The 117,515-nt window shown below is 40.1% G+C and overlaps 6 protein-coding genes and 2 long non-coding RNA genes across 9 annotated transcripts; 4 read left to right on the forward strand and 4 right to left on the reverse strand.

The window, feature by feature from the left end:
• Positions 1-10,556: 10,556 nt before the first annotated feature.
• Positions 10,557-13,307, forward strand: LOC122985521. Its single transcript, XR_006404136.1, has 2 exons — positions 10,557-12,056; positions 13,266-13,307. It is a non-coding gene; the product is annotated as an uncharacterized LOC122985521 (long non-coding RNA).
• hbp1 (HMG-box transcription factor 1) lies at positions 12,488-20,401 on the reverse strand. Its single transcript, XM_044356244.1, has 11 exons — positions 20,324-20,401; positions 18,823-18,980; positions 18,543-18,723; positions 18,047-18,167; positions 17,790-17,904; positions 17,020-17,138; positions 16,456-16,612; positions 16,025-16,169; positions 14,969-15,256; positions 13,552-13,693; positions 12,488-13,423 (listed from the first exon to the last, which is right to left on the reverse strand). The coding sequence occupies exons 2-11, from the start codon at positions 18,893-18,895 to the stop codon at positions 13,406-13,408; spliced, it is 1,359 nt and encodes a 452-aa protein (XP_044212179.1). The 5' UTR covers positions 18,896-18,980; positions 20,324-20,401; the 3' UTR covers positions 12,488-13,405.
• A 410-nt stretch (positions 20,402-20,811) lies between these two features.
• hsp90b1 (heat shock protein 90, beta (grp94), member 1) lies at positions 20,812-40,496 on the reverse strand. The gene is made up of 28 exons (XM_044356337.1): positions 40,328-40,496; positions 39,689-39,791; positions 39,206-39,347; positions 38,947-39,063; positions 38,492-38,823; positions 38,274-38,385; positions 38,044-38,172; positions 37,688-37,804; positions 37,444-37,581; positions 37,261-37,338; positions 37,077-37,142; positions 36,661-36,930; positions 36,245-36,490; positions 35,975-36,111; positions 35,766-35,844; positions 35,361-35,520; positions 34,941-35,005; positions 27,403-27,706; positions 26,236-26,271; positions 25,365-25,417; positions 25,122-25,205; positions 24,796-24,902; positions 24,509-24,662; positions 23,055-23,156; positions 22,890-22,964; positions 22,712-22,780; positions 22,474-22,609; positions 20,812-22,271 (listed from the first exon to the last, which is right to left on the reverse strand). The coding sequence occupies exons 1-28, from the start codon at positions 40,374-40,376 to the stop codon at positions 22,138-22,140; spliced, it is 3,594 nt and encodes a 1,197-aa protein (XP_044212272.1). The 5' UTR covers positions 40,377-40,496; the 3' UTR covers positions 20,812-22,137.
• Positions 40,497-42,085: 1,589 nt separating this feature from the next.
• nt5dc3 (5'-nucleotidase domain containing 3) lies at positions 42,086-50,483 on the forward strand. Its single transcript, XM_044357432.1, is given in 15 exon segments — positions 42,086-42,626; positions 43,532-43,716; positions 44,141-44,215; positions 44,317-44,372; positions 44,731-44,821; positions 44,915-45,052; positions 45,881-45,941; positions 46,174-46,276; positions 46,795-46,896; positions 47,129-47,210; positions 47,368-47,454; positions 48,793-48,933; positions 49,045-49,109; positions 49,200-49,381; positions 49,384-50,483. Coding segments are annotated over 15 exon segments (1,923 nt in total). The 5' UTR covers positions 42,086-42,100; the 3' UTR covers positions 49,413-50,483.
• Positions 50,484-51,119: 636 nt separating this feature from the next.
• parietopsin lies at positions 51,120-53,334 on the forward strand. The gene is made up of 4 exons (XM_044357679.1): positions 51,120-51,471; positions 51,903-52,231; positions 52,379-52,624; positions 52,767-53,334. The coding sequence occupies exons 1-4, from the start codon at positions 51,120-51,122 to the stop codon at positions 52,920-52,922; spliced, it is 1,083 nt and encodes a 360-aa protein (XP_044213614.1). The 3' UTR covers positions 52,923-53,334.
• A 2,690-nt stretch (positions 53,335-56,024) lies between these two features.
• Positions 56,025-58,133, forward strand: LOC122985660 (dopamine D2-like receptor). Its single transcript, XM_044356490.1, has 2 exons — positions 56,025-57,572; positions 57,940-58,133. Exons 1-2 carry the CDS (start codon positions 56,025-56,027, stop codon positions 58,093-58,095), a joined length of 1,704 nt encoding a protein of 567 aa, XP_044212425.1. The 3' UTR covers positions 58,096-58,133.
• A 1,230-nt stretch (positions 58,134-59,363) lies between these two features.
• On the reverse strand, positions 59,364-89,769 carry LOC122986118 (potassium voltage-gated channel subfamily D member 2-like). Of its 2 annotated transcripts, XM_044357220.1 has the most exons (7): positions 89,440-89,769; positions 87,981-89,162; positions 64,531-64,693; positions 63,965-64,063; positions 62,929-63,027; positions 61,668-61,888; positions 59,364-60,241 (listed from the first exon to the last, which is right to left on the reverse strand). In XM_044357220.1, exons 2-7 carry the CDS (start codon positions 89,090-89,092, stop codon positions 60,067-60,069), a joined length of 1,869 nt encoding a protein of 622 aa, XP_044213155.1. In that variant the 5' UTR covers positions 89,093-89,162; positions 89,440-89,769; the 3' UTR covers positions 59,364-60,066. The 2 variants fall into 2 exon arrangements, with proteins under 2 accessions (XP_044213155.1, XP_044213154.1); XM_044357219.1 differs by lacking the exon at positions 63,965-64,063 and having other exon boundaries at positions 89,440-89,766.
• Positions 89,770-102,853: 13,084 nt separating this feature from the next.
• On the reverse strand, positions 102,854-111,470 carry LOC122986119. The gene is made up of 3 exons (XR_006404240.1): positions 111,283-111,470; positions 103,628-103,841; positions 102,854-103,452 (listed from the first exon to the last, which is right to left on the reverse strand). It is a non-coding gene; the product is annotated as an uncharacterized LOC122986119 (long non-coding RNA).
• Between the last annotated feature and the right edge of the window lie 6,045 nt (positions 111,471-117,515).

The raw sequence follows: 117,515 nt of genomic DNA on the forward strand, positions 1-117,515 counted from the left end.
TACTTGTGTAAATGTTTTGACACTACTGCGTCTTCATCAGAGTCACAGCAAGTGTGGCCTGCAGCGTGTTTCTGTCCTCTCTCCTCGCTGAAGTTTCCTGACCTTGATCAAAGATGCACTTCACTCAGCTGCTGGAAGATGTGCAGAAATACCTCTTAATGTTAAATGCTACTCATAGCCACTGATCAGACTCAATCCCGGAGCCAGAATATGATAAAGTAGGTGTTGTAATCATAGACTGTAAAAACTAATGGACGTAGCCACCATGACGTCATCCATCGGATTGTAGACTCCCGTTTTGAAGCCTTGAGTTTGCCATTTTGACTGTCTCCATCTTGGATTTTTGGAGCCAGAAGTGATGAGAAGTGACATATTTGGACAAGAGGGTGGAGCTGACCCTAATGCTAGCTGCCAGCTTGGTTTGCACGGTGCATTTGCAGTCTACGGTTAACTGTGATAACTAACTATCTCTCGCAAAAAACAGGTTTAAAAATATTAAAAAACTGGAAAAAAAAAAATAAAACTGAACATCCGACTCCTTAGAGGGTCTTTTAGTACAACCAAATGCTGAACAAGACTTTTTTAGGTGACCAAAATATTACAATTAACTTTCATGAACTGAAAACACACTGAAATAGCAACGGCTACGCCTATAGTCTAGGCTATGGTTACATTACCTAACCAACGTTGTCACCGTGGTAGCGACTTGTCAATCACAACATAACTACGCCCTAAAGCATACGCCGCTTTATCGTCGAATTTAAATTAAATGCACCCATAATTTACAAAATGAACATCATGCTGTATTGAAGAAGACTTGAAACTAGCAATTGAGACCATAAACTCATTAGGAAAGTGTTTACTGAGGTAATAAATCAAGTGAGAAGTAGGGTCATTTTCTCATAGATTTCTATACAAACTGACCTCTTTTTGAAACCAGTGGAGTTGCCCCCGATAGCTTTTAGACAGAATGCAGTTTTAAGCCAAATTGGCTTCATTTTTCAGACCCGGAACTACCCTCTTGGTTGTAATTCAGCACTGATGGGTGAGTTTTCTCATTTTTTAGCAACATAGCATCTCTTAAAGGGTAACATTATGTCATATAAATAATGTACAGGACAAATTTCTTGCACTGGCCTGGACCAGTGTCGAGGGAGCTGTGTAGGACACAGCTTTACCCCAGAGTTAAATAAAAAATATAAATTACAGAATCAGTTTTCTTTAGAAATGATGCATCCCTGACCTGTGTGAGACCTCTTACATGAATGGGACAATGGGACCTTCCTCTTAAGACTGAATTGCCAGGTTTTTGTTTTTTTGTTTTTTTGTTTTTACATTAAAATACCAAACCCCATGCATGCTGTATTAAAGTCTGTGCATGATCAGTTGTGTCTGTCTGCCTCAACTTTGTGTTTTCATTCCTAATTTACCCAAATTGTCTAAAGAGGTATTCACTCATGTTCAGGACATTCCACCAGCAACTGCAGATGACCCTTTTGCCAGTTTAAGGTCACTTCAAGGAGTCAGGTCAATTCCCTTTTCTTCCCTGGCCGTCTCAATTATACCAGAGCTCTCAACCATCTTTGATGAACTTGCAGTTTTTCTGGATAGTGACTGATTTGACATGCAGCCGTTAAATTATAGTGACAAATAGGCTCATTTAAATAGCCAAGCACTTCAGTAAGTGGATCACAGCACACCTGGTTTGAAACAACATAGCAACACAGCGGGAGAGTGATAATGATATGCGTGCAGTGGGAAACAGTGCTACAATTCGTTGATATCATTAATTTAGCTGGGATGTCATCTTTTCTACTCCATTAGGTTGCAAAGGTCTTCAGGGGAATACTGAAATATCCTACATGTAGAATGTAACCACCCAGAAAGTAATTATTGCACAACCAGCAACCTCTAAATTTTCTCTCTGGCCAATCCTGCAGAGACCACATGTTAAACTTGGTCTTTGACAGTTAGAGCGGCGGATCTCTTGGTATTTTCCTCACACTTTCACATTTTCCTTATGTGTCTGTGAGAAACTGGGCTAGTCTCCTGGCACATGGTGCTCCAGAAATACCTGCAGGTGATAACTAACTGAGGTTTTGTAGCGGCTGTCCTCTCACCTTGACCATTATGTATGCATCATACCTGTGGGTGGAGGTGGTAATTAACTGTTGCTTTGCCATATTTAGAACGTTGCCATGACAGCTATCTCCGCTATCGCTTTCTTCTCACCATTACTGTCACCTATTTTCAGCGTTTCTCTCTGTTCCATTGTCCCTTCAGATGTTCGTTATTTCAATTTTTTTCTCTCCCTCTTGTCCTTATTTAATATTTTTAGCATGCAGTGTTTCCATAACGTATAGTAGAAACGCAGCTGACACAGAATCCTCTTACTCTACATACATGGTGAACGTGTCTGTGCACATGTGTGTGTGTGTATGTGTGTTTATAAGTTCAGGGTGGTCCTGATGAGCTGACAGTACCATCCATCATGGGCAGATCAAGTCGCAGACTCTGCCCACTGGGCTGTGGCCTGCAGGTAACAGCAGCTGCAGCGCAGTGTCTCAGCTGTCATCCTTTTTACAGAGTGTCAGTCTGACAAGTCCTGTTCACTTCAGTCTGCTGCAGTTCTCAGGACATTGCTGTGCATAAAATGACCGGTCTCTTTATGCTCCAAGTCTGCAAATAAAACCAAATGTTTTTGCTAGATTGACATTAATATCCAGGTCTGTGGCTGATTATTTATGGTCCTGTCACTCGTGAGTTTTTTGTGAGGTTTTTGGGCCGCAGCTGATTTCGCCCGCTTTCATAGTGTAATAAATCTAATCACATTGAATAAAGATACTTTTATAGTCATGCTGTTATATATTCAATAAAGCTGAAACAATTAGCCAATTAATCAGTTGATTGACAGAATTAATCATCAGAATTTTTAAAATAGATTTAAGACGTTTTAAAAATGTCCAACATTCTCTGGTTGCAGCCAATGATTTAGGAATTGCAGCTTTTCTCTTTAATATCATTGTAAACTTAATATCTTTGGGTTTTGAATGTTGTTGTTTTAGGCTCTGAGAAACTACGCCCAACAATTTTCAGTATTTTGACATTTTTATAGACTAAACGGACTAATTTATACCATCATCAGCAGATTAATCAATAATAAGAAAAGCTGTTAGTTGCAGCCCTAATATTAACTTGTTTTAGCAGTTTTTAGTTAAGTTCAAAACCTTATACCTTTAACTCAATACATGACAAAGGAAAACAGCAAACTGTCACATTTGAGAGGCTGGAGACAAATCATATTTGGCATTTTTGCTTGGAAAAATCACTGAAACATTCACATTCAGCTCAAACCACCGCTGTGTCTTAGCATATCCTCACAGAGCTGCTAGTGTGACTGTAGACTCTCAGTCTTGTTATCAGTCAGTAACCAAGCTAACCACTAAGAAAACATGAGTGTGTGAAATTCTTTCATTTATTCTGTCAGCATGTGGTAAACACTATAAAAGTGACACTTGAACAGCCCTGCATTAAAAACTCTTTTTGTGTTAAACCTGTTCTATTTTTTGTTGAGACTGTATTAGAGGTTGTGATTCAGCCCTGATCATATTTGAGACTATGGTTTGTGGTTCTGTTGTATTGCATTATAAAGTATATTTGATATAATTAGTTTCTGTAGGTAGAGCAATAAGCAATTAAGTACAGCTATACTACAGACACAGACATTACCTGCACTTACATCCCTTTCTGTAATATCTATTTTAGTTTTATAGTTTTAGATCACATTACATTATCCAGGTTTGCTTTTAATCTGTCCATCCCCTGAATATAACAAGTACAATTTGTCACATTGAAATGATGATTCCCTCTCTTGTTCACAGCTACCATTCCTTGACAAATGGAATAATACAATGAAACGGCTGCCTGCGGTAAAATATTTAATAACCAGGATAGCAAATATTAATGTTTGAAAGTAGAAGTGCGATACCATCAAAGAGTGAGCGTTAGTTTAAGAGGGAGATGACATTTGAGTGATGATAATCTGAGGTCTGCGAAAGCTCCTCTCTGTGTCTGTTATTACACTGGAGATGGAGAACAGAGGGGATGTAGTACAGACATGCCAACATTAACATGTTACTGTAAATCAGTCATGCTTCTCCCTCTTTTGGGGTGATGATTGCCTGCAAGACTCAATCACTTGTTATCGCTAAGGATTTTCAGCAGCTTATAATATCTAATATCTTCCCCTATGTTCCATTTTCAAGTAGTTGCTTAGCCAGGATTTGATGTTGTAGTCCTATTGTGCTAAAATGCTGGGAGACTTTACACAAGTCCATTACAGGACAGTATTCCTGCATACAAATGGGGGCAGGACATTAATCTAAAGGACCATTAGGCAGATGGCACTATATACCTTTCTGAATGTTATCTGTATTTTCCAGCAGAGCGAGCTTACCTTTTCGTTTTACAGTCTGAAATTGCAAATGAAAAAAAAAACAAAAACACACTTAATTGAGAACAGACTGTAGCCAGTGTTTCAGAGGAGCAATATTAGATGTAATATACACACGTGATGTGCAGACTGGATATCAAGGATTTGTCCATACCACAGGCAGGCTTAGAGAAGCAGGCTATTAGATTTTCATTGATGTCCCCAAAGATTCAATAAAAGATACGACGCCCAGATCCAAAGCAGTGCTCGCTTCCCTTCTTCTGTGTCCTTGGCACAGACTAATTCTCACTCACGGTGGCATATTTATGGTGTGAAGCACTAGTTGACTGCCAGGTGACAGTATTCACCTTTGACTTTTATGTGTGTGTTTGTGTGTATCTGTGTGTGGCAAAATCTCTGATGGTTTGTCAACAGTCAGAGATGTTGCCATAGTATTTATGCTGTGATATCTGTCCCTTTTAAAGGATAGGTTTGGGTTTTATCAAGTCTGTCTTAATACAATACTGACGTGCCAATGTGTACGTGGAAATAGGTCTTGGTTGTTGTAACAATTCCTACTCTCCACACCTTGAAGCTATTCTCCTGGAACGTGATTACACTGTAAGAAATATGAAAAAATGCTTTCAATGTTCAGCTGATGCTAATATGATGCTTCAGCCGTCTGAGTTAAGTAATCAAGTCGGTATCTTCCAAAGTTGCAGCCTGTTTAGAACAAAATTCCCCTAGAAGGAAACATTCTAGTAGTCATGTGTAGATTTGTTGCTGGAACTGACTTTTTACTCACATTACAGATTGAACTACATACTATGTATTCATTTACACTTACTCCCCTCGTCAGCTGTTGTCAGGTGCGACTGTGTTCTGCAGACATTTTCTCACAGCTTCTCATCTTCTACAGAGCCTTGCAAACGCTGTATTTATGTCCATTTTGGAACCCTTGTGGATTTTGTTCCTTGTTCCTTACAGTGTAGTCCTGTTCTTTGAAAATAGCTTCAGGCTCAGTGTGGAGAGCAGGAAGTGTTAGAGTGACCAAGACCCATTTCCACGGACATATTGGCACATCAGTATTGTATTAAGACAGACAGCTTTTCAATAGATTTTCCAGAAACATAACTATATCACGATGTTTCTGATTTAGTCAAAATGATAATAATTAAATTAAATAGCAGATTTAATTTAAGAATTGATGGTTGAGTTTGAGTTTGTTACCATTTATATTATAGTGACATTATTTCCAAATAACAAACACTGTACTGTAGCTCTCCATAGGGAAATGGTGACAGTTCGTCAGTAGCTTGTTAAGTAGTCCATGACCCATTATCATCTCAAATAACTCTGAAATACAAGTACGCCTACACCATGTAATGATCATAACAGTATGTCATACCCTCGACAGCTGTTCTGCTGCAGCGGATGTTGTATAAGAACTGGTGGCTTCACTATTTGGATGAATTAGTCGGCTGCATGATTTCAAATGTCTTTGTTGGTCTCCTGGTACCACTGCAGCTCACTTTAGGCAAACAACTCCGACTACTCTCAAGCTCCTTAGCAAAATAAGGAGGCAATAATATTAGATGAGCATTGCAATGGTGAGTTAATGACAACAATCTAATTATGTTTTAATCCACCCTAAAATATGTCAACAATCAATGATTAATTTCCTGTTGGGGTCTCACTAACAAGCATTTTATGAGACCCTATAGAAAGAACGTTTCTATTAAGCCTTCAGCAGATCACTGGACCATAATGTGAGTAGAGTCAGGTGTCTGTCTCCGTCTGTCCCTCCTCTCTCTGTCATGTCTTGATGTCTCATTAGCTGCATGCTCTAGGGTTATTGATCTCTGGGAGACGTTAATTATGTTATCAAAGCTTGAGTTGTATCTTTCAATATAGTAAACACAGGAAATGAGGATCTGAGGTTGATTATGATTACTGTTTTCAGTCATGTACTGGCTTGAGCCTCCGTCTGAACCCTGAGTATAATTTCTCAGAAAATATGAATCGATTCATGTGCGGGAAGTAATAAAAGCTTGTTGCATCTCGTTTTATGACCATGGTTTTCACAGAAGGGATAGTTTTGCTTCTATAATATCCGTTTCATTATATTAGGGCTAACTAACAATTATCATTATTATCAACGTTATTAAGTAATCTGGCAATATTTCTTTTTGATTTCTGGGTAATTCCAGATATCTTCCATGTATCTACCCAATACCAGTCCAAAATCTGTAAACTTAACTGTGTGAAGCCCTTTGGGATCATTCTGATGTACAGTAACATGACACTGTAACTTCACACCACTTCTTAACTAAAAACAGGTACGTTCATGCACCATCATACTTTTTAGGCTTGTGAGATGTTTTAATTATATTGTTCTTGGCAGTTTATGAGATTGCATCATTATAATGCATCAACCTCTGTTCAATTTTTTTTATCACATATGGACTTGAGGGCAGACATCACGTTCAGCAGCTTGATGAAACCAAAGAGTTCAATAATAAGATTGACGAAAAATAGAGTGGAGCTGCAACGATTAGCTGCCAACTGTTTTAATTATCAATTATTCATTTGGAGTCATTTTCTAAGAAAAAAATTCTCTGGCTCCAGCTTCTCAAATATGAATATTTTCTGGTTTCTATGATGGTGAACTGAATATCTTTGTGTTGTGGACTGTTGGTCGGAACAAAAGAAGACATTTGAGGATGTTGTCTTGGCCTTTGTGAAACAATAAAACAGCAAATGTTTGGGTTTTTTGCTGTGGATTAATTTTGTGTTGATAAAAATGATGATTAATACTTTCAGCTCTATTTTATATTTGTTGTGGCACAACCTACTCTGTTGGACTACAAAACCAGTCACCTGGAAAGTGACTGGGGCCAGACGTGGCTGGGCTCGTGTCTTTCTACATTAACAGCTACATAATCCGAGGCTGCAGCTATGAGCATTAGAATGGATTAGTATGCTACGCAGTGGTTGTGTCCCCGGCTTCTCTTGAGCTTACTTTCACTCTTATGTGATTTCTGTCCTCTTGGCTGTTCTGTTGTTCGGCTGTCAAACCAAAGTGCAAATTCTATCAGCAGGGGTTTATTCAATTCAGTTCTCCGTTGCCAGAAACCCGTGGACCAAGAAAATGGAATGATTTTCCCCCTTTCACAGTGTTCACACACCATCCAATTAGGGCACCGAAACACAAGGGAGGGAGCAATAGGCAGGCAGAGATGTGGGCAGGATAACAGGACAAAAGAAGAGCAGTAGTGTGACTGGTTATAGAATATAGCTGGAGAAAGAGAGACAAAAGAGGAGGGGTTTATGATGCCTTAAAGTATCAGTATATGCATTGTTAACCTGAATTTATGAGTTGCGCTTGATCACCGTTTTCACTCAATCACTTCAATGTGTTTTTCTATATTGTGCAGAAAATTAATGCAGAATTATCTGTCTCACTGTACTAGAGCTGCACCGATATATCGACCCTGCACAGAGGCTGAATGATAAGAACTTTCAGCAAAGTAAAATGAGAAATATGTACTGTAATATACATATTATCTATAGCTCAAGTTTCAAATCTCTGACATAAATGAAAATGACTGTTTGGAAGGAAGGAAAAACACTCCTCCAGCAGTCAATTTCAATATACACTCAGAAAATATCTAATCTATCAATCATGTGGCAGCAACTCGATGCATAAAGCGTGCAGACACGGTCAAGAGGTTCAGTTGTTGTTCAGACTAAACATCAGAATGGGGATGAAGTATGATCAAAGTGACTTTGACCGTGGAATGATTTCTGGTTCCAGACAAGATGGTTTGGTTATCTCAGAAACACAAGAGCTGTAGAAGGGATTTGCTCATGCACCCGTCTCCAGAGTTTACAGAGAATGGTGTGAAAAACAAAAACAATCCAATAAGTGGCAGCTCTGTGGATGAAAAGAGAGGTCAGAGGAGAATGGCCAGACTGGTTCAAGCTGACAGGAAGGTGATTCAAATAACCACTAGTTACAACAGTGGTGTGTTGAAGAGCATCTCTGAACGTCAAACCTTGAAGCAGCAGAAGACCGCATCACGTTCCACTCCTGTCAGCTAAGAACAGGAACCTGAGGCTTCACCTGCTATAGGTTCTCACCAACTGGACAGTAGAAGGTTATTAAAAACGTGGCCTGGTCTGACGAATCTCAATTTCTGCTGTGACATGCAGGTGGTAGGGTCAGAATTTGGCGTAAACAATATGAATCCATTGATGCATCTTGCCTTGTGTCAACAGTGGTGGTGTGATCATGTGGGGAATATTTTCCTGGCACACATTAGGCCCCTTAATACCAACTGAGCAGTGTTTAAATACCAAAGTCTACATACTAAGTATTATTGCTGGCCATGTGACTCCCTTTATAGCCACAGTCTACCCATCTTTTAATGGCTACTTCAAGAGTCTACAGTGACCAGTCCACAGTCACCATATCTTAATCGAATAGAGCACCTTTAGAATATGGTGGATCAGGAGAGGGTCACAATATGAATGATACCGTCATGTCAACAAAGGACCAGAATCTCAAAAGAATGTTTCCAGCACCTTGTTGAATCCAGGCCATGAAGAATTTAGGCTTTTCTGGGGGCAAAGACAGTATAAAAATGTGTACCTTTATAAAGTGAGTGTCTGGTGTGTGGTATTATGTAAAGAATACTAATTTGGTCCAATTAGGAAAACAAAAGTGTTCTCACTGCATCAGAATCTTTGCTGCAGCTTTATCTGTGTGATCTGCACATCACCACCAGTCAGGGAGCAGAGATTTATGTTTGAATGTTGCTCAGCGTCGCCTCCTTGCAGCTGTGATGGGCAGGACCACTGCACCTTGCGCTCCTGCAGTGGGTTTTGTGATAAAAAAAAAAAAGTTGACAGGACAATATTTACTGTTGTTGGCCTCTAAACAGCTTCAACAAAGGTGAAATATTTATAAGTTCTGAAATATGCTGTCACAGAGGTGAGAAAACCTCAGTGGGATTATGACTTTATTTTAGGTTGTGGCAGAAAAGTATCAAAGCACTGACGCAAAATGATAAATTACACACACACAAAAGTATATATTCCAATAGATTTAGGAGTGAAGAAAATGAAGCCGCCAAAGAACTCATCAAAAACTCTGTGAACTGTTAAAGGTTGTCAGGATATAAATGGCATAAGGAGCCCTTTTGTTGCTCATTCTTTTACCACATACTTCGCCCCTGCCAGTTTTGGCAAGTCAGTGAATTTGCAGAAATATTGAGCTCTCTTCAAATGTCAGGGCACCACTGAGCTGTCAGCGACGGTTGAGAAGCAGAAAAAAGAAATCCACTCATCTTTTTTTTTTTTACCTGCATTCATCGTCTTATTGTTAGCTCCTTGTTTTAAATGGACACAGCGTCTTGCACAGTGATTCCAGATAAATGAGCATGAACGTGCAAAGAGAATCCTTAAGTACTTCATGCTACATTTGTTGAAGTGATCGATAATCTGTTAATATAAAAATGAAGACAGGTGCTGTTAAAATCACGCTCCAGTTTTGTTTTAAAAGATGGTGTAAGATTTATGCTCGGTGTTCAAACTAAATCCTGTATCCATAACAAAATAGCCGTTTAGAGATGACTGCCAGACACAAACACTTTGCTTCTAACAAAGACAGAGAGTCTGCTATCTCTCTGTGAATTACTATAGCTAATTGCCCCTAATTATGAAGCCTTGATTAAGGTGCAGCTTCTGATTTAAGAGGAAGCCAGCAGTAATGATCACTGTCTCAGTTTCTCTCTATTTTAATTGTCCGTTTTAGTATTCACTTCTTCTTTAATTGTTCCAGTCGTAGGACCTTATGCATAAATGCATTACATTTGTGCAAAAACAAGCCTTTCCTGAATGACTTAGTCTGCGGATTGCAACTCTGTGAACTCAAATTAATTAAAGTATTACTTTATTTTTCACGCACTTCAGTCCTGTATATAATTTTAAAAATAGCTTCAATTACTTTAAATTTGTCTCGTCACAGCTTAGATTAACCATCGCTTTATATGGTTTTGATATTACATGTCTCTTGTGATGCTGGCTAAGATTTTACATGTTTCATTTCCAATTAAACTCCAGTACAGCAGTCATTCATTCACTCATTAAACCTTTATTTATACAGGGTGGTCCACTGACAGAAGTTCACTCTGTTTCGCATGGGCGCCCTGCGCACACAGGACAATTAAAGCAAGGGCAAAAAACAAACATTTAGACTTATAAAACTGCAAATAAATTTTAAGGATGAAATGGTAAAAGTATAAGAAAGACATTAAATCAGAAATAAATAGTTTGACAACAACAGTAGTCAACCATAAAGGTCTACACTTTACTCAGATGTAACCATTGCAGGTACAGGTCTTGTCAATGACAATGTCAGTTTTTAATCAGCCAAAAATAATGAGGCTTCCAATCATGCTGCAGTTTATTCCACCTGAGTGAAGCAAAACATTTTAAGGCCTTTTTTTACCAAGTTGTTTTACATTTTTGGAACCTTCAGAGAGTGAGACAGGCCAGCCTACACTCCTGCACAAGTGAGCGTGACGAATCCTAAAGCCACTGTTTTATGAAAAATTAAATGTTAATCAGAAAATGATGGGTGTGGTTTTACAGCATCGTGCCATGTCCCTACACTCCACACAGTAAATGTTCATAAACAGACATCTTTGCTTCCTCTCATGACACTGACACAGTGTTTTAATTTACTAAAATGTGACAAGATTTGAAAAATGTTTTTAATTTTTGATCGCAATAACTACGATATTTTATTTAGTCCACCTTTTAAACTTAATAGCACTGAGCCAGAAGCACATTGGATGTAATTTTCCATTTCTTCAAATACTCCATAAAGTACTCAACCCGGTTCATTTTGGAGTGCCCGGTTACGGGTTTGCTATAATTAGATTCCTATGCTTGAAAGGCTTGCGGGGTGTTGATCATTGTTATTTCATGAGGCATGCAGCACTATGAATCTCATCCTCTCAGACTACCCATTCTCTTCTTGCAGACAAGCAGGGCCCTCAAGATATTTAGAAATATGAAAATAATAACTTCCCAATGGCCATAAATCATGAGGGGTCTTAGGTTGTTTTTTAACTTTCAGTAAGATCAAAAGTAAATTATTTTGTGCTATTTTTATGGTATTAAAAAGACAACTGCAACATGTTATTGTTCCCTAATCCATAGATAATCTCTATGGTGATTTTATAACATTATCTTTGACAAAAGATAGATGAGTTGGGAGACATTTATACACGGGGAAGAGCTGCTTGAACAAAAATGGAGAGCTGGCGCCCCCTGGCTCTAACAATGTAAATGATATCTTAAAATTGGTAATAATATTGTATATGTCTACCACTTCTTTCTATAGCGTCTTTATGTCTGTACAAGCATCAGTCAGAAAGGCAAATTAGGCTAATCTTGCACATCTAACATCATCACAGGACGTTTTTATTCTTAAGTGCTGTGAAAATACTGGAGAACATTGTCTCCAGTTAAAAGCTTATGATAATGTGTTCTTTCATTTTCATTTCCTTTCAGATCCCTTTTTTCATCTCCAGGGGAGGAGGCCATGGTTCCAGTAAGTATAAGATTCAATTAAAACCTTTAACGCTATCCTCATTCAGTCCAAGAATGAATAATCCTGCTGCAGTACAATTGCTATTTGAGAGGCTTTGTTAGCATCTGCGTGTCATGGTTTTGATGTGGCAGACCAGCAGTGAAACAGGAGAATAAAACACACTTTAAATGTGTTATTACCTGAAAACAACAGGCTTTACTTGTTGGACGTTTACATACATGGATATTAAGAGCTCTTAAAGCTTAAAGGTAAAATTTGCCTGGTTCAGCGTGTCATTCAAGGACTCACACTTGTTCATGAGAGGAAGCTGATAATTCAAAGGACAAACAAAACTGGTTAACATGTATTCAAAAAACAAAGCCAAGCATCCCAGCAGGCCGTGATTACAAAACTACAGTTTATGAAAAAGAGCCAAACACTTAGATAAGATGCAAGTTTAAAAAAAAATATTTATAATATGATACAAGGATATTTTGTGAGGTTGATGGGGTTGTGAAACCTGTACATTATGAACAAAGCACTTGAAATTCAACCTGAAAGCTGAACATGGCTATTGGGCCATGATTGTGTCAAACGGCTAACTGTCAAGATACTAGCTGTATTATACAAATGGTTTCCACTAGTATACAATGGCTGTATAGGATTAGATTACATATTTATATAAAGTGCAATAGGAATAAACACTTACAGTGAAGGCCTGAAGTCCTTCGTGACTGAGTGTAAACCACCACATGCTGAAAGCCTTCTCATCATATGGCCAGGTGGTTGGGCAAGAACAATCTACAGACTTGGCAGGGCAGTATCACAAACTGTTGGCCAGAGTTCAGTGGCAGAATATATACTGTATTACAAAATGTATGAAAGGGTTACCAATCTGTGCAATATATCCAATCTTACAAATATAATCAGTATGAACAGTTGTGAGAAAGTTATCTAAAATTCCCCTTTTTACAATTATAAATAGACACTTGTTTACTGCTTCTACTACAATGAATCATAGCACCACAGACTCTCATTTTTTTTTCAACCTTGAATATGAAATAACCTGAAATAAATGAGAAGATTCATTCTTATCTCAGGGGAATAAGACATCTTTGACATTAAAGATATAAGAAAATATATGCACTGTTAGTGACTAGATTACATGCTTTGTTTATAGTTCATAATTCTTGTTTTCTTCTTACTGGTTTGTCTCTATAATGTTTCAAGGTTATAAAAAGCAAGTGAATTCAGCATCACAGTTGAGTCTCAAGAATACAGGAGAGCAAAGAGGCATCAAGCGGTCTATCAGACTCTGTCCAGCACCTCTCCATGCCAAACACCAGCAGCTGGGGATTCTGGGGGATTATCTAGGTCTGCTGGGAACCCTGTTGAAAGACAATACAATATAAGTGGTACGTATATGGTGGACACATGAGTGAAATGGAAGACTGGGTAAATATAACAATATATAACAAGCTACTGAGTGGTACACTTCATTGAAATTGGTCCTTACTGAATTGGTTCTTTTACGTTTCCAGCAGTCTGGATTGAGCCTTTTCTGCTCCTCAGCCAGAGCCTTGGCCTCCATGGTGTACATCCTCCTTTCCTCACTTTTCATCTTCTTCCACTTGTCACCCAGGATGACACTAATGGCTCTGAAATGAAAGGTTAGAGTCAGAAGATCAAGGGCTCACCTTTTTCAGATTATTATTGTCTTAAAAGGATCTGTGAAACTTTCTTTTTCTTTTTTCCCATTACCTTTTTATGTACTGAGAAAATGACTAAAGCCTGTGTGCATTTTTACAGGATCTGCAACTACAGCTCTTTAAAATTAAAATTTATCATTTAATTTTAGGTCGCAGGTATTAAATGATGAATTAACAGTATACACTGAGTGCCTAATTAAATGACTTAATTTGGTAAGCCAACATATTCACTGGACGTAATGCGGAAGGTCTTCTATTATGTCAGCAGTGGGACCCACACTGGCTGAGTGATGATTAACTTAATAAATTATCAGGCAAATTCTGGTGGTGAGATAAGTGCATTTCTCATGGGCTCCTTCGTGGAGGAGAGAGGAGAGAGTGTTTTTCATTTGCTACCACATTTTCACAGCTGGTCCAAGTATTAGAACTGGCAATCTACCAGTGTAATTGTCACTTTTCCTGCCTCTACATTACTGCCAAAACAAATACAGAGCTGAAAGAATGACCCAGATGCTCCCTGGGCTCCTTTTTTTTTTTTTTTTAACTTTCTTAAGATTTTACTATCCAAGAGTGTTACTTTATCCTCGCCCTTTGGACTGGGTACTGCTTGAAAAGAACTAGTTCATTCGACGTGTTCTCCGACCACATCAGAAGACAAAAGTATTTATAGCTGTTCTGAACGGCGACACTCGAAGGCAGGGTGAAAAGCTGACCGTCATAGAGAGGGAAAGGCAATCATAATGTTGCGCTTGTTTCTACACACAAAAAACAACAGAATGAGAAGAGAAATCTTCAGAGAGAAGTTCAAACCCTCCTTTCACCTCCACACACCTGGCCAACCACTGTGTGAAGTGGGCACGCATGTTGGATTGGCAGTTTCTGAAAGTTACAGAAATTGTCGGATACAGCCACCTAATTTTCAGTGTTGAAACTGTGTTAACACCTGATGAAGAACACTGGCAGCTTTAGGGTCTTTGAGGTTCATGAGACATAGCATTAGCCTTACATTACCAGACTATAAACTGCAACACTGTGCTCGTGATTACTCTGCTCAATATTTATTTATTTTTAACATTGGACCATGACACGGTTGGTTGGAAGGCCTAACGTGACCTTAAGATGTGACACAGTGATGAAGACATTCATTAACCTCATTCTCCTGTACAAGAAAAGCTATTGTTATGTATGATAGTGTGATGAGTGCATTGAGTCTATTTAGCACACCTGTTGTCCTTCCCAGGATACATCTGTGTGTACTCCACTCTGTACTTCTTGGCAAAGAGCATGAAGGCATTCATTGGCCGCTTGCATTTTGTAGGTGTGGCACCACTGGCTGTCCCTGAGGCGTGGCTCCTGTTTGATTTGCTATTCGAGGATTGTGGGGAGCTGGAGCGCTCAAGTTTATCACAGTCTGGACTGACAGCACCACTGCTGGACAGGGAGGTTCTGCGCTGACGAGCCATGCTGCTGAGAACATACACTGCTGAGGAATCTAATGGGGTGAAGTCATAACTGTAGCAGAGGGGAAGGAAAAGAAAGACAGAAATTAATACTATGTTCCTCTAAGCGGTCACATTTTATCTGTAACTTTTTTTGTGTATTTGTATGTACAAGTGTAGTTTGTATATCAACCAAAAGTCAAAAAAATGGCCTTTAAACTTTGTCAAGATTTCTCTTGAATCTACAAATAATTTTGAACAATTGTAGACACACATGTTCCATGTAATGAGTGAACACAAAAACATATTTATGAATTAGTTATTTTGTTTTCAGGGTGCAAAAGATATTTGTAACTCTTGTTTGTAGTGGTATTTATTCAAAGCTATATATAGACAGAAGGACAATCACACTTTATGCAGTATAATTTGTTCTACAAGCTTTAAGTCATAATAAAAAGAAGTCTATGAATTGTTTATATACTTTGTTAAATAAGATAATAAAGATGTAAAATATTTAAATACAATTGAGTACAATAAAGTTTCATGTTACCATTGTATAGATAATAGATGGCATTTATAGATATTAACTTTGAAGTTCAAATATTTCTGTCCTGAGAAGAAACAAGACTGTACTTAATATCAAACTTAATATTATGACAAAATTCAAAGGGAGCAAGGCTGCTTCTTTGGGGTGTGTGTGTGCACATTCAACTATGTGTTTGCATTAGACTTTCATTAACGATATAAGCAGAAAGTGTTCTTCACACAGATACTGTAGACACAAATGCTGTACTTCAGTCTCTTATGCAAAGACAGATCACATTAGTTGGGGGGTTTGTACCTTCTGAAAGTGTCAAAGACAACAGAGTCATCACAGTTAATGGCATCTGGGTGGTTTGGCGGCAGGCACACATCGCCCAGTTGCATCTCATAGCAAGGGATCCCATGGTGCACCACAGTAAGGCTCGGATAAAAGGAGGCCCACCCTGAAAAACACAGATGGTTGATTACAGATTAATTTTATCTCAAAGCTGTTTATTTTTTAAAAAGCTGTTATTCATAAAACTAAATAATTTGCATTTGCAAACAACATTTGGTCAGTGAAAGCAAAGCTTATGTTGGCAAATACTCATTCCCCATATTGCTTTAAAAATCTGTTTTTGATGTAATTTTGCTCTCTTCTCTTGCCAACAAAGCTGACATGTATCTTATGGACTAAAAACAGAAAACAAGAAATAGTTAAAGAATTGTTTTTAAACAGTATTATATTACCTTTATTTCTGACAAAAAATGGGTGATCCAATCGGCATTCAGCTGTCAAAAGGCCGTCATCGGGTGAGCCAGGGTCAAAGGTCAGTTTAAGAACTGCCTGGCCAAAAGATATTGTCTCTTCATGGCTCACTAATTTAAGCCCCTCTGAACCAAATCTCTGTAAATGAAACAAAAGGCCAATCAGATGAATCTTTACTCACCAGCAAGACAAAATAACTGAAATCACCGCCAAATAAGAATTGGTGTAAAAACAACTTGGTGCCCAATTGTCTGAAAGCTCGGTCTACGTAATACTTTATTAGACCGCCACTCCAACTCATCAAGGATGTTATGTGTTTGAGGACTTTTCTTGCACTCAGTCTCCGTCACTGTAATTCTTTCTGCCATCTTGTGGCCATTCAAAGAATTTGTAAAGTCTACAGAAGACACACTGAAAAGGAATCACTGATCTAGCAAGAGAGGCAGCAATGCTAGATTTCAGGTTTATATGAATATATCAAGTATTCTAGAGTATAGCAGAATATTTTGGATCATTTTACAGACATATCACTATTTGTTGCCCACCTTGAGAGAGGAGGAGGATGACATCATAGTCTCATCATCTGAATCATCATCAGAATCCCCAAGTTCATCAGCCTCCTGCCACTCCACATTAGGACCTCGATGGAAGCGCAGGCGAGTTCCTGAATATCAACACAACAATGTAAAATGATGAATGAGCAGATATCTCTTGGGGCTGATAGGAGAATGCTTGAAAATGAATGCAATATTGCTGTTTGGACACCAGAGGGCAGACCTTCTCTATAAATATTTTAATTAATGTTTTTCTTGGTTGGGAATGATTGTAAATGAAGGATCTTCTCAGCAAACAACAGATTACTGTCTGTCATCAGCACACTTCAAGAGCAGTGAAGTTAATGGCCCAATTAGTAATGTTTTGACCACATAAGTTGCAGGCATATTTACATACATTGTTGAAATGTTTGACTCATAGATGGAAATAAAATTGCTTCTAAACTGATCATAATAGAAAATGTGGTATAAAAACTTTAGTCAGCTTTATGTTAATGAATGACTTTGTTGATTTGTAGTGTTATTACAAGACCTGTCGATCCATTTAGGAGCACGTTCCATCCCCGTAAACTTGTGACTGGGCAACACGTACGTTAACATGTGGACTGTTACCTTTTATTGTGCTTTTAAGCCATGAGGCTTTTCTTTTTCTAGAAATTCTAAGAAAAGACCACGGTGATACTGAATGTGAGTGTGTAGGTGGGTGTAAGTGTGTGTATGTACTGATAGATGACTATGTACATGAGTGTATATCTACATACCTTTAAGGAAGCAGTGCCAGGCAGTGGAGGGCCAGGAGTGAGACCAGGCCATGTCTTCGTCATCAGAAAATGATGAGGACATCGAGAAAACTCCAGACTCTGATTCACTGCTGGCCTGTTGTACATTATTTAAAAAAAACATGTTAGAACACAATGAACTCTAAAAAACAATGTCAGTATGCCAGTAGGCAATACTGATACAGAATTTAAAAGAACATAATCACAGGACTGGATGTTTTTTAGAAGTGAAAAGTTACCCTGACACGCCTGCGCTCCCTGAGGTGGCCTCTGGAGGGGTTGGGTGCACTACTGGCTAATGGGGGCCGGGCATAGGAATGTAAACTATTACTGTTGCCAAAGATGTGGACTGGAGATGATCTGAAAAAAAATAAAATGTCATTAATATATATTATGATCATAAGTGAACATATGACATGTGATACTGTATATTTTTTAAAGTGATATCTATAACTACTAAAAACAGAATGAAATCAAGTATTCAACACCACAAAATTGGTTAAACAGGTTTATTGTGAAAATTATTTTGCAATGTCCTGGTCATAATGGTGTTAATATAGTAAGCCATTGCTAAAAATCAACAAAATCTCAGAAGATATTTCATAACAGCGATGTGACTAACTTGCCAATCCTACATGTTATGACATGTGTTGTGAACTTCTTTTTGTGTTTTTGTCAGATATATGTATTCATCAGACTTAAGTGATTTTATTGCTGGTAAGCATTCGTACAAACCTCTTATGTGGGGCGTCCTTCAGCAGTGGGCTCTGAGGACTGGTGGCAATGTTAGCCAGCTCAGCAAGCCAGTTGGTGCTGGGAGAGCAGCTGAGCTCCTGGTGAGACACTCCTGCTCCAACCTGAAATAACCCCGGAGACCTCTGGTCCTCCTCCACCTCTTGCAGCTCTGGCATGTCATCTTAAGAGAGGCCACCAGTAATACCCATAATTAATATGTACAATAGTTCATTTTGCTTACACATGGTATGTGATTTATAATGCTATTTTGGCATTTTACCATAATCCATGTGGCACCCAGGTGAGGAGGGCAGGTCCTCATTACATTTCAGTGGATCAAAGGATTCATCCATTCTTACAATGATCTGCTGTTTCCTCTTTGTTAACAGGCTGCAGGTCAATTTACTCAGCTTCCATCATCATATTCTGCCACGTCAGCTGGTTTCAGGCAAAACCAAAAGACAAATTTAGAGCTTTCACTAACAAAGGGAAACTGCTGCACAGTGCTATTTCAATTAGCGATAACCACCACTCACAATAGTAGGAAAAAGAGTAACTATTACCATATGTAATTCCATAAGTAAGTCAGAAAGATGGTATGTGGATTTGGGACAGTAATATTGTAGTTTCATTATGGCATGATGAAAACATACAGATTAAAAAAACATTAACATAACACACTTAAGCTACCAAAGATTTCTGACCACAGCCAATAATAAAAAATCCAGACCGCATGTAATAATTGCAAGACATGTCATGTACTGCCATGTATTGCGTCAATATCATGGAAAAGGTAGGCAGCCTTTTGGGAATCCTTTGTCTCTGAATCGACACAGTAAACCTCTGTGACTGGTCATGTGACTCGCTGCGTGGAGGCCTTGTTTATAAACTTAAAAGGGTTTGGCGCATGCGCACCAGAGCTCATTCATTCATAACTGCGTAGCAAAAGTGATAAAAAGCTGCACTTCGTTGTAAAAAGTGGCGTATAGAGACTCGAAAACACTGCGTTTAAAGTATGTATAAGAAAGCGAACGGCAGAATTAAAAATATTCTGTGTTGATTTGTAATTTATCTGGTTTCACACGACAGTTAAAGAAAATATGTTTAAAATATAAAAGAGGCTGTGATCGTCAAATAAATCAGATTACATGGAGCAACTAACGATCCGTTGTGTTTCTCACAAGCGTTCAACTGTCGCTGCACGCTCTAACAAACCGTTGCTTCGTGAACGCGGATATAACGTTACTGACGACATTATTGTCAGTCCGTTAATGTCAGTTAATAAAACGTTTCTGTAATATTATCATTTCCAAAAAAAGACTGTCTGAAGGCCAGGCCAGCTGTTTTCCCACTCGTCTAGAGCAGCAGCAGTGTCCTCAGCTCAAATACAGAGGTTGTCGGGTCTAACACTGTAAACAAAAGAATGTCAACAAGTTGAGGCATGACGCAACCCCTCTGCCCCGTTCAAAATGAATGACATGAAAACCTCTAGAAGCCTTTCGACGACATTTTCACACTCATTAAAGCAAATTTTATCGACTGAATGACTTGTTGCGAAACAATAAACTGCTATCGAATTTTGTTATGACCAAAACAACAAGCGTCACAGCGGAAAAAAAATGTCAAGAACACAACCTGTCATTTCGACATTAAATAAGCGCTTGACAACCTCGCTAAAACATCGTGTTAGAATTGCAAAGACACGGGTCACGCATTGTTCGCGTTAAAAAATAGTTTAAACCTTTTGTTTCATCGAAAAAAGTAGACAACTTCCCACTTACCAGATCTGTCGCCATCAAGAAACTCTCTGGCATTCACTCGAGGGGTGGGAATGAATGTGTTCAGAGAAGGCCTCCTATTGGTGAATAAGAACGCCAATAATGAGAATCTAGAGATTCTATTGGATTAGACAGTTGGGAAAAATACAAAAGGCGGGGCCTAGTTTGTTTATCATCGTTTCATTGGATGAAAGTACACGCCTGTTACTACCCAGTAACAGCTGATTGGCAATAACAGGAACAATACATGGTTATTTTTTTATCTGTTATGTTGCAAGTACAACAAGAGCTAATTGCTCACATTGCTTTCTCTATTACAAATGTCCTTTTTCTGGAAATAACATCATTGCTTAAACTTCTGACTGCATGAACCAATGAATGAATAAATGAATGACTGTATGAAAAGGAATGAATGAATGGTGAATGAGTGCTGAATGAATAGGTTTGAAAATGTGCTACCCCTAATTTTAACAAATAAATATACAAATAAATATAAAAATGTTCTTTATTGACATGAAAAGTGAAACATACAGTACTTCCAGCCAGTATTATGGGTTCGCCTTCAAAAATTACCAGAACTACCTGCACATGGGGGGGAAAATAAAAGTATAATGTTTTAATGTTAAACCAGCTTTAAACAATTTAAGCTGCAGTAAACCACAGACAAAATACAGAAGACTTCAATTATTCATTTTAAAAAGAGAGAGAGAGAGAGAGAGGAGGGGGGACCCACTGTAGTTTCCTGTTGAGAGGGAACATTACAATATATGTTTCCAAACAGCATTAGTTGTTGGCAGAGGTAGACAGCAATAATGGATGTCATAATCATAATGTATGTTTCACTGACACAAAAACAGTATGACTTAAATTTTACATTAAAACACAAGAAAATTAACTGTCTCGAGACATTGCTTATAATGACTACAGTCTAGTGGGGCAACTTATTCAATTAAAGGTGGGCCTATATAATAACAGTAAATACTCAATTTCAAATTGTACAGCAATGTGTTTGTATATTCATACAAAACTATCAGCTATCTCTCTGAAGTTTTTTTTTGTTGCAAAAGCATAGTATTAGGCTAACAGCCACAAACACTTACCAACAATGATATACAGTTTATGAACATGGATTGAATCTTATGATTAACAGAAATGTATTCTGTAAAAATGTTGAAGTACTGCCAAATCTACATTCTGTAGTGATCAAAAGTGTGAAAGATGTTATTCAAACACAGAATCAAATCAGTTCCTTTACAAACATTGTTTATCTTTCTTCATGTTGGGGCACTCTTGTACTAGTGTGCCTCACGTTGCAAGTGTTAGTGAGTGCTCTTGCCAGAAATGACAAGAGACTGTAACATATCTGCTCACAATTATCCAGTAAGAAATTACCTTTGGCATCTGATTTTAACAAACTATGTTTAGAAATTTACAAAGGATATTAATGCTGTAGGTGCAACTATAACACTGTGAAAAAAAGGTGAGCGTTAACAAAAGTGTTCAATATACAAACAAATCTGACACTGACAGGTAAAATGTACACTTACATTTTTAAAGAGTCGTGAGAAATCTAATTTAAACAGCAAGCAACTCTGCTTTGGCTTACATTACTTTTCTCATAACACTCTGTGGCAAACTGTTAAAATGTCTCACATGGGAAACTGACATAGTCTGTTTTATTTATCTGACACACAAATCTTGTAGTGTATATTCACATTTCTTGTAAGAAAAGCTGTTTAAGTGGTTATGAGGGGAAAAAACATCCGTACAAGCCTTTTTTTTTTTCATCAACCAATTCATGGTCCATTGGGGCCGTCTCATGCACTTTGTTGCTCAATCTCAGTGCTACTTCCAAACAGGGTCACCAGCTGCTCCTCATAGTTAGCAATGTTTCTCTTCATGATGTCCATGCATGGACCCAACAATCTCTCAAAGGCTTTAACATCCATGACTGGCAAACAAAAGAAAAGAGGAGTCAGACATGCGTGTAGTTTAAGGAGAGAAATGCAACAGACGAAGACTTGCCTTTACTCATATTTATGTTCTCTATTATAAAGATAAATCTAAACTAACATAAGGTAATTGATGGCATATTGGGAAATTTAATGGCTAGAAACAATGTATGAATTGTCATAAAGTTGCACAAAATGTACCCAAGCATTTGACGCTTCCCACAGCATAGGCTGATGCAGCTCTCGGCTTGTTTGTGACAAGCGCCAGTTCCCCGAAATACTGGCCCCTGGAGCACGTGGCAATTTCCACCTCCTCTTCCTCCTGGTCTTTTTTCGTCTGAAAAGAATGAAACATGCATACTATAAGATACCACACAGAAAACACCAATGTATAAACTGTATGAATATAATCAGAAGTAGACTGCTTCTCGTCTCATACCCTGCTTCTCTTCATGTTGATTCTAACTTGGCCAGACTCAACAATGTAGAAGCAATCAGCTAGATCCCCCTGTAATACAAAGCATGAATGGAATTGTAAACGAGCACAAAAAAGAACATGTGTTTATAAATGCTGAAAAGTCTGATCCACGTACAGATAATACAAAGAGATTAATCACCTGAGCAATAATCTGCTGTGAATCAGTGTACACTCTGGTGGATATCACATCTACTACCTTCATTCTCTCTGAGAGCTGTGGATGAAAAGAAACTTAGATGACCATGGCTTTACTGTAGGTGCACACTGCAGCTTCTTAACGCTGGAGGATGAAACTTATCTTAACCTCTAATGACGTAAGCAGTGGTAGTGTTTCAATGAATGCCTCATACAGCTTCCTTTTCTTGGCATTGTTTTTCACTATGATCCTCCTGAATGTCAGACGATCCTGAGAGAGAGATTCAGAGGAAAAAACATTCAGGTTTATGTTAACAACCACTTGAGAAACAATCCGAGTTGCTCAATAAGTCTGGTAGCCTGTAACATGTATTTTTAAATGCTGCACTTGTCCCTGTACTCTCTGGAAATCAGGATAGCTAGGTACTCATTTGCATTTTCCCTCCAGTTCTAGACATTTCCGGTACCCTTTCACCAAATAATATCTCATATGAAACAACATTTCACAGCAGGGGTCGCTGTAAACCAGATTTTAAGTAAGCAGGTCCCCTGAAAACCATAACACCACCCAAGATAAACTGCAGCACCCATGTGCTCAAGTCATTCTGCTGCTTTTGATTACAAACTTTTAAATTTCATTTGTCATTTCAGGATGATATACAGTTTAGAAACAAATGATGGCCGGCGACATGTTACATGGCAACAGTGGTTAGGTGGTTACATACTGTAGAGTAGGCATTATAGGCAGCTGCTTAGGGTGCCCAAAAACATGGCTCATGCTACTATAGTCTACTGTTTGCTCAGAGGCCCTTCAGCAGCACTGTCCCTCCTCGACCTAAAGGGCTTGATGCTCGGACTTGGCTGACACAAAATGCTGCACACTGTTCCACTTGGCTGCTTGTTCACAGACCGAAACACACACTACAAGTACCCAGGTCAACAGGGGATACAGCTGGAACCTGCCCGGTCTGCATACAGATGACATAACAAAACCGTTACCCACAGTTTAAGGACACAACTCTCATTGAGTCATTAATATATAAACTGCATCACAGAAACAGGATCAAGTAGCAACGGAATATTCAAAACAGCTGTTCTGGCTACAATTTAGAAAATAGTTGGATGTTGTTTAGCTAAAATACCATTCAACTGAAGCCATTCAGACAATACTATTTATTTCTACTTCATGATGGGTTTGGCAGCCCCAGTTTGCAGATTTTGATAATTTATAACATCTTGAGTATTTAGCTACCTGAGTTCATCTGAGGTGCATACTTACTAAAACAGACAAGTTTTGCCTTGATTGTCTGAACTGATAGTTGAGATCTCTGAATGGGCCTGTATTATCATTCATGAGTATCATTTCTCATACCCGGTTTGCACATTCATTAGTTTTAATATTGGCATTAATGAATTAATGTCCAGGGGCAAGATTAGAGTTCTCTCATTCTTTAGGGTTTGTGTATTAACTCAATGAGATGGCTCGATCTCACCTGTGGCACCAGGGCAATCAGTGCCACAGACAACATGGATATTTACTGTAAATCATGAGAACTGACTGTTATAAAACCGAACTATGGAGCAGACTGTGCTCTTACATGAGGATTTTTTTGGTTTACTCACTAGGCACCAAAGGGCTCCAAGCGAAGTGGCAATTATTGTGGCTGCCCTGGGGGTGTTGTACATCAACGCCAACTCTCCGAAGCTGCCTCGGTTGTCATAGCTGCCTACCAGCTTCTCCACACCATCAACCTTTACAAAAATGTTATACGTCCCACTGAAAAAAAGACACAACAGGCATACTGGTGTTTCCTTAAATCTTTAACAGCAGAAAACATTTTCCAAATACATTTGTCAATCATAATCTGATTCAGATGTAACCACTGACTAGGCATGACATGAAAGATCACCTTTCAAGAACATAGAAGTTGTCCCCATCATCATCTTGATCAATGATGTGCTCCCCTTCTGTGCAGAACTTCTCAAACATGGCATCCAGCACCTGAGACATCTCTTCCTGTGATGGTATGATGTAGCAGTGTTTAACAAAAAAACAACAGTCAAGTATTTGAATTTTATGTGTTGAAACAATCCACTCGGTGTGTTGTTTCAGCTTAAATATGACCATCTTTAAATATCATGCATGGTGCACTGAGTTGTGGCAAAAACCTGCAGGTTCTGCATGTTCTCCTTTGTGTAATTTAAGAGATGGCAGAGCACAAAGTAATCTACTCACCGGATCCAAATTCTTGAACAGAAGAATGTCCCTACATGCTTCCTGTAGTCTCTGTCTCTGCTCATCTGTTTTTGGGTGGGTGACCTGCAAATTAAATCAATCTTGTTAGTCGGCCATATAGCAGCCTACACATTAAATTACATAGAGAAGACTATTTTATTTAGACTCAGAGTTTCATACTCTTCAGGTAAAATCAAACCAGACAAGAGAACCAAATGTTTGTGGCACAAAAACACAGTTTACCCGTGGCTCTTTATCCTCATCATCTTCATCAGGATTGAACGCTTCAGCACACACTGCATGACAGAGACCAACAAATTAATGAACTACAAGCTGCAAATTCAACTAAAACTTCAAATTTCTGACAGGTCCTTCATAAAAGGAGGACAACAAAGTTTTAACACAAACATTGAAGTACACACAATCCTCATTCAGATCTAACAACAAAATCCAAATCCCAGGGATGATTCAGCATCAATTCATGCAATAAATCAGTAAACACAACTTTTCTCATCTTAAGTGTGGCGCTTTAGGGGGGTGCAGTGATGGTGGTAGCATTTCACATTTCCTTCCTGTATTTTAATGGTAAGATACAGTTGTAAAATCTTTTACTTGAATGAACCTAACTGGCTGCTATTGTAGCATCTTAATGTATGTTGAGGATGTTAATTTCCTATTTTAAGTGATAAAAAGTAAGAAATATGCTTCAGGAAATGTGATCGAGTACATTCACTTGCTCATACTTGTGTCCATTCAGACTGTCAAACAGCAAAGTTACTCTTGTGAAGCTACAACCTCACTATTATCATAAGCGAGAGATTATGATTAGTAGCAGTACTTGTCTTGAACTCCCCGCACACATCATTCACTGACATTGTTAACCAGGCTCGAGACAAAACTCTAATAAATCAACACTATTACATAATGCTGAAGACAGTGAGAAAAGACAGATGGAAAAATACTTCCATATTGTTTGTACTGGAGCAAATCTGATGCAGATGTGTATGTCAAAGAACTTTTATATATTTCCAGCAGTGACACTGTCCAGAGTGTTCCTCTTGACAGATCAGGCTCTTAACAGCAAGATTAAACCAGGCAGCAAATGACAACTCACCTGATGCTCTTCTGATGAATCTGTTTATTACCGGGGCTGCAAAATCATAAAATATAGATTAACGTGTTAGATTTCATCGTAAAGAAAATCTATTTTACAGTAACTGAATTATCACTGGAAATGGTTGGATGAATGTGCTGTTGTTCAAAATCCACAGCACTATACGTGTACTAGAGAATACCCAGCCCTGTGCTCATTAGGGATCCATATTCATTTGGGTAAAACCTGAATAAGGACAGCTGCTTTGAAGTGTGTTTGTCTCTTTGAATCAAATTTAAATGAGAGACAAATTCAAATGTAAAACACAGTAAAAAAAAAAAAGTGCCAAGCTCTGACACAATAGCTTGGTATGAAATATACATTAGATAGGAGGTCTCATCCATTAATAACCTGGCAGCCAGTGTTGTCCCAGGGAGCTCACCAGAATATCAGGGGCACACGGTACCAGTCGTGTCATTTTTGGGCAATGTCATGACCCACAAATACTACAATAAATACTACAATAGTTAGTTTAATGATTGAATATTGTGCACTTGTCCTTATGTAACCATTGCAGCCAGCCTCGCAGACCCCACCACTCATCGGGATGCTGTGTCAGAGCTCTGGGTTGCTATGCTACTTGCTGCACCTTATGGCAATCCTGCACCGGCCATTGTGTTAAATATGACCCCAGTTTCTGTAGCATAAAATTAATCTAGCTCAGTATTTGCGATTTTGTATTTGCTTGCATCATCATTCAGTTTTCTACCTTGGTATGATTTGTCATATATTTGATACATAATCAGGGTAGGCCCATCAGGCCTGCACCTAAAACTGAAAATATTCAAATGACCTAGAGGTGCAGGGTCTCTCTGAAAACACACACACACACACACACACAATCCCTTTTTTTCTGCAGCTATTGTGCCTTAACGATGTCCTTATCACAAAAACGTGTCTGCACAGATGAAGAGCAGGAGACGTTCATTAAACCATCATTCAGCCTCCCTGACCATATATGGCAAATGACAGAGCCATGGTGGATGCAAGGTGGCGGGCGCTGGAGCATCACTGCGCTCAATGTGTTTCTTATTCTCACCAGCCACAGCAGACGGGCTACATGCTCATCACTCAAAATAAACAAAGGTTATCCATATTCACATATCTGCCTGGCATCTGTTAGCCTACCTATGAATTCCTCGTCATCGTCGTCCTCCTCCTCTCCGTTTTCCGAATCGATCTGCATGGCTTCGTCAATGAAATTGACCGCTTTTCCAGGTCTTGGGGCCGAATTTTGGTCATTGCCAAATGAGGCCTCTTTGGTCTCACTGTCCTTCAGCTGGGTGAAGTACTGTAATGCAAACTCGAGCAGGTCCCTGGGCTGATTCCTCAACACTTCCACGGTAAAGCTCTGTAACAGCTCCGTCAGTCCTTCAGGAATTTCTATACTCATTCCTATTATCAGTCTATGGATGTGGACAAAACCGGTTTGCTGCGAATTTGAAATAATCAAAAGCACACAGCTGAGGTTGTTTTTTTTGAAAAGCCAAATTAGCAGACGGGTGTAGTCAGGTCACCCAGTCAGTCAGCAAGCCATCCACAGCGGATCCCTTCTTTTTCTTGAGTGAAAATGGCTCTGGATTTTTGATCCAAGCATCTTCTGCTGCTTCTGGCTACAGGAAACCCACGCATGTGACCCAGGAATCCATGGCAACCACCTATCCAGGGATTGCGTATGAGCAGCAGCAGCAGCGCAGAAGCTGCAGTCAGTCGCAAAATACAAATGATGAGAAAGAGAAACAGGAAGCCTCGATTGTCCCTGTCAGATATCGATAGAGAGATGAGATGGGAGATCGGAGGTCCATATTATGTCTTTTGTTAAATAGTAAGTTTAAAATGTTGTGTTTTATGGACACAATGGTTTTTTTTGTTTGTTTTTTTTATCTTTTCTGAATTCACACAGACGGTAAATATCTTATAAGATGGCTCTATAGCCTATAATGTTTTTAAAAAATGGCCATATAAAATAAAAACGGGTCTCATATAACATGTAATAAAATATCAAGTAATAAAAGCCTAGTAAAGATTAAAAAACATGACATCACAGATTAATGAATAGAACATTTGAGGAAAAATGTGTAGATCTTCTATATAATGCAGATGATAATTAATGATTTACTTTGGGATCAAACAGCTAAAACTTAAAGTAGTAATGTACAAGAAGAGCAGTGGGGATAAAACTAAAAATCCAATTATTAATTAAGATTAATTAAGATTATGAACTAATTAATAACCTTAAGTCAAGGCTCATTATAGTGGGACTGTCCCTTTAATAGCAGCAGCAGAGTATGGACTCAATTCCTTGTACCAGAGGGAGAGAAATTAATAAATCTGATGCTTATGTCAATATTACGGGACCTCCCAGAACATTTTGACTCACAGGCAGATAGTTTTTCATTGTGTAAACTGCGAGCATAGATTAAATGTTTGAAAGAAAACTACTGTGACAAAAATATTTTTGGTCTAGACATCTACAATGAGCCTTCATACTGAAAAGCTGCAGTTATCTGGGTTTTAAAAATACTGATAAGTGAATATTGGCCATATTTCCCAAATGGACAAACACTTTTTTTTAGAATTTAGCCTTTCCTTTAAATTTTCTCACAACAGAAGAAAATTTCTATAATCTACATGTGCCCTTAAACCTGTAAAAGAGGAAACTCCATCTGTGCTCTTAAATGTGGTTTCTCAGGTTACTCAACTCAACTGAACTCAGTTTTATTTACTGGAAATAGCATCCAAAGTGCTTCACAACAAAGGGAGAAACAGAGGGGGGAAATGGGAGGACAAGAAAAATAAAATGTTTATGACAACATGCACGAGACATCAAACTCCTACAGAGAGAAGCAAATGATATATGGCTTTAGAAGAAATATAGCAGGATGAGTTTAAAAGACAGTAAGTAAAAGTGCATTTTAAGTGTTATCTTAAAAGCATTGATGAGTAAAAAAAACTATTACAGGAAGAAGAGAATTCCATAGTTTTGGAGCAACAGACAGACCTGTCACCATGGTATTTAAACCATGATTTAGGGACAGTCAGGTGGTTGTGGTCAGGGGATCTGAGGTTAGTGTTTTGATTGGGAGAGATGGTGGTCTAACTGCTATTGTATGGAAACAATTGTGTGTTCGCAACATGGATTATCATATTGTGATGGAATTTGGTGAGCAGAGGGCAAAGAGCAATGAATGAACAATGCTTCAGATTATCAGCAGGGAATACAGCTATTATATGCCACGGTTATCAGTCCTCTGTGGCTCCACAATGAGACCCCTCCCCCTGCCGTGGCCCATATCTGTCACCCTTTATTAAGAAGCCACAACATTTTCTCACTCAGGCGAACATATGGGAGCAAGACCATGGTTTGGCCTGTAATCCTGCATTGTTGCTGCTTAACCGAGCTCTTCAACTCACCCTTGGAGACTACAGGTTTCAACTGTGAGCTGTGTGAGGGATTTTACTCTTGTGTGTGCACTACAGCCCCATCCTACTGTAAGAAGACATCAGAGACAGTTGTTGGTGGAGAGCAAACAGTGTGCATCAGCCCTGCTCTCTGAACCGTATATCCTGAAGATTGTTTCTGCTTAATGCTTTCCAACAGACCAACAGAGCTTTGCAGCTGTGGAATTACTATAATTCAAAATGCAACGAATATCTGAATTGTTATCAGGGGGTGAAAAAACTTTCAGCTGTCATTGTAAAATGCAATAATGTTAGGAATGGTTAGGAATGTGGTTTACATGCAAGCAAGAAGGCTCTGTTGACATTTGAAATAAGACTCCTTATTTAAACAGAAAGAACAAAAGGCAGTTAATCTACTGTATTTGGAGATTAGTTGAGAGATGTGGAGGACAGATAAAACAGTTTATTAGGTCGACCTAGCTAAAACTAATGTTATCTTACACAACAGCCCTGTAATAAATCCTACCTTCATGAGGGATATGATAAAATATTAATATTTAGCCCACCCTAACTGATATCAACAGGGTGGACAAATATCAGAAACTTCTCTCAGTGTAACACATTACAGTTCAACAGCACCACACTTCAGCCTAAAAATGAACATGAAGTCAACTCAATATCTCTTTAAAACAGGCTGGAAAAAAAATCTAAACATTAAAACCTTCATGAGTAGACATGCTGCCATCTGCACTTAAAGACATGTGGTCTTTAAGTGGTCAAGCAATGCAAATTAAATTAGCTTTTTTAAAGAGACTGTACACTATGTTAATGGATTTCCCATATTGCCACCAAAACTATGAAGTGTATTAGCTATTAGGAGGTGCAAAGTAGATGAGAAACTGGCCAAAGAGTCTATTAAGGCTCAGTATCATATAAAACACATTAACACAGTACTCAAGTATTGTACTTTTTGAAGTACTTGTCCTTTACTTACTACAAGTCCATTTTATGCTACTTTATACTGGTACTCCACTACATTTCAAAGGGAAATACTGTACTTTTTACTCCAGCAGATTTATTTCACATATCTCAGCAGTTAATGCCTGTTATAAAACCAAGATATGCAGCTTCTGTAACTGTGACTTATGGTGGCAAAGACAATAAAGAGGTGAATGCTTCCCCCTCATTTAGGTCTAGCCATCAGGGGCTCTTTAATAGTCTAAAATGCATTTTTTGGATTGTTTATGGTAAAGATCCTGCTGTATGACTGAACTATGCATAGTTAGCTTTATTGTGTAATAAATTTCTCTCATAATGGCAGCAATGTAATCAGCAATTTTATAATGACATAAATTATATGATAAAGAAGAAGCAGAGGAATGAATTGGAGCTAGAATACGTAATGTTGCTCATTAAAGCCTTAAACCAATCATATCTGCTATTATATCTCCTTATAGCTTTTTGGTGTTAGGACCAGAAAGTGTTGTACTGGAGGTCTGATTAAGGCAAGATCATTTTTAGCTGCGTCATGAGAACGGGTATAAAGTATGTATGGTGAGGGGATATTATGCAGTGTTTATCTTTAAAGGGTTTTAATGATGCACATTATGTAAATGAGCCAGAATAGTTTTCTCACGACTCAACTGATAATTTTGGAGATTCTTTTAATATAGTGTGTAAAATAAAGATATAAAGCTAAATATCATCATCTTGTCAGCTTTTATTAGCCTTTGAAAAGCTGTAAAGGTGTTCTTTATTAAACTTATGAACTCATAGATTTAAAAATGAAATATCTACTGATAAGTCCAAAAAATATTGTATTGTTATTATAGTTTGAGGCTGTTCTGTCTAAACACATTTACTAGAAGAGTCACCTTTCTTTGAGGTGGGTGACTGTGCCACCTGCTGGGCATAGCTTGACATTGTAATGCATTGTTAAAATTAATTACAGTTTATTTTCTCTTTGCATATCTAAAGTCTGATGAATCATTCTGGCATTTAGTCAGATCCTCCATTAAACAACATCTTCCTGATCTGTTTCCTGCAACTTAATGACAGTGTGCTGGAGGAAACATAAGATGTTGAATAAAGAGAGGCGTTTGAGTGTATAAGTAAAGTGAGATTGGGTCGTAAAATTAAACATTCAGTTATTCATTAGATCAGCGCAGGAGAGAAAGGGCCAACTTCACCAGCTGTCACAAAATAGAGTGTTAACATTTTTATCACATGGTATATGTGGTATTACATTAAAAAATGTACTGTGAACTGTGAATATTCAGATACATTTAACCTTTTTGGTTGTACATTCTTTTTTACTTTTTAGTGTTATGCTAGTATAGAGGATAGTAAATATGAAAAGCATAATAACTAGCAAACTAAAATAGCAAAGAAGCTTTGTAAACCATGATAAACCAAGGTTCTGCTGTATGAGTTTCCACAACAGTAACTCTTAGATATTGAGATAAGGCCATACAATTGGCTCATATCAGATTTCAGAGTTGTTACTAAACTACACACAGACGCCGCTGATAAGAAGAGTCAACCCTGCAGTTTCCACTGAAGTCTTGACATTTACATGATGGCAGCTTAAGACTTCATGAGTTGAGATATAATTCACTTATTATTCGCCTTATGTTACGGCTCTATTGACTGAAGAATGATTAAGTTTACATAATACATTTCTGTTGATGCATCAACACAATTGATACACAGACATGTTTATTCCATAAAGGCTCTAAAGATTGTTAGATTCTCTGAGGCCCCGCCCTTTCCTTCACCTCCTCTCTCACAGTTAGAGGTTGGTTAGAACTCTGGTACTACTTTATTTGATATTTGTGCTGCCTGGGATGACCACAGTGAAAAGACTGCGTGGATCAACTTTTACCACCTTGATTCCAACTTGGATTTGTATTGATAAACCCTCTTTAGAACAACAGTATAAAAGTACAACTATAGCATCCAACAAGACAGCAGGATATTGCTATTAATATGCAAATTAAGTGTAGAATGTCCATTGTGCATTAGCCACTCAGTGGAGGAGTTTCCCCTCCCTACTAGGGATGTGCCCGAAAACAAATACGTTATTTGGCAAAGCACAAATAGTGGGTTTTTAACGAATATTTGTTTCATACAAATATTTTGAAAATTATTTGTTTTTGGGAAGAAAAAAAAAACAGGTTTGTTACATCGCTATCTCAGTCTCTCTCCTCTGCTCCGCTGTGACGTCTATTAGCAGGTCTAAACAAGGGGAGTCACATCCAGCTGCTACATGACACACATTTCCTAATTTGGACATGACTCCCGGAGTTGGGGGTGTTCCCCAGAGATAAAGCTGAGTTACTCTACACACGCAAAGTGCTTACAAGAGACTCTCCATAACCTGTTGTTGCCCTTTTTCCTTTCCACAATGTTAGGGTGTAAAAAATAGGCAATAATTGAAAAGTGCAGAGCAATAATCGCCTTTGAAGTTCTTCCCTACATGTTACAGGCTGTGCTGTCTCTGTGTTATGGGTGTATAAATAGGTAGAGGTCTGTGTGCGATGAGGCAATGAGTTAAGTTTTAGCTCAGTAGTCAGCGCAGTCGTCTATGATCTGGGAGACTTCATTTTGAGACCCAGTGTGGGGACCTTCTTCATAAGGTAGTTCATTCATGAACACTTATTGTAACACTTTAATTTTCTAAAATTAAAAGTGTAATAAAAACAAAAACAGGACTTTTAAGCCTCTTTCCACTTTTATTCAAATACAAGTACAAATAATTTTGCTGCCTCAACAAATACAAATACAGATACTGGGCTCTCTGCACATCCCTACTTCCTACACAGAGGAGTCATTGTAGATGGCTACTGCAGTGAGCAGAAATGACCTCCTGTAACGGTCCTTATTGCAGCGGAGCTGAAGGAGCCTCTGACTGGAGACACTCTGTTGTCTGTCCAGAAGGTTGTGTAGGGGGTGTGTGGTGTTGTCTCTTATGTTGAACGACTCGTGCAACATCCATCTCTCCACAACCAACTCTAGGGGCTCCAGAGAAAGTCCCCAGCACACAGCCCGCCTTCTTTATCAGCTTGGCAAACCAGTAGTAACAAGGCATCATGGGTAATAATGAACCATATATAAGATGTCAAGGCTGAATATGCTCTGTTAGGGGATGAAGTAATCGACTGGAGTGGCTGAGGGGTCTCACTATGGCCGCGACACTGCCAGATGATTTTAACTACTGAGCATTTGTCTTTTGTAGTTTGAAGAAGCTTCCAAGAATATTTGTGATGTTTCCATTAAACTGTTGAAATTTGATGGCATCCTGTTGATTCACAGTTTTTACCTCGAAAGAGACAAACAAGTAAAGATGACAATCCATGTGAAAAAGATGACATTGAGCAAGAAATCGAATTTCTCACAATCCATTTTTCAGAGGCATACTACTTCAGAGACTGGTTGAAAAAGTAAACATTTTGACAAAACTTGTAGGAAAGACTCAGTTGGTGTAACAGAAAAAAAAACCCCAACACACAAACTGCTTCCTTTCTGTTTGACAATATTTCACCTTTTCCCCCTTTAGCATTTTAAATAATTTTGCAGTATTTTTGACCAGTGGATCTGCAACCTGAGCACAGATGATTTAGCCTCTAGAGACTAGTTACATCAGCTTGCATTTAAAAACTGAAAGTGCTGTCAGAAACAGCACTTTGTAGCTGGTAAAATGCTGACTGGCAGTCAACCTGACATGCTTTACCTTTGAGCAGTTCTGAGTTAATTAAAATCCTTTTGTCATTGTTATTCATACAACCACAATCTGCTGTGACTTTATAAAATCCACATTACATAGTTGCTCCCCTCTCTTCACTTGAGCAGGCTTTTTCAGTTACCTGTCCCCTTTAAACACCAGACAAACATTATGTCCTTTTTTCAGGAAACATTTATTTGATCAAGAGACAGGATCGCATCTTTCCATAAACAGGTCAGTTAAATATTAACAAATTTACAGTCATGAGGAATGTAATAAAAAAAAAAAAAAACAAACAATGCTCGCCTTAAAAAACCCCAACCCAGGGACCCCACCCAGGATAATGTCAACCACGGTGGCGCTGGAACAAGACTCCAGCTTCATTGTTACATGCTCCTCCATTCAGTGTTTCACAGTTCAATTTTGTGTCTTTTTGTCTGTAAGGAAACAAAATTTAAGTTATGAATGAAAAGCCAGAAGAGCACATACTCCAGAATTTTATCAGTTTACATTCTTAAGATGCCATAGCATGTGTTCTCACCGATTCGTCATCATCTTCCTCATCTACAATTTCCTCTTTATCTTCAGAGTCTTCCTCAGCAGGCTCTTCTGCTTCTTCCTCAGCAGGCTCTTCTGGTTCTTCCTCTGGCTCTTCTTCAATCTGCAGGACAGTCACATAATATTTAACACAACACACCCACACAATCTCCAACCATCGCATCGCTAACACACTTAATGACCACACTGGCCAACTTAAAAACCCCACTTATAGTCAGTAAGTAAATATAGTCAAAGTGGAACTACTGTATTTCCAATGCAAAATGAGCCCTGTTTGATCTATTCACAGATAGGATTAGTTCACCGGCTGTGGAAGAGCAGATATGACTTGACACGTACACACTGAAACTGAAAACATTTGCCATTCAAATGTTCCCACAGTAATGTGACAGCTGACGTTGACTTGCCTGTTCGTCCAGGGGAACATTCATGCTGAGTCGGAGCATGCGCTCTATCCTGTCTCCATAAGCCTTTGTGTCAGCCAGCTGGTAGCCTGAGCGCAGCGTGGCCGTCTCAAACAGAATCACAGCCATATCTGACGCGTACTGGTCCTCAGCGTCATCCTGAGGAACATCAAGAAAGGAGACTATTAAGTTCTCTGCTCTGATCAGTGCACTAATACCACTGAATTCATATCTATCTTACAGTTCACATTACAAATCACAACTACTTAGTGTTCCTTTGCTGTCAGCTGTTAAACTGCAAAATGCTGCTGACAAAATTTGTTACTTTTTGGTACGTAATGTATCATCATTTAAATAACACATATGAAGACAAACTGTTTGACAATAATAATGTTGAAACTTACATTGACTCGTTTAAGCATCTGCTTAATGAGAGGATGTTTGGGGTTGATTTCTAATGTTTTCTTCTGGCTGGCATAATAACTGAAAAAGAGGAAATGCAATGTTTAAGCAAAGCTCAGGGTAAACAGTCAGACGTGCTCTAACATGTTACAATTAGGTAATAATGAGGAGTATCAACATTCTTAGTACACACAGGATCATCATTACTCACTTTGTGGAAATGTCTTTTCCTGTCTGGTAAGCTTGTGCCTTCATGATCCTCTCCATGTTTCCTGACCAGCCGTACTGACTGGCAACCAAAGCACAGGGCGAGTTGGTAAGCCTTTGAGAGAGGACGGCCTTCTCAATCTGTGGGGGAAAAACAACATAGTATGAAATAATGTGACTGATGGAAGAGATATAACAGCTGCAACAAAACGTCAGCACTTCTGTGGCTAGTGTTTGTCATGTGTTGATTATTACAATATAATTTGTGCTCTACCTTTTCCTTCAGGGGATGGTCCTTCAGCCATGTGGTGAGTGGTTCAAACTCCTTCTCCATGGCCTCCCTCTTCTCCTTCGCCTTGTCGCTCTCGTCGAATTTGACACCCTCCTTTGCCACATTCTGGAAGCGTTTTCCATCGAACTCGGGTAGTGCCTGGATGCAGTACTCATCCACAGGCTCCGTCAGGTAGATCACCTCATAACCCTTCTTCAGCAGCCTCTCCACGAAGGGAGAAGCCTCGGCCTGCAGAGGGAAATTAGGGCAAATGATCAATGCCATGACTCTTTCATTGTAAATGTAACCTGGGTGTTCAATTAAATTAGAAAAGCTTTGTGCAGTATAAATAGGTAAATGTCATTAATTACAGTTTTACACAATTTCTTTTTTTTTTTTTTTTTTTTACATCCTCTCACCTCCTTCCTGCTGGTACCAGCCATGAAGTAGATCTTGTCCTGCTTCTCCTTCATGCGCTCCACATACTGCTCCAGGCTGGCAAGTTCTTTATCGCTGTTGGAGGTCTGGAAACGGAGCAGCTTGGCCAGACGGGTCCTGTTTGAGTGGTCCTCAATGACACCCAGCTTGATGTTGGTTCCAAACTCCTTCCAGAACTTTTCGTTGTACTGTTCCTCTGCAATCTTCTTGATCATGTCCAAAGTCTTACGCACCAGCTTCTTACGGATAACCTGAATAGGGACATGAAAAATAGTGACTTCCTTTGTCATTTTCCCTTCCCAAAAGCTTTTATTTTTCCTTAGATAATCCTGTCACATTAAATTCAAATGAGAAACTGCAGAATGCATAAATCATTGCTGTACTTTTTTTTTCTCACCTTGAGCAGCTTGTGCTGCTGCAGAGTCTCTCTGGACACATTCAGGGGAAGGTCATCAGAGTCAACCTAACAAAATAAATTTCCATTAATCATAGTGCAGGCACTATTAAAGAAAAGGCCAACTAGCTTCTGTAGTTTATATCTTCACATGGCTGCATCACAACTAGGGTTAGAAATAACTCACCACTCCCTTGACGAAGTTCAGGTACTTGGGCATCATGTCGTTGAAGTCGTCTGTGATGAAAACTCTCCTGACGAACAGCTGTGACAGAAAGAGACGTTAATTTAGAAACTGTTGAAGGAATTCCTTAATACCACCCTAGAAGAAAATACCCCTAAAATGGATACTAAATACTGCTTAACATACCTTGATGAAGTCATTCTTCTTGGAGCCATACTCGTCAAACAGGCCGCGAGGGGCTGAATTGGGCACAAACAGGATGGACTTGAAGGTAACCTCACCCTCAGCGGTGAAGTGAATATGAGCCAGAGGGTCATCGCTGTCCTGTTGAAACAGTTATAAAAACATTTACTAGCCGGACCTTCAGCTAGTGCTTAAAGAACTCACTCTACACCACAGTTTGACATAGCATTATTGTTCAAGCATCTACCTTAGAGAAGGTCTTGTAGAAAGCAGTGTATTCATCCTCCTCAACCTCCTTCGCTGGTCTCTGCCAGATGGGCTTGATATCATTCATCAGTTCCCAGTCCCACACAGTCTTCTCAACCTACAAACACAATCACACATTTTCAAACATGCCCAAAAAATATTCCTTTTGTAACAAAAAAGAATAACCCAAATTGTTTCTCTCATGGTTAAAAACTTGTGTATAAATAAAAGAATAAACATTTTATAGATCTCAAAAGCATTCAATTCTCTAGCACCTCCAGCCATTAAAATACTGTTGAGATAATCATTAACATATTAATCTTGTCCATATCAACCAATCCAACAATGACATCCTACCTTCTTTGTCTTGGGCTTGTCTTTGTCCTCCTCCTCTTCCTCAACCTCAGCCTCATCTTCAGCAGCCTCTTTCTCGGTTTCATCTGCTGCCTCAGCATCTTCCTCAATGGGCTCTTCAACTGTCTCAGTCTGTTGTGTCAAGAGGAAGAAATTGTGCAATGGCCATGTGTTCATTTGCATATGTTTCAGTTTCATAATATAACTGTGTCTCTTGAATCTTGAGTAATCACCTTGCTGGCCCAAACGTAGATGGGGAAGTTGATGAATTGAGAGTACTTCCTGACAAGGTTCTTGATGGTCTCCAGCTCCAGATAGTCTGAGGCCTCCTCTTTCAGGACCAGTCTGAAAAAAGAGAAAGGGGGGGATTTAATTTCTCTGTCAATACTATTTGTTATACATAATACTATTTGTTATACATAATTGTCATCTGAATAAAATGTAAACCCACGTGATGGTGGTTCCTCTGCCCAGTGTGTCGCCACGAGGGTCCTCAATGACAGAGAACTGATTGGAGTCAGACTCCCAGATGTGCTGGGTGCCATTGTTGTGCTTGGATGTCACGATGACCTTGTCGGCGACGAGGAAAGCAGAGTAGAAACCCACACCAAACTGGCCGATCAACTCTGAGGTAGATTGATCCTCAGCCTGCATCTCTGTCATCTTGTTGAGGAACTCGCTGGTGCCAGACTTGGCGATGGTGCCCAAGTTCTTCACCAGATCCTCTTTGGTCATTCCAATACCCGTGTCAGTGATGTGGAGCATGTTCTTCTCCTTATCAGACTGTAGAGAGGAACAACACAGTTGTGTTACAAACAGAACAACAACTATTAACATGACCAGTTAACGCTGCAGCACTGATTAACACCAACCCCCCCCCCCCCCCCCCACTTCTCTTGTGCATACTTTTATTTTGATGGTCAGCTCTTCATTGGCAGCCATTGCATCTTCATTGGTGAGTGACAACAAGCGGATCTTATCCAGAGCATCTGAGGCATTGGAAATCAGCTCCCTAAGGAAGATCTAAAAACAGAAAACACACAAATAGTTCATTACCTCACCCCTCCTTGACAACATCTGCAAGCCATACTGTATAAGTAAATCCATAGAAATTATCACACACTGCTTAACGTAAACTGATATGATGATATTTATTCCTGCTCACCTCCTTGTTCTTGTAGAGGGAGTTGATAATCAGCTTCATCATGCGGTTGACCTCTGCCTGAAAGGCGTGTTTCTCTGACTTTTCTCTGATTTCCTTAATCTGAGCTGCATTCAATCCATCCAGCTGGATAGCCTCCTCCTCCCTGAGAATACACAGATGCACACACACAGGTGAGATCAGGGAATTGCACAACAACAAGTCATTGCTGTCAAAGCTGTTCTCCCCTCTAGGGAGAACAGTATCCAGATTGAAGCCAAAACACACAAGATGTCCTTGTCTTAATTTGGGATGTGCAATAAATGAAAACACTGCAAAGCTTGGCCACTACTACAATGCAAGGGTTGCTATGAGCGTTTGTGTGCACAAGCTTGGACATGCTGACCTTGTGCTCTTAACTAAAGGTTCAGTCGACCTTTCCTGATAGGGACAAGTGCAGTTCATTCAACAGGCTGAAAGTGACAAGATATTCAAAGAGACACCTACCTCTGAACCACCTCATCATCTGTTCTGGAGCCATCCCTGCTTTTACCCAGGTCCTCCTCTACTGTCCCATCCACATCAAGTTCATCCTCTGCCTTTACAGAAGCTGCAAAGGAACAAAAAGTTGTTAGATTAAATAAAAAATCAACTGGCTTACTGTGTATTTGAAGAAATATTAAGCATTACAGATTATATAATCGTGAATGGAGCTCTGCAATGACGCGCTGAAAATCATCAGATGAGTCTGGTTAGCTGTTAGACATGCTAGCTTTATTAAAGACAGGATATGGACATCTATGCAACAATAAGACTTCTCCTGGGTGATGTTAGCTGTCGTCAGGTAGATATAACATGGCTTTTTCTATGAGAAACTTCTGGAAAAGCAAGCAAGTTAGGAAATAACGGATAACGTTACTAGCGTTGCTATGAGAAACGTGTTGACGCCGTATCGATAACGCTGTTTATCGCTAACAAATGGCCAAAATGAAGCAAGGAAAATGCAAAATATCAGGCTTCTAGTCATGAATGAGCAGACAAGGAAACACAAAAGCAAGTTAACGCTAGCTTATTGGCTAATGTTAGCTAAAACGTTAACTAATGATAAAAAAGTGACATAAGAGAGCAAATCTTTCCGCTACTCACCAAAGGCTAAAAGTGCGAAGAGGAGACCTATCACCCAGGCACGTTTCATTTTGATATATTGCTCGATTGACGACGTGAGTCTTGAGCTCCTAAGACAAAAGCCGGGGATCAGTGCACGCAGCACTGCCTTTACAAGAGAGACTGACAAGACACCTCTCCCACCGAAAGAGCCCACTCTATTAAACCCGTGACAACCGACCAATGGCTGCGCACCACGCACAAACTTAGACCAATCACAGCACAGTCTACGGTACATGACGTCCAATCAGATTCTTCTACATAAGTCAATACCCGCAAATCGTGGCTGGCCACCATTGGCCAAGAATGAATAATCAGCACATCACTTCCTAAAATTTACCTCTCAAGCTGGGGAAAAAAAATCTCTGTCAACACGTTAGTTAAACTTTGATTTTCTGCTGCAATGTCAAAGTCAAGTGACACGGAAGCGTAACGATACTCAAGATGCAGACACGTTTTAGTTTATGGCTCTACTGCCATTGTAACATATTGTTTCTGTGTGGTGTAAGTCTGTAGCTTGTCTAAAGAATATTTATCTATGCATATGGTATAGTAGATAGGTTATCTGCATTTCCTTCCCTAAAATGGTGTGACTTCATTGTTCCGCTGCAGACACTGAACATTGAATGAGTAGATAATGAGTAGATGAGTCCATAAGATGGCACTGTTTAGCTCTGCTGAGTTGAAGTCATGGATGTATTGTGGAAAACAACCTTTTTTTTCTTTAAAGTTTTGAGGAAAAACTGTATAGATGGTATGTAACATTATCACACAAATGTGCTCATTATAATATTGTTTTTTTTAAAACCTGTCTGCTGGCTGTGTGAGTATATGATCTGGCTAGGGCTGTTATGGTTGTGGAGGGGTGGGGTGTGTGTAATATTAGGTGTGTATGTGGGGGAGGAGGTTATGCTGACTGTAACAATCCTTACTTTGTGCATTAAAGTATTGGTTGAATTTTCTTTACACTAAATACAGTATGATAACTCATTCTAACACACAATTATTAAAGGAGAGAGTGAATATATACTTTGAAAGATTTGAAAGTCTGTATGAAGTTTGATTGAACACAGTGTCGGCTTAAAACAACAGCCAGGTGCTCATATGAACACTGAAAGAGGTTTTCCTCACTGTTATCATTCCTCCTGTTCATACTGGCTTCAAATGCACTTTAAATATAAGTGATGGGGGTCAAAATCCACAGTGTGTCCACACAGTCATTTTGAGTAAAATGCATTTAAAAGTTTATATGGTTATATGAGGCTTCGGCAGTCTGAGTTAGTCATATAAAGTGGATATCTCAGTCTTTTTAGCATAAGCTTCCCTCTTTGTGTTTCCTCAGTCAGTGTTTCCCTGTTGAGCTTTTGAAATCATGAGATACTGAGGTAAAAGTTTGAAATAGTGAGTAAGTCAAAATTTTGACTTAAAATCTCATACTGCTGACGTAAAAAGGCACAAGAATGAGTTCATAAATGTACTGAGTTCAATATGTGTCTCATAACTCTAAGTATCTGAAGTTTGACTAAGACTGATTATTTTTTACTTAGTATATAATAAGTTTGATTTAAAAAGTCTAAATCATGACTTAGTATCTCATAATTCTGACTTAATGATTTTTCATTCTTAACATTTATCAATATTATGTTTGATCTCCAGTCCACGTGGAGCTTGAGAAAGAGAAAATGCTGCTGGCTTGTACATTACATTAGCTCTGTGTAATAGTGAATAATTTTCTGGGTTATGCATATTTAATGCATGTATCTGATGACATATCGCAGATGTTTATGGATAGTAGGAGGTGCATCAGCCTCGCCGGTTGGCTGGTTGGCTGGTTGGTTGAGAGACCAGGCTGGGACTGTACCAAACGCGGAAGTGACGCGCAAAGCTGCCATCCAGGGACCTTTTCGGTATTTACAGAAGACACCGTCCACCGCATGCAGTCGTCTGGGAGCCAACCTCGACCTATACACGGGCTGCCACGCAAAGATCAAAGCCATGGCTCCCTTGTCCTTACCCCTGTTTTCTCTTCTGAAGCACAAGGAGTGTCTGCAGAAGGCGAATATTTTCTGTAATGTCTTACAAGGTTTACAGCACCGGACGTTCAGATCTCGTTTATGGAAACGGAATTTCGGTGCGGTATCTCATGGAGTAGGTCAACTACTGTCACACCAACCTAGAGCCAAAAACTACGCAGCATCTGTGTGTAGCAGCTCTGCAGACGGCCAGGACATGACAGAGAAGCTGTGGTCTGTTTACAATGAGACCAAAAGGCAGACTGAAGGTATGAACGCACAGTGTAGAAACCATTGATATATTCCAAATTGTTAATAACCCTGTTATGATCAATATTTCCAGCAGCTAATGCACCAACTATTTCCATCGCCACACTGTCTGCCAAAGTCTCACTTTAGCAGCCTTTCAAGCAATAAACACATCCTGCAAATGTCGTGGAAATGATGCATACTTGTTAATACTTGTTAATTTGTTGTTCAGATAAATGGGGGTGGACAAAACAACATGAACACTTGACAAATTAAATGCAATCCATACCTTTATGAAGCTCATGACATCCTAATTATGTTTGTATTTTAGTTGTGTGCAGGTGATGTATTGTATTATAATCTAAGGTGTTTCTGTATTTTTGTCCATCCCCTGATCATAAGATTAAAACACACATGTCTCTCAAGAAAGTAGGTCATAGCCAAATCTTTACAGCGTCAACACAAAACCATGAAAATTCCTGAAGAATCTTAACAGATTTGGAGGTGCTAGCAGAAATCGAAGCTCAACTATGTTGTATCTCACACAGCTGCACATTTTTGCCTCCTCTTGCTGCATGTTTGAGCAGGAAACAGGCTCATTTTGCCTGACACTTACAATAATTACACCATGCGCACAACCATTCATTACAAAGTGGTGCTACAATAGTTGGACAGAAATCTAACTCGCAGGTACTCCATATCAGTGATTAGTGGCCTAATTTAAGCACAATACTGAACACCATATCTAATGTAACACATCCACAACCCTCAAGAAACTTTGTTATACGTTGTTATCAGACCACAGCTCTTGTCATCTTAAGATATATCTTTCTATCATAACAACCTGCAAGTGGAACGCTCCTGCAAAAGTTGTTTAGTAGTGTTTCTTCCAACAACATAACTTCAGTTGTTTATCTCCTCTCAGGTTTGATCCCGGATATATCCACTAACTCGGTTGACCCTGACACCATCTTTGCCAACAACGAGATGAGCCTCCGAGACATAGAGATCTATGGCTTCGACTATGACTACACCCTGGCGTTTTACTCCAGCCACCTCCACACTCTCATCTTCAACATAGCACGGGATATCCTCATCACTAAACACAGGGTGAGTGTGTGTGTGTGTGTGTGTGTGTGTTCTCTCTAAAACCAGGCATATCAAACATATAATACTTCTGCTCCGGAGAGTGACAGAATCATTCATCTTTTTCCTGAAACTGACTTGTCAGCTTTGTAACTGATCAACTCATAGAACACGACAATACACAACAATATATGTCATTAGTAATATGTCCTGTAAAAATCTGATCAGGCTTCCATTAGATAAACACTGTCACATTTCCAGTAAGAGATCAGTAGTAGAAACTTTATATTCACCTGACATTTAAGGTTTTTAAATGGCTTACGACTGTGTAACACCATCAAGCACTGTTTTACCTGCATCCTGTAGGTGGATTGTGGATTATTGTTGTGGTTTACTCTAATCATCTGTTTTGTTGTCATACCAACTTCTGATTTTTTTGGGGGACTAGTATCCAGAGGGTCTGCGAAAGTATGAATATATTCCTGATTTTGCTGTAAGAGGACTTCACTATGATGTTCAGAAGGTAGGAAGAGCTTTGTCTATCTCAAAAACTGGCAGCTTTGTTTAAAATAAATGTTTGCATCATTTGTACTGTAAGTACTAATATTCAATGTATTTTGATAGGCACTGCTGATGAAGATTGATGCTTTTCACTACATCCAGCTGGGAACTGTATACAGGTATCTGTATTATATACTACATCTCACATCAATCAATCAATCAATCAATTTTTATTTATATAGCGCCATAACACAACAGAAGTCATCTCAAGGCACTTTTCACATAGAGCAGGTGAAGACCGTACTCTTTACACATCAGGGTAGTGGGTTAATGAATAAAACACTGATGAAAGTAGAAGGTTTTTTGTCTTGGTTAACAAAATATTACAGTAAACAACACAATCTTTTAACATTTCAGGGTTCACATGTCTTTTTTAGTGTTTCATTATCCCCTTTGTTGTCCAAGCTGCACATGACTCACCATGAATTCTATTATTATCATTATCTATCTTTGTGATATTTTGTGTTTCTTCCTCAGGGGTCTTCATCCAGTTAGTGATGAGGAAGTAATTGCCATGTATGAAGGTTGTCACATACCTCTAGAGATCATGAGCGACTTCTACGGCAAGGTAAGATCACTTCCACACCTATCTGTACTATCACAGGTACTGCGAACATAAAAAAACAACAGAATATGACATATGTTAACTGTTGTCCTGCAGAGTCATCATGGCCACTCCATGAAACAGTTCATGGACATATTCTCCCTGCCAGAGATGACCCTCCTGTCCTGCGTCAATGACTTCTTCATGGGGCACAACATTGACTATGAGCCAGTCCATCTGTACAAAGATGTGAAGGTGAAATATCTTGTTATCTTCTACATTCTTTGATCAGTGTTTTGGGAAAATGCATGAAACAATCCTGCAATAATCTGATCAGATCCAGTCACATGTACTACAAAATTGTGCTGTCATACTCCAGCCATTCAATGCCATCTTAATTTTAGCTCTGAAAACCCGGTGTCTAATTTTAGTCGAGCAAGCCTGCCTCCAGCCATCTGCGCCTGTTCTCCGGTGGCTCTGCCACTTCAGAGGGAGTGGGGCGAGAAATCAGCGTTGTGTTCCCCCTTTGAGGGCAGCTGTCATGCTGGTTTTGTCTATTCTGTGTGGCGCTGTAGTGTTTTTGACAGAGCGCTGCCATTAAAAGCCCTCACACACACTCTCCGCTCCACGAGTGCCTCTCATATCTTTTCAAAGGCACCCTCCTAAATCTTTTCTCTCCAAGCCTGATTTAGTATTCAGTATTAACCCTGTCATTTTTCAACTTTATTTCCCCTTGACTTTTGTGTGCATCAAACAATCTTTGTATATGATAAACTTCCTTTAAGTTTGCCTTTAAATGTGCAACCTTGCCGGGGAGAGCCTATTCACTCATTCACGTATTCAAAGGCACTTTACACTGTTAAAAATGTGGTGGAAAGTTTTTCTCAGTGTCACCGAAGTAACTGAACTCCACAGCTTGCTTTCTTCATATTTAATTTGTATTCAGAGATGCACTTTCTTTGTGCTTCTAAGTCAATCGTTTATATACAGAGCAAAGTGTTGCTACTGGAGCTGAATGTTAACATTGTGCTATTGAAGTCATGACTTCCTGGCTGAGAGCTGTTTACTTTTTCCTCTTTGCAGGAAGCCATTAGAGATGTTCACGTCAAGGGCATTATGTACCGAGCTGTGGAAGCAGATATTGGTAATGTTCTTTGATTTATATGACTTTGTTTGAACTAATATAAAATGAATTATACAGCCACATTTGAATGGTTGCCAAGACATAAAAAATTAATTCAGAAACAAAGAGGCTGTGATATGGAAAAAAAACAGTTTTGTTTGCACAAATTATATCAGGACAACTCATGCCCAGCCTTTTCCCCCTAACCCTCTATTTCTGTTTGTCTTTCGCTCTCTGTTTTCTTAATTTGCAGGGAAATACATTTGCTATGGCGAGCAAAGCCACGCTGTGCTGAAGAAGCTGTCAGAGCACGGAAAAAAGATGTTCCTCATTACCAATAGCCCCTTTGACTTTGTGTAAGTGTGCGCAGACAGGGTGCAAGTGTTTGTTGGCACGGTTAATTAAAAATGTCAGGAATGAGCACTGTACTATTTTTTTTTTTTTATTGTCGCTACCTTATAACACCACAACTTGTATGGATTTGCAAAACCACATCAAAGGGTTTTCTGCTCACTAGCACTTGTAAATCATTGACTATGATATTATGATTCCTTTGATGTCAGGGTTGATTGCACAAAATGACCAGCTACACGTATCCCACCTCAAAGGGCTTCCCAGAGCAGAAAAACATTGAATCCATGTCCTTGAATTAATAGTTTGTTTGTTTCGTGCAGAATTATAAGCAGGAACTCACTCCTTCTACTTGGAAAAATAGTGTGGGATGGACACACAGTAGGGTTGCTGGTGTTTGCATCACTATCTGTCTGCTCTGTGCCCTGAGCTCAGACGCTTGTTAAGGTGTCCTCATGATGAGCTCTAAAGTGTTGCAGACACAAGTATAAAAGGTAATGTCTTGAATTTCTGTCTTTCTCAGGGACCATGGGATGAGATACATTGTGGGGAAGGACTGGAGGGACCTCTTTGATGTTGTTATTGTTCAAGCAGACAAACCTAGTTTCTTCAACGACAGGAGAAAGTAAGTGCGTTTGTGTGTACTGTACTGTAGTTTATACTACGCCCATGCTGTGCCTCGTTTACGCCAGTAGAGGTCTCATGAGCACATATAGTATGGTACCACACTGCCAGTAGATTGACTCGCCAGTAGACCTTGTACACTATTTGTACAGAAAACATGGATTGATGCATGTTTGTTTGGGAGCTGCCAGTATTATAATGAATAAGGTTTGTCTTTGTGTATTTTGCTCCAGACCTTTCAGGCGAGTGACAGACAAAGGTGCGTTGCTGTGGGACAGGATTCACAAACTGGAAAAAGGGCAAATCTACAAACAGGTGTTGTGCCAGAGAATTACAATGATATGCCAGTTAAAGATTTCTGACAAGTTAACTCCTGGATACACTTTATAGAGTATATTATTGATTTTATTTTTATGTGTGTGTGTGTGTGTGTGTGTGTGTGTGTGTGTGTGTTTGTGTTTGAATACTCTAGGGAAACCTTTATGAGTTCCTGAGACTCACCGGCTGGAGAGGATCCAAAGTGCTCTACTTTGGTGATCACATCTACAGTGACTTGGCAGTAAGCAGCAGCAAGACATATTCACAACAAAGGACTTCCCATAACAATACACAAGTGTTAGTGGCATGAAAGATTATGATACTATGAATAGAGAGAGTAACCCCGCATTGATCACTCGCCATTTAAGATCTTATTTTAGACTCAACTGTGATTCCGTTGAACTTGAATGGCTGGAGTTATAATCAGTGAGTGTCTGTGAGAAGACGCAGATAGTGAGATACTGACTGAATGTTTGAAAGAGAACAGTGACGCTAGTCGAGAATATAATCCTCTGTGCATAGTTACATTAGCTCTGCATTGGGTTTGGATGACATTTATGGCATTTTAATGAGAGACAGTGTCTCTTGATACTCCTGCAACATATACGGTAGTGAGAATCATTGCACTCTATTTACATTTCTATACCTTAAACCTGTGAATTTACCAACAGCTGTCTTCCAGCTGACAAACTAACCAACATTAGTTTTCTGCTGCATCAGTGAGTTATAACGACATGAATATGTGAATGTTTGTCACATCAACTTTAGGTGGTGTTAATGAACGTTTACATCTTTGGCGTAATGCCTCGCCGGTGGCTGGCAGCCAGCTGTCAAACATGTCGTCTTGCTTATTTAGAAAGATGGAATGTGGCGTGTGTGGTTTACACCAAGCACAGCGTACACTCTCTGACTGTAGGATGAGATCATTACTGCAAATAGACACACAGCAGAAACATCTCTGAGCTACCAGGGAGATACAGAAGAGGGAGAGATGGATGGAGCAATATTTTATTTCTCGATTATGCGGTTTTATTAAAAATTCCAAACACACAAAATCCGAAAACATGTTCTCACAATCCTGGATCCATTTAAGCTGGAAGTTTCATTCGTCCATCTCTTTTCCAGCCATGTAACAGTGAATGAATTCTTCATTGAGGCTTAAAGTCTATTTTCTTTCATGTCATATGTACAACTACATTGATTGTGTATTGAGCCCTGAGCACTATCAAAATGCTTCTAAGTACACAACAGTACAAAGCGTATCAACTGTGACACTGTTGCTATTGTGCTGCTGATGTGCTGCTTTCACCACATGACCGTCATAGACTAGGCCTTTTTATAATAATTGTCTCAATAGGTAATCAAAAATGTCAATGACAAATCCACAGTGTAACAGCAATTATAACACTCAGAGTGTATGATATGTACCTCAAACCCTCCCTTGTGTTTATTATTGCTTGATTATTTCCTGCATGTGGACACATGACTCTCAAGCCAAACAAGTGAATTCCTAATTGTCAAATTGACTAATTATCCTGTACCCGGTGTTGCAATTCAAAACGGGCCTTTTACTTTTCAGGATCTGACGCTGAAGCACGGCTGGAGGACAGGCGCCATCATCCCTGAGCTGAGAAAGGAGATCAAGATCATGAACACAGAGCAGTATGTTCACATGATGACCTGGTTGCAGGCACTGACTGGACTCATCGAACAGATGCAGGTAAGGAGACAGTGGAAATCGTTTGTGTGTGTTTCCCACGTGGTGTTTTCTCCTTTTCTTTCTCTCTTTTCAAAATGATGTGCTTAGCCTCTGTGCGCTGCTCCCAAATAGGTACACAGGGATCCCGCATCTCAAGCTGTCGTTGAAGAGTGGATCAGAGAAAGAGATGCCATGAGGTAAAGGAGATTATTACTTAGGAAATTACTTTTGATGATTTATTCTTGTAAAAGTAATCTAACCTCCTCTTGATGTGTTTTTTATGGAAGGCCACAGACAAAGGACATCTTCAATGCTCAGTTCGGGAGTCTCTTCCGGACTTACCACAACCCCACCTACTTCTCACGCCGACTGTCGCGCTTTGCCGACATCTACATGGCCTCCATTAGCTGCCTGCTCAACTACGACTTCCAGCACACCTTTTTCCCTCGCCGCACTCCTCTGCAACACGAGTCCCCTTCTGGCCTGAACACTCCCCTTAGGGTCTGAGCATCTCCTCACAGCTCCACAGGACCAAAGCAGAGTCCGATTAGAGAGATGATCAGAGAAAGAGGAAGCTGACTTAAACATAAGCGTGTTGTAAGTTTTGAGATATGTCGTTTTAGAAAATGCACGGCACATTTTAACTTATGTACAACGGTAACAATCATGTAAAATGTTGATGTTTGATTTATTTATTAAGCTTTAAACTAATTAGTTATGTAAATCCTTTCAAAGAATTAAGTGTGCTAAAGGGACAGTGGATCTAGTGCTTTTTAAGCCAAATGAAACATGCAACAGATTGTATTTACTTTTTCATTTTAAACCTGGATACCTTGTATTTTATGTTATTAATATTCACACTGACTTTGGAACATTGAATGTATTGATTGTTTCAGGTTTGTGTGTGTCTTTGTCTGTGTGTGTCTTTGTATGTATGAGAGGGGTAGTGAGAAATGATATAAATATGATGCACTTACACAGTCTAAGCAATAGGGGGCAGTCACACATTAAGTCTATCATGGTCTATATCTGTACTGTAGTATTGATTGTACATCCATTTAAAGATTATATTTGCCTTTTCATCATTTGCATCTATAACACTGTAAGAAACTGCTGGTTAAATGGGAATACTGAGATGTGACATTTACACCATAAACTCAGTTGCCTTAATCTCTTATTCACATTACTGCGATGTATATTTTTGTAATAGCCTAATATAATTTATGGTAATCAAGCTTTTCAAATGTTGCCAGGCAGCGTTTTCGTCAATTTCATCATGAATTGCACATTGATGTTCTGAGATCTTTGAGTTTAATTGTTTTAACCATTTTTACACAACGCGGCCTGTATGTCTCATTTTAGCAGATGGAAAATGTTCACATTTGTCAGGGAAAAAAATGGAACATCATTGCTATGTTTAGCACTAGTGTTGCTGTTTGATCTGTGAAGGCAGCACTGAGTTTTGTCTTTATGGGTTTAACACTTCTGCAAAAAATGTGTGAACTGTGTTATCATGTGCAAGATTGAAGGATTCAGATTGATATATTTGATAAACAAGCTGGAGATTTTAATAATTTGGAAAAAGGAAATTCTTAAACAGTGGCCACAACCCAGACCTCATGGTTTTATTTGTGTTTCTGTAGCTTTTAATTTTTGTTGACTTTTTTTGCTTTTGGTGGAGTGTATTTTTATTTCACTATTTATTAAAATGTAAATGATCTTAATGATCCTATCCAAGTGTTCATGTCATTAATTTGAATTTATTTGGATTAGGATAATTGTCCTGTAATTAGATTTAATTAGCAGGTGTTTGTTTACTGAATGTCTTGTAGTTTTGCACCATGCTCCTATTTTCCTTTGTTATTAGCTGTATAAACAACAAAAGGACATACTTCCAAATTTGAAAACTGATTTTGAGGACTAATTGGCCCCATGTTAATAACCCTCAACTTTCCAATTACCATTATAGCAGCTGGTTCATTGGGATTAATCCCTCCAAATCGTGTTACCGACCAATTTCCCATATTACATTTGGGGCTTTCTCTATCAGATAGAAGCACAATCTGAGATCTCAGAAAATAAGAAAAGCTGAGTGGTTGGACAGGGATCAGAAATGATAAGATCAATGACGCTGGGTCCTGAGCTGAGCAGAGTGTCTGTGGGCTCAGTGTCACAGTTTCACCAAAGCTGGACTTCATTTAGGCACCATGGACAGCAACAGCACGCCGTGGAGCTCCGGCTCACATCCTCCATCCTTCCACGCCGAGTTGGTGACTGTGGTGCCCACCATCTTCCCGCAAGTGGGCTACTGCATACTTTCTTTCCTCATGTTCATCAACACAGTTTTAACAGTTTTTAACAACGGTCTGGTAATAACCGTGATGCTGAGGAATCCGTCTCTGCTCCAGCCCATGAATGTGTTCATCCTCAGCCTCGCCGTATCTGACCTCATGATTGGCCTGTGCGGCTCTTTGGTCGTCACCATCACCAACTACCAAGGCTCTTTCTTTATTGGTCACGCAGCCTGCGTGTTTCAAGGATTTGCAGTCAATTATTTTGGTAAGTGGAGCTGTGAGAGAGCAGTGAGTGTGTTATACACCATTTAGAGACCAATGGCTGGAGGTCTATCATTGTGAAACATCATTACAAAGAATTACAAAATTGTTAAGGTTAAAACCAGAAATGGTTTCTTCATTTCACGTCTGAGTGATTTCTAACTGCAAAACTGTTCATGTTCTGGGCTTTTGATGCTTTTTGAAGTCTTTCTACACTTATCAAATGTATTTTCTTCAAACACTCGGAAACTAAACAAAAAAATCTTAAGGTCTATTCATTAGCTTTTTCCAGAGCTTTTAACCACATCTCGTGCTCCTGTCAGCGGATGGAGTTATTGGAGATGTTCTCCATGACATCCAAGCATCTTACTGAGATGTGGATGTAAGCTTTGGAAAAAGATAGTTCAAGATTGTTCATTTGTTCCTCTCTTCTAGGTCTGGTGTCTCTCTGCACCCTGACTCTGCTTGCCTATGAGCGGTACCATGTTGTGTGTAAGCCTAAAGCTGGTTTAAAGCTGAGCATGCGGAGAAGCATCAATGGGCTACTAGTTGTCTGGGTCTTCTGCTTGTTTTGGGCTGTGGCACCCTTACTCGGCTGGAGTTCTTACGGACCTGAGGGAGTTCAGACCTCCTGCTCTCTGGCCTGGGAGGAGAGGTCGTGGAGCAACTACAGCTATCTCATCCTCTACACACTCCTCTGCTTCATTATCCCTGTTGTAGTCATCATCTACTGCTACTATAAAGTGCTGAAATCCTTGAATAAGGTAGGTTATTAACGGCTTTTGCATATTTATTGCACGTGTGCACCATTAGAGCAAGATCTAAAATTCATCCTGTTTGCAATCTACCGCCTACAGACTAAAACAAGTTATTAGCCTTTAATGGGAGTCAAATTTGCTTTCTACTCATAGCTGAACAGGAGTGTGGAGCTTCAGGGTGGGCGTTCCAGCCAGAAAGAGAATGAGCACGCCATTAGTATGGTACTCGCTATGATCATAGCTTTTTTTGTTTGCTGGCTGCCCTACACGATCTTGTCGATGGTGATAGTTGTGGATCCAGAGCTCTACATCCCTCCACTGGTTGCCACCATGCCCATGTACTTTGCCAAGACTAGCCCTGTCTATAACCCCATCATCTACTTCCTTTCCAACAAGCAGGTAAACAGCTTTAGTGTATGACTGCTCTAAAATTGAAATACAAAGTCTGAGGGTGAACAAATATAGAGAACACAAGGAAAACATATTTGAGTGGCTTGTTATGTTTCCTGACAGTGTGTTTGTGTATTTTCATGTCCAACAGTTTCGTGATGCTGCTCTGGAGGTGCTGTCATGCGGCCGCTACATTCCCCACGGGCCTACCAGTGTCAGCATCAACATGCGCTCCTTGAACAGGTGGAGCCGGCTGACTTCCCTAAGCAGGAACATCAACACTCAAAGTAAGGTGTTGCCTCTGTGACTTTCTCCAGCAAACACAAGAAGCTGCCATGGTTGTTACTGTTTATTGGTGCTTCATCAGGGACACAGACCTGCACATCTACAGGCCCATGTCTTTCAGAGAGGTCTTCACTGTAGCCCAATGAGAACAGAATCGGCTCAGAGACTAATAGCTGATAAACAGAAGGTGGACAAAATAGGAATCCTAATGCGATCCAATACAATACCACTCAAAAGAGTGCTTATTTTGTTCACTTTTTGTTAAGACTGTGTCCAGGTAGAGATGATTAATCTCTTTTCGATGCTGTAGTTCCTTTTGGCATTTTATTGAATTGCATTATATTGCAGGGTGTTCATGTAGTATTTGTCCATCACTTTTTTTTTCTAGAGCAGTGAGAGCATTCAGTAAGATGGCTTTATATCTGTATGTTTAGATCAATAAAATGTTACCTTTTTTCATATTGATGTTTGCAAGTGTGTGTGTGTGCATGTGGAAAAGTAGTCCCAAAAAAAAAAAGAAAAAGGTGATCTTGAAAGGACAGAAAACACTGACTGAATTGAAGGTTTTGTGAGAAATGTCTTTTCCATATGTAATTTTCCATTTGTATACATTTTTCACAAGCCTGGGAGAGTCAAATACAGCTGGACTGCAGAGAGAGAGAGAGCCTGTGAGGAAGTGAGACCCTTTACCCCTGAATTTTTGTTCATGAATAAAATGCATTGGACATGTTTTCATGCAGTGTGAGAAAAAACTTCCTCCTTTCTGAAAGTCAGTTAGATGCTTAACATTTTCAGGGTGTTGGGCAATGCATTCTGTGTGTTTATTGATTCATGCTTACAGTAGACTGTGCAACACTTTTTATATTACAAGGTCTTTTTCTGGGAACAAATACTTTGATTTTGTGTTAGTTAAACACCTACTGCACTTCTCTTCTTCTGACATAATATCATTACCCAGCTACATCATCTAATCAACACTCACATCCAGACCAAATAATTGTATTTATTGTGGATTACTCAGTATTCAAGTCCTGCCTTTTGCCAACTCTCACATTTTTCAGACGTCCAAACCCAATTTACTCGGGAAAAATATTTATTAGTTGTAGGAAAACAGCAAAGGCAACATAATATGTTCTCCCTCAGATTGTACAGCTGACCTAATACATCAGAGTAACATAAGGCATATTTTTTTAAATCACTACAGCAATACCAACAACATCACATGGGAAATTTGGATGCACTTGTCAGGCGATCCTGCCTCACTTAGTGCATATTATAATGCTGAGAATCAGGGGAGTCAGTGATGCAGTGAAAGACTTTCAGCCTTCTTGGCTGACCCGCTCTGTGGTCTGCCAGGTTTTTACATTTTTTTAAAAATCATTTTGCAGTTCAGAGAAAGATGACGTAATGACAAAGTCTTTGGGTCTGATACAAAAGCATGGTTTCGTGTCTCACATGGCACACGCCTGAGCCCCCTGAGTCACCAGCATGAAGATTAATATGAATTACTGAATAAAGATGAAATAAGAGGGCCTATTTGGGGAGAAATGTAACCGTTGAGTTGGTGTTTGATATGCTTCACTTGATTCAAGAGGGGTTTTCTACTGGTGTAGTTTACTTTATTTTATTCATTGATATATTTTTCAGTTTGTTGATATGTTTGCTTTAGCCGATGATGTCATTAGACCTATAAAACCTCGACCTTTAATGAAAATGAAATAAACCTGTAAAATGTCAATGGACTTATCCTTATTTTTCCAGAAATTTACAAAAATAGGACTGTATCTTACATGCAAGTCTGGTGACACTGTTTTTTCTTCACTTTTTCTTGCTTGATCAAACCCTCCAAGTATGATCAGCTTGTCCTTCCCACCGTTGAACACCAGATTCGTCTCTCACAGGTCAGATTGAAATCCAGCAGTCCAATCCCCAGCATGGACAACCAAGCATAAAGACTATTAGCATGAAGCGAAAGTTAATTCACCCTTTGACTTTGCTTGCCTATTCTGTGCTCTGTAGAGCAACCATGTGGTTTGACAGATCTGCACTTGGTCTGCTCATTACACTGTGCACACAAAAGTGATATCTATACACCAGGTTAGTGGTGGGTACCCCTATTGTATTGATTTGGAATAGTCTCTTTGTAGATATGTTAGGATTTTTTGATTAGTTTGGTTTTGTGCGTGAGAATAGTCAGGGTGAATTTTCTTTTTTTTGGTACCACCACTTTTGTCCTGTTCCTTCTTACTTGTTTGGCACCCTTGATGTAAATATTGTAAATGGAAATCTGATTCTAAATAAAGTGTTTCTGATTTGCAATTACTCTTTTGCCTCATCATTTCTATTTAAACAAGTTAGTTGTCACTTTGTCTCAGTTCATGTTAAAATTATTTGTTAGCAGCAGCTTTTATGAGAGCTTTGTAGTTGTAGTTTGGTGGAGTTTTCTCTTCCATTATGCAGTTATATAATTTTTAAGGGGAATTTGTCTAATAATATGATGGTCAGGAGGAAAATATATTGTGTTGATCTAATCCCAGATTTGGCATAGTCCATAAGCTTGCACATTTGAAGCAAAGAGCATTTCACACTTTATCTCCAAACAGGATTACACAGTGTCATGCTATAATCCAGCAGCATGGCTTTCTTTATTTCCTGAGCCAATTCAAGAACTCCCAAGTCATCCATCTGGCACAGTTAATGCAAAGCTTTGTGTTATACTGGTTTAAATGAAATGGACAGCTGTTCACTTCACACACACATATGCATGTCCTTTGCATCACAATACTATATCATTCAAGACTGGATATAAGGATTGAGACGATAGTGACGTAACTACTTTTCAATTAACAGCTATCCTTTTTTCCCCCCTGTCGTCTCTTCTGTGAATACACAGCACAGTTTTTAATGAATGTGAATAGTGAGGACTCCCAGGTGACTTGCTGGTGCTGTGGAGTGATAATGAAAAGGGCGGATGCTTTGGCTTAACTTGTCTAAAGTACAGGTTCAATTAGTCATTCAGTGGAGAATCACATGCCCGACAAGAGAAGCAGGCTTAATGTATGTTTGGACAGCGTAGTAAGACTGAAGATACAGAACTAAACATGTTGACTCTTTGAGCCTGGAGATGAGAGGCGAGCCTACACCTGCATGGGACTATGGGAACAACACCGTTTGGGAGAAATACATTGACATCTCTTTCATTGTGGCAAACTGCTTGATTCTGTTGATCACTTCTCTTGTAGGTATTGCAGCAAATATTTTTGTCATACTGGCAGTCTACCACCAAAAATCACTGCAAACTTGGAATAATGCGCTAGTGGTGAATCTTGCAGTTATTGACATTCTTCGATGCGTAATTGACTGCCCCATTCTCCTTTTCATTGTTCTGGTTGTGTATCAAAGAGGACATGTGGACGAGTTGATCTGTGATACACAAGTGGCTTCTTTCTCTTTCAGCTGCTGCATTCAATTGATTACACTGGCTTGTATAAGTGCGGAGAGATACCAGGCCATTGCACAGCCTTTCAAAACTGCTCAAAGGAGAAGACGGATTATGGTATTGATTCCTCTCACATGGATCTTAGCTATTCTGGTGGCTGGTTTTTGTCTGATATTTGTGAGAGACTCACCCGTGCATGTTAAATGCAAAGGATCACAAGGAGAAACATCATCCTCCTATGATACCTTTGGACTTTACATGTTGTTCCCACTATGGGCAGCTTGCTTTGGTGTGATCAGTGGATTCTATGCTCGCATATTTACCCTTGTAAGGTCACACAATCGAAAAATATTTGACAAAGGTACTTTTCCCCTCTCTAAAAAAGAGAAAACAGAGGATAAACAGAAGAAAGAAGAATCCGTGGCTGTGGAAAATGGACAAGGAAAGTCAGAGCAAACCCAGACTTTGAACAGTGTTGCTCAGGTGGAGCTGGTGACACAAGCTGAACCAAATTCTTCTAAGAAAGATTCAACAACTGCTCTACTGACCTCAAAAAAAGTGACACAAAGTGTCTCCATCGATTCAGAGAATAAGAAAGGATTAAAAAATACAGTGGAGATAACTGAGTTGGGAACAGAACATCATCATCCTGCAGTGCAGACTGACAAGAAACCTTTTAAAGCAGAGCAGTCTAACCCGTGTACTATGAAAGTTGAAGCAAAACTATCAAAAGGGGATGGTACCTCTAGTGTTATGAGCTCAACCGCAAAGCCCCAGAAGGTGTCAGGCAATTTCGACACAGAAAAGCAGTCCAAAGAGAGAGTGAAAAGTGACAAAGCACCCTCTGAAATGAAAGAAACAAGTCCCCATGTTCCCTCCTCTGCACAGTTAGACAATCCTGAATCCACTTCTGTTTTGCTGATTGAACCGAAACAGGTTAAGAACAGCAACGGAGGAGTAACATTGGCTGTTGTAACAGTAGGTCAAGTGTCTTCATTGCCTCCAGTGTCAAATACCCTCCCTGAAGTAGAATCTACAAAACAAAATGTGGAAACGGAAGGTGCCGTTTGCATGATGCCTTCAAAAGCCGGTAAAGAAAGAGCGAACAAAAAGAAGGAAAGCAAGATGGCCAAACGTGCTGGTTACATAATTATGACCTTCCTCTTATTCTGGCTACCTTTGATCACAACTATCCTGATGAATTTCATAGTTCACAAAAACAAGAATACACAGGTAAGTGTAGAGATAAGGATGCATCTTTTACTGGCAATTTGTATGTCATACAGTGGAAGAAACAGTTTTTGTTCGTAGTATGCGGTGCTTCTCAACCTTGTATGATTTTTGGCTGCTTACTTTTAGGCTTCCAAAAATTGTTATGAACCCAGCAAATATAAAATTGTCAAATATATCAAACAAATATGTATATATTAGCCTTAGAAATTTCCCATGACCTTGTTCACATATCAACTGACCCAATGTGGGGCCCTGAACCCAAGTTTGAGAACCTGAATTTGAATTAATATAACCTAGAAACTGATTAGCTGTGACATGTTTGTTTAATGCTCTTTAACACTTTCTAAATTCTCCATTATTTTTTCAGATTACAGTCATTCAGGACGTGGAGATCCTGTCGGTGTCTGTTGCCTGCATCACATCACTGAGTGACCCAATAATATACGCCGCAGTCAACCCTCAGTTTCGGACAGAGTTTTACAGGCTCAAGAACAGGGTTAAATCCATATTCAATAAGAAATGATAATGTTTCCACTTTTGTCTACCAGTGAGTGACACTAGACCAAATGACCACATTCAATATTCACTATTATTCATTTATTCTTATTCGAGATTATTACTATTATATTAAAATGGTTAACCTTTGTCTAGTCATTGCTCAGATATGAACTAAATTAAACCCCAGACTTACAAGTGTGAATTTCCATTTTGCTTATAGGAGACCTATCATTACAGTGTGCTGCTGTGTTATCTTAGATTTTATGCAGATTGACTTCTCAGCAGTTACTAAACACTGCAGAGCAGAGGTGCTGCACGCTGTGAGAAACAGCCTGGACCAACATAATCAGCCCAGCAGGGGGACACTGTTGAGCTCCCAGTCAAACAATCACTGAGACCTGCTTGTCTGTCTCCAGAGACCCTTCAGCCAGGACCCACTGCTGGGCCAGTCAGGTCCTCACATGTCCTCCAGCAGCACCTAATTATTATGTTCCCATCTGGTTATTGAAGATACTCTTAGAGTAATCAGGCAAAATGTTATGACATCCATCGAAGTGTGTTCTCTTTGTCTTATTAAAAAAAAAAAAAAGACATGGGTCATTTAATGGATGTTTCAGTAGAGCTACAGTATTTATTTTATCCACTGCATCAAATGCACAATGTGTGATTATTTGTCCCTTGTCCTTACCCTTTATATATGTAGTCCATGACAAGATTTGTATTTCATTAAAAGCAGTGTTGCAGAATTTACATCATAACATACACCAGCCTCATTGTGTTTCCTTTCATCAATCTCATTTTTACTGACAAACCTCCAACAGTAAGCAGAGACATACTTTAATAAAACAGAATTCTGCAATGACAGCATGCAAATCCTTAATTCAACCAGCTAACAGACAGAAATAGTATGCCAACAACTGTCAACTAAATCTAGAAATAAGAGGATCCAACTTCGAATGCGGTTGATAAAGTTCTAAACGAGATATTTACAATATGAAAAATGTACAAAATGGCCCTTTAACACAGTGAACTCTACAAAGTCTTGCTTTTGAATATTATAATTTAGGATTAACTCAATCGAAAGGATGTTCAACACTCTTTCATATTCCAGGTCAATACTATGTGTCCAAATTAGGGTTAGTATTAGTTAAGTGTTGCTGAGAACATTCACTTATATTTCTACCTTGTGACCTAACTAATATGTACCCTGTATATTTCTCAATGTCAATTGTTATTTAATGAACGTGGCTTTCACATAAATCCATATCAGAATGTCAAATATGTAAGGTAACACAGACTTTGTCTTTTTGACTTTCACTTGCACATTTCACAAACATGTCATGATGCGTAGTATATTTTACTCATCAAGCGATGACATCAACCAGTTAATGAATCAGTTAATGAATATTCACAACAGTTATCCATTCCAGTGGATGCATGTTTTCTGAATTTACAACAGTGAGGGGACTATTAGAGACCAGTTAATTGAGGGGTTTCAAAACAATCTATTTAACTGGGTGGTGAGTGAAGTGAACATTTCTAATGTGTAAGTAGACTGATTTAATATTCACAAAGATGGTCCCCAGTTAATGAATATGTGTGCTTTGTCATCAGAGGTCATCAAGAATGACCTTTAAACATCTGCCTTTCGTCCTTTGAATCAGAAGACAACAAATACGACTACATTACATATTCAAAAATAAAGTTTTTCTCAGTACTTTTAGGCAACAACAATAACCACGCAATCCCAACTCTTCCTTGCTCTGCTGTGCTTAATGGAGCAAGATCTGCTGGTCGCTTTTCTTCCAAGGAAGCCGTCCACACCACTCTAATACCATGCAGAGTTTGACATCAGATGAGATCACTACTTGAAAAAACCCCGACCTCTGCTAATCTTATAATCCCTCTAGATTATGGCAGGTTGATGCTCGGTGGTCCCTCTCCTCAGCATCTGGTGCTTCTTGAGACCAGTTAGCTGATCAGATAGGCATGACATCTACAAGGCAGATACTCGGACAATGTTGCTCTGAGAGTATGTGGTGGTGGTGGAGCCGTCCCTGTCTGATGAGGTCACCACCGGGGCAGATAGGCTGACCATGGAGGGAGTGATGTAAGGTTCTTCACATTTCAAGGGCACAGTCTCATCGAGTTTGGCATTCAGGCTAGAGCGGCTGTAAGAGAAAACACAGGATGAAAGAGGATGAGAGACCTGACCTTGTGGATGTATTACACAAAGCCTGTATTACACAGTGTCCTTTTGTACATTCTCAAACTCTATAAAAGCCACTATTAAGGCATATTCACATTCTTTGTACAGCAAATATATGGAGGATAATTGGTTGAAGGTACTCATAAAGGTACATCTCAGTTTTAAGTGTGGACTTCTGCAGCCTTTGTCTGAGTATAAGAAGTATATAATGCATAAGAAGGAAGTGTATATAAAGTCAAATGTCAAGACTCAATATTGTATGTCTTGCATACAACTCTCTTTGATATGTAGTCCATCCTGTAAAAAATTTTAAAACCTACATACAGTATAAAATGTATTTGTTAAATGTGCATGCACAGTATGAACTGTCTTGTTGTATGTGAAAGTTTCTAACATGAAATTAATATTATCATAAGCAGGCGCACTCAAGAACAAGAATTTGCAATTCTCAACTAAAGTATAAAAGAATATTTTCACACCAAAATTAATGGATCAGTTCACCCAATTTATGAAATAACTAGTTTTCCCACTTACCCCTCGTGTTATCTGGATATGCAGACAGTTTTTACTAGCCTATGTTTTGAGATATCTTATCTATCTTTGAGAGTACTCTGCTGTTCCCCAATGTAATGGAGTTGAATGAAATCTCATTTGTGTTGCTTACAGCACAGAAAAATTACATTTTAAAAGTGTCTTTCCAGAAACAATGTCCCTGTTATTCTGAATAACCCACAGAACAAGCTGTTGACAGGTTTCACAGGGAGCAGTGGCTATTTCTTGGGTAGAAAGTAGTTCTACTAAAAGATTTTCACAGGGAGGTCTGCAATTTATCTAAATAAACAGGGACACTGTTTGACATGTTGGTATTTTGCACATTTTAAATGCTTTGAGCACCACAAACAAAATGCCATTATCCTAGGTATTATGAGGATACCTTCAAACCTGACGAAAAAAAAGTCAAACTATCTACATACCCCCAGGGGTTAAGGGAAAAAAACATGATTTTTGTACTTTGGGTGAACCAAACCACGTGATGTATAAAAAAAAACCTTTTCCCAAATGTCATCTTATCATCAAAAAAGAAAAACAGCTTTGTGACAGTGTATTTTTAGGTCATTCAATGAGATTTTAGAGGGATTTTTAGAGATACGAGAGAATTGAATCTCTAGATCTACGTGGTTTTCAACAAACAGCCAGAATGTGGATTTTTACTTCTTTATAAGGAATAATTGTCTCTCAGTACCAGTCAAAAATTGGGACACATCCTCCCATTCCCTTGAATGAGAAAGTGTGTCTGTACGGTAAATCCATCAGTTTATGTATTATCTTATAATACAGATTCAGTTTTTAGCATGTGTGTGAGAGACAAAACAGCAAGAAAGACTGACCTGTTGGCCACTGGCCTCTCTCTTATCTGTATGGTGCTGAGCTCCTGGTTGTTTGTGCTGGGCAGGCTGAAGCTGCTCTTCTTCCTGTGGCGTCGAGAACAGCACGAGCTGAGGCCATGCGGGGACGAGGACAGCGAGGAAGTACGGGAGCCCGATTTGTTCATTATAGAGATCTCCATGCAGTTGGCCTGAAACGTCTGCTCGTCCACAAACTCATGATTCTGGTATAGGAACATAGTGGAAATTTGGATGTTGCTCATGAATCACTCTATTACATCAATGATTGGCTTTGCTAAATAATGAGTAAAGATGTTTCACAGTAAAGACTAAACAGACTGAACAGAATCCACAGCAAAATTGGTTAATAATTGGAAAATGAATCATCAAGGGAATAGAAATATATTGGCCCAGATGTCCATATTAAGTACCATCTGTGAAAACATTCACAACTGTTATCCCTGTGACAAATGAGCATGACTTGAAGGTCAGTCTCCAAGTACGTTTCAGGTCCTGCCAGCAGGTGGCAGAGTGACACCATGCAGAATCTGATGCCATGCCCTGAATCATACCTCCTTTCTTCTAACCTTCCTTCTGTCACTCCTGCTCTATACTCTGCCATCCATAATGCACAGCATGAGAGGTTTGTTATAAACATGTGCGCTGGCATCTGAATGGCATGAAGCCTTTATGGAGCTTTTCCCAGATGACCGGCAAGCCTTTTACTGAGGGGGGATCATCTATGAAGAAGAACAGTGATTTACTGCCTGTCCACGTCTCTGTACAGGGTTTAAAGCTGCAAGTGTAAAACTCATGTCACAGCCAAGCATTAAAGAGGCTCTTACGTCTCTAAATTATAGATAGTGTAAAATCAAGTATGCTGGTTTGTTTGGAGGGAATAATGTTACTTGCTGGCAGAGTCATGTTATCTTTAGCATGTTGCTGGTGAGAGGATTCAACATTTCCCAGCCCCATTTACAGCTATTTTTAACTTGTGCTGCATATGAAATAGACTCTACAGTTTGTGCATGGATGAAAAAACTCACTTTGTTTCTATTTGTAACACACTGTAACAGGATGGCACTATGATGATGCAGCGCAGACTGCAGAAGTGATGCAACTTTACATAAAAGGCAGTTTTTACAGTGAACAATTTTAAGCTGTGTAAAATCTCTTACGGGAACGGTTAAAATGAAAGATGTCAGGGTGATTGAGTGTTTTCCAGTGGACACTGCTTTTATTGTTCATAAAAAAGGGATTTTACCGTGGTCTTCTCCAGGCAGTGCAGCAGGTGATGATGTTGGCTCTCAAATGGAGGGGTGGCGGCCTTCCCCACCAGGGCTTGTCCTGCCTCCTTGGAGGCCTTGGAAAACAGAAAGTAAAAAAAAAAAGAACAGTGTAGTTAAACACGTTCAGACTCTGGATAGAAAAAAAGAGTCTCAGGCAAGAGGTAGCTCGGTGATGTAGTGGAGAGTACGCAAAGCATAGAGGGTTGAAAATGCTGATCTGTAGCGCGGCAGCCAATCTACTGAGAACCTAGTGAGACGGGGATGTTTTAGAGATGCATAAAGACAGTGGCTGATTACAACATGTTTCACTTATAGAATTGATTTTGCCATTCTTACGCTGATTTGGTGAGAAGGACCAGAAAAGTCAAATCATAGCTGAACTCATTTCAGTGCAACAGCAGTGGCGCACCTAGACACAGATCAAACAGATTGCACCAAACACAGCACAGATTCTGAACCACAACAACACTACACACTTTGATGAAGCTCTGCACGGCTCTGGGATGGAAGGTATGTTATGTTAGTCCTCACTACAACCCAACCTGGATGCTCTAGAAATAACACACGGAACACACAACAGATCAAAAACAGAGTTTAGAGGAGATGCAGGCTGAGCAGTCAGCCTCCATAGGTGACCTACTGTCCAGTAAGCCCTTGGTTCCCTCCTTCCCCTCCAAACCCTGTTGGACAGACATGCAGAGCTTGTTCATGAGTCAGTGTGACTGTAATGGCTGTGCTCCACCAGAAGGCAAGTGTGCCTGCCTGGCCCTCCTGCTGTATGGACAGAGAGAGAGTGTTGACGAAGCATGTCAATGTCGTAGCTGAGAGGTGTGATGTAAGAGAGTGGACGATCACACGGAAGCACTGAAATGACAGCAGCCCCTGTGTTACAGCATGAGAAGCCCGCCCCCCTCCCTGTGTGTGGTGGCATGGCCCCCCGAGCAGAGCGGCATGCAAGCATCAGCGAGGCCCCGGTCAGTCAGCCCCCAAGCCGCTGCTTGGCCCCGTTACCTCCTCCAGTGAGTCGATCAGGAGCCCATTTTGTTTGTAGCGCATATAGGCATTAGTGCCTCGAATCTTCACAGCACGGATTCTAGCAAGCCGAGTTTTCTGTTTGAACAAACAGACCTCTGTTTTAGCCTCTGACGGTTTGTCTGTCACACTAATTGGCTCTGTCTCCCTCTGGCAGCCACAGTATTTAGTAGGAAGAGGTTATGCTTAAATCTACGATTAGGAAATTCTGCCTTAGCAAACACTTTTAGGAGGAAATGCACAAATTGCTACTGAAAAGCTGCTGACAGTTTATTCTGAAGATCATTTGTTCGGTCATTGTCATTCTTTCTCTTACTTCTCTCTCCCACTGAAATATACTCAGGCAAGTTTAGCCACCCTATACACACATACACAGAAACACAATATAAGATTAATATTCTGGAAGATAGTGTTTGCCCTGTCATTCTGTTACGTGCGGATAAGACAGGGACAGAGGAAAGAGGCAGATAGAAGCAAAATAAAGAGAGATAGAGAGAAAGGGGAAGAGAGAATGAGACAGACAGAGGGAGGGGGAAAGTCAGTACCCTCTGGGCTCGTCGTTTCTCTGCCCGCTGGCTTTGGTGGTAGATACGGCTGAAGTTTGACACAATGACAGGGACAGGCAAGGCGATGACCAGCACCCCACTCAGAGAGCATATGGACCCAAACACCTTCCCCACGATAGTTTTTGGCACCATGTCACCGTACCTGAAGGACAGAAAAACAGACAACAGTGGGTACATTAGAGTAGAAAAACAAGAAAATACAATACTTTTAAAGAATTCACACTGGAGGCTTGTTTTATCATGTTCAGCTGTTGTGTGTTTAATGTTATTTTTAATCGTCTTGAAATAGTTACAGTGACCTTGGATTTTTTCATGACTTCAAATAAAAAGTCACACATTTGAAGTGGGTGAGGAATAAATAGGACTTTTCTGAAGTCTCTTCTTCCTGGCCTACTTTCAACATGCCATCATGATGTTCCTCTTTTAAAACTCTGTTTCATATATAATTACACACCTGCTGTTACTGGCTAATGCTTTCACGTCGTGACCAAACGTGCTACATATCCCCTGTGACCTCTCTTAGCCAAACAGCTTGTGAAAGATACAGGGAGTAGTATCACATCGAGTAAAAGAAAAAGGGGAAGAGAACGGTGTGATGACAGACCCTAGAGAGATTGTTTAAGTCCGTGTGCCTCAGTAACGGCCACTTGTGAGTATTGTTCTGTGGTGAAACCGCATTAAAACAAGTCATGTTTGAGACAGAGAGAAAAGCAGCTCTTTGGAAATCATTATCATGCATGACGCTGGTTCGATAGAGTAGCTAAGCACAAGTGTGTCATTTTTCAACATTATACAAATGTTACAGACTACATTCAGCATGAACAGATTAATGGTTGTACATATGTCAGATGGGACTGAATCATCCTCATTAAAGAGATGAATGTGCCTGTCTTCTAGCAGGCAGTCGGACCAGCCTGTGCTCAAGGTAAAGCTAAAATCAAACTGCCTTCAGGATCTCATTTTCTTTACATTAAGCCAACACATTCGGTGCCACTAACCAGCCAAATACAACCAAGACTAACAAACTAAACATTTAGCAACAAACACAATGACACACTGTTGCCACACAGGGAGGTTATTGTCATTCAGCAACATTAAACAATTAGGGAGCAAACCCTGATTAGGTTAGGCCACAGGCAGCTCTGAGGTTTTAAAAAAAAAGAGTACAAATGTTTCAGAGCGTGTGCTTTTCCTGTGTGTCCTAAACATCCCTCAATGTGCTGCAGAGGACCAGCAATCCACAGGATTGCAGGTGGGTGAGATGAATGATCGAGACCCTAATGCGCAAATGACCTGAGAAGACCATTACCTCCTGAGAGTAAGATGAATGCAGGTAGGAAAGGACATCAGCATTGCTCAGTGGCTGTGACAGCCGTGCGTCTCTCAAGTGAGGCAGGGTAATGTGAATGTATCGCTACACGGGAGGTTGACTATTTCATAAATGAAGTTGTCTAATGCCCACGGCCGTCTGCTTCAGTCATTAGCCTGAGGTTTCCATCACATTGGGTCCAACAGCCTGGGCTTTTACAGAGCTTGGTTGGAAAGATGTAAAAGTGGACATTTTAATATCACGCTTGATGGGACTTCATGTACAACAGTTTGCTTTCAAGTTGAGTAATCTCACACAGATGTCATTAGTTTTACAGTTCATTACAGGTCAAGTCATTTTCCTATGTAATCACCGACAAAGCCTGACAGCAGGTGTCAATTATGGATTCCGGATGTACTGTTGAAAGCCTATTAAGAGATCCACATAAAAAATGCAGGATAGCATTCCTGCACATGAATATGACTGCTCACATGCATTTTATTCCAGTGGGAGGAGTGGCAAAACGCTGCTGGAAAAACAAGTTTGAACAGTCAACTGTGCAATACAATATATTGCAGTCCTTTCAGCGAGAATCGTCTTTTGAAAGCAAAGCATAGTAGTGAGCAGGTGAAAAAAAGAAAGGAGCGAGCGGACTCTGGAGAAAAGCACTAACAGTGATGGATTGTTCATAAGGGGGAAGCTGAGATACACAAAGCTCTGCCTCCTGGATGATGGCAGAGGTAGGAATTAACAGCAGCAAGAGATTAAAGTAATGTTCCTGCTTTGTTCTTGTTGTCTCTGACTACCAGGTACCCACATTTGCTACCCTGAGCTGACATGGGTGAGACACGAAGATGGATGGCCAGATCCTTATCCACCCTGCAGAAGAGGAAGAGGAGTGTCGAAATGACTGAGTATCAATTCCCCAGTTCCACCCACCTGAAACCATACTGCGCTTGCACTCGCGCCGGTCTTAAAAACAGCCCATTCTGTAGAATTGTCCTACAGTGAGATGACAGCATTGCAGATGAAGCCCGGCACAGTGAGAGAGGGTGATACTGGGGGTTCGCCTCAGACGGTGTAGGAGAAATGTCACACTAAAAGGAATATTTGAATTCCAGAACCGGGGCATGAACGTCCCTGCCCGGCTTGGATAATAGACCAATCAAACATTCATGAGTCCCTGTATCAACCTGTGTGGCAGAGTTTGTGCGGTTGACCTTAAGAGCGTGCGGTATTCCATCAGGGGGTGCTCTGAGACAGATTTCTGTACATGACCTCACTGCCTTACAGTGCGTGTCGACACCCAAAACATGGACACGCCTGGACACACAGGAACGCACACACACACACACACTCACACATGCAGTCATAAAAACATGTACTTGTTTGTGTGCGTGCGCATGTGTGTGCGTGTTTGTGGGCGTATGTGTGTGAAAAGGCCTTTAATTTGACATCTAGTTAAACCAATCCTCCTTCCTAAAAAAGCAATCTTGTTCCTTGATTGTCTTCCAGAACCCTGTGTCTGAAATCTGACTGCCATCTGGTTAGTGCGAAGTGAGAAAAAAAAACAACTACAAGATATCTGGATGACTCTACAGACACGTCATTTGTTTATTTCTCTTCTCAGAGACAGGGCAGGTCTTTTTTTCTAACATCAAACAAAATGAAAAGGAATCTTTTTAGGTGAAATAAGAAGCCCCACTTGTAAAAATCTGACCTTTTCTGGTCATTTGATCCGCTGCGTCTGCTGCACATAAATACGCCAACCTGTTTACAGAAAATGTTTGGGGGGGTGGGGGGGTTGCCAGGAGAAAGGCAACACTTATGCACATACCCCTTCTTAAGTGGGCACAGGCTCAAGTTTCTGATGTAATCATAGAGGTCTAAACTAAGTCCTGCCGTCCCTCAAACTTGCACGCCAGTTGAGATCATCACAAACAGCTTAGCAGTGCTGACAATTAGGATCCAAGAAGGATTGTGGCAGATCTTTCAGCTGGGAGGGCTTTTGTCAACAGCGTTAAAATCCAATCATCCACTGGCACCTCTGTCATGGTACATCTAGCTTCCACTCCCTGAGTTTTACCGTGAAACTAACTTGCCTCCTGCAAAAGTAACTGTGGTGAATTAATAAAAGCAAAGGGAATGAATGACACTCAAATGGCCTCACGAAATTCAGTTCCACTGATGTGAGCGATCAAGGTCAAGGTGTTGAAATGAAGAAAAATCTTGTGATGAAGATACTAAAGGTGCTGGACTGTAAGGAGGCATCCTATTAAATCTGTCATGGCAAAGACAGTAAATCTCTATTTTATCAAACCACACTTTGATCTACTCCACTTTGATATTTCAGTGAGAAGCAATGGAATGAAACTAATTTGATTAATACATTAAGAATTTTGATTCATCAGCTAATTAGAATCAAGATGAATTAAGCACACTGTCCTATCTTGTGCGCCATCTCTCCCAGTTGTTTCATGCCAATAATTACTGAGGAGGCCTGCAATCTGATAATCTGAATCTTAAATTAATTTCAATCTCACCTTTTTCCATGATTGGTTTAACTTTGTATTCCACTCAGCGACTGTCTCTTATTATCTGGAAACAGGAGAAATTGTCCTGAGACATTGCCTTCATTGGCATCGGTTATGCGTGTTCAGTAACAATGAACTTACTATGAGATGCTCTTTGAGATGCTAAAACAAAGTGTTCATTTGAAGAAGCACTTTATTAAGGAAAAAAAAAAGTCAAGGTCAACCACTTTTACTCTGACATGATATTAGCATTTTTTATCATTTCAAAAAGATAAGTTTGGTGAAGTCCAAACAAGCTCTCTGCATAGAGTGTCTTCAGCATGTCTATAATAATTCTCTGAATGCGTGATTTTCTGTTTGACCTTCACCGAATATCCCATCGCACACTGAGCTCCCTATCAGTGCTTCCTGGGGTAATTCACTCGCTCAGTTTCACAGTTCAATGGCCACTGCGGCACAGACAAGCCCTCCGAACCTGTGAGACCAAAAACTGTCAATTATCCTGAAATTCCGATACTGTCACTGACTGTACCAATCAAAAGTTGATAATGACAGAGAGAGGCAGAGCAGTGACAATGAGATAGTGGCAAGGTCAGAAAGTATCACATACCCTTAAAGTGGCTACATCTCCTGAGGGCGTGATGTGAAATGTAAAGCCACCGCAGAGGATCAAAGAGTGTCAGAGCGGACACAACATTAAAATCTTATCTGAGGACTTGACATGGAAGTGATGAAGCCTTACGCTGACCAACTGAGAAAGGCTACATTTTTTACAAGTCATGACAAGGAGCAAATGGAGCAATGCTCCACGACAATGCGTTTCTCTGTACCTTCTCCACAAGGCTGAAAGAGCACAATATTCATCCTTGCTGACAGTTAAATAATAGATGTACCAAAAAAATGTAATTTTCCTCCTGAACTCCATCGTGCTCATACAACTATGGATTCAGAACCTCAAGAAAATGGATTATACTGCCTGCACGTCATAGAAGCATACTAGCATGGGTGACAAGAGATACACATTTTCTGGGATGTATCTTGTGAGACCACAAGATTTATGGAGTACTGCAGGAGAGGTCTTGAGGGTGGTTATGTCATATTAAGAGCCCTCATAAAAGATTCAGTTCGTAAAAACAAGAAAGGAAAGGCTATAAGATCGTTCTTTTCTGTGCCAATAGGCATGTGAATCTAACCACTGTGTCAGAAAAGATAAACGCAGCAAACCGAGATTGCTGCATTTACAGATAAACAACAGTAGGTGAAGCAAGTTGAATAAAGGAAAAAAAAACTCTCTTGTGTACTGAATATTTATATTATTGATGAGCCAAATGTAAATCTGTTTTGTGTTTTGGTCAGAATGTTAAAATATTAAGCACAGTCTGTATTTATCTATCTCCACGAACAGACTGTAAAACAGTAGAATAAAATCTTTGTAATGCTAGAGAGACTGGAAGCATCACCGGTGGCAAAAAACCTGCAAGAATTTTTCTCAATGCAGTGGCACATCTACAGTATGTATTGCTGCAATGCAATCCTCGGGGAGATACATTGCAAGGTTTCACAAATCAGAAGCACAATAAATGAACATGATCTCCAACATGATCCCTAAACACCACATATCATTCCTGGTGTTCTACACTGCATCTCTGGCTGCAGCCCGGGAGCACAACATCCAAAACGCTGCCTCTCTTGGGTTTGGACACCAAAGACTGATGGGATTAAGAGTGTGTGGGCTGATAGGACTCTGCTCTGATGCTATCCCTCAGATATACATCATTATAGAGGGGGGAATCCCACAGGCGCTGGGATTAGCCCGCTAGATTTTCACTGCAGGTGATAAGGGAGAGAAGGAGAGGCTGGCAGAACTACACAACATAATGGAGAGATGGGAAAGCAGAGATAGGAGGGAGCCGGAGGACCGCACTGCCTGGTGTAATGCGTGTGGTACGGGAAAAACAGAGCGCTCCACTATGAGTAACCGCGAACAATAGCTACAGGGAAGGACAACTTTGAGATAGGTGAACATCCCCCGACTGACGAACAGACAACATTGTTCTGACTGGATGTTGAAATGCAGTCAAATTGAGTGTGGAGCGGATGTGAGAGATCTTTTTTTATGCTCTCCATAATGCAGCTGAGATCTAGTCTCTGCAGAATTGTGAGCGGAGCTGAAGGTTAGCATGTGAAGTTGAGGGAAGCAGCCATCGTATGCATGGCTACACACCAGTCGGTGTTAATGCATTGTAAATGAAGACATTGTGATGCAGCAATGTCAATGTGGCTTTGATCTTCTGGCTGAACATTCACCCTGGAGTCTCAGTAACTACACAGATGCCAATAAAGGCCAGTAAAATTTCTCTTTTAGCCATGCAGACACAGATAAACCATATAGAATAATCCCCCACATATAGCTCTGGCAAAGGCACCTCAGCTCTCTCTCGCTCACATATCAAACATGTATTCCCTCAGCCCTCCAAATCCCAGCTTAACCCTCACCCCGCGAAACCAGGCGGCTAGTTATCACCACGGCTTTGACATTAGCATGCACGCCCTCTCTCATTTGGGAGATCTTCTTAAGAGTCAGGGATGATAAAAAGCTTTCCTCTCTACCGCTCTTCCGTTCCTGACTTTGACTCACCCTTCCTCTGCCTGGACCTGCCTGCCTCTAACTATGAGTTGGAGATGAAACGCTTCATTCTCCTTCTTTTTCTCCTCCTTTTCTATTATCATGCAGCGCTAGCACAGCCATGCTTGACATTTTTCTTTTCTTCTGCTCTTCTCCAGTCTCTCAGTCTACACCTGCTGACACTTGAGAAACAACTGCTGTCCTACGCAAAAAAGCAGCCCTATTCCACCGCTATTATATGCTAAGTCACCTCTACTTCAGCTCCTCATCCTCATGATTATGACCATTTCCTTGTGGCAATTTCTTTTAATTACTAGATGAATGGCTGTATTAATAGAAGTTTTACGAGGGTTAAGTATCCACATGGACCCATTAAATAGCATGCCATCCTGCCAACATGCAAATGTGACAATAATAATTTATATGTGTCAGAGGGAGGTCTAATGATGCAAGTCCTCAATCAGTCTTGGCATGATGAAACCTTGGTAAACCGACTCAACCATTGCTCAAAGTCCAATTTGTCACTCCATGTTTAGATTTCTTGCCCATCCTCCTTACATTTCTTTGGAAAGCCAGAGGCTAAAAATATATTCCCACAACGTCAGTATAATACTTTGATAATGCAATTACACCGCTTCGTGGCTGAATAGGGAGGGCAAAGGAACATGAAAGAGGGGTTGGAAGCACGAAGGGGCGCCAGAGCTATGGATTATGAGAGTACGTGATAATAAAATGAAATCATCAGACACTCAAGAGATTATGCTAATGAACTCATTCCGTATTCATCATAGGTTAATCGGCATGCAGGCAAGAGAGCGGTGGCCTTTTCTTGAACACACAAGGCTTTGATCGAGCAAGGAGCGAATTACCTCACCTCTGGCGTGTGAAGGCCTGAGGTAGGGGTTAAAGGTGAAAACAGAAATTTAGTGATGACCAATTTAATATGAAAAATAGTGTAGTGGTAGCAGTAGTAGCATTAGTAATAGCAGTGTGAACAGCATTAGCTGTAGTGTTGTTTATCCTCACATGTTGACACACAACCAGGATGCTGCTCATAAGCACAGAACAGACAAAACTAGCCTCTGAAACATACTGTACATAAAGACCTATGCTCAATTATACCGTCCAGATGAGATTTCAAAGCGACCCCTGCGACCTTTCTTGTGCGGTCAGGTGATGGAGAAGAGGGAAAACGTGAAAGGTCTTGCGGATTAGTGCCTCTGTGGTGGAAAGGGGAACTGGTCCAGGAGCCTCATCACACTGACAGCAGATTAGTGCTCTGCGGCGCCAGAGCAGACGGTGCAAGATTAACTTTGATGTGCGATTCCACTCTGAGCAGCCGCTGGATATCAGCTCCCTCCACCAAATGGCCCCTTAACTCTGAGTTTGCAATGTGTGCATTCACAAGCTGCAGTATCTAAAAATCTGCTATTTTAATAGGAGGAAACAGTTTCACCAGATCTGGGACTCTGTGAATTTGTGTTGTTGTTATATTACATCCACCATAAAGAAACATTTACATGGTTTATTTTATTGTTCGTCTGTTATAGGCCTGCAACCACTCAATTAAACTTGATGGCTTTCTTTTGATTAATCCATTAATCTATTGAATAAAAATTATTTAAATCATCACAGTTTCCAAGAGCTGAAGGTGAAATAATCAAAGTGCTTGTTTTTCAAAACCCATAACTGATTTTCAGTTATACAAGACAAAGAAAAGCAACAATTTATCTTCATTCAAGATTCTGAAACCGGTGAATGTTTGGCATTTTTGCTTGATAAATGACCTAAATGATTGATTGTTTATAACAATTGTGGTAGATTAATTTTTCTGCCAACCAATTAAGCAAAAAATTACCTAATTTTGTCAAATTTGGTCAAACCACTCTTTATAAGGTCAAGAATAAATTTTCATTCTTCACTTTTAAGAAGACAAAAAGTCCTAAAAGTGGTATGGATGAAATAAAACTACTCAGCTTGCATGTCAACATGAAAACTGAGCAAAGTCAAAAGTTGATTATTACAGAGAGAGGCATTAAAACTGCAAAGGAAGATCATGTGATATAGTTGAAAGCCATGGAAAAATAGTATGTGGACCTCTTATTGAGATTGTTTGGTGAAATTACCATTTCCAGGGCCAAGAATGAACTTTCAGGATTAATTGACTAGTTGTTTATGTATTGCTCTGCAGGGCAGGATGATGTTACAACAGAGTTTCAAAATATGTGCTGGCAAGATAAAAATTTAGCACATATATTAATGGCTAGCAGGCCAAATGTATTTCTAAAATTTGGAGAAAAGGAAAGTCTCAGGATAATACATGATGGGGGAAAACGATTGATTTTCCTTGTCCTAAAACGAGAAAAGTTTCATATTCTGTTTGAGCTGCAACTCTCTATATCAGCTTTTTACACTGAAGACTTGCAGCCCCTCATCTTCAAGTTTACTTCTTGTACATGCCAAACTACACGCATACTCAGGATGGATAATGTCTCATATGAGATACGGTGTATAGATACAGAACTCAATATAGAAATGGCCCCAGATTGTTTGTAGTAATGGAAGCATTTAAAATTCCTCAGAGAATTTCTTTGAAACAAACATCAAGGTAGGAAATCCAGCCGTTTAAAAAAAAAAAAAAGCTACAAGTTCAAAGGAACACTTCAAAATCTCAGTGAAACTGAGGGGAATAGTGGAGGTTGGGATGAGACAGAAAGAGTGGTGAAGCGTAAAAATGTACTGAGCGCTCTCTCAGAGAATGTGGACAGCAGCCAGGCTGGCGACAGCAGCAGGCCCAGATAACAGCGAGTACCAAGAACCAGTGAGAACCTGTAGGGAAGTGTTGGGAAGAGCTGAATTTCCTCTAACAGCTGCTGACTGGCCCCTGGGGCAGAGTAGAGCTGCTAGCTGCAGCCATATCCACCATCTCCCCAACCTGCACCGTGTTACTTCATGCGCATGGGGACATCATTACTTTTTCCATTTCACTCCACGAGACTTCTCCTGTCAAATCAAAAAATGACATGAAAAATAATAACTCAGGGCCATGGGTAGAACAACAACAACACAACTGAAAGGTCATTTTGTTGATGAAAATTGGTCTTGCATCCACACAATCTATCAGTCATCAACGGGTTTATTGCTACGTCTGCTTTCACAGCAGGGGTGGCTGATGCCTGGATTAAACTGACCCTGGGCCAGAGGGAAAACGTATGAGTACTTAATGACACAACTCCCATTATTTATAACTTCAACATCTCTGTCACTGCAGAGGACAAGCCTCCTGATGAATAATGATGTTACCGCTCTGAAGACAAGTTTTGGCTTCACCACAGACGGCACATTCGAATGTACCGTTAACAATCGTGACTGAATGAAGGTTATTCATTTTAATCACACTACAGAACGCCCTCCCTCCCACTATCCCAGGGGGTTGCTATATTTAAGCACTTTTTCATTTCTTCTCCTTTTTTTGGTCTTGGCTGATGGCAAGGCAATTGCTTTGTGGGACGTCTGCCCTTGAAGAATCAGACAACAGAAGGAGATATTTATACCTACTGTAGATGTGGAGTGAGAATAAGCTGTATCAAATTCAACGCCTTCCTCTTTGACTGTGTAGTGTTGAGAAATCAAATCACAGGGTTTTTTTTCCACCTTGCTTTTTAGCTTTTTATTTATCTTTTTTTTTTTTTTTTTAATGTTTCCCCTCCAAAACAGAAGCGATGTTGGTTTTGTACCTGTACTCTAAGATTAGCTATCTGTCCTGGGGGAGAGAAAAAGAGTTGGAACGTTCGTCTCCCATTTCTCCCATTCATTCTCCTGTTTTCTAATTGGACTTCTCCATCTGTTGAGGTCTACAAACTGTCTTCTGGGAACGCTATGGCTAAAACATCCTATCAAACACACAAATACATCAGGGACAGTCTTTTTGGAGTGCTGCCATACCAGGCACTGAAAGAGTAGTGTGTGTGTGTGTGTGCCCGTGTGATGTATAATCAGAAGTCCAGCAGCATACAGCTTTGAGATAAGTAGATATACAGTATCCGCTGAACTCTGATATGAAGCTGGCAGGATTGGCTACTTGGAAAATTTATCTAGCAGATCTGTCGCTAGCAAGTGACATTCTTTAATAAGAGTTATTTCACAAGATGACAACGTTGATGGGTGCCCGAGACACACTGTCACTAGTATTGACTGTCTGTCGCATGCACATGTAATAAATGTTTCTCTTCTGCAGTCCCCAAAGATGTTGCGCAAACAGATGAGATTTTCAAATTCTGAAAAATGTTGTTTTGGATGAAGTTTCTGGATTCTCGTCCAATTCTCACTTGGAGTTGTTAATGATATGGGAAATTGTGTTCCTCACGCTTGTCACTCTTTACATCCCATTGACTGGGAGTTGAATACTCAGGAGCGAGCAGTGGGACGTGTGACAGTGTATTTGTGGTGATGATTACAGCCCATTAACTTTGATAGATGCTATTTCATAGAAAAGACGATGGGAGTTGGAACAACAGCGGTGCAGCTTGTTTTCTGTCACCAACATGTGTACACAAAATTGTGGAGAAGAGCCCGGAGGAGTAAACTGTGGCAAAGTCCATGCAAAATTGATTTTTGGATCCGAATGAGACCGCTTCACCTTTGGAGGTAATTGGATGTCACATTAGAGAGGCTGATGCTGGATCTGTCCCCTAGGATGCTCAGCCATGATTCCCCTGTGACCTCCAGAGGACGGACGAGGACCAGAGGATCCAACATCACCACATATGCTACCAGCAGATGCATCAGGAATGTACATTTTGTGTGTGCCATGTGTGATTCATGTGAGAGTGTGTCTGTAGGTGCAAGTAAATTTGAAATTGATTGCAGTGTCTGCCTTTATTAATGCTTACTGTCTAGGCGGTTTTCTTCTCTGCTCAACTCGCTTGCTTGTCTTTGCCTTTCGGCCCAAATGTGTGGCTTAGTCAAAACCAGACACACTCCATTTATCTGGGGCCGTTATGTAAAGATAAGGCCATGCGTGCCAGAAATCTAACTCTTAAGCTCCTCCACAGGGATTACGGACAATTGGCTAAGGGGAAAAATACAAATAATAATCAACTGTTTACGGTTTTCCTCTAATACCTTGAAAAAGAAGCAAAAATCCCCACATGGAAACGCAATCCTTAAGCAGTTGAGATACTCCTGTGGCGATACACACAGGCAGTAAATCCTCTAGGTGGGAGCTGAACCCGCACTTCAATAACACCTAGACAAACATATCAATCTACACTAGCTATCATCTACCCTGTTCTAAATAAAGCTTTTAAATTGTTGCCATTTTTAAGTCAATGAAATCCAACCTGTTCAGCATCAGAGAAGAATTCACAGGATAGGATTAGGATTTGTTATTTAGTTTTTTTTTTTTCACTTTCAACTTTAATATGCTTACCTGCTGTGACCTTGTTATTCGTACTCCTAATTTACTCCCCTGGAATGTGTATTCACTACCTGCATGTAGGCTTAAAAAACTGAGCACATCACAAATAAAGTTTTATTATACTGACTTTGTATTTTATAATCTGGCCAGTGGTGGAAGAAGCACTTGGATGCTTTACTTGAGTAAAAGCAGCAATACTTAAATGAAAGTAAAAGTCCTGCATTCAAGATTTTACCTAAGTAAATGTACAGAGGTATTATCCACAAAGTGTACTTAAAATATCAAAAGTAAAAGTACTTATAATCCAGAAAGGGCCCTTTCATAGTTTTATAATAATATATGCATCATATTAGTGGATCTTAATTATTGATGCATTTGTGTGAATGCATCAATAATTAAGATCCAATAATATATGCATACATTTAACTTTTCTAGTGGTGGTGAGGCTAATTTTAACTACATCATATACTGCTGGGTAGTTACATCTAGAATAATACGTTATATTTTATTTATTGATTATGTTCTGTCTAAATAATCTGAGTCTCCAAAGTAACAGGTCACCACAGCTGTCAAATAATTGTGATAAAGGAGGAAATTCAAATTTCCCTCTGAAATGTAGTGGAATAGAAGTATAAAGAAGCTCAAAATTTTACTACAGTACAATTCTTAAGTAAATACACAAAGTCACCTTCCACCGTGGGATCTGGCTACATGTCAGATGAGTAAATGAGATCATTTGAGGCTACAGCAGAGTTACAGCGAACTGTCCTGACCACGCTGTTCCCCCTGCAGCATCTTGTCACAGGTAACACATTAGCTATGGGTATGCAAGATAAAGCTTAGCAGATTGACAGCAGAATGTAAATTATTAACCCGATAACCAGTAAAAATACAGAGGAAATTTAAGCAGTGATGTAAAACTGATCTGTGATAATTAAATACAAAAGTCAAGAATTTGCTAGCCCCACACAATGTAATGTAATTTCATTGCACAAACAAAAAAAAAAAACAACCATTCCCATTCACCTGTATTTGGTGTTTATGCAGAGACCTGTGAAGAAATACTACTACAGATTTATCGCAGTGGACTGTAAATTATTGTGAAATACAGACAAAAGACAGACTCTGATATGTGCTGTCTTCCACCTGTTATGTGACCGCTCTGAATTTACAGGGGTTTGGGCACAACAAAAGCATCGTCACCATTTCCCCTCGTGAAGATTTAATGCTCAGACCTTGTTGAGATTGTGGCAGTGACGTGCTGATTTAAAACGGTGGTCATCTTTTAAGACCATAGTTTGTGGCGATTCAATTACATCATCTTGTTTGTGTGTGATTGATATTTTGACCACATGAGACAACAGGAAACCAACACCTTTCTGACACAAAAACTAAAAAAACAATGCACGCTAGTTATTGCAAGGTTACTGTAATGCAATGGTTGTATTATCGTGTCCACCACTTATAGAGTAGCCTATAACAGTAACTGGCGGTTATCTTTACATTTACATGATAGATAGCAGAATATTAACAAAATATTTATCATATTCATTTATAAAATCAATTGCACGTGCGTTAGAGCAGCTGAAATGATCAGTTGAAGGTGTCTGAAGGTGACATGAAATAATAGCGCTACATGATCGCCACTTACTATATCATCAATCCATTGGAGACAGTTAGAGAAGAGGAAAATATTAAGACTGCGGTGGTGACACTGATACACCTGTACATGAGAAATTAGTTTGAGGTGGGGGGAGAAAAACATAGCCCCAGTGCATATGCCCTGTTTAGTTTCTGTTTGACCAAATGGCCTACATTAGGTGATATATTTAGCTATTTATAGAAGCTGGGGCAGGCAGGAAACAGCTGCCATGCGTCAGGGTGACAGGCTGACATCCCTCATCTCAGCAGGACCTCCCTGCCAGGCAGACAGGAGGAAGCTCTTTATACCTTAACTGAAATGGGACAGAGCTTCTTATCATTCATACTGCATACAGAAACTAATAATCTATGGAGCCCGTGGCAAAGACTCAACAATGAAACTGGGTTAACGGTGGCTAGTATGGGCAGCCTGATTCAAAGCCACACTTGCGCACTTTAAAGAGATCTGTATTCTGCTTTTATAGTGAACGCTGCGGATTTCATTCAAGTAGGATCAGTATTGATCATGAGGAGCTTTTACTGTGGTATCCTGGCGCCATAAACTGGCACGAGATGCCTCAGCTCTGACAGAAATGAGACGGTTCATGAACAGTGAAACAGAGCTTTAAGCTGACAAAAGGGCTGAATCAATATTCATGTCTTTGCCATGAAGCCGCTCACGTTTAGGTGTTATGAATGGGCTGTAAACCAAGTTTCAATTAAAGTGTTAGCATCAAAGTTTTACCGCTCTCTCTGAGACTGATGAGAAACTACGCCTTCTGTTAGTGTGTTAAATGAAAGTCTATATTGATTTCAATGCGCTCACAGGATACAAGGTGGTAACTGGTGTTAACATTACCCGCTGTAATACACCGTAAGTGTGTCACCATGAAATAAATGTATGCTACACAGCATTTAAATGTACATACTTTAAAAAAACGAGGGTAACTGTCAAGGTAATGGATTTCTCTCATTCCGCTGCAGTTAATGTTTTGCTGAGAGGCTTTAAAAACAGCACAAAACCTTATCTACAGTGATATCCACTCACTTCTGAAATGAGGTGTCAGACAGGCAGAAGTTACATCACTCTTTGAATTCTTTTCTGTTTCGTTCACACAGCAGTCTGATGATTGCTGTTAGCTATAATCTCTGAATCTCTGCTGATCACAGATGTTGGCTTGCTGGCTGAGGGGCGTTTTTGATAAAGAGACAAATGTCAGAGGGAGGGATACTCACACTCTGGCATTATGAAAGCTGGCACCATTTCAAGATATTGTGTTTGCTATGCCGTCCCATGTGCCTGAGAGAAATAATCGGCGCAAAGAGCGATCCACCCCTCCCAAAGCCTTCTCAGTGACATGTGGAACCATCATCATCTCACTCACAACTTTTTGCTCCTACATCTGTGCTGCAAAGCTGGATTTCGAGGTCAGGAAGGGGCAAAAATGCTGGTTTGGGTGTGGGGAATGCAGTATAACGAATTCTAGTTCAAGGTTTACCATAGTGACAGTGGCATCTAAAAATAAAAGAACAACTGTTTCTCCAACAAGCAGTACTCATTACATGCCAATGCGGGGTGTAGTGTAATGTTCAGACAGGCATAGCAGACATTAGAAAATGTTACAACTCTGCATGAAAACAAACCGCAGCTTGTGCTTTGTATGCTGATTAGCTCAAGAATTACACAAAAGTAACAAGTGCAAGGCCAGTGATTTGCATACTGTATGTTTAACGCTACAATTTATTACAATGACTTTTTTCGTAATGCTAATGTGTCCATGTGGGAATAGTTCATACATTCATTCCTCTGTTATTTCAACAATATATTCTCTCTCATTGAGTTGATAATTAGTTTGCTGACCTTACAGTGAGACCCTGACCATGAAAATTTAAACAAGGGACAATTTCTCACCAAGGCTACTTTTAGTGGCTGTTCTTAAACTAGCTGTATAATCCATACAAAAACTGAAGTGTAACATTATGGTTTTGGTTATGTGCCTACTACTACTACCAACTACTTCTTGGCTTAACGTCATGACGACTGGCACCCCTGTCTTCTAGAAATTACATTCATATACCAGAAATTGCAACAGCACATACAGTACGTTTTGCTAAAAACATAATGCTGGCTGATTTAGTTTTGTCTCAACAAAATGAGAAAATGTTGTCAATTAACACATTTAGCAAGTTGCTACAATGTTGATACTGAACATATGAGTGAAATTCAGTGACAACGTGTTTCTTTTTTTGTTTTCCAGGAAGCAAAACACACGCGAATGAAGAAAAGACTTTCACCACTTTGATAACACTTAAGGGGAAAAAAATCAAAAAATAAACTACAATCAAATTTAAAAAACTCATTCACCATTTACACTTAAAGAAACTCTCTGCAAATGGAAAAACAGAAGCAAATACAGAATACTGCAAGTTCACAGAGCCGACTAAAAATTCATGAACATGATAATTATTAGTAAAGTTTAAGCTATCTGTGTAGCCAGTAAGATAATATCATAATCATAAGTGTTTAAACTAAAATAAACATTGTTAATTAATTTACCAACACCCTTAAAGAGCTCTCAACTCAAGCAAATTGCACATCCTTGCATGTTTGGCAGTTTTTAGTTATCCCTGGAAACTTCTGTTGTTTTGAGTTTCTTTATTTGTTTTTGTGTATTTATGTGTGCAGCGCATGCATTGATGAATAGGTGAATGTGTTTCTAAATTTGCTTGTGTTTTATTTATTGGCAGCATTTTTTTGACACATGACGTTTGTTTGTCAAAGTGATGTTTTCTTTGTTTGCTTGTGTTTTCTTAAAGAGGACACTGATGCACATTTCCAGGTCTGTATTTATATTCTGGGGCTCTACTGGAATATCTTTGCATAATTTACAGTTCAAAAAACTCCTTATTTAACTTATACTGGTGGCGCGCCCCAGTAGCCTACTGGTTAAGACTCCGTTCTGATTGGTTAGCTCCCATTAGCTGCCCCTCAACAGACTTCGAATGGCTCCAGAGGCTACATAGACAAACAATAGTAGTCAGATTTCGCTTATTTTTCCTGTTCTTTATGCAAAATATAAATTTCTCAAATACATCTGTACACATTCAAGCTTAAATCCAATCTGAAATATGTGAATGGACAACGCGAACAGCCCATAGAACAACCTTAGCAACAACCTTAGCAACAGACACCCCTTTGTGGGAATGTGTGAACAATCTGACATCTATTTGACAGGGAAGTAGAGGTAACTTTGCAGATGGAGCATTCAGAAGAGGCTGAAGCCCTGGTTTTTGACTTGAGCACTCATGTTTCGAAACTTTGACCATGTTAACATAGACATCCAGCATTATAACAGTATATAAATGGCACATGATCACAAAAAGCATTATATGTCCCCTCTAAGTTGCAGTGTGTTGGGTGGGTGTGTAGGGGTTGGCGGACACCATTAGTATCAACACTTCTGTATTGTTTTGGATATCAATACTTGTATCAATATGATCAATACAAAAAAAAACCCAAATCTGTCTGTCACAAATCTTAGTGCATGGACTCACACAACAATCACTTTATTGGTTCTTATTGGTTCTTAGGATTCACACAATGCACTTCTTACATTACAGATTACATATGAATGAAAACTGCATGTGATTAAGTTACTGACTAATTTCTTTTCTTTACTATCGAGTAGTAGAGAGAAGAGATGTTTGGCAAATCATTTGGCGGTAATGAAATTTTCTTCAGAAGGGCACATTTTTCACCCCTACATGCCATTACATAGATGACTTGATAAGAGTTATTGATATTAGTGATTGTGGCCCCGGTATTACTTGGTATCAGACCAAAATGAAAATTTGTGGGCCATCCCTGATGAGTTGAGCACTCTTGGCCACAGTAGGATAGCTTCTGTAAATGACTGAAACAGCTGCCTTTGTCAATTGCCTTAAAGGTTCAGTGTTTAGAAGAATGAGCTCTACATATAGCCTGACGATCCCAAAGTCTTGCATATTTTTTTGTAGAGCATATTTATCATGATCCTGGCATAGTAACTGGATCTAATGAATCTAATACTACGCACAATGTAAACCAAAAGACTAAACTAAACAGAATCCACTTAGAATACTGTTTTATATTTCAAGAAAGTGATGAGGAGGCATTATGTGTGTCTGCATACCAATCTCCATGACCAGACAAGCCATTTTCATCTGTATGTAAATGCTGAGTATGTAAATAAGCCATGCAGCACAGGAGGAGATAGCTGTTGGGCTTGGGTTTATCATTTGCACCCTATTTGATCCACTGATCTTTTGGTATACACTTTACATCCAGTATATTTTACAACATATCAACTTTCAAGATAGGACAATGTCACGTAATAGGCAATATCTCCTCATTTTATTCATTTACGCAAGCTGGGTCAGGGTTTCTGGGCTGTTAGATTGGATGGAAGTGGAGCCAGGCAGAGAAAATGCTTTCTAACAACAATGAAATCGAGGTGATGTGTTTTCTCACATATCCCCTTATTTCCTAATGCAGTGATGCTGCATTCATTCGGAGTAACTTTAATCTTGTTCTGGAAAATTCCATTAATCTTTGACGTTGCTTGCAATACAAAGAAGAAGATGAAAATGCTGAGTAGTGGAAAAAACACGGGTGCCATATTTTACGTCCTCACACTTCGTTACCCGGACCCAAGTGCAGAACATGCTAGTCTATTTCCCTTGTTTAATGCAGCACATTCAAAGTGAATTAATGAAAACCCCCCGCGTGGAATGAGTGTTTCTGGTGCTCCCTCGAAGACTGGTTGTCAAAGAAATCGAATCAAATGGAAGGACAGCCATTTTGTCCTTGCCATATAGATTATTTATCAATCTGACCGTCCGCAGTGACGCATGCCTGCTTTTAGAGTCAGTTCACACACACCATATCCTCACATCAACCAACCAGCTGGTCATAATCTGTTTTTCAGTTCAGGGTTGAGTGACCACAGATACATTTCCTTTTTGACATTGTATTATTCAGAAAAAGAATACATATACTATACTATTAAAATGTAATGTAAAGGGAAATGGAAATAAGTTTCCACCCATAAAAGTACATAAATACAATGTAATAAATCTGGAATATATGAATGCCTATAAAATGTTAATCATTCAACTCACACCTCCACAACCGCCTTTTAAACTGCCAGAGTAAAACAGTTTCAGTGATGAAAACAAAGAGAATAAAGAAAAAGCAGCAGAAAAAAGAGCATCTTGTTCTCTTTTTTCTTTTTTTCCATAGATTCTGTCTTTCACAATGATCTTAATCTCCCCTGAAGAAGGCAGCCTGTTCCCGCCCCTCGCTCTCACTCCTCCATTTCGCAGTCATTTGCATGGGCAGAGAGGAGCTCGCACACAACACATTTCAGTGCCAGGTTCCCCTCATTAAGTCACCTGTCACTTCAGGACCATTATATCAGCCTCATATTAGCATCACCTCTCCTCCCCAATAAAGCACCTGGAGGGGCACTGTGAGCCTACAGGCTAATGACAGCCTACACATCTCATATCAGCCACTTTTGCTTTACACAGTAATACATCACATCGCACATAATGGATTGCTGATTTTCATAATGTGCATAACATACAGTGGTGTAATGTATTCTACTGAACACAAAAATTACACCCATTGCAGTACATAATCAAACACACCAAATGTTCTCGCTGACTGTTGTGCTCAGTTGAAAAAGAAAAAAAAAAAAAAAAAAAAAAGAGTGAAAATCCTCTGCATCGCCTGCCAGGGGCATGGTAACTTATCCCACCACATGAGTACTATATTATCATGAATGCATTTGTTATCTCTTGGGTGCAGATACAGTAAAAGGCCCTCCAGATTGTTCCTGTATATTTCAATTATGTCTGACATGCAGTGAAGGGTTTGGACTTCAAAAAGCTTCGCTCTGCACCACATTGAACCATGAAGTTAAGGCTTTGCATGTATGCTTTGATTGCCATGGGGTTGAGGTGTCAAACTGGCAAGCATGATAATGGTTATACTTCCAGTGGTTTATGGGCCCCACAGTGACCCTCGTGTCTGTTAACCTTGCCTCCTCTGTCTTATAAATCCTATCCTGAAAGGTTTATAGGGCTCACTTGTCAAGCCTTTCCAATCGTATGTGGTGGGTGGAGCTGTAGCACAGACAAACGACATGGTGATAAATTCTGCATCTGTTGAGTGACTACAATGTACAGCTGCATTTGTTGCACCGTAGGACAAAGCGTATAGTAAATGTCACAACAAATCAGTAATTAGAATGATCATTCCTCTTGGCATTGTCAGGAGGCAGTAGCTGAAGGAAGGATACTGATATAAGGATTGGGAGAAAAGTGTGTGTGTGTTTAAAAGCAGTGTGTTTGTGTCGGAAACGAGGGCCTCTTATGTCTATCAAAGGTGATGTCTGTTTGTGTCCAAAGGAACGTGTGTACCTCTATGCCAGACTAAACCCTGTCCTCCCCACTCTTCTTCCCTTGTGGGTTGCGCTTGACTTCCACCGTTTTCACAGCTGCTCTCAGTAGTGCACTCCATTACACCTTAAATCACTTAAAAGATCTGAAGCACCAAAAACTCCCTCTGCAGCTAATTCACCCTGACTGTGTGGGTCATCTTGAGAAAACAAGAGCAAGCAAACACTGAAACATCTGATTCCAGTCTAATAAAGCGCAATGCTATCTTTATATCAGTATCTGTTGCTGGTTTAAATGGACTATATTTAATCAAGTCTCAAAATTATACTCTCAGACCTTAGTGCAGTTTTCCAAGATATTGCAAAACACAATACCACAGATAAAAATCTCATATTTTACACTCAGTCACCCAATTCTTGAAGATCTTGACAAGAGCGTTCTAACAGAGGCAGATTCCCCCTTTGTTGGGTATCCGAGAGCAGCCACAGAGATTATGCTCAATAAATAAGGAGGGATAAGTGGGTCTTGTCCTGTGTTTGGTGGCACAGAGCAGTAGACACACAGAGGCGTGACACACAGCTGCACAGTGCTATTGATTCTCCGCTGGTCTCCAGGCACCCTTCCCTTTCATTCAGGCTGCCTGCCAAGTGGCTCTGAACAGGAGCCCCTGCTCTCCCAATGTCTGCACGTCTGCTTAAGCACAATCAATGGGCCATCAGCAGGGGAGAGAACGCACGCCACTGTCTTTACTTCCAGAGTGTGTGAGTCAGGGAAATTGAAAATATATGTAGTGGAAAGGCATCATGATACCATGCAGGCATAAAGCATCATTGACTATCAGAATAAAATCAAATGCTTTCAAAAGCTCCAAATGGAGGTTCCAGCCAGTAGCGCCCCTGCTAATCTTTGAAGAGCTTATTTGCCACCGAATAAAAAGACTACAGTAACCTATTCATATCTGACTTAAATAACTATTTGTTAGACGTGGATCAATTTTTCTGCATGCTGAGCTCTGAAACAAACCATCAGAATACCTCATTTCCCCTGATCAGATAAGCATTTGAAGGTTACTGGAGGAGAATACAACAACAGATATTTTCCTCACTTCAATGCATTCGGCAGACAATGACAACCACAATTCAACTCCACCACAGGGCTGCATGAGATATGTTTTTTAAAAGCGCAACACAAGACAATGATGGATCATGAGAAGGAGTCGACTTTGTCTTTCAGTAAGGTGTACTCAGCCTCTCCACCGGTGGTCCACTATGCAGCATTCTGCACCACTGCAAGGCTTCAATTCAGGTTGCATATCTGTCAGCCTGGCTGTCATGGTTCACAATAGAGTGACAGAAACGTCCCCATTACCGAGGACATTTCAGTTTTGTTCTCGCACGGCAGAACATCTTTTTCAAATCCATCTCAAGCAACACAAAGGGGATTCCGAGATGAATGCAGAAATATCTTTGTTGCTCCCCAAAGATAAATAATGTACCCTCTTACACAACTCATCTTTCATCTGCGCTTTGAATCTGAATGGAAAGCATGGCCGATGCAGCAATACGTTTGAGGTGGCCGCTTCAATCACCGGATCGTGCATATCACTACATATGCTCTCATTGGTCATTTTGAGGGTGAGTGGTAGTTCGACTGGTATTGAGTGAGTGCAGGGGAAGCTTTGTATGCCAATAAGAAAGCAGGAAAATCCACTAACTCAGTGTCACCACAGTATGACAGCAGATAGAGAAAGGTTAACGTAGTGACTGTCAATATTTATTATAATAATAATAATAATAATTATAATAATAAATATGTTCACCATAGACCTAAAGGGTAAACATGTGCTGAGTGGCTGCATCAATGCAGGTATAAGGGCAGAAAGGCATTAATATCAAATGCATGCAAAGTCAAACATACAATTAATCTTGTTTTTATGATGCATGAACATCCCTGTATCAACAATAATACAGAGAAGTGCAAGTTTAAACTGTATATGTACAGAATTATGTCTGACACCTCTCTCAAACACACACTACACATACACATACAAAACACACACACACACAGATACATACACACACATACACACACAGAGCCGGTGGCAATTTATTTAGCAATGTTTGATCTGGTGACTTTGAAATGAAAAGACAACATAATTTCAACAGGACCTAATTTCTATGTCATCAGAGAAGAGGAGCGTGTGAGGACTAACATGGGTTGACTGAGTGGCTTGTTCAACCTCATACGTGCAGCTGTGAGTGAAGAAGCAATCAGGATATTTTTACACACACATTAAGAACGGTCTGATTATCATTTTACCACTGTTCAACTTGCAATCGCGCTTCAGGCAGCCAAACACTGCGTTCAGTTTATACATTTTGAACAGTTAAAAAAAAAACCCAAATGGCAACCAGTCGCCTCACTGACAACTTTTCAGCACCTTGGAAAGCGCAGCACCGCCGCAGAATGCTGAGCTGGAGTGAATAATGGTAATAATAACAATAATAATAATAACCCACGTCTAGCAGCTGAGCGGTTGAGTGCGCTCATCAATACAAATTAATTTGATGTAATCGTCTTAACCGCCTTTAATTATTTTATGCTACATCAGCACATAGTACAGCTGAGGCTGCTCATGAGCATGAAATTAGCATTCAGATATTTACTGTACCCCGTTGAAGGAAGAGAGAGGAGCTGAGAGAGAATGAATGAGAGACAGAGGGGTGGCTGTGTGTAGTGTGTAGTGTGTGTGTGTGTGTGTGTGTGTGTGTGTGTGTGTGTGTGTGTGTGTGTGTGTGTGTGTGTGCGTAGCCCATACATCCTGTTAACTACTTTGCCTTTAACTTAATAGCTGCACTAGTGCTTCAGTTTGGCCTGTTTATGCGGCATGCAGGTTCTCCATCAGTTAGAATTTTTTTGTTTTTTCTGTGTTTTATCCTAAGAGCTCTCCTGTCATGTAGAATATAAAATGAACGCCTGTTAATTGAGCAGATTGTTTGTGTTCACCTTTCCAAAACAGCGCAAAAAGCGAGGCCTAACCTTCGGATAAGGGTTGTTTGTGAAGTGCAAGGCTCATTGAGAGGCAGTGAACGGCGCACTGAAGCCTCCATAAAAAAAACACCTCGCCGCAGCCCTCTGATTGGCTGAGCAGCGTTGGGGGGCCTTTAATAAGCCAAATAAATGCACACCTGTGGCCGCACGACAATAAGTTCAAATACTGGCAGAAAATATGCGCTGATTAGGCCCCGTGTCGCTCGACGACTAAGTAATTTTACCATTCCTTGAGAAAATAGAAGAGTTGATCAGCAGACGGAATTATTGAGATTAAGAAATTGAGGAGTTTTTACTGCGTGTCATCAATACACGTTTCACATATTATGCAAATCAGTTAAGACGGTGATTAATGGTGTGGTACCAAGGCTTTAAGGCTTTATGGACTTATATGCAGCCACCTACCCCAGTGTTGTCATGGTGACAATGGTGTACCAAAACGCTGCGGGGATACTGGTGAACTTGCTGGCTGTGGAGCCTTTCTCTGCATAAAACATGACCGTTGCAAAGATAATGATGGCCATGGTGAGGGAGAATAGTAGGAAGCCCAGCTCGGAGGCGCAGCTCTTCAAGGTGTAGCCCAGGATGCGTAGCCCCGCGGAGTGCCGGGAGAACTTGAAAATCCGAAAGACCCGGAAGACTCTCAGCGTGACGAAAGCGCCGCTCACCTGGTCATTGTCGGTCATGACCAGACCGATGTAGTAAGGCATGATGGCGACCACGTCAATGACGCTCATCACACTTTTCATGAACTTGTACCGGCTGGGAGCTGCGATTAAACGGAGGAGATACTCAACAGTGAATATCATGACGCACGCAGTGTCTAAACAAAAGAAGGCCAGAGCGTAACGGTCTCCACAGGAAATCTCCTTTGACCTGTTGGGCAAAGTCCCACACGGAACCGTCTCCACCACATTGGCCATCACCGATATGGCGATGAAGAAGCCTGTGACATAGTAGAAGACCAGCGCTAAGGTGCTGGTGTGAGGGTTTTCAAAGGCCCGCCACAGGTACTCCCGGGGTGTCAGGTTCACCGGTGTGACGTCATTGTTCATGTCCATCTCCTCGTCGTCTTGAAGCCTCTCTGCATTTTCGCGCCTCCGGTCCTTGTACTCCTCATAACAGCAGTCCCCAATGATCTCGGGGATTATACCAAAAAAAGCGAGCTCCTCGTCGTACGCCGATATGCATTCTTGGCGCGGATAGTGTAGCTTCCCCGTGCGGTAAAAATTGAGGATATGTCTAAAGATGTCAGGGTCACGGTCGAAAAAGTACTCATTTGTCTCCTCGTGGAAAAAGAAGTCTCTCTCCGTGCTCCCCAGCAAAGTGTCCGGGTACCTTTCCAAAGTGGTTCGCCACGTCTGAAACTTGGTCCCACTCACGTTGAGGATGATGAGACCGTCCTGGGCTTTCCTCTTGTCTTGGGGAGGGATGGGCATCGGGGTGCTCGCCACGGGCATCCATCCTATGGCCGCTGCTCGGGCGAATGGGAGCCATGCCGCTACACCTGCTGCCATGCTGACCTATAATGTTTAATACGACCCTGCTCCGGTTATCACAGTGCTACGGCTCAGAGATGAATTGCATCTGCAGGAAGAACAGCAGATAGAGACACTGATGGTTAGGCTCCTGAAGCACCCAGGCTTAAGAGAATGTGATAAGAAAACACACAACCCCATTTACTTATACTGATACTGCGCATAGCACTGTTGAGTATCACTCTCAAGCCTTATCCACATTGTAACTGTTCAGTTATGGAAGCCTACTTTGCGGCAGAATATGAATTGGATTTCGAAAACGTCACCAATCAGCAAGAATGGGTTTTTGTTTTCAATGAAAATCTTAGTAAAAGAAAACCACCCACCTTAGGGAAGGCTGCTCTTAAAAACTGCATCCACGGAGAGTTTAATAAAAAAAATACCTATCCTCGGAAGAGAATACTTGCGATTTCGCCACCCATCTATCTGTTACTGCAGCCAGACGATACAGGAAAAACAGTAACGTCGCATCAACAAGTTAAACAATTCAAGCGGCAGTTTCTCAGCAGAAAGTGATAATTCGTCCAAGCGCGATGTTTTCTTTTCCTCTCTCTTCCTACCATCCGCAAGGTAACGGTGCTTAGTAGCGTGCGTTTTTCCTCCCGTTGCAGCTACTCCTCAATAAACTCCTGTTCCTCCCGTCGACTGCAAGACCACCCTCCCCCCTCCTCACCACCAAGCCCCGACTGTGGAGAGAGGAGAGAAAATCATATGCAGAGAGAGAGGAGTGGTTCTATCTGCACCCAGAAATTCCTCTGCTGCTTCACTGTGGGGGGAACTAATCAATGCGTAATGGTAGTCCAAGTAGGCGGCATCTCCAAAACCGCAAGTTAACGGTTATGTTTATGTGTTTCCTCCCGTTGTACACCACGAAACCTCAACTACAATATTACCTAAAATATAACACAATTCATATCATGAAATATCTTAAATACGGTGTCTTGTTTTCAGTGGAGGTTGTAATGAATTTGGGCTTTTAACTACATTAACGCACGAAGTCCTTTGAAGTCTTTGTTTTTTTCTGTCAACCCCCCACTATAGTATTCCTAATATAGAGTATATAATCTGATACCATTCATTGTGATGGAGTTTGGAGAGAAATCGTTGTTTGTGTTATGTTTAAAAACCTTTATTACAGGGTACCATATGTACACTTTCATGTCGATATGTTTTGATATGTTCAGGCTTATTAGTTTTTGTCTGAAATGATACGGATTTCTAATCTGCAGCAAATCGTGATCAATGGGCTATTGTTTTTTGAATTGCATCGTTCTGTGATGCTGTTGAACAGAGTTACACTGCTTAAAAGGTCAACATCATTGGGCTACACTGCGCTACTGACATTTTCCAAAATAACCATAATCAATGAAATGTCTCTTGTGTTCCATAACACAACACTGGCGTATCCGAAGGGATTCGAGGCAGCTGCGTCCACTATGAAGCATGTGTTGCGGCGTGGACCATATTTGGCTTCAGATCCACGCATCAGGACATGGAGGAACGCAAAAGAGAGCGTTCCCATTGCGCGCTTTACATGATTCAATCCGCATTTTGACCATTTTTGTTTTTCAGCACCATGGACAGCACCCGAGCCTTCAACGTCTTTGCAGACGTCAGCTTCTCGTGCCTTTGGGTGCCTGCAGGTTACAGCTTCCTGGCATCTTTTATACTGTAGTCACTTAGCTGTAGATCTCGTCCAGCTTCGGCTGAGCACACAGGGGTTCAGAGTCATGCTTAAGTACACACAGCTGCTGAGTTTCTAGAAAATGGATGGTCTCTCTGACCACTAACTCAGACTCCCGGTCCCAACCCGGTCTCCCTTAGAAAATGCATTGCAGCTGTTGCTCTTATTCAAAGTACTGTAATTTGCAACAAGTGAGTAGGAAGGGGCTCAGTGTCTTGCTCAAGGACAGTTTGACAGGATAAGTGGGTGCTGATGGACACATTAGATGTTGCACCAGTCAGACCTGTGGCCTTTTGCTTTCCAGATCTTCAGCCAGTGCATTACATTCACACTCAGACTCTGGCCCCCTCTGGCACAATGCCGAGTTTTTGTGGGATGAATGCACAGGACTGTCAGAAGTCCTATTAGTGTATGCTGAACATGTCAGAGCACACTCAGTGCTCAGTTTGAGCAGTCAGGCCCAGGGGCTATGTATTCATCAGGGCATTTACATATTCCAGTGGTTGCCAAATGGCACCAAACACAGGCATCCCAGTGGAGCTGGAAGCCAGACTAGCTGCAAGCTTGTCAGAGCACAGATAGCCACAGTGTTTTAATTTAAAAGAGTCAAAGTGGTTCTTTAGCATTTACATATCCGCTACTTTAAGCAAGGTTAAGCAATTTGTCCAAAGTGTTCCGCACTTCTGATAGTTCTAACAAAACACTTTATAAAATGAGTATGGGTGTGTGAGGGAATGAAAATATTTGGCAGTTTTTAGACTTCCATTCCTCATATATCCATTGACCTTTGGTTGGTTAATCTTCTAAATCATTGTACAATCTATCAGCAAGTGAAACCAGAGCTCTCTCCAATGTTTTTCTCTCGATTATACTGACAGACTATAGACAAATGGGCAATTTGTACAGGTTTTTTTTTTTTTTTAGATTACTTTTAATTGCATTTTTGCCTTTATTGGACAGTGGGCAGTGAAGAGGCAGACAGGAAACAAGGGGAGGGAGAGAGAGATGGGTATGACATGCAATAAAGGTCCCTGGCTGGATTCAAACCAGGGATATTGCGGTTATGTGTAATCATTCAGCTACAGGGGAACTCCATTTTGCATGGTTTTGGTCTGTAGTGTTGCTCTGTGGTGTGGTGGGATGGTCGGAATGACATCATCCCAGGTGCTGACATACTTCTATGAACACGCTCTATTCCAAGAAGCGCCAAGGTCATTTCAGATGATTGGTGTTGACATAGAGCTATGCAGATGATTTAATTACATTGTCTGTGTGTTTATGGATTTACTCTTTGGATCAAGTAATTAGCATGTGTCCTTAACAAGGTTGAACAACTCATCTTGTCATTTTTGTGGTATTTTGCGTGGACATAGGTTCAAATATGGAAACCACTGATTTTGTTCTACAGTAAATGCATGAATCTAAAATGTTTATTATGGTTTTCAGTGGTTCACGGTAATGATAATACATAATCAGGCTCTCGTCCTGCCCCGCCAGATAGTGCTTGCAGACATTTTGAACTTGTACCACTGGAGTGATGCTGAAGCCTTTGGGATTAGGTTGTGTAACAGGATAAATTTTGTAAACAGGTACTTAAGTGTGCTCAGTGTCGTAACGCAAAAGCAGCCATCCAAAACAAACACACTCACTGACTGACTGATAAAACTTTAGGCATTCATCAAGGCGCACGCACACACATAAACATCTGTTTTTTGCATTTGATACATTGACAGTATGTCTGTCCAGTGTATTTCATTGGCACAGCCCTCACTGCTTTCTGTATTCTATATTTAGTCAGGTCCAGCTCAGTGATTGAGATGATTAAACAGATGAGTCCCCTTCACTGGAGACATGCCAGGGCTTGTTAAAGAAGAAGTGAAGGGGCAGACGCCATTTCATTCGGGTCATCAATAGAGAAACTTATAATATTTGAAACTATTGAAGCGATTTTGTAAGTTTAAGCCAGAAATAACAAGAGAACAGAGTGAATCATCTACAGTACAAATATTTGCTTCGATGCCTACAATGCCGCTGGGTTAGTAGAGGGACAGTGGTCTATTTTAACCTCATAATAAACTTTATTTTTATGGAGCATTTCAACGAGATGCAAAGTTCATGACAAACGATAAAAGGATAATAAATAAAAAGCCAATAGGATGAGCAGTAAAAATCCCAGAAAGGGAGAAAAAGGTTAGAGAATGAATAAAACAGGCAAATTACACATAGTACCCTATTTCAGGCCTGGAAACACCCTGGCATGTTTTATGACATGCTGCTAATGAAGTCATGAATCGTCCTCATGACCTCTGGACACAATGACATGCTGATATCCTCAGGTGAACAGCCCACAGCCACACAGCCCATCTCCCACCACGTCACCTCCCTCAGCTGCCTCTGCCTTTCCTCAGCTCTAATGAGTTATTGACCCCCTGCGGATGTGTAAAATAGAGTAGGTCTTCTTGGTTCTTTATTGCATATGGCAGCTGGTGTGCTTGTGTCTGTGTCTCTGTGTCCGTGTGTGTATGTGTACACAAGCATGTGCTCATGTGTGAAGCTATTTATATGTGTGTACATGTTTTCGTGCTATGTACTGCAGGGAAGGGAGTTGCCGGGAGTGGGAGGCTGATATTTGTGCTTTAGGACAGTATGACTAGTTTTTTTCCCTGTCAGGATTGCTGGGATAATCTGTAATTTAACAACTGCTGGTTGTCAGAAAGCTACAAATAGGCCATATGGGTATGTTTGGTTCACAGCACTCGTAATGCTACCTGTATATTTTAGCTTTAAAAGCATATTAATTTTTGTGACTTCACTTTCTGCTGGCACTAAAGACAAAGCCTATGTAACTACTGCCATTACAGGCTGGCAAAAACACAAAACTGGTCTTTAAATATGGCTTTACTCATTAAATTATTCTATCATTTCTATACAGGGAAACAATGAGATAGGGAGATAAGTGTTCCACCCACTAGCACATTTTAATTTTTTTTTTCACCTAGCTCCTTCTCACCGTCTCTATAGGGAAAGTAGCTCTCGTCATCTGGTGAAGAGGTGTAGAAGGGATTAGAAAAGAAAGGGAGGTGTCTGTCACTGTGAGTGCTTGTGCCTATAGCTAAAGCACATACACTGCAGCATGTGTCTCGGGTTTTGAGAACACCTCGAGTACAGTATCACTGCACAATCAGTCATGAGTCCCTTAACTACCGCTGCTCTAGGGCACATCAGCTGGAAAATGTAAAGCGCGGCCATGAAAGTAAAACTGAACTACCCTTTCCTTCACCTTGCCCTGTCAGTTCAAAGTTGTAGTATTTCCTTTGGCCTTGAAGCCGTGCAAGAAAATACAGATGTGGGTTTGTCTCACAGTGTGTAATTAAAAACCAAAGACAGCATGGCGCCTGACTAGCAAACCCTCATTGAAATAGTAATTCTTTTCCAAGGACATCGCATTGTTTACCCGCCTCATCTGTTGAACACAATCCCCATTGCAGAGGTGCTGAGCACACGCTATGTGAACATTTGAACACATGGCTTATAACAGGTTCACACTTTGTGTGCAGACACAGCCCAAAATTGAAATTAAGCTTTTTTTTCAGCTGTGGCAAGTGTTGAAACCTTTATGTGCCAGCTGCTTCTGTGCACTGAAGTGATGGCTAAGAAAAGACAGAAATTAGCAGTAGTGTTCAGCTCAAGATTAGATCTGACATTCACCAGCGTATTCAGAGTTCATTGCCCATCACTGATGCACATAAATTTGTGTGATGGTTATGTAGGGGCACATGGAATTGCATCCAAGATAGAAAAAATATGATCTAATCTGCCTCAACATTGAAATCATATTTGTTTGGCAGATGTGAGGTACTGTTTCACTGGATTGTGTTCAGAATTTCATTGGCACTTCAGCTGATTGATACTTAAATCTCTCAGTTGGCTCAGATGTCGATGTTTAATCTATTTTTTTGGATCTGCTTTCTGCTTTCTGTTGTTTCTTTTCAGATGAACCCTGCTAGGGTGACCATTCAAATATACTCTCAAGTTTAGGTCATCACTGGTTTCTCCACACTCCCTAAACTTCTCTCTAATCCCTAAAGATATATTATTCTGTTTTTTTAGTCATCCAGCTCGTCTCCAGAGGGACTGTCTCTGAGTGTTATGCTAGGATAAGCTTTAATTCCTAGATCGCCATCGCCATCATTATAAGCAATTGACAGTGAGGCAAGGGTCAGGAGGGAATCGGACTCGGTGGCAGGGTTGTTTGTTTGGGCAGTGACAGTGTGGGCTTCTCCTGACGTCATTTGTCAGGACTTGGCATTGGCTGGCCTGACCAGTGACATTTGCTTTCCCACCATGTGGCCCCTGTACTTTGAGGCCAGATGGCAGATGATGCAGACAACACACAAACACTCATAAGGGTGTATCCAGACACAGACGCGTACACAGATAAGCACACATTTACATAAGCATGCACATACACACACACTGCTCGCAATCAACTTTCCCTTCACTCAGCAGAGAGAGAGGGGCAAAGAAACAGATCGATTTGTCACCCAAAATAATTTATAAAGTCCTGATAGAATGCCAGAAAGTAAACTTGGGGAAAAGTGGATGTATTATGATTGGAGCCAGGTAAATCGATGCTTTCCTCTCTCTGTGAGCCTCAGCTTGTTTGTTCAGGGTGAAATATCATCAAGAAGGCACAGCACACAGCTCTTCCACCTCCTCTTTATCTGGGCTGCAAAATTTGTTTCTCTTCTACTCTCTGTCTCGTTTCCCCTCCTTTTTTTCTTGTATGCATGCTTTCGTCCCATTTGAAGGAATCGTCAGTCATCTGTGAATAGTATTCAGTGGAAAAACCAGTGAGTTGAGATTTATCATCGAACCACATATCTTGTGATGTAGTCCAGAGGCCCAGGGAGACAGGGGTTGAAAAGCAAACTGAACACTTTGTGGGGTGTATATAAGTGTGGCCTCTTAACCCTGCTAGGGGGAGGCAATTCAATTTTCTCCCTTTGAAAGTTTTATCAATCATAAGCATCACAGCTTGGAGGAAGTCTAAATGAAGGAGGGCTTTCTCTAAATACATCATATCAGTAAACTGCGATAAGCATCAGCACTTTAATCTAAAGCTCCTTTGAGCTGCTTTTGTAAGATCATTTCTGCTTTACTAGAAACCGCACAACACAGTCACAGGAAATTATATGGACAGAGAGGCGATGACAGGGAATGGACATGGTGCTCAATCCGTAAAAAAAAGCTCAGTGCGAGCTGCTTCTCTTAGAATATTTCATTATTTCCACATTTACTTCCCACTGCTTTTGTTGTGTAACCACATGTGTCACCACATACTAAATGAACAATTATTTTCTACAGGAAATTGAACACAAGCAATACTAAACTTGACCAAATGAATGCACATTGCATCACTTATGGGACATGTGTGCAACAGTTAAGGGAATAGTTGGCAGTGTTTCTGGCAGAGAGTTAGATGAGTAGATTGACACCACTATCACATTTGTCTGTTAGCTCAGCTGGTTAGCTTAACCTAGCATAAAGACTGGAAACGGGGAAACAGCTAGCCTGCCTCTGTCCCAAGGTAAGAAAATCTGCTGCACCTCTAAAGCTCACTAATGAACTCATGATATCTCATTTGTTTAATCTGTACAAAAATCAAAGTGTAAAAACAACGTTTTGCATCAGGGACTATATCTTGGCTGGGAGCAGTAACTTCCTGGAGTCTCCACTGGTTGCATGGCAACTGTTGAGAGCAAAGGAATAGTCCAACACATAACCCTCTCAAACGATGAAATTTCATTTTTACAATTGAGCTTTTATATGGATTAAACAAACAAGATATGTTTAGTGAGCTTTAGATAGATTGATTTTGTTTACTGTTGGACACAGAAAGGCTAGCTGTTAGCCCGTTTCCAGTGTTTGTGCTAAGCTAAGCTAACCGTCTGCTGGCTGTAAATTGATCTTTAACAGACAAATATGAAAGTGGTATTGATTTTCTCATCTATCTACCCACCAGCATATTTTCCAAACTACTATATTGAGGTATTAGAATGACATCAGCAGCTATTTTCAGAGTGATATATTAACAAGAAAACTTTGTAATCAGCACCTTTAGCTGTGGAAGTGTACACACTGAAAGTGAAGACAGGTATAGATAGGCTATGTGTCATAAACTCAATTGAAATTCCACTGAGCATCCAATTGTCTTACCCTTTTAAGAAAATCTTTACATGGAACAGCTTGATACAAAGATAATGATGTATTTCAGTCTTGCAGAAAGAGCAATATAGCAAATGAACGGGTGAGCTGCAATAAATAACGAGATAACCTGCCTATTAAAGATAAAGGGGAGGTGTTGAGGTCATCAGCTCCAGAGCAGCTGCTCTTGGATGGCAGTTCAATTTAAGAGGGGGTGGACCGTCCTTTGAGAGTTTTGTAATTAATCAAAGTCCCCCTTTAAACTCAACTATTTCACGTTCAATTTTATCTGCTCGTCTCTCACGTGCAAAGCCCTTGTGTGATGTGAGCCCATATCTTAATTACTCTCAGATCACTGATACCCCCCCACACACATTCCCGGTATCTCTTGAAGAGACAGAAAATCATTTTACAGCTGAGCAGATAAGTCCCTGTGCTCCCTTTAACAGCCCCCCTAGCCAAAGCACATCTGACAGTGTTGTAATGGCAGACAGGGAGCGAAGGGCCTTGTTCCGATAATTCCTCGGCTACATAGGCTACTAGTAATGAGCCCCCCACACCCGTGATGGATTTCAAATTGAGCCCCTGCAAAAATATTATAATTTCAAAGCAGACATACATCGTTAATATGTTATTAATGGCAATGGCTGCTGGAAATGGCCTGCTGCTGTACAAGTTTTTCAAGTTGAGTGAAGGATCATTATCGAACGTGTGTTTGGGCATGGGTATGTGCATTTGTGGGCATTTACTGAAGATGTGTCCTGCTTTATTACTGACCTACACTAAGGCCACTAATCACTGAGTCTAATTTGATGTCATGTTCTACTTAATGTAACATTTGATCATATTCAGCCTGCAAGAGAACAGAGCAGTCACCCAAAGCATTCAAAATGTCACGTGGCTGTTTTTCTGCACCTCTTTTTTTCTTGGGTACTGCTAGTGTAAAGCATTCAATTCCCTTTAAAATGATTAGAGAAATACTTGTTAAAAGTTAATCCATAAAAGTTTTAATGTATGTTTCATGAGTAATTAAAGATTTGTGCACCCGCAGGAGCAACTGTGATGGCTGTAAAAGTGGTTGCAAAATGTATGTGTTTGTTTGTTTACGCTCATGAATAACTAAGTGAAAAAACTTTGGACACAGAGCACCATTGAAATCTCAGGAAACACAGTCAGAATTGGACGCTTGCTTACATTACACAGTGAAGCGCCTGGAGCTGCTTGTCAGATGATGGCAAGCAGTACATACGAGCTTTAGAATGACACAATCCACTGCGTCTTTTGATGCTAAAATAATTATAAATCCTTCGTTCTATAAATAAACCTGCCACATTAAAGTACAATATTTTGATATGCGAAGCCATGTGTTTCTTTATCTGCAAAGGAAAAAAATGCCAGAGGGCAATGCTAGGACTTTGAGCGTAGCTCAGGGGCTACGCTGACAACACAAGCATGTGGTTAAATTAAACAAGAGACTGAAATAAACCCAAGGTGACAGACCCAAACTGAACCACTGATATTAAATAGATTTCGACTTTCTGGTCCGCCTGAATAGACACAGCAACATGAAAGCATTTCCATTTCACTGTGCCTTGGTGTGCCTTCTGTCTGAATTATAGTAGTAAAACCACATTTTATTACATTTTAAGATTCTCATTATGGTTAGGCGAGTATAAACATCGTTAGAGCAACTATTACTGCATAAAGCAACACAAATATTCACCTGTGGCGGTTTGGTTTTTCCCACTAGCGGATGAATCAGCACGCAGTTGTCTAATCACCTCCTTTCACTCTTTCAGCTTGTTACTGGCTAATCATGCCTATTTAAATGGCTCAAATGTGTAATTACCGCTGTCAAGCAGTCCCAGGCCTAACAGGTCAGCTTGCTCAGAGGGCCAAGCCCATTATGGAGACGTTAAGTTATGATCATAGCTGTAGGCCAGCTGTAGTAATACAACCCCCGGGAACAAATGCCAGCCCTTCTCATTGGGAAAATAAAGTGTTTGTTTAACATAGAACGAGGTGTGTGTAGTGTGTTGCTTTCATTAGCATAAATGACCATAACTCATTTATGGCTCATCAGAGTCTGCTGTTTTCCAATCAGACCATTTCAATGAAATTTAGTGAGCCCTAATGATGAAAACAGTGACTTTGTGCTTCTGTTTTTCTTGTAATAGAAAAGTCTAATTGTGTTGGTGAAAGCTAATGATGGTCATGATGAAGCAAGGCTCATGCAGTTGATTGTTTTTTTTTTTTGTTTTTTTTGCTCTTCCAATGCTGCATGAGCGGAGGGAGGGAGGGAGGGACAGAGATAGTCACATCTTGGGAAGTGTCTGTACTTACCGTACAAATAAGGTTCTTATTTAGGATATGAGTGCAGTGACACTCAGAGGATTAGCAGCAGCATTTTCCATAACGCAACGACGCTCTCAGGACTCCTTCAAGTCTTTCTCACTTTCCCTTTAACTCCCTGTTTCTTCCTCTCACTTTTTACTCCATCACCACACTCCCAGGAGGTGAAAGAAATAAGCCCTGAACTGTTGGAAGAGACGAAGAAGAGGAAGTGAGAACAGGGTGAACATAAATTCACTAGGTGTTTCACTAAGATGTGTATGTGCTTGCTGTATGTGTGTGCGTATACACAGACAGACATCTGGGGATGTCATGGTTCCTGCAGGCTATAAACCAGTGTTAAAAAAGCAGTGCAGATCCATAGCTGGATTGAACCAATGTTATGGCTGGTTTGTGGACTGTGCCTATCCAATCACAGCTCTAATTAAGCAAGAGCTGTGTGAGAATGGTGAGCGCGTAGCACCTCATAGCCCTCAAGATTATATTATTGTTTACTGGAGCCAAAAGACTTTGCACTGTGTGACTGCTGCAGCGCCATGTTGACACGGCTGTTTTATTATTAGCAAATACAGTTTTTTCCAGCGCCTTCTCTGTTTAAAAGAGTCTTGGCGAGGCAGACCCAGGAGGCTGCACAATCTATTTCATTTCCATTTGAAAAACAGTGCAGTGGAAATGACAAATGTGTGAGGCCTATTGAGGAGCCTTCAGGGCAGTAATGTAAATAACAGAAATTAATCATCTTCTCCAAAGAGGGAGAAACACGCCTCACAGTCACAACAAAGGTCACAAATCCGGCCTACGCCTTCACATCTTCCAAACAAGAGATGACAGACTTCTGACATGCCACTAATGTTTAACTGTGTGGTCCGTGTGTTTTACTGTGCGCCTGTTTACTGAGTGTGTGTTTTCATGTTTGTGTATGAGTATGTGCAAGCATCTCTCCATGAATGCTTTTTTTGTGCATTTCTGAATCTGCCATTGAATTTCTTTGGTTTATTTGTGTACGAGTGCGAGGCAGTGCGTGTGCAACTGCATCAGCGTGCATTTGTGCGTGCACACCTCCATTTTCTGTTTGAGTGAGTGTTTGGTCGCAGATTTGCAGGATACCTTTTTCTCTGAGGCTGAACCATCTACTTTTAGCTGACAGCAAATAGTTGAGCAGAACCAATTTAATCTTCTTTTTCAGCCCAGGATGACATACGGGAGAATAAAGCAGTGAAGCTTGTCCTAACTCTCCTGGTGGAAGCAGCCACTACGGGCGGCTGTACACTGAGGAATAGATGGTAATTGCAATGTGTTGATTTGAACTTTATAGGCATCATGGGAAGCTATGGGAACACAATGTGGTATTACCATACACTGGGCAGAGACATACTGCAACCCTCTCGTAGCTAGTCTAACAGCTTCCAGGGAAACTAATTTGCAGCTTGGGAAAATACTACCTGACAGATGGATTCACCAGTTGTACCCACAATTAATGGACGATTCAATCTCCTGGAAAAAAAAGAATCCTCTGGGTAGCTTTGGCACAGGAGAAGGGGAGCACAAATGTTGCTCTCCCACATCTCATAAATGTCACAATTAAAACCAACCACAAGCTCTGTGTACATTACAATGCCTCTCGGGGGACAGCTTGACATTTGGACAATCATGTCCAGTTTCTCATCACGAAAGAAGTTGGATTTTATGTACCCTGAAGAGCTTGCGCATTGCAGCATTATTGAACTCATTTAGAGAGAAAGAGGCAATAGCAGTGGAAATAAAGCACGGCAGAATGTCGCACATATATTCATAGCAGCAAGAGCCACAGAAATAGGTTTTTTCAATGACGGCGATCTATACATAGAGCTGGTCGGAGCTGAAGTGTTGCTGGTGAAGAGCACACACCAGCTGTCAGTGTGGGGAAAGAGAAGAAAATAGCTTTCATCACAGAGGGGAGAGGACTGTCGGGCCACAGGGAGGCAGAGACTGAATCAGTCATACATTTTCAAATAAATTCACATGGGTAAACTAGAATTTGACTGCAGGAATCCAGAGTATACGTAATGTAACCGAACTGCTCATCCTCCCTAGAGAATCCACAGATGAACAGAGTAAAGCTATAAACAACAAATCCTTTCAGCTCCCAGAATTCTGCAGAGTCCAAACCAGATTAACAGTAGCTTTGCACCAAGTAGTCTATGAAAATTTAAAGCAAAGGCCTCCCGATTGTTTTACATAACACCAGGGTGGATGTGACTGAACTAGTGTTGACTCCATCTAGACTTCTTCCATTGTGAATGGCTGAAACTGGGTAGCTTAATCATTGCCCTGTTGCTTATGTTTTTGTTGATGGACAAAATTATGGGATTTGACTAAGAGGATTAAAATGACAGCAGTTAATGAGACACAGCTGGGACTGGATCACAACAGACAAAATTGTATCCCCCCCCCACCCCCCATCCCAACTCCACACCCCACCCCCCATTGGAGTCACAAATCCATAAACACATAAACAGAACACACGCACACATGGGCATACACATCAACACAAAAGCACATATGTTGCTCCTCGCTTTCTTTCTCTCTCTAACACACACCTAGAGGCCAAGAGACAAGCTGCCACTCACTTCCATATAATGCTTATTACACAGGGTTTATTATCCCATTCAAATGAACCAGATTAATTCATGTCTTTTCTGCTGGATTTGAAGTATTTAGCCTAACAGGACACAATGGGAATAATAGCGTAATTGTAAGCTCTCCCTAACCCCTCCTCTGTCAAGTAAAAAAAAAACAAAACAGTTCCTTTAAATACTGGTTATAGAGAGAGGGTCAATATATGCACATGGCAATGAGGCTTCTGATGCTGTAAATGAATTTCAAGGTTGATCCACATCATATTACCAAATAATCCATGTTATTATGGTTTACAAAGTCGGCTACTATGAGAGGATAAACAGTGGCATTGCTAAGACAAAATATGACAACATCTTATCTCCATTCTGAAACTGAATTATTACTGATACTTGAGGCAGTATTTATTGACTTTAGGCCACTTGGAGGCAACGGAACAAGCTGTTAACAAAACACTGACATCATGTTTTAAAGTTGATATGACGAACGTGTTAGCAAACTGTTGCCTATTTACACATTCAGAAGACACAGATAAACATTAGCAATCATTTGAAGACGTTTCAGACCACCTGGAAAATATCTTTAGCTGCTCCACTCTGTTCACCCGCTACTTTGTGAACTTGGGCTGAGCATGTAGCAGGAAGTAGTAATCTAGTATTGTGCTGTAAAACCAAAAGAATGAGCTTAACGACACTAAAACTTTATGTGGAGCTCAGGAGAACTGTAGAATCGGGTGATAATTCTCTGTGGGACACCTTTCACATGACATGTGCTCATCTGATCCATTATTAATTTGGTAACACTTTATTTTATGGGGTCACATAATTTCCTAGAAAGGATCTGGCATGTAACTGTGAATTTATTGGAAGGATCCTTGAAAGAACTTTGTAATTTGTCTTTATTTATAGGGATAATTGAGAAACTGTTCAGTTGTTACACTTTCAGTTAATTAATATCTAGAATAACAGTTAGTCTTTTAGTGATTGTACAGCAGGCCAGCTAAACATGCAAAAGTGTCAAAAGTTTTGTTCATGGGCAAGTGGATACTTAAGTTCCCTATAAGAAATGAATGATGAATAAATATTTGGGTATAAATAGTATTTAGCAGTATTTAAATGACATCAAGAACTGCTCATAACTTAACTTATGAAGTCAAATAACTGTTTCAGAACTTTAGAAACACATGCAAGTCTAACTTGTAACTAACCAGTAAAAAAAGATTGGATTAGCAAACAGGGGTTCCTACAAAGCATACAGTCAAAACACAAGCATTTAGCATCTAAACAAGACACAATCTTGTAGCTAACTTTGCCTGTCAGTCTTACGTGATGATTGTCTTAGTAAGCGACCAAATGTGTGTGTCCGTCCTTTTCACTGAATGGCCTTGAGCAGATCCAGCGGTGTGGTGGAGTGTGTGATCCCGTTTGTCCTGGCTCATCAGCTAGACAGGAGCACGTCTCTGTGTATCCAATGTGGTCAACTGGTAAAGGTAAGAAATACAAAGAGATCTTTGTACCTTTGCAGCCCAGAGAGAAAGAGGAATGTGTGTTCACTGCTTTTATTGATACAATGATGTCATAGGTCACAGGCCACAGTGACCAATGCTAACTGGACATTGGATCCATGGGTGGAGTTAACATCCAGGTGTGAAATACCTGGAGGATTGTGGGAAACGTGAAGGATTCTGGGGGACTGAGTTCAACTTGCAGAACAAAGAACATGCAGTCTCAGTCACTATCTTGGATGGGATGGAGGCCCTACACCAGGCTGAAGAGCAGTGTTTGACCGCCCCGGCTGTTTCACCTCTGACCACACCAGGCGTCACCAGTCGGTGTGGTTGGATGTGGTCAGAAGTATGCTCTGTTGCACCTGTAACCACACCCAACCATGAATCACTAGGTGCTGGAGTACACCTGTCAAAATCAGGAATTCTATATGGAAAAATCCCTGTAATTCATATGGTCATTGAAATTACATTTAATGTTTTCCATAGGCACAGGGTCGTCTTATATCCTTTATGTAAATGTCACCATGTGATATTTAATAGAGTTATAACAGTACCCTGGATATGGAACAGAGCTGGCTTTCATTAAATGTTCATGGATTGATATCTTGTAATAATCACTATCATGATCATTTCTGCCAGCCGGGTTGTCCTCCGAACTTTCCAATAAGTCGATCTTTCCATGCTTTCATCTTTATCTTTTCACCCTTGAGTGATGACAGCTCTACTGTATGTATCTGATGGTGATGTGGGATGTCCAATGCATATAAAACGTTAATGACATTCCTGGACATGATGTCCTCATGAGCAGCCTGCAGCAATCTCCCACACACTAAAGACAACATGCTTAATTAAATTCATGTGGAACCATGATGGGCCTACATGACACTAATGTGGCCTGAAACTATATGATAATGTAATATGCATGCTAATAAAGAGGCATGCAGTTTAAAGGTTCTAAATAATGTAAGCAACACATTATTAATCATGGCTGGGAGCAGGCAGAGAAGACAGAGTGCCTGCAACGCATGCATTTTGTAGCAATCCCGATGAAAAAAAAAACATGTATGTGTGTGTGTCCATCTGTGTGGGTGTTTTAATCTATGTACATCTTGTGACTTTGCTCACACAGCAATGATACATTCCACTCCATTTTCTCATACAGCAGTCAAAAATTACATTCCCTGCATCAATTTGCTGCAGCATGTTTATTGTGATTCCTCTCATCTTTCAGTCTTAGAGACAGCACAGTGTTCAGTGGGTACATTCAAAAGAGGGTGACTGTATTATAATCAAACTTTGATAAAACTAGCAGTGACTCTTCCAGACATGCATGCATTAAAGTGAGCTCTGCTACTCCACCAGATACAAAAGACAAAATGCAGAGAAGGATTAATCAGAGAGAGAGATCACAGCAGCAAGGCCATGGCTGTGAATTTCAGTTACATGGTGTGATGTGGGCTGAGGAGTAAGCTAGCAGGATCAGAGGGATAACCAATCAGTCCGCAGCTTTCCTATGGTCGCGCCTGCATGGCAGACATGACATCTCACCATGCAATGCTGTGCCTGCTTGTATTAAGATTCAACAATTAAGTCCAGCACTTGTTTTGGTTGTAAACAGTCAATCTGCTTTAATATTTGGAAACACGTCGCCCTTTCAAAGCTCAAGGGCCACAGCATTATTTAGCTTGGCCCAATGCTGTGATGAATTAGTGAATTTCTGTGGGTGTGCTCTGAATTCCATTATGCTAATATTAACAGACGGCCCATCTGCAAGGAGCATCAAATAGGATGTATTTCTGTTCATCCGAGGTATTTATACCAGGTGGAACGTAGATTTAACCACCTGTGCACAAATCCTAATACAACACGATTTTCATAGAAGCACTCTGGTCATGACTGAAGAAATATTCTGTAATAAAGAATTGGCATATTCACTGAAATGTAAAAAGCGGTGCAGGTGGTGCCCAATGACCCACAGGCCCCTATCATATCTAGGTTAAAAGCTGATTGAGACCAATGACTTTGACTCTTACAGTAAGAGGGAACAAAAAGTTATGCTTCCATTTCAAATCAGCCTGAGTTTCAGCCCACACACAGGACATGCTTCAGTGGTCTGAGAAATTACAGGATACCACCCCTTCCAATTTCGCCATCACTGGACCAGACTGTTGCAGGCTTTTGAAACAATTACCCCAAGGGGACCAGAGTAACCTTGTTTATAGCTCATTGAGCATCCACAGTTCCAATTTAGCACAGGTAATTACAACATCGTTATCTTCTCCTAAATCTTCACCGAAGGTGTTATCACAAAAAGTTACCTTTGGCTCAGCGTTTTGCCATGTGGACTCTGATTGAAACAAACACAGCATCAGTATGCCCAGGCATTTCTTGGACAGGCTTATGTTCGTTCTCCAGGTGTCGCTGACCCAGCGCAGCCTGCTCACCCAGAACACATCAGTCATACTAACACACATCTGTCGCACAGGTCCAACCCACTCCATCACAGCCATGGCTGGTCTCTCTCCTTGAATGTCCCGCCCTGCTTGGAGAGGACAAACAAATCTTCTGATTTGCCTCTAATCTGCAGTCTACCCTCAGCGTGGGCCACCGTCAACCCAGCACATCAAGGACAAGCACTCCACAGGGGGGCTATCCATTAGCACAGCATCCTGCCTCTCCCATAGTGTGATAGGTACAGGGCAGAGGGATATGCTCCAATTAGAGATGGAGACATGGGGACTTTGCAGCTGACATGTCCCTGCTGCTCCACAAAAGGAGTGTGAACACACCTTTTTCATACAATTAAATTAGTTCCCAGAAGGACAATTTTATCCTGCACAATTCATTTGTTGAAGAATCTGCAATTACAAAGCCACAATGAATGAGAAAAGTGGGGAGACCCTGCCAAGCAACACTGACAAAAAACGTGGAATCAAATGAGAGTCAGAATTAAGAAAATTAAATAAGCACATTGCTGGAATGAATGATATCCTGGAGAGGATGCTTGATGAAAAGATTAGAAGTTACATTTATCCTTGGACAAAAACATTGACAGTAGCTAAATTTGACAGTTTCAACAGAATCAAGATGTTCTTAAAATGGAAATCGAGAATAAAAAAAAAAGGAGATGCAGAACAGTTTGGATGTTTAAATTGGAATATTGACGGCTCGCATTGAGCAGATGGAGCAAAACATCAGGAAAAAAAAAACTACAACAGACTTCAATCCAGAAACCACCAAAATGGTTTTTGGCCTGCCTTTCAACCCCATGCCCAGCCTGGCTGCAGTGGAGAGGCTGGAGCCATTAGGTTGTGGTCCGGGCCCAGTCAGGATCCAGCTGGCCTCAGTCTGAGATAAAGTTGCCTTATTGAGAGGGAAGCAGAAACTAAAGGAATATGATCAATACAACAATCGATACTTTGAAACTTGACATAATTTTGCTGAACAAGACGCATCTGTCTGATGATGAAGTAATCGACCTGGAAGGTTACATGGTTTGGTTATAATAGAGTAAAAGGCTCAGGGGGGTTGGCTTTTGTGTTAAGAATGATCTGTTGAAGCTGTAGAGAATCAACGTTATAGATAAAAAGGTGGATGATATTCTAGGTTTGAAATTTCTGCATTTAAAGTCAGATATACATTGGTTGTTTTCACCTGCTACCTGCCACCTGTAATGTCAGTATGGGGAAAGGATGCCTCGTTTTTCTTGAATCTTCTTTTGAGTCAAGTTTATTTATGTTCAGGAGTTAAGGCAATTTTTGTTTATGGAGGTATCAACAGCAGAAAGGTGCTTTTGATGACGATAGAAGTGGATGAGATGCCCCCTAGAGCCTCCTTGGATGTTTCTGTAAACAAGCATGGAGAATCAATGATTGAATTTTTTAAAAGAATCAAAGTTATGAATTGTTAATGGAAGGATATGCCCTCTGAATGCTAATTATACATCTGTATCTGTCAAGGGTAAAGCTGTGGTTGACTCTTTACTTGTACCATATGACTGCAGACAAACTTGTGACTCCTTTGAAGTATTAGCCCCAAATCAATTAATTAAATTTGCAAACTGTGTGGAGAATTGATTAATTGGAGAAAGATGTAGAATTCCAGATCATTCTTTATTGTTGTTAATTTTTTTAATAAAGACTGAGGCTCATTATTATGCAGTTCTTCAGGAGAGTCTCCTAATTTCTCCCACAAAAAAAGATAGTCAGCAGGACTTTACCAGCTAACTTCTTATCTTCTGGTTTACAGCAATCAATTTTTTTGAGAATGAAGAATGATTAACAATTCAGTTCTAGAGAACAAGAAAATCTAGATAACTGGTATGGTAGTTTTTGCAAATTGATTAAAGTAGAAATAGAAGTTGATAATAAAGCTGGAGATAACCATTATCCTAAAAGGAAGTTATTTAATAAGAAACCTTGTTGGAATAAGAATTCTGGCAGTCTATGCATGAAGTTGAAAATATGTGTCTGAGTTGCTCAAGTAATCACATGGAAAGAAAGAAATTCTTAGAGGCCTTCAAGAATAGTCAGTGCAGGTTTGTTAAAAGATGCAAATTCATAAGATAATTATTTGTAATAATATAATAACTTATAAGATACAGATTTCAAGACATTTCCAAAGAGGACAGGTGTTAAACTTGAAGAAAACTGGGATGGCAATCATGTAATTGGGTTGTCTGAGGTAATTAATAGGTGGGAGAGAGACTTTAAAGTCTCTTCTCCAGTGAGACTTTAGATTTTGATGATACGTATTATAAAGACTTCCTGTATGTTTGAAGGAAAATGTAATAGAGCCAAATATTAAAAGAGGAATATTGCGTAAATGAGGACTTAAATAAGGATCTTATTCATAATAAAGTTCAAATGGCTATCAATTATGCAAAATTGGAGAAAGCAACTGGAGTTGAAAATATACCAAATGAGATATGAAATTCAAATATTTTTTATTTTGAACAAATTATTTAAAACATGTTTTGAATCTGGCAAAATACCATCTATGTGGCTTAAATCTAATAAAAATCCAGTACCAAAATCTCAAAATGAGGACCCGAGGGATCAGCCTAATGAGCACAGTTTACAAGCTGTATTCAACTATACTTAATGAGAGGCTCATGTTGCATCTAGAGAAAGAATGGCTACTTGTGGAAGAGCAAAATAGGTTTCATAAGTCAAGGCGTTATCTTGATTATATCTTTGTATTGTCTATAATTATAACAAATAGAATATGTGAAAACAAGTCAACAGGCTTTATTGACTTTCAGAAGGCTTTTGATATGATCAATTGGGATCTTTTAGCCTTTTGAGTACAGGGTAAATGGAAAATTTTACAGGGCTCTAAAAGCTCTCTACAGTGAGCCCATAGCGTAGTGTTTGTAAGGTTGAATGAGTTTCACACAAACTGGTTCCCAACCTCATCAAGGTTGAAACAAGGTGGTGCTTTGTCCCCCACATTGTTTGCAAATTTTATAAATGATTCGGCTAAAGAAATTAAATATTTAAATTGTGGGCAAATGTGTGGAAGGGAAGTGTTAAGTACTCCTCTATGTGCAGACAACATAGTTTTACTATCACCATCCAAAGATATAAATGCAGCAGATGCTCTCCTACACTAATAAGAGGTGTAAAAAATGGAGACTTTATTAACAAAAAGAAAACTGAAATATTTCACTTTAGAAAATCCTCATTTAACCGCAGTACTTACCAGTTTAAAGTTGGGTCACATCAGCTGAATTATGCAGACTCATAAATATCTCAGTTTCTATATTGATTGATTGATTCATAAAAAGTGTAAAGGTTCTTGCTGAATCATCAAGCCTGTGTGTGTCCTGTGCTTGATGATACTGCCAGAGTTAGGGGCCTAAGAAATATCTCTATGTGTGAATCAGTGCAAAACAGTGCTAGGAGATATTTTCTGGGTGTGCACAAATATGCACCAAAGTTGGCTATAGTGGGAACATGGGATGGGATCATGTGAGGCTCTTTGGATGATGTTTAGAGCTGTTATGGAATCAGTTACTTGATATGGAAGAAAGTAGTTTGATGAGACAAATGTTTGTCTGGGATAAACAAATTATTGGTTTGTGGTCTAAAGATGTGTGCACATTGGTCTGTTTAGAGATTATGTGTTTGCAAAGGGCAATGGGCTGCCAATATATAGACTAAACTAAAACTGCATGTTTTTACAATGATAAAAACTGAATGTGGTACAGAGAATTATGTTGTATATAATTTGTCTAAAAAGCAAAGATCTCTATGTGCCCAGCTGAGATCTGGTATTTTACCTCTGACTGTTGAAACTGGACAATTTGTTCATCTAGAAGAAGAAAAGTGGATTTGTCCAATGTGTCTAAATTATATAGAAAATTAGTTCCATTTTGTTTTCTACTGCCATTTTTATTGTGAACTGTGTAATTCTTTGTTTAGTAAGATACATACTGATTTTGTAAATACGGGTCATTGCATGTGTAACCCTTTTTACTAAAAGTTATGAAATATAGTCGTGGTTGCAGGGAATATACTAGTTGTGATATTTACTATAGCTAGAAAGTCAGGAGCTACTAGGATTGCCTACAGAGCCAGAATAGACCAAACAATACACCAGAATCAACACTCAGACACAATATCTCCCTTTTGGAAGAACAACTCTTCCTTTTTATGGAAAATAGTGAAGAAAAGTAGAAAAAGAAAAATGTATATGAAAAACACAATTATTACCCGGGTAATTGAAAAGCAAAAACAAAATTCTAATTGGCCAATAAGTCTTTAGATTCAGGATTCAATCAGATCCTATTCCCTTTCAGTCACTTTAGTCACTGATGTGAACTAAGTCCTCCTGTCCCACACTTATCATCCAGAACTAACTAATAGTTCTATTTGTACCACTTTGGAAGTGGCAACTTTTCGTCCTACCGCACTGTAGAATGCGTTAGTTGTGTGTAAAGAGACAAAGTCCTTGAGTCCGGGATTTCAATCTTCTGCATGCAATTGAGTCTCGAGTTCCACTCCATTGGGTTATAGCTCGCCATCAAACATCCAACAGTTTCCAGGCTAAAACTCCAGGTAGGTCCAAAAACCTGACCTATAGTGGGCAAGGCCAGAACTCGCATTCAAGCTTCTAATCTGAAATAGTGGACCATAAAATAAAAGCTAGAATACATCTCATCAAATTCTTCCATTATACTCTATATTACTTAAAGGATAACATCAGAACTAGTGAAAGATTAGTAATTGTAAAATCCCATCATAAACAACATAGTAGTCTCAAGTTCGTGTGTTCTCATAGAGCTGTGGTTACTAAAATAACCTCTTAACTCACAATTAGAAAGAATACCAAAACACTCCCTCCTTCACATGGCAATTGGCATAAAATGTCTACACCACCACTAAAAAACATGTGCTTTTGTGCCCTGCACCATGCAATGGCGGCCTATGGTCACCTGCACAAAACATGTCAACAACAGGCAAAGGTGCAGCTCAGTGTGGTTAAAAGGCACAGGTCAAGGTGCTAAAAACAACACAAATAAACATTAAGTGGATGATAGATGTGCTTAAAACAACACCAATAAACATTTAGTGTATAACAGATGAGCTAACATTGAACACATCAGCTAAGTTTATGTATTTCACTGTACAAAATTATATTTCAATTTCGAAATAGCATAGCTAACACTTTTAGCACAAGCAAATGGCATTTGCCCTTGTATTTGCTAGCATTAGCGGCTAGCGCCACAACAGTCAAAAAAAGATATCTCACCAATGCGGTTATTTCTCAGTAACGACAGGACTCTCTGGTCATACTCACACAGTACTCGGGGCTGATTTAGCATACTTTAATCAACTTCCTTTTTAGACTTTTATCCAAGATTAATGGTTAGCGCTCGTCACGGTGGATACCCTCTTCCTTGCTGTGACTCAAAACAGGAAGTGAAACTCTGGCATAAGTTTTGTCCATGGATACAGATAAAGAAAAAAAGAGAACTGGATACAGCACCGGAGGTGGGGCCCCGTTCATGCCTATGAAAGTTGCTCAGTGGCGCATGAAGCCAAAAAAAATCGACTTCCCGGTATGAAAGTACCCGGATCTTCCGCATTGTGTGGCCCATAGAGCATGCACACTAGGGACTTTCGCTGGCCGAGTCGGCTACTTCCGGTTTAGCCTTCTGGCTAACTTGAATGGGGATAAAACAATTCAATCATGCGGCTCTTCTAGGCTTTTGAAATGTGATCGGACTGAATGGATTTAATTCTGATAGTGAGACAAGTCATTTCGCGGGGGTTGTGACGCTCAGAAAAATTTATCCGCTGATTTACAGACGTCTCTTTCACAATGTAAGTCTATGGGAAAAAGTCTTTTTGGGCCAGTGTGCATCACGTGACGTTGTAATTACACGGTTTGGCTGCTATGTCAAATTTGCTTCAAAGCCTGGCGCTCTTCCTGTATCCAGTTATCTTTATACATCCATGGTTTTGACAGCATCGATGTAACTGATACCTGATTGGCTGACAGAGCTAGCCTCTCAAATTCACATGTAAAATGTTTAGAATCATCTGAAATCAAACACTAATAAAGGAAAATACATTTTTATCTTTTCAGATCAAGTTGTCCGTTTATTTTTCCTTACTGTGCATCTATCACATATCTTTATCTTCTATTCTTTTTAATTCTGACAGGTTATTTTCTGTACATTATTTAATATGATTGAACAATTTCTATGTAACACTTTTCCTTATTCAGGTTAATTTTATATGCAAAGATTATTTAACCTGGGTTACACATGTCAAATCAGACAGAATCCCGGAAAGCGGTTGCAGCACTGTCTCAGATTTTGTTCAAAGTTTGTCTATATGATGTTTGGGCCCCAAAACTAAGATCTATAAAACATTTTTGTTCAGTTCCAATGTTTTTTGGGGGTTTTTTTGGCCCTTGATATTTTTTAATTTTTACACTCTCAAAAATGCCGTATCTGGGAAGCCATGTTTGGGCATTAATATCTTGTATTATTCCTAGCCTCACCAAACTTTGTAGGATGGAAGACAAACATGTTCTCAGTATAACTGAACCATTAAAAGTTTGTACTGCATGGCTATTGATTTTCTATAAGACCCTAGATTTGAAAAAAGTGCAAAATTCCTAAACGAGATGATGATGATATTGAGGGTATTATGAACCCATTTTTTTGCACATATATGGTATCAATCATTTTTTCTTCAAATACAGTCTTTTATTAATTTTGTGTCAATATTTGAGGTCTCTACCACTAATGGACATCAAAATATTATGAATAAAACAAGACGTGGTAGCATATTTTGGTCATTTTCATAGGACCAAAATGGTATGTGCTAGTAGGAACATGAAAATATATGTGGAAATAGCTTGATGTATGGTCATTTAGTGTACAAAGTGCCAGTGTCCTTCCATGTTCCCTTCATAGATACATATATATGTAAGGGTACTTATATGTCCCAGCCTCTGAAATAATGATTGGAGGAAAGAAACACATGTTTTCTGTAGGCTCATTTTACTATAGGTCTTTAATGCAAGCTATATTCTTCACTATCAGGGCATATAGCTTTCTAACAATGCAAACTGTAAAATGACATGTATAAACACATCCAACCTTTTATGTGTAAACACATTTAGATACTCCCACTGGAGCTTGAGAGGGCCATTTAGGTACCACTTATTCCTCCTCATACCAGAGGTTTTATCAAAATATTTCACTTATTTTCAGTATCCAAGACCTTACTGGAGACACAATTCCCATCTCAAATGTCCTCTATTCCAACAAACATACTGAAAACATGTTTAGCCTTCATTTCTTACAATTCCTATGAGACAGGAATTCAATAACATGGAGATACTGAGGCAAAAAAATGTATTCCTGAAATAGATGTTTTTCTGCCAGAGGTAAAATTTCTCTCAAATCTGTGTCTATTTTTGTATGAAGGAAAAACGGAAGGACATTGGCACTTTGTACCCTTAACAACCGTACATCAAGCAATTTCTATGTTCATTTTTATGTTCCTACTAGTTACCCCACATATCATTTTGGTCCTATGAAAATGACTAAAATATGCCACCACACCTTGTTCTATTCATAATATCTTCATGTCCATTGATGGTAGAGACCTCAAATATTGGCACAAAATTAATGAAAAATTGTATTTGCAGGAAAAGTAATCATTGATATCATATTGGTGCAAATATGTGGGTTTGTAATACCCTCAATATCACTTTTGTTTAAGAATTTTGCACTTTTTTTCCAAATCTAGGACCTTATAAAAATAAGATGGCATGCCGTACAAGCTTTTAATGGTTTTGACAAACATGTTTGTCTTCCATCCTACAAAGTTTGGTGGGGCTGGGAACAATACTTGTTAAGATATTAATGCCTAAACATGGCTTCCCAGATAAGGTGTTTTTGAGGCTATAAAAATGAAATAATATCAAACACTGAAAAAATATGAAAACATAGAATTTGAACAGAAATATTGCCTTGATTTTGGGATCCATTCATGATATTGACAAGGTTTGAACAAAATCTGAGATGGTGCTGCAACAACCATATCTGATTTGACATGAAATGACCCATATGGATGATGCACAAAGACTAAGTTAGCTGTTCACATATGAAACAAATGCATGAGCCAGTTATCTGGAGAAAGCCTGGAGAGGAGGAAAAAAGCTCTTTATCGAGATTATCTGTAGATATGTACCAGCTCTTTATGTGAACAGTTCATTGGGGATTTTTGTTTTGTTTTTATTTTGTTTGTGTTTCTTTTCTCTTCCTTTTTCCACATGCTTTGTATATGCAATACCGGAAGGTGTATGTTGTATAAAATAGTGGTGTCTTGTAATCCCAAGTGGGATGGGCCATATGTTTGGCATGACACAGAAATAAAACTAAAACTAAAACATGCAAAAGGAAAGGTAAGTGAGTACATTTATTTATATAGCACCATTGGAGAGCAGAGACATCACAAAGTGTTTCACAGAAGAAATAAAGCATAAACATACATACAGACATAAAACATAGTAAAAACAAAATTAAACAGAAAATAGAAAATTTACATTAAGGCAAGTCTAAACAAATGGGTCTTGTGCTCCTTTTTAAAGATGTCCACAGAGTCCACAGAGAAGTTCAAAGGGAGAGAGTTCCAAAGTTTAGGAGCCACAACCTCAAAAGCACATTCTCCTTTTTGTTTTAAGCCTACATCGAGGAACAACCAATAAACCCTGATAAAAGAACCTTGGAGACCTGCTGGTGACATACAGTAGGGCTGCAGTAGATTTACAGAGATATACTGCAGCCTTAGGCAGGTGCCTGACCATGCAGAGCTCTATAGGTGATCACAAGAACTTTGATTTGGATTCTGAATTTGATGGGGAGCCAGTGAAGAGCAATCAGAATCGGTGTCACATAAGACCTTTTGGAGAACCTAGTCAAGAGTTTAGCAGCAGCATTTTGGACCACTCAACATTTCCATCTCTGCTTGAGACACAATGGACCTGAGCTTTGCAATGTTTCTCAGCTGGAAAAAACAAGAGCAACTCAGCAATAGATATGTTGATCCAGAGTCAGAGCCTGGTCCAGAGTGACACCTAGATTTCCTATGGAGGATTTAACTGGCGAGGTAAGAGACCCAAGATCATCCCTTATCTTAGGGACAAGACTCGGAAGGGCAGCGATAAGGATTTCTGTTTTGTCTGCATTTAGCTGTGAGAAATCATCTGCCATCCAGTTTTTTATAGCATTTAGGCGGTTATTTAAAACTGACAATAAAAGGCTTTCCTTCCCTGTCATATTTCCTGCCCCGGGCTGTTGCTGTTCATTCACCTCATGAAGCCAAACCATTTCCATCATGCTGTTTCTTTTCATGTGTGTGATGCTGCCTCGGTGTGTGCCTCTAAGCATGAATGGCCAGTCAAGCTTATGTGTGTATGTGTCTATGGGAGAAAATGTGTGTGATCTTGTTCGTGTTTGCTTGCTTTTTGGCGTCTGTGTGAAAACACTATCTTGGGGTGGTCTTTGGCATGCATCTCTCGTTCGAGGCTTCCATCAACAGAAATCCATCCGTCTCTATAGTGCAGCATGCTCAGCTTGCCTGTACTGGGTTGAGATAGGTTGGACTGGCTTCATGCTTCATGCATTTGCATGCTGCATGAACACAATCTGCTGACACCCAGTGGGAACTCCTTTCATCCATTTGCATTGTTTTTACGCTCCTACGCAAAGGGAACCAATTTGCGGCCATAGTCCATCTGATTTTTAATCAGGAGTGTATGTACAAGGGAGGTAAAAGACACGGAAGAAAACATAGAAACAACACACCGATATGAATATTTCATCTTTGTTCTATATGAATAAAACACAACATGGTCCTGAGTCAACCACAGGACAGCATACCTATGACCAGTCCCATGTGTATCTGTTCACTCTAAAGGAGAGAGATGAGCACTCAGATATGAATGGATGGGCTTTTCCATTATCATACACCTCCCATGCAATCTAAACTTCACCAGTGGCCTGCAAATGCAAGTGCATTCTTCTACATAAACACAGGCAAATTCTAGTGTATTTGGTTGATTATGCAGTGTATCAACTATGCATGAAGCAATTACATACCAGGGCCTAGGGGCTTGGATGGAGCACGAATGGATGAATTCTTACAACAATCCCTCCTTCCACTCTCTCTACATGTCCATTCATTAATCCAGCCGGGTGGCCATTTGTTTGTGCAAACATTCGTTTAGCTATTTGTTTGTCTGTTCATTCAGCCATGGAAGTTTTTGTTGTTGTTGTTTTTGTCTGCTTCAAGAGATGTCAATGTCTTCTGACCCAAATCTGTAGGGATTTCCATCTGAGTCGAAGAGACTGGCTGCATTGATAAATAAAGGTCAAAGGTAGAAGCATGCAGCAGGGATAAGGATTGTGGTGACAGAAGAAGTAAGAAGAGAAATAAACCACTGGATCTGCAGAGGCTTAGATTGATTGGAATTTAGAGAGAGAGGGGGGAAAAATTAAATTGGGGTAAGGGAGGGAGGTGGGGGGAGGCTGGAACAGAATAGATGGAGAGTGAGAGAGAGAGAACAGAGCAGGAGTCAGCATGATATGGGGCACGCCAGAGAATGAGATTTTTGCCCTGCGAGCACCAACTTCAAAAGCTTTTGGGGGCATGCCTCTACACAATTTTACTCTTAACATAATCCAGATTCCTCTGTGTGTGTGTGTGTAAGAGAGAGAAAGAGAGGCAGTGAGTGAGGATGGGGATGAGAGAGATGTAAGAGAGACAGAGGCATCTCCGTGGCAACCCCCCACCCCTCCATTGATCCCCTTTAGAAGAGAATTAATAACTCATCACCCGTTTCACCAAGTCCACCATTTATGATTGCTTTGAAGCTTAAGATATACACTGCATTAGCATGTTCCAAATGAATTCAGAGCAGCCGCTGATTCATATGCATTGTGTGATTTTAACGTTGTTTCAAATGTACTTTTGATTGTCTCTCTCTGTGTTTTTGTGTGTGTTTGTGTGCCTGTCTGTCTCCCATTCTTCCATCTGGATTCTTTTAATCCCATTCTCTTCCTCTAATCCATCTTTCTCCCTCTCTTCCTCCTACACTCTCTTCTCCTCTCTTTGCCCCCGCTCCCTTCTCTATCCTTCCTCTCTCTCTTTCTCTCTGCTTGCTTGATCGCTGCTGTCTGCACTGAGAGGAGCTGTATCCTGAACACAGTTGTGATTCACTTGGCAGCCACTCGGGATAAACATGTTGTGGTGGACAGACGCCTGGGTCCCGGTCTGGAGGAGCAGGACGGGGAGGACAGACTGACGTGGGTGGGCCTTGCCCTGGTCCCAACGTCAGCATGGGCAGCAGCGGGCAGCACCAGCCACTTGGCCAGATGGTCTGAAGTCAAGCTCTCGCCACTGTTCATCAAATGCACCCGCTCTCTCTGTCTTGCCTCGCCATGGCCCCCAGCATCGTGTCACAGTGGAACCAGAGAAAATTAGCACCTAATTATAGGCTCCTCTCTG

The sequence above is a fragment of the Thunnus albacares genome, chromosome 7 (assembly GCF_914725855.1).
Source record: "Thunnus albacares chromosome 7, fThuAlb1.1, whole genome shotgun sequence".
Taxonomy (NCBI): Eukaryota; Metazoa; Chordata; class Actinopteri; order Scombriformes; family Scombridae; genus Thunnus; species Thunnus albacares.

What these genes read in the sequence shown, in the direction of transcription:
- hbp1 (XM_044356244.1), bottom strand. Translation starts at nt 18,895, where the DNA reads ATGGATGAATCCTTTGATCCACTGAAATGTAATGAGGACCTGCCCTCC. An exon ending in CATCCTCCTCCTCTCTCAAG is followed by an intron (nt 16,613 to 17,019) that starts GTGGGCAACAAA and finishes TTTCATTTACAG; the next exon opens with AGATTTGGTTCAGAGGGGCT. An exon ending in ATTTTTTGTCAGAAATAAAG is followed by an intron (nt 16,170 to 16,455) that starts GTAATATAATAC and finishes TGTGTTTTTCAG; the next exon opens with GGTGGGCCTCCTTTTATCCG.
- hsp90b1 (XM_044356337.1), bottom strand. Translation starts at nt 40,376, where the DNA reads ATGAAACGTGCCTGGGTGATAGGTCTCCTCTTCGCACTTTTAGCCTTT. An exon ending in TCTACGTTTGGGCCAGCAAG is followed by an intron (nt 38,173 to 38,273) that starts GTGATTACTCAA and finishes TTGACACAACAG; the next exon opens with ACTGAGACAGTTGAAGAGCC. An exon ending in CTGGTACCAGCAGGAAGGAG is followed by an intron (nt 36,491 to 36,660) that starts GTGAGAGGATGT and finishes TTCCCTCTGCAG; the next exon opens with GCCGAGGCTTCTCCCTTCGT.
- parietopsin (XM_044357679.1), top strand. Translation starts at nt 51,120, where the DNA reads ATGGACAGCAACAGCACGCCGTGGAGCTCCGGCTCACATCCTCCATCC. An exon ending in TGCTGAAATCCTTGAATAAG is followed by an intron (nt 52,232 to 52,378) that starts GTAGGTTATTAA and finishes TTCTACTCATAG; the next exon opens with CTGAACAGGAGTGTGGAGCT. An exon ending in ACTTCCTTTCCAACAAGCAG is followed by an intron (nt 52,625 to 52,766) that starts GTAAACAGCTTT and finishes CATGTCCAACAG; the next exon opens with TTTCGTGATGCTGCTCTGGA.
- LOC122985660 (XM_044356490.1), top strand. Translation starts at nt 56,025, where the DNA reads ATGAGAGGCGAGCCTACACCTGCATGGGACTATGGGAACAACACCGTT. An exon ending in ACAAAAACAAGAATACACAG is followed by an intron (nt 57,573 to 57,939) that starts GTAAGTGTAGAG and finishes TTATTTTTTCAG; the next exon opens with ATTACAGTCATTCAGGACGT.
- LOC122986118 (XM_044357220.1), bottom strand. Translation starts at nt 89,092, where the DNA reads ATGGCAGCAGGTGTAGCGGCATGGCTCCCATTCGCCCGAGCAGCGGCC. An exon ending in ACTGCCTGGAGAAGACCACG is followed by an intron (nt 61,889 to 62,928) that starts GTAAAATCCCTT and finishes TTCCTATACCAG; the next exon opens with AATCATGAGTTTGTGGACGA. An exon ending in GAGAGGCCAGTGGCCAACAG is followed by an intron (nt 60,242 to 61,667) that starts GTCAGTCTTTCT and finishes TTTCTCTTACAG; the next exon opens with CCGCTCTAGCCTGAATGCCA.